The sequence below is a fragment of the Acomys russatus genome, chromosome 19 (genome assembly GCF_903995435.1).
Source record: "Acomys russatus chromosome 19, mAcoRus1.1, whole genome shotgun sequence".
NCBI classification, from domain to species: domain Eukaryota; kingdom Metazoa; phylum Chordata; class Mammalia; order Rodentia; family Muridae; genus Acomys; species Acomys russatus.
In genome coordinates, this window is record NC_067155.1 from 18138323 (window position 1) to 18261560 (window position 123238).

At 53.4% G+C, this 123238-nt stretch overlaps 7 protein-coding genes across 7 annotated transcripts; 5 read left to right on the plus strand and 2 right to left on the minus strand.

The window, feature by feature from the left end:
• Nucleotides 1-38657: 38657 nt before the first annotated feature.
• On the plus strand, nt 38658-45824 carry Fbxo27 (F-box protein 27). The gene is made up of 6 exons (XM_051162810.1): nt 38658-38869; nt 39062-39442; nt 40962-41073; nt 41161-41256; nt 43688-43823; nt 45615-45824. Exons 1-6 carry the CDS (start codon nt 38821-38823, stop codon nt 45756-45758), a joined length of 918 nt encoding a protein of 305 aa, XP_051018767.1. The 5' UTR covers nt 38658-38820; the 3' UTR covers nt 45759-45824.
• A 15737-nt stretch (nt 45825-61561) lies between these two features.
• Mrps12 (mitochondrial ribosomal protein S12) lies at nt 61562-63552 on the minus strand. Its single transcript, XM_051162046.1, has 3 exons — nt 63504-63552; nt 63149-63310; nt 61562-61977 (listed from the first exon to the last, which is right to left on the minus strand). The coding sequence occupies exons 1-3, from the start codon at nt 63550-63552 to the stop codon at nt 61580-61582; spliced, it is 609 nt and encodes a 202-aa protein (XP_051018003.1). The 3' UTR covers nt 61562-61579.
• Nucleotides 63553-63942: 390 nt separating this feature from the next.
• Sars2 (seryl-tRNA synthetase 2, mitochondrial) lies at nt 63943-75157 on the plus strand. Its single transcript, XM_051162799.1, has 16 exons — nt 63943-64194; nt 66130-66225; nt 67308-67337; nt 68280-68420; nt 68505-68559; nt 68787-68850; nt 69085-69190; nt 70563-70610; nt 70801-70909; nt 71143-71188; nt 71271-71358; nt 71444-71553; nt 72919-73012; nt 73103-73195; nt 73496-73561; nt 75014-75157. Exons 1-16 carry the CDS (start codon nt 63943-63945, stop codon nt 75155-75157), a joined length of 1542 nt encoding a protein of 513 aa, XP_051018756.1.
• A 2904-nt stretch (nt 75158-78061) lies between these two features.
• Nucleotides 78062-80680, plus strand: Ccer2 (coiled-coil glutamate rich protein 2). The gene is given in 7 exon segments (XM_051162047.1): nt 78062-78116; nt 78298-78338; nt 78502-78589; nt 78893-79101; nt 79103-79357; nt 79359-79400; nt 80568-80680. Coding segments are annotated over 7 exon segments (780 nt in total). The 3' UTR covers nt 80658-80680.
• Nucleotides 80681-80950: 270 nt separating this feature from the next.
• On the minus strand, nt 80951-86642 carry Nfkbib (NFKB inhibitor beta). Its single transcript, XM_051162724.1, has 6 exons — nt 86371-86642; nt 84642-84747; nt 84210-84543; nt 82660-82748; nt 82310-82579; nt 80951-81107 (listed from the first exon to the last, which is right to left on the minus strand). Exons 1-6 carry the CDS (start codon nt 86547-86549, stop codon nt 81006-81008), a joined length of 1080 nt encoding a protein of 359 aa, XP_051018681.1. The 5' UTR covers nt 86550-86642; the 3' UTR covers nt 80951-81005.
• On the plus strand, nt 86548-108879 carry Sirt2 (sirtuin 2). Its single transcript, XM_051162048.1, has 16 exons — nt 86548-86606; nt 86845-87109; nt 91471-91519; nt 91761-91874; nt 97235-97276; nt 97380-97486; nt 97580-97636; nt 98979-99047; nt 103916-104045; nt 106907-106966; nt 107151-107206; nt 107384-107460; nt 107543-107594; nt 108125-108195; nt 108304-108370; nt 108465-108879. Exons 1-16 carry the CDS (start codon nt 86548-86550, stop codon nt 108606-108608), a joined length of 1419 nt encoding a protein of 472 aa, XP_051018005.1. The 3' UTR covers nt 108609-108879.
• A 556-nt stretch (nt 108880-109435) lies between these two features.
• On the plus strand, nt 109436-118318 carry Rinl (Ras and Rab interactor like). Its single transcript, XM_051162796.1, has 11 exons — nt 109436-109466; nt 111210-111670; nt 113485-113587; nt 114959-115031; nt 115113-115168; nt 115830-115973; nt 116063-116554; nt 117027-117320; nt 117669-117800; nt 117943-118106; nt 118191-118318. Exons 2-11 carry the CDS (start codon nt 111473-111475, stop codon nt 118233-118235), a joined length of 1701 nt encoding a protein of 566 aa, XP_051018753.1. The 5' UTR covers nt 109436-109466; nt 111210-111472; the 3' UTR covers nt 118236-118318.
• Nucleotides 118319-123238: the final 4920 nt, after the last annotated feature.

Consider the following 123238-nt stretch of genomic DNA (forward strand, 5'->3'; position numbering starts at 1 on the left):
GGAGGGGATGGTGGAGGGATGCCTTTGACCACTCCATCACCAACACCTCAGCTTTCTCTTAACAATCTGGTCCCCAAACTCTTAGCATCCCACTGTACCCTCAGCCTCTCCATTTTATCCTCAGATCTCTCCACTTTATTCCTCAGGACCTGATTTACACACACACACACACACACACACACACACACACACACACACACACACACACACACACACACTCTCCCAGATTCCTCATTAGCCCCCTGTCTTCAGGCCCCACTCCTCCAGGGCTGTGTCCTCATACCAGCCCTGAACCTGCCTGTGCCTGAACCCCGTTTTCTCCCCAGCTTCCTGGCGGGCTTGAGGTTCTGAGAGGTTCGCTCCACCTGCACTCGGGACCTGGGCAGGTGCGTCGGGTCTGACCGAACCATCCACCGGAGACCGGGAGCTGGGGCGGGGGCGGGAGAGGGGGTAAGGCAGTCGAGAAAAGGGGGTGCGGGCTCACCCTCAGGGGCGCGCCAGCTGCCCTCGCGGTCCTCTGGCCACCGATGCGCTGCAGTATTTATGAGCTTGCAGGGACACAGGCTCCCGCCGCCCACGGGTGTCCCAGCCCCGGAAGAGCCGGCTGCCTCAGGTAACCGGCCTCCCAGACAGCCCGAGCCCCGGGTCCCACAGGTCCAGCCGGTCCCTGGCGCCCCACGCCCACCCTCCCGCCCCCCTCAGGGTGGGGCTCAGAAAGGGGGGACCCAGAAAAGCATGGTACACCGCCACCTCCGAGCCAGACAGCAGGTGAGCGCCGGGACAGGTAAGGCTGCGCTGTACCCAGGTGTCCCACTGCCCCAGCTGCTAAGCCCTGGAGTGACAGACACCCACCCTCAGCCCCACGGGAAGAGGCTGTGACCTCAGGGTTCCCATCCACCTCGGCGGCGCCTGCAGCATCTTCCTCTCAACTCTATCCAGCTTCCTAAACTCAGGACTTTCCCTCAGACACCGCCACTGGGAATCCTGGAAAACACAAACTCCAAAGGCCAGGATGACAATGGCGCGTGTGAGCCCCACGCCCTAGGCGCAGTTGCTCAACCTCTCTCCAGCCTCTATTTTCTCACCTGTAAAAAAAAAAAAAAAAAAGGAAGGGATGGCAGGCAGGTGCATACCCTGGCGTGAGGCACTGAGGACCCAAGGCCAAGTCCAGAACCCGCCCGGGAGTCTAGGTGGGAACAAGTGGGGATTAGGTGGGTAAACCTTTATGAGCTGTCTGGGTGCTTCCCGCGGACATATTCTTGGGGAAGAAGAGGTATTCCGGTTTTCAGTCTTTGCCCCATTTTCTGTCTGCAGGCGGCCTTAGATTTGTAAATTAAGTGTCTGGGTCTTTGCAGGTGGAGTAAGGAGGCTCAGGGTGGGAATTTCCAGTCTTCAGCACAAGTGAAATCCCTGTCCCTTTCAGAATCGTCATTTGCAACAGCAGGAGCAGCAATAAAAAGAAATAAATATAATAATAATCACCTGGGCTCAGGGCTAGTGTTGCACACTCTTTAACTTCAGCAACAGGCAGGCAGAGGGCCCTTGTGAGTTTAAAGCCAGTTAGCCTGGTCTGGAGTGAGTTCCAAGGCCACATAGAGCCTGTCTCAAAAATCAGTAAGTAAATAAATCGCTTGGTTATAGTGGTATACCCCTTTAATCCCGTCTGTAAGGAGGCTGGAACTGTAGGCCAGGAGTCTGAGGCCGTCTCAGTTCTGTAACAAGACCCCGTCATAAAACGAAATACTGCTACGAACGGCTCTTTTCATCAATTTCCAATTTGGCTCACTTGCTAATAACCTTGGCAGCCACAACCAATCAAAACCTCTCCTTCTGTTATTTATTTTCCCCTGGTGGCCTTCCAGAACGGAATCATCTTAACTGCTTTTATGCAAAGGGTGCCTATGGCAAGCAACAAACGCCCCACGCTGACTGTGGGATTTTTTTTGTTTGGTTGGTTTGGGTCCCCACTCCCCATCCCCCACCACCTACCCCACCCCCACCCCCCCCCCCACCCCCGCCAGACATGGTTTCTCTGTATAACAGCCCTGGCTGCCCTGGAACTCGCTTTGTACACCAGGCTGGCCTCGAACTCACAGCGATCCGCCTGCCTCTGCCTCCGAGTGCTGGGATTACAGGTGTGCGCCACCACCGCCTGGCTTGTTTTACATTCATTGTGACATCTATTTATTGGTGTGTGTGTGTGTCTGTTTGTTTTCAGGAGGGCCCCACATATGTGGGTTTATTTTTTCTAAGTTGGGGGCGGGCAGGTCTTAAAATGTAGCCCAGGCTGGACTGGAATTTACTCTGTAGCCCCGCTGGCCTTGAGCCTTTTCTGCAGCTCTACCCTGGCTCTTGCGTGCTGAGGGAGCGTGCACGGCCAGGCCGGGCTACGGCGACTCCTGAGCTCATTTACCTTCAAGTCTAGGTTCACGTCCCAAAGAACAGGTCATCAAAAAGCTTTATTAGGAAAATTCTGGAACCTCAGGCACAGGTAGCTGTGGTGGCCCTTCAGGGAGGAGTCAGACCCTTCGGGTCTAAGCAGGAGCTCCGTTAAGAGAGATGACTGGCATGAGCCATCATGTAACAGGGTCCTGGGCGAGCAAGTTCTCCTAGTCTAGACATCTTAAGTGTTTTGGATTTGGATGGTCGTGAGCCACCCTGTGGTTGCCGGGAATTGAACTCAGGACCTCTGGAAGAGCAGCCGGTGCTCTTAACCTCTGAGCCATCTCTCCAGCACCTATAATTTTTCTTTATCACAGTTTTTTATTTATTTATTTGGTGGGGCTGGGGTGTGACGGTGGGCTTGTGAGTGCCATCGTGTGTGCCTATGGAGATCAGAGGGATCCGTTCTCTCATCCCACCATCAGGGGCTTGGGCACGGGGGACGCGGGGTGGGCTCAGCCTGGCGGCAAGCACCTCAAACTGCTTGAGCAGGCCTGAGCGGAGCTTTGAAGGATGGACGCGGCAAATGGAATTCTGCCCCAGGATGGCAGCACCTGGCCTGGCCCTGCTCCAAGGAGAACTGGAAGAATGCTTCCAAACATCCTCAGAGGCTGAGCGATGGTGGCGCACGCCTTTAATCCCAGCACTCGGGAGACAGAGGTAGGTGGATCTCTGTGAGTTCAAGGCCAGCCTGGTCTACAAAGGGAGTCCAGGACAGCCGAGGCTAACACAGAGAAACCCTGTCTCGAACAAAAAAAAAAAAAGCTCAAAAACAGTTGGGGCTGCACGTGATGGCGCACACTTTTAATCCCAGCAGAGGCAGGCAGATTTTTTCCTTTTTTTTTTATTAATTCATTCATATTACATCTCAATAGTTATCCCATCTCTTGCATCCTCCCATTCCTCCCTCCCTCCTATTTTCCCCCTACTCCCCTCCCCTATGACTGTGACTGAGGGGGATCTCCTCCCCCTGTATATGCTGATAGGGTATCAAGTCTTTTCTTGGTAGCCTGCTGTCCTTCCTCTGAGTGCCACCAGGTCTCCCCATCCAGGGGACGTGGTCAAATATGGGGCACCAGAGTTCGTGTGAAAGTCAGTCCCTGCTCTCCATTCAACTGCGGAGAATGTCAGCAGGCAGATTTTTGAGGCCACCCTGGTCTAAAGTGAGTCTAGGACAGTCAAGACTACACAGAGAAACCCTGTCTTGACTACAAAACAAACAAAAACAAACAAACAAAAAAAAAAACAAAGAACAACAACAACAACAAAAAACCCCCACCAGATTTGGCTACATAGTGAGTTCCAGGTCACTCTAGGCTAGATTGAGAACCTGTCTCTAAAATAGGAAGGAAGGAAGGTAGGAAGGAAGGAAGGAAGGAAGGAAGTTAAGTGTGGTGGTACATCCCTGTACTCCAGCATGTGGAAAGTGGAAACAGGAAGATTAGGAGTTCAAGGCCATCCTCAGTTCTATACTGCATTTGAGAACAGCCTGGGTGACAATGAGACCCTGGAAAGGCAGAAAGAAAGGAGGGAGGGCGAAGGAGAGAGAAACCTGTTTTTGTTAGGATCCCAAGTGTGGGATGGGGAACGGTCTCGTGAGAGAACAGGTGAGGTTAATCCACTGGAAGACTGACCACCTCCTGCGGGAGCTTGATTGTTGCCAGCTGAAAATATCAGTGAACAGACTCTGGGAGGAGATCTATAAATGAGCCCAGAAATGGAGGCTGGGCTTTTTGGAGACTTGGGATAGTTTTGGCTGTTCATCACTGCACTTGAAGACGCTCCTAGAGAGAACCACTCAAGGGAAGGCTTCGGGGCTCCGGCTCCTGCTCAGGTTCCGGGTTCTGGTTACTCCAGGTTCCAGCAGAAGAAATCCTGGAGAAGAAATCGTTCCTCAGAACTGATATCCTTACGGTTTTGCTATTGTGTTCTTTAATCCTCTTTTCCTATTGTTTAGGTTAGCCGAGTTGTAAGCGACTCACGCTCGGTTAATAAGTTCATAATAAAATATATTTGTTAAGAAAATTGAGGCTACAGGAGGGAGACGCGGTCACGTCGGTGGGAGCTGCTGTGGCACACGAGGACTCTTAGGTCCTGTGTGGCTACAATCATGGGGTTGAGCACAGAGCAGCTACTGTGGGGCCAGCTGACCCCGGGGTTGAAATCTAGCCAGTGCATCAACCACAAGCAAGTCCTTTGGCTGCACCATGCCTCAGTTTCCCGATCTGTTTTTTTTTTTTTTTTTTTTTTTTTTTTGGTTTTTCGAGACAGGGTTTCTCTGTGTAGTCTTGGCTGTCCTGAACTCACTTTGTAGACCAGGCTGGCCTCGAACTCACAGCGATCCGCCTGCCTCTGCCTCCCAAGTGCTGGGATTAAAGGCGTGCGCCACCACGCCCAGCTTCCCGATCTGTTAAAGGGGGAAAACGATCCCCTTACATTACAGTTAGAAAGCACTTAGACGCGCGCCTGGCACAGAGCATGCGCCCTACGTACACACACAAGGCCCCTTCCAATCACCGTGATACCCACGGTATGAAGATAAGCTGCAATGAATCTGTTTTCCTAAATTGGTTTTTTTTTTTTAAGATTTATTTATTATTATGTACACAGTGCTCTGCTTGCATGTACACCTGCAGGCCAGAAGAGGGCGCCAGATCTCACTATAGATGGTTGTGAGCCACCATGTGGTTGCTGGGGACCTTTGGAAGAGCAGGCGGCGCTCTTAACCGCTGAGCCACCTCTCCAGCCCCCTAAATTGTTTTTAAAAGCCCAATGAAATGTTTCATACAAAGAGAAAAGCAGAGTTGGGCGGTGTGGTGGCGCACGCCTTTAATCCCAGCACTCGGGAGGCAGAGGCAGGCGGGTCGCTGTGAGTTCGAGGCCAGCCTGGTCTACAGAGCGAGTCCAGGACAGCCAAGGCTACACAGAGAGACCTTGTCTCGAAAAACCGAAACCAAACCAAATAAACAAATAGAAAAAAAGCATGTGAAACAGAGGGTTTCCTTTAGCACCTGTGTACTCATTAACCGTGGGGGGTGGGGGTGGGGAGCATTGGCTCCATCCCCTCCCTCCCCCACATGCCCTCCCTGGCACCACCATCTTCCTCTCCACAAAGGAAGCTACTGTACTGACTCTGACCTGTCCTTGGCATTGCTGCCCTTCTTGTACACAATGGTTTCATTTTGCCTCTCTGTGCGTGTGACGCTAGTAGAAAAATGTTGCATTAACTCCTGTGCCTGGATCTCTTTCTCTCAGCGTGATCGGTGTGACGTTTATCTGGGCTGGGCGGATAAATACGGCGGCCCATGGCTTCTCGTTTGCCAAGGAGTGCACCACTGTGTGAGCACGCTGTCTGCCAGCTGTCGACGAATATGGGAGACTATGTATTTGAGACTTTGGCTCACACGAGTAGGACTTCCTTAAATGATCTTGTCTACGTTTTGTGTGTGTGTTTTTTTGTTTTTGTTTTTGTTTTTGTGTGTTTTTTGTTTGCTTGCTTGGGTTTTGTTGTTGTTGTTGTTGTTATTGTTGTTTTTGGTTTTGGTTTTTTGAGAGAGGGTCTCTCTGTGTAGCCCTGGCTGTCCTGGACTCACTTTGAAGACCAGGCTGGCCTCGAACTCACAGCGATCTGCCTGCTTCTGCCTCCCGAGTGCTGGGATTAAAAGCGTGCACCACCACGGCCGGCTTCTTGTCTATGTTTTGTAGGTGAAGACATATACACATTTCTTCTTCTTCTTTTTTTTTTTTTAAAGATTTATTTATTATGTATACAATGTTCTGCCTGCGTGTGCACCTGCAGGCCAGAAGAGGGCGCCAGATCTCACTGTAGATGGTTGTGAGCCACCATGTGGGTGCTGGGAATTGAACTCAGGACTTTTGGAGGAGCAGCCAGTGCCCTAAACCTCTGAGCCATCTCTCTAGCCCCACATTTCTTTTAGGGATAGAGCGGAGAGTAGAACAGCTGGGACATGTATGGCATGTATAAATTGTGTGTGTGTGTGTGTGTGTGTGTGTGTGTGTGTGTGTGTGTGTGTGTGTGTACACACGTGTGCCTGTCTGTTCATGCTGGATCAGCACTAACAGAAGCTTTCCCAAGCAGCTGTTGTCACTTCTTCACCTCCTACCATCCACGTTGGAATATTTGCATCGCTCCAGATCCTTGCCAACATGTACTGAGGTCAGGGGACTCATTTTTAGTCATTCTGTTGGGTGTGTACTGGTAGCTCCTCGGAGTTTTAATTTGCATTTCCCTGATGAGCAACGCAATCAGAGACCTTTCAGGTTGCACCTGGCCTCTTCGGTTGTCCTTTTTGTGGTGTGCTTGTTAAGTGTCTTGTCCTGCAGCCAAGGCTACACAGAGAGACCCTGCCTCAAAAAAAGAGTGTCTTGTCCTGTTTTCTTTTCTTTTCTTTCTTTCTTTCTTTCTTTTTTTTTTTTTTTTTTTGGTTTTTTTGAGATAGGGTTCTCTTTGTAGCCTTGGCCGTCCTGGACTTACTTTGGAGACCAGGGTGGCCTTTTCACAGAGATCAGCCTGCCTCTGCCTCCCACAGTGCTGGGATTAAAGGTGTACACCACCACCACGGTTGGCTTGGCCCTGTTTTGTTTTGTTTTGTTTTTTATCAGATTGTTTATTTTTAAATTGATTTGCCCTTCTGATATCCTGAATAAAGCCATTTGTGAGTTCCAGGCCAGCCTGGTCTACAAAGTGAGTCCAGGACAGCCATGGCTACACAGAGAAACCCTGTCTCAAAAAAAAAAATTTTTTTTTTAAAGCAAGCTTCCATTTAAATTTTATTTATTTATACATGCTACATTCATGCAGAGGCACCTGGGCCATTTTACCTGATGCCCTGCTGAGGCAGGGACAGTTTCTGTCTCTGTGCTGTGTCCTCCAAGCCAGCTGTCCCGGGAGCTTCTGGGTGAATTTCCTGGCTCCACCTCCCGCCTCGCCCTAGGAGTGCTGGTATTCCAGAACATACTGCTTTTGCCACTCAGGTCATCAAGTTTGTTTAGCAAACCCTTTCCCCACCGAACCATCTCCCAAGACCTTCCTTTTCAAAAACAAAACAAAACAGAACACTTTCCCATCGTATCAACAGTATCTCGTGGACCGTGGCTGGCTCAGGCAAACTGACAGCTCTGAGTCTGAGTCGTGCTTTGCTGCCCCTTGCCTGAGTGACCCGCCTTCTCTTAGGCTCCGTGCCCTGGTGTCCCGCCTAGGGAGAGCCCGGCCTCCCATGTAGCTGACATGGGGTGGGGCCCCAAGACAAACTGGTAAATAATAGCTGCCATTACTCCCAATTTTGATTTAATCCCTCCGAGTTGTTCATCGGTGGCAGTAACAAGGACAGGCTTTGGGGTTAGTCCCCTGAGCACGCCACTGTGCAGGGTTATTTCTGCGGGACTCCCTTCTGAGCATTTTCCCACGCTGGCTCACCAAAGCCCACTGGGTGTCTCGCTTCTCACCCGCGAAGAAGCAGGCAGCAGCGCGCACGCGCGGAAAGCCAGGGCTTTGGAGGCAAGTGGTCCAGGTTTAAGTCCAACTCCAAACATTTAGCTTTTCCATTTAGCATCTCAGGGCCTCAGTTTCCTTACCTGTAAAATTAGGGATACTCTGCCACACGTGAGACTTCACATATTTTAGAGAGCTTGAGGGAGGATGGATGAGTGAATGAATCAAAGTTAATACACAGAAAAGTGAGCCGAAATTAGTGCTTGGTGTGACACTGAGTCTTCAAAATCTTCTCTGCTGTGGTAATGGACATGGAACCTTGTGCATATTAAGTAACTGCTCTACCACTGAGCCACGCCCCAGCCCCTCACTGGGGGATTCTAGGCAGGGGCTCTACCACTGAGCCACACCCCAGCCCCTCACTGGGGGATTCTAGGCAGGGGCTCTACCACTGAGCCACACCCCAGCCCCTCACTGGGGGATTCTAGGCAGGGGCTCTACCACTGAGCCACACCCCAGCCCCTCACTAGGGGATTCTAGGCAGGGGCTCTACCACTGAGCCACACCCCAGCCCCTCACTGGGGGATTCTAGGCAGGGGCTCTACCACTGAGCCACACCCCAGCCCCTCACTAGGGGATTCTAGGCAGGGGCTCTAGTCTTTTTTTTTTTTTTTTTTAAACTATTATTTATTTATTTATTTACTTACTTACTTTTTGTTTTTTTGAGACAGGGTCTCTTTGTGTTAGCCTTGGCTGTCCTGGACTCGCTTTGTAGACCAGGCTGACCTCAAACTCACAGTGATCCACCTGCCTCTGCCTCCTGAGTGCTGGGATTAAAGGCGTGCGCCACCATGCCTGGCTTTTTTTTTTTTTTTTTTTTTTTTTTTTTACTTTTAGTTTCCAGAGGTCTCATCACTAAACTGCCCAGAAGCCACTCTCACCCCCTGTAGATAGGATTTCAAGGCTGCCAGATCTAGTGTTGGTTGTTAGTTTATTTTTTTGTTTTGCTTTTGTGTTTTTGCTTTTGTTTGACTGTGTTTCTCTGTGTAGTCCTGTCTGTTCTGGAACTCACTCTGTAGACCAGGCTGGCCTCCAAATCAGCGATCCACCTGCCTCTGCCTCCTGAGTTCTGGGGTTAAAAGCGTGCACCACCACTGCCTGGATAGTTTATTTTGTTTATTTGAAATAGGACCTCCCTATGTAGCCCAGGCTAGACTTGAGCTGACTGTCTTTCTGCTTTGGCCTTCTAGTACTAGCGTTATAGGTGTGTGCTGCCACGCCCAGCTCCTTGAAGATCCTGTCTGAAATACTCTGAAGTTTTATAATTCATGCTAACCAAGTAAGATGGATTGTTGGAGGCCTAGCACATCAGTTGGCATGAAACAAAGTGGCTATGAGCTGCAAACAGAAGAATCCAAGCATTCTGTGTGTGTGTGTGTGTGTGTGTGTGTGTGTGTGTGTGTATGTGTGTGTGTGTATGTGTGTGTGTGTGTGTATGTGTGTGTGTGTGTGTTCCTTGTCGAAAGCCTCTTGTGTTTTCCCCCCTTGTTTGAAATGTTCTTCACCAAGTGTCGGGGAAAACACGGGGACCGCTGCGTGGCCACTGCTGGTGACAGTCACAGCAAAATCCAGAGGAGAAAAAAGGATTTCCCGCCATGTGCTGGGCGTTCTGTGGATGAACTAGTGTCACCAAACAGCCCCAACATCTATAATGCGGTGTTCGGTCTTTATTTTCCTCTCATGTGCATATGTGTATGTGTGGAGGTCTGTGCGGGCGCTGCGCACCTGCGCAGGTGCTCATGGAGGCTTAGAGGAGTGTGTCGGGTCCCCTGGAGCTGGAGTTGCGGGAGGTTGTGAGCTGCCTAATGTCAACTGTAGGGTTCAGACTCCCATCCTTACGGTTGAGCAGGAAGTACTTTGAACTGCTGGAGAGCCATCTTTCCAGGCCCTGTTTGAAATCTCAGGTAGCCCAGGCTGGCCTCACGCTTGTGCTGTGGAGAGTGGCTCTGGACACCTAATCCTTTACCTCTTACCTGGCAGGGCTTCTGATGTTTTTTGTTTTGTTTTGTTTTTTGAGCCGGGCATGGTGGCGCACACCTTTAATCCCAGCACTTGGGAGGCAGAGGTAGGCGGATCTCTGTGAGTTCGAGGCCAGCCTGGTCTACAAAGCGAGTCCAGAACAGCCAAGGCTACACAGAGAAACCCTGTCTCGAAAAATCAAAAAAAAAAAAAAAGTTTTTTGTTTTTTTGTTGCTTTGTTTTTTGTTTTCAAGACAGGGTTTCTCTGTGTAACTTTGTCTGTCCTGGACTCACTCTGTATTAGACCAGGCTGGCGTCGAACTCACAGCAATCCCCCTGCCTCTGCCTCCCGAGAGCTGAGATTAAGGGCGGACGCCGCCACCACCACCGCCAGGCCTTGTGTCTGACATTTTTCTGTGGCCTCCATCACTTCGATGGGATGGTCACTCTTGCTTGTTCATCTGTTAATGGGCTTCCCCGGTGACTGTCACAATCAGGAAGGCTGGGATTTTTGCATGCTCGGCACAGAGGAAGCACGTAACAAGGATTTATAAAATGACGGCACATGTGCATGACACCTAATGACTATCGCCACTGTGAGCCAGCTCCCTACCTGCGCCCTCTTGGTGTCACCCTCCTCAGCACTGGTCAGCACAGCCAACGCCCACACCCAAGTGCCAGCTCATTTTCAGATAGGGACTTGCCAGGCCCCAGGGACAGGAAACAGAGGCTGGGAGCTGGAAGAACACGGAGACCCACTCCCGCTCTTCCAAAAAACGGCTTCTGATTTCCTCATGACTGCGCGCCATCACACATCTGGGGACCCGTGAGCCAGCGGAAGTGAGGGGCGTGCCCAGGTCACAGCTCACCTACCAGAGCACATCACGGCCTTAATTACAGCTGAAAGGAAGCCCGGGTAGCTCTTTGAACTATGGGAGCTACTGGGATGGACCTAGTGCAGCCCCCCCCCCCCCCCCCCCCCCCCGCCTACTCCCCAAAGCTTCTTCATTCTCACCTTCACCGCCCCGCAAGTCAGGTGGGCTCCACGCATGCGCCTTGTCCTATTTTTTTTTTTTTCTCTCCAGAAGAGGACGCTAAGGCACAAATGAGCATGCTCACGTGATATGATACAGGTAATGAGAGCTGTGTCCATCCTCCCCAAGATGTCCAACCATGATTCTTTTGTTGGCGGCGAAGGGCTTTTTTCTGTTTTGTTTTTCATTTTCTTTCTTTCTTTTTCTTTTCTTTTTGAGACAGGGTCTCTCTGTGTAACCTCGTCTGCCCTAGACTCACTTTGTAGACCAGGCTGGCCTTGAACTCACAGCGATCCGCCTGTCTTCCTCCTGAGTTCTGGGATTACAGGCCTGCGCCACCGCTCCCGGCTCCAACAGTGACTCTTAACTACTGGGTGTCACCACTACGAACAGAACACTGTGCCAGGGCCGGTGAGACGGCCCTGATCTCCGGGCCCCGTAGGTGGAGGATAGAATCAGTTTCCATGGGTGTCCCATGATGTGCACACACATACACACGTACTCAACTAAGCAAACAATGAAACACACACACACACACACACACACACACACACACACACACACGCACAAAACAAATACCAAACATCTGCTGCTACACACTGACCCTCGGGCCTCCGGTCCAGTGTTCTCTTCCAGGTCCAGACGTCTGTTGTAACTAACACTGGTCACTTTTCCCATTGGAGAGAGGCTGACAGGTGAGGGGTGAATTTTGAAGTCACTGAATAAGCCGGGCGTGGTGGCGCACGCCTTTAATCCCAGCACTTGGGAGGCAGAGGCAGGCGGATCGCTGTGAGTTTGAGGCCAGCCTGGTCTACAAAGTGAGTCCAGGACTGCCAAGGCTACACAGAGAAACCCTGTCTTGAAAAACCAAAATAAATAAATAAAATAAATAAATAAAAATAAATAAAGTCAATGAATAAAAGGCAAAGGTGATCACTAAAAAACACAAACAAACAAACAAAAGAGCTTCAAGCAGGATGGTGGTGGTGCCTGCCTTTAATCCCAGCACTCAGGATCTCTGTGAGTTCAAGGCCAGCCTGGTCTACAAAGGGAATCCAGGACAGCCAAGGCTACACAGAGAAACCTTGCCTCGAAAAACAAAAACAAAACAAAACAAAAAAAAGAGCTTTTAAAAAGCCTCTTGGGGGCTGGAGAGCTGGCTCTGCAGTTAAGAGCACAGATCTGGGGTTCAATTCCCAGAACCAAAATCATGGCTCAGAACCACCTGTAGCTCTGGTTCCAGAGGATCTGATGTTCTCTTCTGGCTTCTGGGGGCGTCAGGGAGGTGTATGGTGTATGACAAAAAAATCTAGACACATAAAATTAAATACATACATACGTGTGTGTGTGTGTGTGTGTGTGTGTGTGTGTGTGTGTGTACACAGAGAGAAAGAAACAGAGACAGAGAGAGATAGAAGCAGAGACAGAGAGAGAAGTTCTCTTTTTTGTTTTTTTGGTTTTTCGAGACAGGGTCTCTCTGTGTAGCCTTGGCTGGCCTGGAACTCACTTTGTAGACCAGGCTGGCCTCGAACTCACAGAGATCCTCCTGCCTCTGCCTCCCGAGTGTTGGATTAAGGTGTGTATCACCACGCTTGGCCATTACTTTTCAGAACTAAATAACTCTTCAGGGCCAAGCAGATGGCTCAGCAAGTAAACGCACCTGCTTTGAGATTGATCCCCCAGCCAGCCTGGCCTACAAAGTGTGTTTCAGGACACAGAGGGCTAGAGGGAGACAATAAAATGGAAGTTAGCCTGTTGGTGACTATAGACCTTAATGCAGTTATCTCATGAGTCATGTGACTCATATGACTTTAGATCACTTGCCCCAGGACTTGTGACGCCTAGCTGGATGCCCATGCAGGATCTCCATGCTTCATCCTGGAAAGCTCCCCTCACTTCTCCTGTGCTTGGTCCCCTGTGTCCTGAGCACCGCTCTTCCTCTTTCTTACTGATGCTTTTGGTTTTCGGGAGCACATCCTATCTGTAGCTTCTAGGGAAATGCTTCAGAGGAGTTCTTGCCCACTTGAAAAAGCTTCCATGCTCTCCTCTTTGCTGACAGAAATCAGTTTTGTTGGAGAATTTTGACAAAAGATGCCTAGAATCCCCCCACTGAGGGGCTGGGGGGTGGCTCAGTGGTAGAGCCCCTGCCTAGAATCCCCCAGTGAGGGGCTGGGGCATGGCTCAGTGGTAGAGCCCCTGCCTAGAATCCCCCAGTGAGGGGCTGGGGTATGGCTCAGTGGTAGAGCCCCTGCCTAGAATCCCCCAGTGAGGGGCTGGGGGCGTGGCTCAGTGGGAGAGCCCCTGCCTAGAATCCCCCAGTGAGGGGCTGGGAGTGTGGCTCAGTGGTAGAGCCCCTGCCTAGAATCCCCCAGTGAGGGGGTGGGGTGTGGCTCAGTGGTAGAGCCCCTGCCTAGAATCCCCCAGTGAGGGGCTGGGGGCGTGGCTCAGTGGTAGAGCCCCTGCCTAGAATCCCCCAGTGAGGGGCTGGGGGCGTGGCTCAGTGGTAGAGCCCCTGCCTAGAATCCCCCAGTGAGGGGCTAGGGTGTGGCTCAGTGGTAGAGCCCCTGCCTGGAATCCCCCAGTGAGGGGCTGGGGTGTGGCTCAATGGTAGAGCCCCTGCCTAGAATCCCCCAGTGAGGGGCTGGGGTGTGGCTCAATGGTAGAGCCCCTGCCTAGAATCCCCCAGTGAGGGGCTGGGGGCGTGGCTCAGTGGTAGAGCCCCTGCCTAGAATCCCCCAGTGAGGGGCTGGGGTGTGGCTCAATGGTAGAGCCCCTGCCTAGAATCCCCCAGTGAGGGGTTGGGGTGTGGCTCAATGGTAGAGCCCCTGCCTAGAATCCCCCAGTGAGGGGCTGGGGTGTGGCTCAATGGTAGAGCCCCTGCCTAGAATCCCCCAGAGAGGGGCTGGGGTGTGGCTCAATGGTAGAGCCCCTGCCTAGAATCCCCCAGAGAGGGGCTGGGGTGTGGCTCAATGGTAGAGCCCCTGCCTAGAATCCCCCAGTGAGGGGCTGGGGTGTGGCTCAATGGTAGAGCCCCTGCCTAGAATCCCCCAGTGAGGGGCTGGGGGCGTGGCTCAGTGGTAGAGCCCCTGCCTAGAATCCCCCAGTGAGGGGCTGGGGGCGTGGCTCAGTGGTAGAGCCCCTGCCTAGGATCCCCCAGTGAGGGGCTGGGGTGTGGCTCAGTGGTAGAGCCCCTGCCTAGAATCCCCCAGTGAGGGGCTGTGGGCGTGGCTCAGTGGTAGAGCCCCTGCCTAGGATCCCCCAGTGAGGGGCTGGGGGCGTGGCTCAGTGGTAGAGCCCCTGCCTAGAATCCCCCAGTGAGGGGCTGGGGGCGTGGCTCAGTGGTAGAGCCCCTGCCTTTCTCATTTGCAATATCGTTCTAGAGAAATGCAAAACATTCTGCTGCTTCTGTTTGGTTGGTTGGTTGTCACAGTGTTTTGCTATGTAGCTCACAGTGGCCGGAAACGGAGTCCTCCCACCTCAGCGTCTTTAGTGCTCCCGTTCCAGGTGTGCCACCACGCCTACTTGACTATTCTGCTTCCGGGTTTTGGTTATTATTGTCTGTATCCTCGTCCCCGGGCTGGTTTGAATGAGACTGGCCACCGGAGGCCCCTATACATGAACACCTGGTCCCCAGCTAGTGGGGCAGTTGGGGAAGGATTAGGAGGTGTGGCCTTGTTGAGAGCGTATGGGTGGGCTTTGGACGCTTCAGGGGGCCCCTGGCATCCCCGCAGTGCTCCCTCTGGCTCCTGCTTGCCAACCAAGATGAGAGCTCTGAGCTGTTCCCCTTTGCCTTTGCTCTGCCATGATGGACTCCAACCCTCTGAAACCATAAGCCCAATAATCACAATGCTTTCTTTTGTAACTTGCCCCAGTCACAGTGTTTTATCGCAGCAACAAAAAGTGGCTACTACATCCCCTGAAAGCTAATACTCTTCCCGTTTTAAAAGCCCTTTTTAGCCGGGCGGTGGCGGTGCACGCCTTTAATCCCAGCACTCGGGAGGCAGAGGCAGGTGGATCACTGTGAGTTCGGGGCCAGCCTGGTCTACAAAGAGAATCCAGGACAGCCAAGGCTACACAGAGAGACCTTGTCTCAAAAAACCAAACCAAACCAAACCAAAAACAGCAACAAAACCTCTGCATGTATTGATTTACTCCGTGTGGGGAGGCTAGGAGCTGATGAACTGCCCGTGTGGGTCTCTGGCATCCAACCCAAGGTGTCAGCCTTGGTGGCAGGTGCCTTGTCTTCCAGCGTCACAGCAAATTCTGTCCTGAGGACTTGAGTGGCTGTGAGGTAAACAGGCAGGGGCCAAGCTGTAAGCGGGAGAGGGGTGGAAGGTAAGGAGAGACGCTCACAGGTCAGATCAATTGTGAAGGCAAAGCTGGCAGGAATCTGCTGTCATATCGGACCCCGAATAGTAGAAAACAGAGCACCGCATGAAAGAGGCTCTTCTGCTGAGGTAAGCGAGCAATTATTGAGGTAGGAAAATTGGAATTCTATTTTTCCTTCTTTAAAAAAAAATTCTTTTAAGCCAGGCAGTGGTGGCGCACACCTTTAATCCCAGCACTCGGGAGGCAGAGGCAGGTGGATCACTGTGAGTTCGGGGCCAGCCTGGTCTACAAAGAGAATCCAGGACAGCCAAGGCTACACAGAGAGACCTTGTCTCAAAAAAACAAACCAAACCAAACCAAAAACAACAACAACAACAAATCCAGCCCTATGTTAGGCAATAGAGTGTGAGAGGTCTGCTTGGCTCTTGGCTTTGCGGTTAGAAGTCTACGATTAGGCAGACCCCCTAGGCTCTATGTCTTGCGAGGGACCCTTGGCTGTATCATGTGAGGGCAGATGTCGTCATGATTGGGAGTGAACACAAAGTGACTTACCCCATCATCTAAGCACTCAGGACCTGGGCCAAGAAGGAGGGTCATGTGTTCAAGATTAGCCTGGGCTAGCCAGTGAAACCTGTCTCAGAATACAAACAGGAAAGAAAGAAAGAAAAGAGAGAAGGAAAGAGTTATGGCAGGGTAGAAGAGAGAAATCCAGGAGGGGCCCAGAGGTAAACCTCCCTATTATAGAACCAAAATATAATCATCTATTCTTGGAACTAGCCAGGCGCTCATGAGGACTTCATTAATGGCTGCTGAGGGTGGACAAAATTCCCTTGCAAGCATATCATCCCATTTAAAGGGTCTGCCATGGAGCAAGGAAGTGGTGTGGTTTGTGCAGGACTTGTCTACTCTGGGTTCATTTTTGTCCAAATAAAACTGCATTCAGTGGGCTGGAGAGGTGGCTCAGAGGTTAAGAGCACTGGCTGCTCTTCCAGAGGTCTTGAGTTCAATTCCCAGCAACCACATGGTGGCTCACAACCATCTATAGTGAGATCTGGCGCCCTCTTCTGGCCTGCAGGTGTACATGCAAGCAGAGCACTGTATACATAATAATAAATAAATAAATCTTTAAAAAAAGAAAACCTCCACACAGTGGTGCTCACTTATAATCCCAGAACTTTGGAGGTGGAGGTCATCACTGGCTGGCCTTAACTACAATTTGAGACTAGCCTGAGCTAGAGACACCCCCCCCCCCAAAGGTTAATAAATAAAAGTAAAAGTTTCATTAGTTCTTATACTGTTTTTTGTTTTTTGGGTTGGTTGTTTGTTTTTTGAGACAGGGTCTTTCTGTGTAGCTTCCTCTGTCCTGGACTCACTTTGTAGACCAGGTTGGCCTTGAACTCATCAACGATCCGCCTGCCTCTGCCTCCCGAGTGCTGGGATTAAAGGTGTGCGCCACCACAGTGAAGCAGAAGCAGGTGGATCTCTGCGAGTTCGAGGCCAGCCTGGTTTACAAAGCGAGTCCAGCACAGCCAGAGCTACACAGAGAGACCCTGTCTGGAAACACAGAGAAACCCTGTCTCAAAACAAAACAAACAAAAACAAAAAAACAAAAAATATGCGCCACCACGCCCAGCTTCATCAGTTCTTAATACCAGGACCAAACTGCAAAACAAGCTTCTAACATATGTCCCTTAGCATGCCAAGTCACATGCAAACCATGTCCATAGTCTGGTGACAGCCATCCTCCTAGAGATGCTGTCCCCGAGAGCCCGGCAGTTTGTTTGTCTGTTGTTTTTCCAGGATTAAAGGTGTGTGCCACCACGCCCACCTCGAGCCTGGCAGTTTGTTCGTAGAATAAAAAGCTTGCATTGGTTACTTGTAGTTGCTGAGATAAAATACCTGTTAGCTGCAGGCAGATTTGCTTTTCACGGCTGTGCACCAACTGCTGTATTAGAAATGCCGTGTGACCTTCGTGTTTATTGTGGGAGGCTATTTATTTTATTTTGCTGTGCTGGAGATGATTAAATCCAAGGCCTCGCATGTGCTAACTCTCCTCACACCCCAGCCCCGTCGCTTTTGAATCCTAGGCACACAGTCTACTGCCTAGTCACACCCCCAGCCTGTCACTGTCGGAAGTCTAGGCAAATGCTGCTGAGTATTTTGCATGCAAGCATGGGGTGCCAGGTGCGTACCATGGCGCACATGTGGAGGACAGTTAGTTCTATCCTGTGGGTCCTGGGGATTGAACTCAGATCACTGGGCTTGGCTGCACGCACCGTCGCTGACTGAATCATCTTGAGAGCCCTCTGTCCTCACCTAGTGAAACCACACACACACACACACACACACACACACACACACACACACACTCACACTAATGGTCCCTCTGCTTGTGTTATCTTCCTTATGGGACGATTCCCTTTTTTACTGGTTTGTTGGAAACATACACGTATGTATTCTGTATAGACGTAATTAGTCCACCATATAATGCAGTTTCTATCTCTTGTTCTACGGGACGGAATCTCGCTTTATAACTCGGGCTGTCTTTGAACTCAGGGCAAGCCTTCCTGATTTTGGCCTCCTCAATGCTAGGCTTATCAGCATGAGTCACACGCCCCGACATCGTTTGTATTTTAACTTTTGCTGGTTAGCGCTAATTCCGGAAGAAATGAAGTTCACAAGTTTCCTCTGACCTCCTCAGTATGAATGGCGAGGGCTTAATGCTCTAATCCTACCTGTCATTTCTGTCACTAGAACTCCCCGTACCACACAGTAATCCCCTTTGCACACACAAGCTCCCGACTGGCAAGCTTTTCCGGTATAAACCGCGATAATCCAATAGCATCTGTTTGCTCAACCATGTTTGTAGCAGCTTTATTCCTGATAGCCAGAATCTGGAAACAACCTAGATGCTCCTCAGTTGAAGAATGGATAAAGAAACTGTGGTACATTTCCACGGTGGAATACTACTCAGCTATTAAAAACAAGGAAATCTTGAAATTTGCAGGCAAATGGATGGAACTAGAAGTGATCATCCTGAGTGAGGTAACCCAGACCCAGAAAGACATGCATGGTATATGCTCACTCCTAAGTGGATAGTAGCCCAGAATAGATGTCCTCTGAGAGACTCCACCCAGCAGGGGGCATGAGGACAGATGCTGGGACATGCAGCTGGACTCTGCCAAAGAGCTGACAGTGAGTTGTATGGAAGAGATCGGGGATGGCGGGGCTGGAGAGATGGCTCAGTGGTTTAGAGCACCGCCTGCTCTTCCCGGAGGTCCTGAGTTCAATTCCCAGCAACCACATGGTGGTTCACAACTATCTATAGTGTGATCTGATGCCCTCTTCTGCAGATGAAAACGCTCATATACAATAAATAATAAATAAATAAATCTTTAAAAAAAAAAAAAAAGAGATCGGGAGGGAGTTGTCAGGAACTCCACAAGAACACTATCAAGGCTGGCGGATCTGGACCCGGGCCGGGGGGGGGGGGGGGGAGGGGGGAGGGGCTACACAAACGATGCACCAACCAAGGACATTGCAAGCAGAGGACCTAGACCCCTGTTCAGATGTGGCCAATGGACAGCTCCTTCCACAGGGGAAGGGGGGCAGTGGGGACTGCCTCTGACACAAACTCTGGTGCCTGCAATTTGAGAGGCCCTGTGGGAACACAGGGGAAGGGGATGCAGAGGGGATCCAGAGGAGACCAGATAGGCTGTGGTCAGACAGTGAGGGAGGAGGACTCCACCTGTCAGAGGTCTAGGGGAGGGGAAGAGAGTGGAAAATGGAGGGAGGGAGGGTGGGAACAGAAAGTAAGAGCAAGGGGATAAAAATTAGAATGTAAGCACTCGGGAGGCAGAGGCAGGAGGATCACTGCGAGTTCAAAGGCCAGCCTGGTCTACAAAGTGAGTCCAGGACAGCCAAGGAAGGCCACACAGGGAAACCCTATCTCGAAAAACCAAAACCAAAAAAGGACAACAACAACCAAAAAAAAAAAAAAAACAAGAAACAAAAAAACAATCGGGATGTAATGTGAGTTATAATAATAGTGGAAAGAGTATTATTTTAAAAAAGAAAAGGAGTGAGAGGCTTAGTCAGGGAAGTGCTCACTGTGCAAGCTTGGGTGACCTAGAGTCCATCTCCGGCACCCATGGAAAAGCTGGGCCTGGCATACATGCACACCAGGGGACCGCCAGGTGGACTCCTGGAGCTCAACGGTCAGCCAGTCTACCCAAACGGGTAAAGTCCAGGTTCCGCGAGAGATGGGGTGGGGGTCTCAAAAACAAGATGGAGAATGATCGTAGAACACACGAGACGTTGGGTTCTGGCTTCCGCATGCGTGCCGACACAAGCGCACATGGGTGTGTGTGTGTGTACACTCACAAACTTTTTTTTTTCTTTTTTCTTTTTTTTTTTTGTTCAAGACAGGGTCTCTCTGTATAGCCTTGGCTGTCCTGGACTCGCTTTGTAGAGCAGGCTGGCCTTGAACTCACAGCGACCCGCCAGCCTCTGCCTCCCTGAGTGCTGGGATTAAAGGTGTGCGCCACCACGCCTGGAAAATCTTTCTTTCTCTCTTTCTTGTTTGTTACATTGGTTCGTTAGGGGTTTGGTTTGGTTTTGTTGTTTCTTTGTTTTGGGACAGGGTCTCTCTGTGTAGCCTTGGCTGTCTGGACTCGCTTTGTAGACCAGGCTGGCCTGGAACTCACAGAGATCCGCTTGCCTCTGCCTTCCTGAGTGTTGGCATTACAGGAGTGCCCCGCCGCTGCTGCTGCCTCCCCCCACAAGCTTGCACAGGGGATGAAGCCCAGAGCCTCACGCAGGCTTGGCAAGCATTCCACCACTGAGTCGTGCACCCAGTCCTTACTGGTAGATTCTAGACAGGTGCTCTCCCACCAAAGCACATCCCTAGCTGTGCGGTGTCTCTCCTAATACGTGACTGAAGCAGGTTGTCATGATTGGTGGATGGGACCTCTTTCCACCGCGCCATCTTACTGGCCCTCGGATTTTGGTGTGCCATGGCAGGTGTGTGGAGGGCAAAGGACAACCGGCAGGCCACTGCTCTCTCATTCCTCTATGTGTGTCCTGGAGATCAAACTCAGGACATCAGCCGTGGTATCAAAGGCCTTTACCACTGAGCCGTCTTGCTGGCCCTCGGTTTAGTTTCATTTTCCAAACTTAAATGTAGTTTGTTTCTTTGTTTTGCTCTTTGAGACAGGGTTTCCTGTAGTTCAGGCTGGCCTCAAAATCACTGGTAATGACCTTGAACTCCTGCCCAGGCCTCCTAAATCCTGAGATTAAAGATTAAATGGACAAATACATTAAAAAAAAAGTTTCTGAACAGATATTTTTAAACCTATATTCGATTCCACTTGTGTTGAACTGCAATAAAATCTGCCTACCTTAACCGCGTCATTTGATGGGCTTTGACAACTGCACAGCACCCCATTTCAGAGAGAGAATGGTCCCAGCATTTCAGAAAGTTCCTTTGAGCCCCTTTATCGTCAGTCTTCTCACCACTCACTTCTTAACTCCTGGGGTAACTTCTGTTTTGATTTTTATCACCATAGATTTTTGTCATAATAAATGCTTTTATATTCATTATTCTGAAGTGAGATTTATGGATCATATAGTATACCCACCTGTAAATTGTTTTTAGATCAGGACCATGTTCTTATTGTAATAAAGAGGAAATGGTGGTGCAGGCCTTTAATCCTCCTTGCTATGGGGGAGCATGCTTGCCCACAGCTCCGAGGCCCAGGTGCCTCAGGACTATAAAGGGGCGCAGCTGCCGCTCTCTCCTGGAGTGAGTGCAGGCTTTAACCTACCGGGATCCGCCTATGGAGCAGGCAGAATCCCGGTACTCAGGCCTCTCTGTCGGGAAGAGGCCCCAAGGCCTGGCTGTTTCTCACCAGCAGGGAGGCAGCGCCAGGGCTTAGAAAGTGCAGAAAGCAAACCACGGGGATCAGGAGCGGGAAAGAGACAGACGGGAGAGCCAGGAGCTAAACTTTATATCATGCATTCGGTGTAGAAGGGGGGAGTCTAAGCTGAGCCAAAAGCCAAAATACCAAAAGGACAGACAAGGCGAAAAGGGGAGGACATAAAAGGAAGCACCAAAAGGACCAAAAAGGCCGGAAAAGAAGGACAGACCCCCGCTAGTGAATGGGGGTGGGGGGTGGGGGGAGTTAAATGCCCCGGGAGTTGTAAAAGGGGAATTGAGGGTTGTAAAAAAAAAGGGGGGGGGGCGATCCCAGGTCACAGCTTCTGTTTATAGTGAATATCTTAAGAGCCTTATATCGAGAAGGGGGGAACACCTCTTACCAGATGGGATTTAGGGGCCCGCTGGAATCAAAAGGGAGTCACCCCATTTTTTGAGCACGTCAGAACGGCTAACCAGAGGAGGGGTGGACTTCGACCTTGCCCAGCAATGCCCCACGTGTAAAATTATGTATGTGCACAATGGGGCGTGTGTGTGTGTGTGTGTGTGTGTGTGTTGTGCAATTATGTCTGTACACGATGGGGCGTGTGTGAGTCTGTGTATATGTGTCTACAGTGTACTCGTGCGGGTCAGAGGGCAGCTCATAGGAGAGGGAGCCCTGCGCGTGGGATCAGGATGGTCGCCACCTACCCAAGAGAGAGAACCAGAAGATGGGAGGGGCCTCACAAACACCACCCCTGGCATCATCATCACCCATCATCACTTGGGGATTGAGCCTGTAGCCTTCAAACTCTCCGTGGGCAAATCACAGGCTGGGGAGAGGAGGCAGGATGTGTTTTGTTTTGTTTTGTTTTGTTTTGTTTCTCTCTGTGTAGCCTTGGCTGTCCTGGACTCGCTTTGTAGACCAGGCTGGCCTCGAACTCACAGCGATCCGCCTGCCTCACCGAGTGCTGAGATTAAAGGCATCACCGCCCCGCACAAGGGACTGGGTTCTTAAAGCAATCCTGAAAGTGTTGCTTTACCGAATGGTCTGGTCTCTCCGTGCTATTTTGGAGTATGGGAAGTGTCCCGCCCTTAAACGTTGGACTGTCTCGGGCTTTGGGGCTGGGTGGGTGGTGGGAAGTGGAGTAGTGTAGCGGGGACAGTCCCCAGTGCAACCCCCACCTCAACACCACCTACGGCAACTTCCTTCATCCCTCAGGGCTCTTCCTACAGGTTCTGGGCGGGGATCCCTACTTCAGCATGTGTCCCCAGCCACCTGTGTGTCTCGCAGAACGCGCCCCCTCTCCGAGCTCCTTCTCTGCCGGAACCCCAGCTTTCCTGGGTCTTTCTTTTCCATCCCTTCCTCCCTCTGAGGCCTGAGGGCCACATCCTGCATGTCCCGCCTTTCTCAGGTCAGCTCTCCACAGCCACACCTGGCCTAGGTGCTGTCATCTTCCAAAGACCTAAGAGGCAGCCAAAAGAAAATGCCACCCCGGGCTAGGGGGACACCCAGAACCAGTCACTGTCAGGTGTCTGCAACCCCCAAGGTAACCCCATATGACTCAGAGGCCTGGGAGTGGCATAGTCCCCTGCACGATTGGCTAGGAAAGCCCATTGTGCTTTTGTTTTTTGTTTTTCGAGACAGGGTTTCTCTGTGTAGCCTTGGCCGTCCTGGACTCACTTTGTAGACCAGGCTGGCCTCGAACTCACAGCGATCCGCCTGCCTCTGCCTCCCGAGTGCTGGGATTAAAGGCGTGCGCCACCACCCGGGGGAAAGCCCATTGTGGACTGGACCCTACCTAGTCCTGCCAGGCTGCCAGGCCAAGTCCTTGTCACACTCACTACCAGCCCCAGCGCCAACCCTTCATCTAACTTATCTGGCATCTGCTGGCTGTTCCATTCGCCTTGCTGCCTCCCTGCTCCTGTTAGCTCCAGCCCCAGCCTGAGCCCTAATGCTAGCCCCAGCCCCAGCCCCAACCCCAGCCCCAGCCCCAGCCCCAACCCCAGCCCCAGCCCCAACTCCAGCCCCAACCCCAGCCCCAGCCTCAACCCCAGCCCCAGCCCCAACCCCAGCCCTAGCCCCAACCCCAGCCCCAGCCCGAACCCCAGCCCCATCCCCAGCCCCAACCCCAGCCCTAGCCCAAGCCCCAACCCCAGCCCCAGCCCCAGCCTGAACCCCAGCCCCAGCCCCAATCCCAACCCCAGCCCCAAGCCCAACTCCAGCCCCAACCCCAGCCCCAGCCCCAGCCCCAACCCCAACCCCAGCCCCAACCCGAACCCCAGCCCCAGCCCCAACCCCAGCCCCAACCCAAACCCCAGCTCCAGCCCCAACCCCAGTCCCAGCCCTAGCCCGAACCCCAGCCCCAAGCCCAAGCCCAGCCCCAGCCCCAAGCCCAACCCCAGCCCCAACCCTAGCCCCAGCCCCAACCCGAACCCCAGCCCCAGCCCCAACCCCAGCCCCAACCCCAGCCCCAGCCCCAACCCCAGTCCCAGCCCCAACCCCAGCCCCAGCCCCAGCCCCAACTCCAGCCCCAACCCCAGCCCCAGCCCCAACCCCAGCCCCAACCCCAGCCCCAGCCCCAACCCCAGCCCTAGCCCCAACCCCAGCCCCAGCCCGAACCCCAGCCCCATCCCCAGCCCCAACCCCAGCCCTAGCCCAAGCCTCAACCCCAGCCCCAGCCCCAGCCTGAACCCCAGCCCCAGCCCCAAGCCCAACCCCAGCCCCAGCCCCAGCCCGAACCCCAGCCCCAGCCCCAACCCCAACCCCAGCCCCAACCCCAGCCCCAGCCCCAGCCCCAACCCCAGCCCCAGCCCCAGTACCAACCCCAACCCCAGCCCCAACCCCAGCCCCAACCCCAGCCCCAGCCCCAACCCCAACCCCAGTCCCAACCCCAGCCCCAGCCCCAGTCCCAACCCCAGCCCCAGCCCCAACCCCAGCCCCAGCCCCAGCCCCAGCCCCAGCCTGGACCCAGGGAGGAGACCCTAACCCTTCCCCACCCATCTATGAGGAGCCTGGAGCATGCGCAGGAGGCTACTGCACGCCCCCCCCCCCCCCGCCCCGCCTGTCATCTGGCTCTGAGGAAATGGCTAAGCTCTGTGTGTGCTCCACAAGATCTGCCCCTGTCATCTCTCTGACCCGGTGACCTCTCAAATACTCACTGACTCATCTTGTGACACAGCCTCAGGCTCTGGTTCTCAACCTCCCTAACGCCGTGACCCTGTGACCCTTTGGTACAGTTCCTCAAGTCGAGAAGGACAGCCCCAACCATACAATTATTTTTGTTGTTACTTCATAACTGTGATTTTTGCCACTGCTGTGAGCGGGAGTGTAACTATCTAGTATACAGGATATAGCTGATATGCGACCCTCCCCCGTGGGGGTCCCGACCCACGGGTTGAGCACGGCTGGGCTATTTTCTTGCCACCTCAGGGCCTTTGCTGTGCCAAGCCTCGTGTGAGGAAACACTCTGCTTAAGTCCCAGCACTCTGCCCGCCTTCCTTGTCACATTCTGGCCAGGGGATGTAACCCATTTGGTTGTGTGCTTTGCCTAGCAGTGGGTTCGTTCGCTATAAACTCCCTAAACCAGGAACAGCGGTGATCTCCTGTGATCCCAGAACAGTGAGGAGCGAACAGGCCAGGAGTTCAAGGCCATCTTCAGCCACACAGGGAATTCAGGGCCAGTTTGGGTTCCTGAGATCCTGCCTTTGTTGGCTCTATTTTGTTTTGTTTTTTGAGACAGGGTTTCTCTGTGTAGCCTTGGCTGTCCTGGACTCGCTTTGTAGACCAGGCTGGCCTCGAACTCACAGGGATCCACCTGCCTCTCCCTCCCGAGTGCTGGGACTAAAGGCGCGCGCCACCACCACCCGGCTCCATCCTTCATTTTAAGGTGTATTTATTTATTGTTTTATTTTGAAATAAAAGTCTCACTATGTAACCTAGGCTGCCTTGGAAATCACTAAATAGACCGGGTCGGCCTTGAACTCGTAGGTATTGGCCTGCCTCTGCCTTCTGAGTGCTGGAATTAACCTCTTTTCTCTTTGTATAGGATCTCGTTATGTATCCCAGGCTGGCCTGGAACTTGAGGTCTCCTACCCTTAATGGCCTCCTCGGATATGAGAGGGGGATAGGTTGGTTGGTAGGTAGACAGATAGACAGACAGACAGACAGACACATGATAGATGATAGATACATAGATAGATAGAGGATACATACATACATAGGAGACAGGTTCATCCTGTGAGCCCTGTTCCTCTAGAGAGCCCTAACTAACGCTGGGAGGACCCCAAGTTTGAAGTCATCCTGGGCTACAGATTAAGATCTCCATCTAAAACCACCCCGAACAGGTGCTGCTGAGGTGGCTCAGCCTGACAAGGCAACTTCGGTCCCGGGGACCCGCGTGGTGCAAGCCGTCCTCTCACCGCACATGTGGGCCCTGGGATGGGGTGAGGGCACTAGTCAGTCACAGCCCGCAGAAACAAAGCAGCCACCGCCATCGTCGCTGTGGTCGCTTGGCATTCCGTGCGGTTGCTTCTGTGTGTGCGCGTGCGAGGGCACCTTGCACGCTGCGCGAGTGCTCTACCCCTGAGCCGTAGCCACAGGCCCTCACTGGGGGACTTTAGGTAAGTGCCCCACAGCTGGGCCATGCTCCCATCCCATAGTTTCCTTGTCACCGGGGGTGGTATCTGCTGCTTCCTCTGTGTGTGTGTGTGTGTGTGTGTGTGTGTGTGTGGTGTGGTGTGTGGAAACAGACTTGTGAGAGAATAGGTGATGTTTGTCCTCTGGAAGAGGAACCGCCTCTTGGCGGGGCGTGGTCTTTGCCAACTAATAAACATCCTAGTACAGACTATGAGTGTGTGTGTTTGTGTGTGTGTATGTGTGTGTATACACACACACACATACACACACATACATGTATATGAGCACAAAACAAGAGGCTTAGCTTTTTGGTCTGGAAATCGCCTCCTGTCGTTTTGCTGTTCGTCGCTCCACTTCATGAAGCTCTTAGAGCTGCTGCAGAGAGCACCTCACGGTTGCGGGTTCCTGCTGCCGCGGTCGCAGTCACCTTTGCTGAACTGCTGCTTTGCTGGTCAATGTGTCTGCTGAAATCCTCACCGACAAAGGGCAGAGTCGCTCCAAGGAACTTAGTCTAAAATGATCTACTTCTCCTGTTCCCATTAACCTCTTTTCTCTCCTATCTGGGATGGGTGGGTTGGAAAGGAGGTGTAGGCACTAAAGAATCCCAAATAAAGTACGTTTGAAAAAGTGTAACGCCTATGTGTGTGTGTGGGGGGGTGTGTGGGTGTGTGCACCTTGAGGCTTCTCTTTTATCCACAGAGTGTCTCTTTTGGAGACAGGGATGCAGCTATGTAGCTCAGGCTAGCCCAGAACTCAGCGCAATCCACCTGCCTCATCCTGCCAAGTGCTGGAAATTACAGGCATATGCTAACACAAGGGGTCCGGAGGTTTTTGAAGCAAACACTCCCAGTGTCCCTCCATGAAATCAGTGGATTGAGTATTGGGAGTCAACATCAATGGGGATCCCGTGTTGCAGAAAACCTTGTGAGAAAGCCACAGGAACGTCCTACACCGACTCCCATCCCCAGTGTGGAGGGCACGGTGGAGGGTGTCCCACGTCCCTTCAGCTGTGTTTTCACTGCGCACCTTGGGACAGCGGGAGCCTCCCCAACCCCTGAGCACGACTGGTTCAGAAACAGGCAGCCAGCCCAGCTGTAGCCAGTGGCACCCACCGAGGTGCGTTCTGGAGGTTCCAGGCATAGACCAAAACGTGACGGCTGTACAGTTTGGAGCGAGTCCAGGTAGCAGCGCACCATGGAAGAAAGCGTGGCTGGACACCTGCTGTTGGGATGGTTACCACACCCTCGTTCCTTGAGATATGTGGATAGATTTATGGCCTCCGATGTGAGGGGGAAGCAGACAATAAGGCAATGACCAGATGGGTATGATAGCATCTCTAGTTGGGAAATAACTTAGGCTGCAGGCCAGCGGCCAGCTACAGCCTGGCTGCCCCCCCTGCAGAGTTATGTGAGGGTTCTAATCACATGGCTTTAATTTTTTAGTATTATTTGTTTGTTTGTTTGTTTGGTTTTGGTTTTTGGTTTTTCGAGACAGGGTCTCTCTGTGTAGCCTTGGCTGTCCTGGACTCACTGTGTAGACCAGGCTGGCCTCGAAGTCACAGCGATCCGCCTGCCTCTGCCTCCCGAGTGCTAGGATTAAAGGTGTGCGCCACCACGCCCGGCTTATTTGTATATTTTTAGATTTTTTCTGTCTGTCTCTGTCTGTGTGTGTGTGTGTGTGTGTGTGTGTGTGTGTGTGTGTGTGCATGTGTGTGCATGTGTGTGTGCATGTGTGTGTATGTGTGTGCATGTGTGTGTGCATGTGTGTGTATGAGTGTGTGTTTTATGCCACTAGCATAAACTTAAGTCCTCTGGGTCCTCAGCTTAACTTCTACAGTCCCTATTTATTCACCTTTTTTGAGACAGAGTCTCACTGTAGCTCTGGTTGCCTGGACCCTATGTAGACCAAGCTGGCCTTGAACTCACAGAGCTCCACCTTTGTCTGTCCTCTCAAGTGCTGGGATTAAAGACATGTGCCACTACTCCCAGCATCAGCATCAGCATCAGCATCAGCATCAGCAACGTTATTATTATTATTACTAATTTACCTCTTGAAACAAACTATCATTCTATTGCCAGGCTGGCCTCACACTTCAGTGATCCTCCTGCCTCAGCTTCCCTAATGCTGAGACTAGGGGTGTGTGCCATTTTACCCAACTTGGTTTTTTTGTTTTGTTTTTGTTTTCTTATTTTGTTTGTTTGTTTGTTTGTTTGTTTTTGGTTTTTCAAGACAGGGTCTCTCTGTGTAGCCTTAGCTGTCCTGGACTTGCTTTGTAGACCAGGCTGGCCTCGAACTCACAGCGATCCGCCTGCCTCTGCCTCCCAAGTGCTGGGATTAAAGGCGTGCGCCACCACCGCCTGGCAAATAAATATTTTTTTTAAGGAGGGAGAGGGGGAAGGAAGGGTAACCTAAAGTGGGGATTTTCCTGAGGTCTGTGAACTAACAGATAAAATAGGTGGAACCCCCAGAGGTGCTGTGGCAACCTCAGTTTACAGGCGACTGATTTCCAAGCCCTCACCGCGCCAGGCAGGGGGCTTGGTATGGAGGTCTGTGGTAGAGAGCAACTAGGGTAGCGCTTGGCTGGAAGAGAGAGAATTGACCCAGAGGACGCACAGCAGGTGCTGGCTGAAGACGCACTTGCCAGGTGAGGAGATTCACCACACATCCGGGCTCACTGCACTCCTGACCCTGAGTGTGTGGATCAAAGCTCGGTTGTGTTTTCTGATATCCACAGGGTGGGGGAACCCAGAACGCCCCGGGTCAGGCCTGGGCGGGCGTGGCTCAGTGGGTAGAGTGCTCACCTCACACGTGCCAAGCCCAGGGCTCTATCTGTAGGACCAGAGACCGCCTGAGTTCCGGGCCAGCCAGGACTGCACAGAAAGCTCGGTTCCCAGACACAGCTGAGCACATCCTTCTGAAATGCGCTCTCCCTGCGCTGCGGCTGCTGCTGCTGCTGCTGCGTCTGGCTTATCTCCTTAGCCTTATTGTCTGAGCTCTTCCCCCCCACCCACCCCCCATTGTATTTGGCAGGTCCTCCCCTTGGGCTTGTGGCTTACTGAAGCATCGATTTGCCATCCACCACCGTGGGCAGACATTGTCGGTTTGGTTTGTTTAAACCCGTGACAGTAAGAATGTTGGGAGTGCTCTTGAATTTCCTGTGTACCTATGCACACGTGTCCCTGAGCATGTGAGAGCACAGCTGCAGGGCACGCTCTCGGCTGCAGTTAGGGACGGCCTGCCAACGTGGCGAGGCAGCGGTTCCAGCCGCCACTCACGCGCTTGTGGTCAGAAGAGGGTGAGTGTCCCATCTTGGCCCCAGCATTAAAAGCTGTTTGTTTGTCTTGACATCTGGGCCATGAGTGGTAGTTTTAATGTGTGTTTTCCTGATGCTGAAAGAGGCTAATCACCCTTTCTTGTGTTTGTTGGAATTGTCGGATCTAATTTACAGGTGGCAGCCAAGGCAGCTGGTTCGGAGCCACCTCCTTCATCATAGCCAACTGGCCAAACCAACTTGGCATGCCCTCCCCTGAGTGGAAACGTGAATTGAATTTGTTTATTCAAGAAATCATGAGAGAGAGTGCCTGCATTCCCAGACAGACCAGATTTTGTGGGCACAGAAGACATCTTCTCTCCTTTCACTTTAAAAAAAAATTTTTTGGGGGGGCCCGGCATAGTGGCACATGCCTTTAATCCCAGCACTCAGGAGGCAGAGGCAGAGGGATTGCTGTGAGTTCAAGGCCAGCCTGGTCTACAGAGCGAGTCCAGGACAGCCAGGGCTACACAGAGAGACCCTGTCTCAGAAAAAAAAAATTTGTTTTTGTTTTTAGTTTTGTTTGGGTGTTTGTGTGTGTGTATGTGAGTGCTCCTGCATGAGAGTGTGTGTGCATGTGAGTGTGTGTGTAAGTGTGTGAGTGTGCAACTGTGTGTGTGCACGTGAATGCCCACAGAGGCCAGAAGAGGCAAGCAGCCCCGTTAGAGACAGAATCAAATGCAGCCGTCGGATGCCTGACGTAGTTGGGGCGATCAGGAGCCTCTTAATTCCCCAGCCCGGTTTTCATTATTATATGGAAAGTAACTGCAAACTCTGAACCCATCGATCTTTTGTTTTTCTTTTTTCGAGACAGGGTCTCTCTGTGTAGCCTTGGCTGTCCTGTACTCGCTCTGTAGACCAGGCTGGCCTTGAACTCACAGCGATCCGCCTGTCTCTGCCTCCCGAGTGCTGGGATTAAAGGCGTGCGCCACCACACCTGGCCCCATTATTTTTTTTTCCCCTTACTAATTTCTAGTATATCTATTATGTTCTTTTTAACATAATTCCTATTGTGTTTATTTCTTTACTTAGTGTGTGGGAGTGGAGGGGTGCCAAATGTATGGGTTCACATATGCCACAGCATATCCGTGGACGTCACAGGACAACTGTTGGCAGTTGCTTCTCTCTTACCATGTGGATCCCAGGGATCGGACTGAGGTCCGCACGTTTGGCCGCAAGCCACTTTTACCCAATGAGCTGCCCAATGGAAGCCATTCATCTTTTTGTCCTGTTATGTTTCCTCAGCCTTTTCATGCCTGTAAAGGCATCCTCCTCGGCTCGGCTCGGCTTGCCAGAACACTCACTCTGCCCAGTGCCAGAACTTCCAACTCAAGCCAATTAAACCGGAAATTCTGTTTTCTGGTGTTGTTTGCAGCAGTGAGGATGGAAGCAAGGACCAGGAAGTAACTTGGTCCTACAGGGGTAAGGGTCCCAGATGGCAAGACGTGGAGCAGGAGGATCAGGAATGAGGAGATAAACAGGACAGAGGGCTGACAGGAGGTCAGCCCGAACTGATGACTCAACCTGCGAGTTTATTAAACCGCCGAGCATCTTACATACTAGGGGGGAAGTGATCAGAGTCGGCAGGAAACTATCACGGGATGGGAAGACATCAGCAGAAAGCCTCGAATTCATGGAGATCCTCCTGCCTCTGCCTTCCCGAGTGCTGGGATTACAGGTGTGCCCCACCACGCCTGCCCGGGAATTGAATCTTTTACACTGAGGTTTACTCAAAGAGCTGACAGTCAGAAGTCAGATTTAATTCGGAAGAAGCCGTTAGCAATGTGCTGGGCTGCCTGTGATCCGTGTGTGCACAGCTCCCTTCCTGCCGAATGAAAAACAAGTGTGCTCTCAGTACAAAGTCCTTCAGCCGGGCTGGAGAGACGGCCACAAGGTTGAGAGCATTGGCTTATCTTGCAGAGGGCTCACAGCCGGGCTGCTAGCTCCAGTTCCAAGCGATCTGACGCCCTCTTCTGGCCGCCACGAACATTGCATGCTCGTGGCGCACGTATTAACAAGCCATCAAAGCAGACACATTTAAAACAAAAAACAAAAAACAAAAATTCCTATCAGCAGAGCCAAGGGTCTTCCCAGCTGAGGAGGAGAGTTGACAAGGGTGTAGATGACGCTGGCAGATTACAAGGATACAGATACTGAATTGGTCCTCTCTGCTTATGGCACTGAGGATGCTCCCAAGACAACGAATTGACTGAGAAGGCCAATCTCTTTCTGGGTTCTAGACCATAAGATCTCGTAGAGACCTCTGAGTGCAAAGAGGGTATGTCCTGGCACTCAGTTCAACTCAAAACATTTGACTTATACAGTTCAGGGTGTGCTCAGTTAAGGGAGCTGTGTGGTCTAGCAATTTAATGTCATGAGTTCCAAATGATACAGTAACTAAGTCAGGGATTCCCCCTCTTTGGGGGCAGGGGATAAAAACCCAAATACCAAAGAAAAGTTGTCTTCAGGAACATGAATATAGCTGGGCGGTGGTGGCGCACGCTTTTAATCTCAGCACTCAGGAGGCAGAGGCAGGTGGATCGCTGTGAGTTCGAGGCCAGCCTGGTCTACAGAGTGAGTCCAGGACTCTGTCTGAAAAACCAAGAAGAGGTTGGGGGGAGAGACAGAGAGACAGAGACAGAGAGCAGGTAGAACCTCAGGGTCCTGTGTATAGGAGCCAGGTAAGGACCATCAGTAACTGGCATTGGTCTCCTTCTATTGGCCCACACCATAGGAAGATGAGGATCAGAGTCCCAGCCCAGAACTGGCATTCTCCTTGGAAGAAGAATTAGGGTCTGTTGGGTTTTCTTTAAATCCCAGCTAGGATGTCGCACTGGGTTGGACCTGAATTCCCACTTTAGTTACACAGAGATAGAGTTCATGGGGAAACACGAAGCACATAGCCAGCAGCCACCAAAATGAGACTTGGAAGTTGTTTTTTCCTTCTTTCTTTCTTTCTTTTTTTTTTCTTTTTTTTTTTCTTTTTTTCTTTTTTTTTTTTTTGAGACAGGGTTTCTCTGTGTAGCCCTGGCTGTCCTGGACTCACAGCGATCCTCCTGCCTCTGCCTCCCCGAGAGCTGGGATTACAGGTGTGCGCCACCATGCCCGGGTGGGCGGATTTTTTTTTAAGTTTGCTGGAGTCATGTCAACAGATCCAGAAGGCTTAGTATTAGTCCAAAGGTGCTGGAAGCAAGGGTTACCGGAACTCCCCATGCCTGAGGCAAACACCAGGTTCTTACTCACGAGTCTGAGGAAACCAGTAAGCAACAGGTGAGTGCAAAGGTGAAGGAGGTTTATTGGATGACAGGGGACAAGGTGTCACATCTGCCCAACAGGGGTCGTCCCAAAAGCAGATTTCTGTTTCTCACTTTTTGTTTGGTGTTTTTTTTTTAAAAAAATATTTTATTTAATTTTAATTTATGTGTATTGGTGTGTGGGTGTCAAATTTTGGAGTTACAGACAGTTGTGAGCTGCCATGTGGGTGCTGGGAATTGAACCCGAGTCCTTTGGAAGAGCAGGCAGTGCTCTTAACCACTGAGCCATCTCTCCAGCCCTTGTTTGGTGTTTTATGAAAGGCCTTTGAGGGGCTGGAGAGACAGCTCAGCAGTTAAGAGCACTGGCTGCTCTTCCAAAGGACCTGGGTTCAATTCCCGGCACCCGCGTGGCAGCCCACAACTGTCTGCAACCTGGATTCCCTGGGATCTGACACCTGCTCTCACAGTGACAGACAGGCATGCAGGCAAAACGCCAAATGCACAAAAGTAAATAAGCAAATAAATAAATACATACATAAGAGCTTTGAAAGAGGAAGAGGGTGGAGAGATGGCTCAGAGGTTAAGAACACTGACTGTTCTTCCAGAGGTCCTGAGTTCAATTCCCAGCAACCACATGGTGGCTCACAACCATCTATAATGAGATCTGGTGCCCTCTTCTGGCCTTCAGGAGTACATGCAGGCAGAGCACGGTATACAAAAAAATATTCTTTAAATAATAAACAAATAAAGAGGAAGAGGGACTGAGTGGCAGGCAGCCATGAGCTGCCAATGGCTGCACAGTGGGCTGCCTCATCTCCATTCTTTATGGGAAGCCAACGTCTTCCCTCTGCAGTAGCCTGAGAGGTAAGCACCACCAAGCAACAAGGTATCATCAGGAGAGGGGGCGGGGGAGTGTTAGGGGGTTTGGGAGAGGAAGGGTGGCAAGGTGCCTAATTCCTGGCCTCACTATCACCGGGGCTCGGGACCCTCAGGCCCACGGAGGGGAGCCAGCAAGGGTGCTGTTGACATGGATAGACTAAGGAGATAGTTTAGCAACCCAAAGAAACCCTGCCGCCCCCTCCCCCCTCAGTCCATCCCTCCCCCTCCCCCACCCGGTGAGGAGCTTTCCAGGCAAAGTACCACGTCTTCCCTAACAACTCTTGTGTGACTAATTTGCAGTCAAATCCGTCTGTAACTAGAGAGCGGGAGCCCAGCCAGCCCTAACCAGTTCTGGGTACACGTGCATGCCAGGAGAGAAAAAGCTCTACTGCTCAGTCCGTGCCTAGACGCGACGAAGCAAGCACAGGACCAAACGTATAAGATCTCGGAAGAAGGCGGAAGTTCCCATGTCCTGATGGAAAACAAAAGACCCGGTACCCGTGCTACAGCCCTAGCAAGCAACACCCCTACAGGTCCCCATGGCCAACTACCCGATAAAACTTTTGGCTGCGTGCTATCTTTAAACAGGAAACCCAGAGGCAGGCGGATCGCTGTGAGTTCGAGGCCAGCCTGGTCTACAAAGTGTGTCCAGGACAGCCAAGGCTACACAGAGAGACCCTGACTCGAAAAACAAAAAAAAAAAAAAAAAAAACAAACAGGAAACCCAGAACAAAGCCACAACGACCTAAGTGTGCATTCCGTAACATCCGTCAGTAGGAGGGGCTGGGACAAGAGGTTATGGAAACATTTTATTATTTTTATTTTTATTATTATTATTATTATTATTATTATTATTATTATTATTATTGTTGTTGTTGTTGTTTCTGAGACAGGCTGGCCTCGAACTCACAGCGATCCGTCTGCCTCTTCCTGGGATTAAAAAGCGTGCGCCACCATGCCCGGTGCGAGATGAAAATTTAAGCAGGGGGCGGAAATAAGCACACTCAAGCAGTCAAGGTGTGGCCTGGCCACCCGCTGACACAGCGTTGATGGCTGCTGGCGCTTCAGGCGGTTCCTGTGCGATGGTCCCTGAAGGTGTTAGAGCCCGGCAGATTCTCTCCATAGAGACCGCCCTCTGCCTGGGGCTTTATTTTTTCTTGCAGTTTGAGATTCCGGTGGGAATGCTCATTTCTCTGGGATTCAGTGTCCCGTGGCCCCGCCCCCACCCCCGAGTCCCTTTTTTTTTTTTTTTTTTTTGACACAGGGTCTCTCTGTGTAGCCCTGGCTATCCTGGACTCGCTTTGTAGACCAGGCTGGCCTCGGACTCACAACGATCCCCCTGCCTCTGCCTCACGAGTGCTGGGATTAAAGGCGTGCGCCACTGTCCCAGGCTCTACTCAGTATAGTCTTGAGCCTGTACAGACATTACTTTTTTCCAGAGTACAGAGCAGATGTAATTCCAGGCACTGACAGGGACCTGCTTCTGTGGAGAGAATTGTGGAACAGAAAAGGGAACTGAGTAGTGGTCACACTTTGGTACTAGGTGTTTTATTTTATGTAAACATGTTAGGGGCTTTCTTTTCTTTCTTTTTTTATTTTTTATTTTTCTTTCTCTGTTTTTTTTTTTTTTTTTTTTTTTTTTTTTTTCCAGACAAGGTTTCTCTGTGTAGCCTTGGCTGTCCCAGACTCGCTTTGCACACCAGGGTGACCTCGAATTCACAGTGATCCACCTGCCTCTACCTCCTGAGTGCTAGCATTAAAGGCGTGTGCCAACAGGCCCGGCTAGAACAAATAAAAATGTAAAGGTGGGGTTTCACGTAGCCGGAGATGGCCTTGAATTATACAGTGGATGAACTTAATTTCTGACCCTCCTCCTCCTCCTCCTCCTCCTCTTCCCCAGGGTGCCGGGACTGCGGATGCGTGCCACAACACCGGCTTCATGATGTCTCCTTGGATAAGTGACCGCCTACACCCTGCACACGGCATCAAGAGTACCAAATTGTTACACAGAGAGAAAGCATCCCCCTTAGGAGGCCAGCCGTTCTAAACCAGTGGTCCCTACATCCATCTTCTCTTAAATGCATCGGAATGCCTCAGTGGTAAAGCACTTATTGACAATGTATCCATTAAGGAGCCTGGTGGATTGAGGGGGGTCGGGGTGGTGCTTGTTGCCAAGCCTAGTGAACTCAGCACAAACCCCCCAGGTCCCACAGAAACGTGGAAGGAGAGAACTGACCGCCAGGAGCTGGCCTTTAGCCTCCAGAAGCCTGGTTGTCAGCTGGGGTTCCCACCACTCCACGGGTAAAAAGAAAGCTTATTTGGGATCAAACTGCCAAGGCTATCTCCCGACAGGCAGCAAACGGTGTAAAAGCACACGGATTGCATACAACGGTGAGCAGGGTGGGGTCTTTACAGTGACGTGGGCTAGATGCCCTTGCCTGAGGTAGTTGACCGTTGGGACGATGAAGGGAGGCTCCTGGTGGTCTAAGGCCTGGTAAACAGAAACCCACCATTACGCATTGGTTTATCTGGTAGCAATCCTTCTGTTTAGCTGGCCAACGTCTTTCAGTTTAGGACGTTGTCACCGGCACTGCCATTTTGGACCTAACAGTGTTGCTGTGGTAAAGACACGCACGCACGCACAGCACACACATGCGCAGCAGCCACAGCAGCATACATCACACATAAACAAAAAATCGTATATATTAGTCAGGTATGGTATCACAGACCTCACGCGCGCGCGCGCACACACACACACACACACACAGACCCACACACACACTAAGGAGGAAGTCATCAGTCTGAACTGGAGAGTAAGACTGCCTCTAACACCTAAAAGCTGGGGACAGGTGGAATTCAGTGGCCCTTGAGCAAGGTCTTGGGTTTGATAGCCAGCACGGGGGGGGGGGGGGCGGGAGATTAAATAAAATGAATAAACCTTTGTAGCCTGCTTCTTAGTCAAGTCGCCGGCCTCTCCGATGAGGGGGTCTCTGGTCTTCTCCACCCAGCCAGCCTGCTCACGGCCCAGGCCCTTGCCTGCACCTTTTTTTTAAACAGCATGGACCAATAATAATGCTGAATAATTTTCTCACTCGGAGTCTGGCCATCATGGCTTATGCACCTTATGGGGTGTAAATGCTCATTCACATGCCGGGCGGTGGTGGCACACACCTGTAATCCCAGCACTCGGGAGGCAGAGGCAGGTGGACCTCTGTGAGTTCGAGGCCAGCCTGGTCTACAAAGTGAGTCCAGGACAGCCAAGGCTACACAGAGAGACCCTGTCTCAAAAAAACCCAAAATGCTCACTCGTTAACCATGCTGTTCTTTTCCACATTTACAGAGAGAGTTTGGGAGTTAGTAAGCTATTTCCTTCCTTCCTTTGTGTCTTTCTCTCCCTCTCCCCCTTCCCCTCCCTCTCTCACCACCCCTCCTTCCCTCCCCTCCCTCCCTCCCCCACCCCCTCTCTCTGGCCTCACTATGTAGACCAGGCTGGCCTGGAGCTCACAGAGACCCACCTGTCCCTCCTTCCAGAGCAGGGAGAATAAAGGTGTGCTCCACCATGCCTGCGCCTGGCTGTTTTCCTTGTGTGCCTTTCCTGTCCTAAAGACTGAGCCTTTACCTGAAGCCTTTTATCTTGCTGCTAAAGTGCTATATGTAGCTCTCCTGACTTTTTATTTTCAGATGGGCTCAAAGTTGTCCAGGCAGGCCCAGAGTGTAAAATATTCTTGTATCATCCCACGAGTAACTGGAATCCACATCATGCCCAGACACGCACACACACACATACACACACATAGACACACAGACACACACATACACACACACAGACACACATACACACACACAGACACACACAGATACACACACATACACACACACAGACACACACACATACATACACACATACACACACATGCACACACACATACACACACGTGCACACGCACTCACATGCACACACATGAATGCACACATGTGCACAGGCAAACACATGCCCAAACACACACACATGCATACACACGCACACACAGGCTGCTTATTTTGTCTACTTATGTTATTAGTCATGTTTCTCCCTTCATAAAGTAAGCTCGGTGTGTGCAAGAACCTGGGGCCAGTTTCATTTGTTAACCTTTAGTAGTACACATACGGAGGCTGGAGAGGTGGCTCAGCGGTTAAGACCACTGGCTGCTCTTCCAGAGGTCCTGAGTTCAATTCCCAGCAACCACATGGTGGCTCACAACTATCTGTAATGTGATCTGCTGCCCTCTTCTGGCCTGTAGGGGTACATACAGGCAGAATACTGTATAAATAATAAATAAATTAAAAAAAAAATAGTTCACATAGGTTTGCACTGGACAGAGCTGACACACAGGTTAAAATGAAAGCTCTGCCAACAGGGTATGGCGACCCTTGCCTGGAATTCCACTACTCCAGAGGCAGAGAGGTTCAGTGTCATGCTTGGCTACCTAGCGAGATCAAAGACGGCACGTGCTCTGGGTGTGGCTGGAGAGATGGCTCAGGCTGACAGCGCTTGGATTAAGGTCTTCCACGAGGACCTTACTGGCATTTTCCTAGGTGCTCACAACCCTTTGTAACCCCAGTCCCAGGGAACCCCGGGGAGGATGTCCCTCCGCCCTTCCTAGGCACAAAAGTCATGGTGGCATGAGTGCAGGCAAGACATCCCTACACAGCAAACAAAATTTAAAAAGTAATTTTTTGTTTTTTGTTTTTTATTTTTATTTTTTGTTCTTCTTTTCAAGACAGGGTTTCTCTGTGTGGCCTTGGCTGTCCTGGACCGGGCTGACCTCCCAGCACACCTCCATCCACCTGCCTCTGCCTCCCGAGCAGCTGATCACAGTGGGACATGCCTTTCAAGGCCCAGAACCTCTGTTTTTGTTTGTTTGTTTGTTTGTTTGTTTGTTTTTGTTTTCTTTTGTAAGACAAGGTTTCTCTGTGTAATATCCCTGGCTGTCCTGGAACTTCTTTTTGCAGGCCAGGCTGAGCCTAGAACTCACAGAGATCCTCCTGCCTCTGCCTCCCGAGTGCTGGGATCCACCACGCCCCGGCTTGGCCGAGCACTATTAAAGCTGAGGCAGGCAGGTCTTTGTGATGTGCTAACTTGGCAAAATCGGAATCAGTAAACTTTAGCTGATGCTTCCGGTTAGTGGGGTTATTTTTTCGTCCTCTAGAGCCTGGTTCCCCCTCCCCCCCTAGAAATGGCGCATGACAATGTCTGACATTAACGGTAACTAAGGCGTTTAAGGCGTGGAGCCTTCCGTTTGGTTGTCTAGACAAAATTATAGTTAGCAGATGCCAGGCGTCTACTGCGGATTTAGGGTCACTCCAAGCGTTGGGTTGTTTTTGCGGAATGGCTAGGGCTGTCTCTGAGCCCTGACCTACTCTCTGTCTTCAGGTGGATTCCCAGGCTGTCCGCAGAAGGCCGGAAGGGGGTGGGGTCTGGAACCAAAGGGCTGGACATTATGAAGTGAGAGGCCGCCAGTGAATCGCAGCGGTCCCACCTGGGAACGAGAGAGCATTAGGCAGGGTGATGGCTTCGAAGTCCTCCAGGCCGCGGAAGGGAGCTGGCAGGGGTGCTGGTGAGCGCTAGTGGACTGGGAGGAGTGGGGAATTTGGGGGGAGAGGGTGGCTTGGGGACAGCGAGGCGGCGAGGGACATGGGGAGGTGGCACATGACTTCGGAGCTGTCAGTCTCGAGGTGCGGGCCTTGCAAGGCTGCGTGACGCGGAGGCGGCTGGTCACTGACATCTGACCCCCCGCCCCCTGCCGCAGACTCAAGCAAACGGGGTACGGGTACCACGGGTACCTGGACTTCCAGGACCCGGCATCCCACGCCGGAGCCCGAGCCCCAGGAGGCGCTGGAGCTGAGCGGTCTGCCCCCGGAGCTGCTCCTGCTGGTGCTGAGCTATGTGCCCCCGCGCACGCTGCTGAAACGCTGCCGCCGGGTGTGCCGCGCCTGGCGCGCCATGGTGGACGGCCAGGCCCTGTGGCTGCTGCTGCTAGCTCGGGACCGCAGCGCCACCGGCCGCGCCCTGGTGACCCTGACCCGCCGCTGCCTGCCCCGGGCCCACGAAGAAGTGCCCTGCCCGCTGGGCCGGTTCTGCGCACGGCAACCCCTGGGGCGCAACCTCATCCGCAACCCCTGTGGCCAAGGTGAGGGAGCCCCCGGGAGCGCAGCGAGGGCGGGGCCGTGAGAGGGGACCGTAGCGCAAAGCGAAGGACGGGGGCCCCAAAGATGCTACTGGACAACGCCAGGAGAGAATCCACCGCAATGGATGAAGGGCGACGCGGGGCCAGGAAAGAAGCCTTTGGGAGGCTGGAGTCACAAGACAATCCCTGGACGGAACGAGGGTGTGGCCACGAGGGAACCAATGGGAAGGGATGGGGGCTGGACCACCGTGGGCCAGATGGGAGAGTTTTCGAGGCAGGGCCCCCTAGGCAACCCCGTGGAAAGGTGCTGAGGGTTGGGACCACAAGGGGACCAGTGAGAGGGAATAGGACGGAGTCACGAGAGGTAATGGGCGAGGTCTAAGGGACAAGTAGACTCAGAGGCAGGTCTGCCGATGGAGCAGGGGGAGGGGCTAGAAGAAGGGTCACACTTGACCCACTTAGAGAGACTGGAAGGACCTGACAGACCACAAGGTAGCTTGGGAGGGGACCGAACTGCCTACCCTCTGTCTGAGAGATAAGGCGCACCGGGGAGCCACCGAGGAGCAATTACAACTGGCGCGCATCAATAGCTTTTGTCTGATTGGCTTCTATTTATTTATTATTATTGTTGTTGTTGTTATTATTATTTTGGTTTTTCCGAGACAGAGTTTCTCTGTGCAGCCTTGGCTGGGCTTTTGAATTTTTAAAATTAATTTTTGTTAGTGTGTGTGTGTGTGTGTGTGTGTGTGTGCGTGTGTGCGCGTGCACGATTGTTGAAGGTCAAAAGAGAGATCTCCTGGAATTGGAGTTACGGGAGGCTGCCTGGCTTGGAAGTTGGGGACTCAGGTCCCCTGGAGGAACAGCTCCTAGCTTTAAAAAAAATTTTTTAGTAGTTGTTTTTGTTTGTTTGTTTGTTTCTTGGTGTCTCCCGGACCCCACCCCCAACTCCAGCCCCCCCCCCCGCTGGAAAGTTATCTCAGCAGCTAAGGGCCCTGGCTCGTCCAAAGGTCCTGAGTTCAGATTCCAGCACTCACATGGAAGCTCACACCCATCTGCAGCTGTAGTCACGGAGGACATCGCCCTCTCTTCTGGCCTCCAAAGGCGCCGGGCACACACGTGGTGCACAAACATGAAGTGTTATTTATTTATGTATTTATTTATTTTGGTTTTTGTTGTTGTTGTTGTTGTTTTTTGAGACAGGGTTTCTCTGTGTAGCCTTAGCTGTCCTGGACTCACTTTGTAGACCAGGCTGGCCTCGAACTCACAGTGATCTGCCAGCCTCTGCCTCCCGAGTGCTGGGATTAAAGGCGTGCGCCACCACCGCCCGGCCGCTCCTTTTATTTTTGCATGAATTCTGGGGGTTGAATCAAGGTTTCCCCTCCGAGCAATCCTGCCTGCTATGATTTCTAATTCTTCTCAGATTGTGGTGGAGGGGCGAGTGTTTTGGGGATGGGGGCGGACGCCTCGCCTCAGCATCCCCGGTTGCGCCATCAGCCGGCTTCCGCTGTGTTCATTTTTACAGAAGGCCTACAGAAGTGGGTGGTGAAGCACGGTGGGGACGGCTGGGCGGTGGAGAACAACCGGAGGCCCGTGCCAGGGGCCCCCGCACAGACCTGCTTTGTGACTTCCTTCAGGTGAAAGCCCCGTACCCCCAAGGGCCAGAGCCCCTCGCGTTGAGAACGGCCCCGCCTGCTCTCACAACCCCTCTGCCACCTTCCTAGATGGTGTCGCAAGAAGCAAGTCGTGGACCTGCAGGAGAATGGGCTGTGGCCAGGGCTGCTGGACAGCGGAGGTGTGGAGATCGTTGTGTCTGACTGGTGAGTGCGCGAGGGGCCCAGGAGACGCCCTGCGCCGAGCACTGTGGCCTGTGGCGCACACTGGTAATCCCAGCACTGTGAATTAAAAGGATTATGGTGAATCCCAGGATGGCAGAGGTGAGATCAAGACCAGTGTGGGCTATAGAACAGCACCTCATCTTTAAAGAGAAGCACGCAGGGCTGGAGAGACAGCTCAGAGGTTAAGGGCACTGGCTGTTCCTCCAAGGGTCCCGAGTTCAATTCCCAGCAACCACATGGTGGCTCACAACCATCTATAATGGAGATCTGGTGCCCTCTTCTGGCCTGCAGGCGTACATGCAGGCAGAACACTATACACACATAATAAATAAATATCTTTTTTTTTTTTTTAATGTTCATTAGTGTGAGGGTGTCAGATCTTGGAGTTACAGTTGTGAGCCGCCACATGGGTGCTGGAAACTGAACTCGGGTCCTTTGGAAGAGCAGGCAGTGCTCTTAACCACTGAGCCATCTCTCCAGCCCCAATAAACATCTTTTTAAAGAAACTGAAATAGGGCTGGAGAGATGGCTCAGAGGTTAAGAGCACTGTCTGCTCTTCTAGAGGTCCTGAGTTCAGTTCCCAGCAACCACATGGTGGCTCACAACCATCTGTAATGAGATCTGGCACCCTCTTCAGGCCTGCAGGTGTACACGCAGGCAGAGCATTGCATACATAATAAATAAATAAATCTTAAAAAAAAAAAAAAAAGAAACTGAAATAAAGTGAGTTCACATGAAACATAGACAGGGCTTTGGGTTTTGTTTTGTTTGTTTGTTTTGTTTTGTTTTTTGAGACAGGGTCTCTCTGTGTAGCCTTGGCCATCCTGGACTCACTTTGTAGACCAGGCTGGCCTTGAACTCAGCGATCCGCCTGCCTCTGCCTCCCGAGTGCTGAGATTAAAGGCGTGCGCCACCACACCCAGCTCAGTCAAGGCTTTGTAAGTGTGAGCACATTTTAAAAACCTTGGTCCCATGGCCTGTCTCCGTGGAGTCAGGAAGTGCTCCCAGCCTGGCAGTCCTGTGTATTGAGATGCATGGAGGACTTTCAGCTCTCTGTATAGTTTTTTTGGCTGATTATCAGCTTCGTTAACCATGGCCTCCAGGCCAAAGTGACTTAAACTCACAGCCCTAAATTGCTTTACGGATCTTTCTTTTAATTTATTTATTTATTACGTATACAGTGCTCTGCCTGCATGTACACCCACAGACCAGAAGAGGGCGCCAGATCACATTACAGATGGTTGTGAGCCGCCATGTGGTTGCTGGGAATTGAACTCAGGTCCTCTGGAAGAGCAGCCAGTGCTCTTAACCGCTGAGCCATCTCTCCAGCCCTTTATGGATCTTTCTAGATCAGCTCTCACCTAAGCTTATCTCTGGGCCTGGCCAGCCCTTGCCCTCAGTCAGTCCCTTAGGCTATTCAGCATGACTTGAGTCTCCAAGGAAGACATTCCGAGAGGACACGGTTTCTTGGCAAGGCTCCAGAAATCGGTTTCACGAGAACATCTTATTGGGGTGGAGACGAGTGTAGGAACTGGGGATCGAACCCAGTGCCTCCTGTATGCCAGGAAAAACCCACCACCACTAAGCCACACACGCCAGGTCCCTTTTTACTTCTGTGAGACTCGGTGAGGCAGGAGCTCAGCAAGTTTCCCAGGCTGGCCTTGTATTTGAGATACTTCCCTGTCAGCCTCTGTAACAACGGGAATTACATACATGCCCGGGCCAGCAGGCCCATCTTGTAAGATCTGCGGGTCAGGGCAGGCTCATACGGCTCACGCACAGGCCATAGGTGTGTGCATACCACAGAGGTGAGAGGTCAGCTTCCCATCATCCCATGATTCCTCAGGAGCTGTCCACCTGGCTCGGCCCGCCCGGGGTTATAAGCATGTATCTGGAGGCAGAGGCACGGGGATCGCTGTGAGTTGGAGGCCAGCCTGGTCTACAGAGAGAGTCTAGGACAGCCTGGGCTGTACAGAGAAACCCTGTCTTGAAAAAAAAAAAAAAAAACAGAAACTGGGCAGTGGTGGTGCACGCCTTTAATCCCAGCACTCGGGAGGCAGAGGCAGGCGGATCGCTGTGAGTTCGAGGCCAGCCTGGTTTACAAAGCGAGTCCAGGACAGCCAAGATTACACAGAGAAACCCTGTCTCGAAAAACCAAACCAAAAAAACAACTGGCCTAAAACTCACAGAGGTCCACTTGCCTCTGCTGCCACGCCCAGCCCCAACCAGCCACGCCCAGCCACGCCCAGTCACGCCCAGCCCAGGTTCTCACTCTTGGGTGTCAAGCATCTCACTGACTTAGCCATCTTGCCAGGCCCCCACGAGACCCTTTTTGAGGGGCTTAATTTGTACCCACGGGGAGCCTCGACACCCAAAGAGACGGTGACACATTCCGATCTGCTCTCCCCGACAGGTGGGGAGCCTGCCACGACTGTGGCTGTAAGTACCGACTCCTTGTCAAGCTTCTTGATGCTCACCACAACGTCATCGATAAGTTCTCGGCTACGCCGGAACCCATAGAACGATGGAACAATGATACGTACCATCAGGTGAGCCGCTGGCTGAGGATGAACCTCTCACTGGCTGGGGTGAGGGTGTAGCACAGAACAGGGCTGTTCTGGCAAGAGATCACGTCCAGGCGGTGGTGGCGCACGCCTTTAATCCCAGCACTCGGGAGGCAGAGGCAGGCGGATCTCTGTGAGTTCGAGGCCAGCCTGGTCTACAAAACGAGTCCAGGACAGCCAGGGCTACACAGAGAGACCCTGTCTTGAAGAGAGAGAGAGAGAGAGATCATATCCAAAGATCTTCTTGGTTTGTGTGATCTAGCTGGTATACTAATAAGTCTTTTGTTGTTGTTGTTGTTGCTTGTTTTAGTTTTGTTTTCCGAGACAGGGCCTCTCTGTGTAGCCCTGGCTGTCCTGGACTCCCTTTGTAGACCAGGCTGGCCTCGAACTCACAGCGATCCGCCTGCCTCTGCCTCCCGAGTGCTGGGATTACAGGCATGTGCCACCACACCCGGTTTAGGAATAAATTTTAAAACCTTTGTTTGTAACTAATTTATTTCCTTTTATGTGTATGAATGAGTTTTGCTTGAGGGCTATGTCTGTGATCTCATGCATGCAGTACTAAACACGCCTTTAACCCAGGAGACAGAGGCAAACAGATCTGAGTTCAAGGCCAGCCTGGTATAGAGCGAGTTATCAGGTAAAGAAAAGCTTAGGTCCAGGCGTGGGGGTGCATGTCTTTAATACCAAATAAAAGTAAAGCTTGTTTGTAGAAGGAAGCACATGAAAGTGATGTCTAATTTAGAGGCAGAAAAGATGACGAATCATATAAGATTTGACAGAATAGGATACGCCCAACTCTCATGAGAAGAGAGAGGAAAGAGAAGCTACTTAAGAGGCAGTTTTACAGAGAGAGGAGGGAGTTTTACCAGGACAGTAACAGAGAGACGGGTTGCAGAGAGAGAACTCAGGTGAAGACTGAAGGAGCCAGAGAATGAGAAGGAGCCAGGAGATTAGAGCAGATCGCTGAGTTAGTCTGAGGCCAAGCAGAGCAATTCCAGGTGGAGAGAAGCCAGAGTAAATAAGGCAGCTGGGATGAGAGTTGGAGCCAGAACAGCGGAGCTGAAGCAGCCAGCCCAGGGCTCAGAAAGAACAAGAGAGGGCGAGCTTATTCAGCAGTAAGTCTCAGAGGCTGAACACACTCTAGGCCTGGGTTAGATTGTACAGCGGCTAGAAGCTTCCAGAACTAGGCCTAGGCCGGCAGAAGGAGGCAGCAAGCCTCCAGGACAACAATTAAACCAGGAGAGTAAAATTGTTTTTACATTAGGGTCGTGGGGGCTTTGACGGTCTCCCCACCCCCCACATGGTGCTTTATGATCAATACCAGTCATTTGGCCATCTGTCTGTCTTTGGTTCTTAATGTTATGTGTGTGATGTGTATGAAGGGCTGTGTATCCGGAACGCAGAGAGACCAGTGTCGTGTGTCTTTCTTTCTCTATCACCCTCCACCTTTGTTTTTGAGTCAGTGTCTCTCCCTGAGTAAGGAGCAGATGGCTTGGCTAGGCTGACTGGCTAGTGAGGATCCAGCTGCCCGTCCCAAGACTAGAGCTGTACACAGATATGCCACTGCAGCCGGCTTGCACATGGGCGTCAGGGGTCTGAACTCGCATGCCAGGCACGGTGTCAGCTGAGCTATGTCCCTAGCCCTGCCCTCTCATGCCAGTACACGGAGAAAGCCGGGCTGGGTCTCTACTGTTCACACAACAGCAATCAGACCGTGTCGTGAGCTGAAGGGTAGGGCCGTGGCCAAGGCTGACTGATTCCCTCTACCTCCAGGTCACCCACGTCTTCTCCAACATCAGGAGGGGCGTCCGTTTTGTGTCTTTTGAACACCGGGGCCAAGACACACAGTTCTGGGCTGGCCACTATGGGGCCAGAGTGACCAACTCCAGTGTGATCGTGAGAGTCCGTCAGTCCTAGTCAAGGGCCACCATTTTGGGCGAGACAACCCAACCGTGCCTTCCAGGAGCTGGGGCTGTCGGCTGGGATCTGGCATGAACCAGGCACTCATACCTCCCTGGCACATGAAGCTCTCGGATGCAGTGAAGGAGGGTCCTGCTTCCGCCATGTTTTCAGAGTCTGGGACACTGGAATCCTCCATCAAATTTAGCCATTGCTGCTGCCTGGGGCGCACGGGTGCCTGGGAACACCGGTGCATGCTGGTCTCAGAGATATCCCAAGCCGCCTCTATTTCAGTCTGATCCCTCTGTGCCCTGTCGCCAGGGCTTGATTCCCCCCAACTCTGTTTTATTTTTTATTTTTTTATTTTTTGTTTTTTGTTTTTTTCTTTTTCGAGACAGGGCTTCTCTGTGTAGCCTTGGCTGCCCTGGACTCGCTTTGTAGACCAGGCTGGCCTCGAACTCACAGCGATCCGCCTGCCTCTGCCTCCCGAGTGCTGGGATTAAAGGCGTGCGCCACCACATCCGGCCCCAACTCTGTTTGAAAGACAGGTTCTCATGTATCCCGGCTGGCTACAAGCCGAGGGTAACCTTGAACTCCTGCCTTTGCCGCTCAAGTGCCGAGACTCTGGGCGCGCACCAGCCCCACTCAGTTTTGCGCAGTGGTGAGGACAAGCCAAGGGTTTAGCGCTTGCTTGACAAGCTTAGTCTGCCCACCGAGCAACGTCCCCGGCGACCGCTCTTGTCACCTCCTGTTTCTGCCTCAGGGATTTTCTTTGTCCCCGAACTCATGTCTGAACTTAGAATTTATGGGCTTGCAAAATTCTAGCTCCCTTTCGGGTCAGGAGCCCAAAGCGCTCATGGCTACCACCAGGTCCCCTTGTAGCAGGGTAACTAGGGTACCTGCCCACAGATTTTCTCCAAACAATGAGGAAGTGCCTACAGCCCAGGCCCTGGTCCTCAAAGACCTCTGTGACTGTGTGATGATTCAAGTTATTTGTCATTTTCTCAAACGATGAGAGAACAACACACCAGCAATATCTGTCTGCCAAGCTGCACTGTAATAAATTGATTATTTTGCCTAAGCTGGTTCAAATCTTTTTCTTGGTTTGATTTGGTCTTGTTTTTTGCTGTGGTTGTTTTTTATTTTTTTTATTTTTTTCCGAGACAAGGTCTCTCTGTGTAGCCTTGGCTGTCCTGGACTCATTTTGTAGACTAGGCTGGCCTCGAACTCACAGCGATTCACCTGCCTCTGCCTCCTGAGGACTGGGATTAAAGACGTGCACTAATAACTGAGTTTTTATTTGTTTGTTTGTTTGGTTTTGGTTTTTTGAGACAAGGTTTCTCTGTGTAGCCTTGGCTGTCCTAGGCTCTCTTTGTAGACCAGGATGGCCTCGAACTCACAGCGATCTGCCTGCCTCTGCCTCCCAAGTGCTAGGATTAAAGGCGTGCGCCACCACACCCGACTTTAACTGAGGTTTTAAAGACCCAAAACTTCCATTACACCCAGCCATCAAACCCAGATCCTATTCAGTTGTACTATCATTATGTTTGGGCACAAGATTGGAATGGCTCATCCGGCCAGAACCAGGCATGTGTACAGTAAGACAAAGCTGCATTCCCGGATAAACTCTTAGAGAGAATATCCTGTTTACCACCTCCGGCACCGTAGGCTTTGATCATTTTAAAACCTCCTTTTCTTGGGGTCCTTTAAAGCACATACCTCCATTCTAACCCACAGACCCTAGGTAGGAGAGAGAGGTTAATGGGGAGCAGGAGACGTAGCTCTCTTTAGACTCAGTTCCTTGGGGTGAGTCCAGTCTTCATTGTCAGGACTCCAGAAGACCTGCTAGACAGCAAATCGGCAAAAGCCACAGCAACCACAGACGCTGGGACCTTGACTTGTGGGTCTGAAGCACTTTTCTCTAGGAGCGTCTGAAAGAGAAGTGATGCCAAAGCGCGCGCTCTCTCTCTCTCTCTCTCTCTCTCTGTCTCCTCTCTCTCTGTCTCCTCTCTCTGTCTCCTCTCTCTGTCTCTCTCTCTGTGTCTCCTCCTCTCTCTCTCTCTCTCTCTGTCTCTTTCTCTCTCTCTCTCTGTCTCTCTCTCTGTCTCCTCTCTCTCTCTGTCTCCTCTCTCTCTCTGTCTCTCTGTCTCCTCCTCTCTCTCTCTCTCTCTCTCTCTCTCTGTCTCTCTCTCTGTCTCCTCTCTCTCTCTGTCTCTCTGTCTCCTCCTCTCTCTGTCTCTGTCTCTGTCTCTGTCTCTGTCTCTCTCTCTGTCTCCTCTCTCTCTCTCTCTCTCTCTCTGTCTCCTCTCTCTCTCTCTCTGTCTCCTCCTCTCTCTGTCTCTGTCTCTGTCTCTCTCTCTCTGTCTCCTCTCTCTGTCTCTGTCTCTGTCTCTCTCTCTCTGTCTCCTCTCTCTGTCTCTCTGTCTCTGTCTCTCTCTCTCTCTCTCTGTCTGTCTCCTCTCTCTGTCTCCTCCTCTCTCTGTCTCTGTCTCTGTCTCCTCTGTCTCTCTCTCTCTGTCTCCTCCTCTCTCTCTCTCTTTCTCTGTCTCTGTCTCCTCTCTCTCTCTCTCTCTGTCTCCTCTCTCTGTCTCTCTGTCTCTGTCTCTCTCTCTCTGTTTCTCTCTCTCTCTCTCTCTCTCTGTCTCTCTCTCTCTCTCTGTCTGTCTCCTCTCTCTGTCTCTCTCTCTCTTTCTCTGTCTCTGTCTCTCTCTCTCTCTCTGCTTTGGGAGTTACTTCTATAACCTTCCATAGACCATACAGGATGTTTTTCAACTGCCTCTGCCTCCTGAGTGCTGGGATTAAAGGCGTGCGCCACCACCGCCTGGCTTATAAGCAACTTTTCATGCTAAGCCAGGGAGGCTCACAGTGAACAGGAGGGAGAACAGAAGCAGGAGAATTCATTTTCCCCAGGGCTGATCCCCAGATTGGCTAGCCAGCAGCAAATGGACACGCGTGCAGGGCCTCAGCAGGTTGCATTTGTACGTTTACTCATTTGTATGGCCATGTAAAAGCAATGGTGAGGGAAGAGAAGGCCGCACGGATTGGGGACAGAGTAGGGGAGAGGACACATAGGAGGAGGAGACTATGTAATTATATTTTAATTGAATTTTCAGAGGGGCAGAAGGAGGGAGGGAAGAGAAAAGAAGAGAATGAGCTGTGAAGGGATAATTGTAGTTGGCAGTTAATACCTGGTTGTTTTTTAAACCTCTCTCTCTCTGTGTATGTGTCCGGTTTTTGAGACAGGGTTTCTCTGTGTAGCCTTGGCTGTCCTGGACTCCCTTTGTAGACCAGGCTGGCCTCAAACTCACAGTGATCTGCCTGCCTCTGCCTCCTGAGTGCTGGGATTAAAGGCATGTAGTATCACTACTGCCCGGCTTAATGCCTACTTCTTCTTCTTCTTCTTCTTCTTCTTCTTCTTCTTATTATTATTATTATTATTATTATTATTATTATTATTATTATTATTATTATATATTTTTTTTTTTTTTAGGCAGAGTCTCACTATGCAGCCCTGGCTGGCTCAGAACTCATTATATAGGCCAGGCTGGCCTGGAACTCACAGAAATCCACCTTCCTCTGTCTCCTGAGTGCTGAGACTAAAGGCATGCACTACCATACCGGCCATTTTCATCATTTTTAGGTGTGTGTGTGTGTGTGTGTGTGTGTACACCACGTGCATGTGGGTGCTCTTGGGGCCAGATGAGAGTGTCTTCTAGAGCTTGGTAACAGGCAGTTGTGAGCCACCAGATGTGGGTGCTGGGAACTGATCTCAGGTCCTCTGTGAGAGCAGCAAGCGCTTTTGCCAGCCGAGCCATCCCTCCAGGCCCCATCTCATTTCTTTTTAATGTTGAAAGAATCCAGCATTTAAAAGGTGTGACAAATGTGCCCAACACAGATTGTGTCGTTGAGTAATTTGTTGTTAAAGACCCAAAATTTGTCACTGAACTGTGGGCTAGGAGGGAGGGCTTCCTCCTGAGTCTGCGGTACTGCGGCGTTTAAAGAGCTCAATGTGTTTAATCTATTATAAGCGCTAAGTGTTGTGGCTGGCCCTTCTTCTATTGAGCTTTGGAAGGAAATCGAATGGCTTAAATTTGTAAAAGCAGAATATTTAGAGAATTTAATTAAGTTCCATTCTAAGTGGGCCGTGAAACTGTTGAAACTGGATTTGGCAGAACATTAATCAAACAAGCCTAGAAAGTGGATGTTACAATTTCCTAGCTTTAAAGAGAGAATTAATACTTTTAAGTAGAACTCTAGTAGCTAAGAAAGACAGTGTATCTTCCCCTCCCCCTTTATTTAAACTCTGGGCCTTCTAGCGTCTGGATCACCTGCACCCAAATGCACCCACACATGTATACTCATAAGGTTTTGTTTTGTTTTTCAAAACAGGGTCTCTCTATGTATGTAGCCTTGGCTGTCCTGGACTCGCTTTGTAGACCAGGCTGGCATCAAACTCATAGTGATTCGTCTGCCTCTGCCTCCCGAGTGCTGGGATTACAGGCGTACGACATTACACCCGGCTATAAGTTCTTTTTTAAAATTATTTTAGATTTATTTGTGTTATATGCATGGGCATTTTGCGTGTGGGGGGTGGGGGGTGGGGGATGTGCGCGCGCGCAGTTCCCAGAATGGCCGGAAGAGGGAGTCAGATCTCGGACACTGGAGTTACAAATTGTTAGCAGCCTTGTGGATACTGGTAGTGGACCCTCTGGAAGAGAGCAACCAGTGCCATTAACCTCGGAGTCACCTCTCCAGCTTCAGCATACACATACATTTGAAAGGAAAAAGGAGAAAAAAAAAAGCAGTAATCTCCTTTTATTTCCTCAATACAAAGCCATGGGTGGAATCCTCAACACCCCAAAACAGGGAAAATGAGTAAAATCAAACACCAGCTCAGGCGCCCCCACACCAAGTTACAAGATCCTTCACCAAGCACTTGCAGAAAATCCTGAAGATAACTCAATAATCTCTGTAAGGCTCTGCTCACCCAGAGGTGTTGGCTAAAGTCTCCCTGAGCCCCAGGGATATGCTGGGCACAAACCTGGGGCACAGGTAAACCAGCTGATTTCTGAGAGTTTCCCCGGTGGTGCTGGGATCCTAGGATCTGGAGTGCCCACCGGCACGGGAAAGCTGTTTGTTTGTTTGTTTGTTTGTCATGCATTGGGGAGGGGGGAAGTCCCTGTTTCTTTTTCCTCCACCAGCGCCGTCCTGCCTCACTCACCCTCTCTAGTGCTTGAGACTACAGACCATGCGGGCACCCTCGGTTTGCGCAGTCCCTGGGGCTGAACCCTGTGCCTGGCTCGCGCTGGCCAAGCGCTCTATCCACAGCCCTGGTTGGCCTGACAAGGTAGGCTTTCATGTAACCCAGGCTGGCCTGCAACTATGTAGCCTCAGCTAGCCTCAAATTCACTATCCTCCTGCCTCCACTTCCACAGCGGTGGGACTGCAGGCATGCAGCGCCACACTCAGCCACTTTAGCCTGTCTATAACTTCCATGCCATAAGTGTGGAGCACCCCTGCCACCCCCCCGCCCCCGACGCTGCTGGGAACACAGAGTAGGAGGAGGAGGGGGAAGGGGAGGGGGAAGGGGAGGAGGAGGGAGGGGGAGGGAGGAGGAGGAGAATTGATATATGCGTAAATAAGTTAAAATTTTAAAGGACGCTTAGTCACAGGGGCCCTCCTAGACTGGGAGGAGGCGAGGGGTTCGCTAATTGCTGCCGCGGAGCCTGCCTGTTGCGCCGTTCTGCTGAGGACAGATTCTGCTTCTGAGAACCGCGCACCCTGGCTCCCTTTCATCCTCCGCTTTCAACCCCAGGGAGGTCAGAGCCACAGCTGAGCCGTCTCCTAGCGACCTTGGGAAAAGCTGGCTGGTTCGGGAGGGACCGGGTGGGATGCGGTGTGGTGCGGGGTAAGAGCCATGTGGGGGACCGGAGTTTCCTGGCTCGGCGGTCCTGGGTCAGGCTATCTCAGGCTGGAACCTTGCCCTATGGCTCGCCCCCCCCCGTCCCTCCCCCTCCCCTCCCCGCCCCTCCCCCACGCCACGCCCCCACGCCCCCGGGACCCGGAGCACGGTAGAAGACGGTCCGTCAGGATCCCAGGTCCCAGGTCTCCCTGCACCGAGGGCAACTGTTTCCCGCCGCCGCCTCCTCCGAACAGGCCTCCAGGTGAGCTCCGGGCCAGGTAGGGACCCAGGGCGGCGTCCACAGCAGCAGTTGGGACAATCTGGAGGATGGAGGGCTCTCTCCACTGGCGCATCCGGCACCCTGCACCCTGCATCCTCTTCCAGACTCTTCCGTTGTTAGCCAGGCTCTCTTCCACTGAGCTGTGCACAAGCAAGTTGCAAAGCTACCAGTCCCACTGAAAAGGCTTGACTTTTCTCGAGTGTGTGTGTGTGTGTGTGTGTGTGTGTGTGTGTGTGTGTGTTTGTGTTTTCTTTGGTAGACTCGGAGTTGAAAGGCAAGAACAGACTTCCCCTACATGTTGTCCTCCGACATACACACCCAAACATACACACCAAACACATACGCAACCACAAGCACCCAATTTTTTATATTTAAATGCAAACAAAAAAAAGAAAGGAACGGATCTCCCAACGCCCACTTTTGCAGCCCTACCCTTGCCATTTCAAATATCCAACCAAAAAGAAAAAGAAAAACAAAAACAAAACACGTGTCTTCACAGTAGCCCCGAGAGGCGTCTGGCTGACGCCATTTCCCTACTTAGCTACATGATGCATTTCAGCTGTGGCCACACCTCCCAATTTAAAATGTGTTCTTTTGAGGTTAGGCCTTTTATTTATTCATTTACTTATTTATTTATCTTCAGTTTATTTAACTCCCTATCTTGAAAATATAAATGTCACAAATCTGAATTTATTTTATTTTTTGGTTTTTCGAGACAAGGTTTCTCTGTGTAGCCCTGGCTGTCCTGGACTCACTCTGTAGACCAGGCTGGCCTCGAACTCACAACGATGCACCTGCCTCTGCCTCCAGAGTGCTGGGATTAACGGCGTGCGCCACCAGTTTTTTTTTTTTAACTACTGCGACATCTTCAGCTGTGAAGACTGCTAACTGTTCCTGAGTCCTCTCTGATTTTCTTTCTTTCTTTGAGTCTGACTTGGTCACTTGGTAACTTTTTTTTTTTTTTTTTTTTGAACGGAATCTCTTCTCTGCCCTTTTAAAATTCAGCTAGTGACCAGGCAGTGGTGGCGCACACCTTTAATCCCGGCACTCGGGAGGCAGAGGCAGTCGGATCGCTGTGAGTTCGAGGCCAGCCTGGTCTACAAAGCGAGTCCAGGACAGCCAGGACTACACAGAGAGACCCTGTCTTGAAAAACCAAAATAAAATAAAATAAAATTCTGCTAGTGGCCCAGTGGGGCTGTGAGATGGGCCCTCTGTGCCAGCGCTTTCCCCTGCACCAGTCTCAACCCACATGCCTCCTGTCCTGCCCCGGGGTTGCCATCTGGAACCCTCATTCTGGCCCTCGCCATAATCATAATAAAGCCATCACAACTGCAGGGAGCCGTTTGCCAAGGGCCCTGAGGCCACGGGCTTTCCCCACAGCTGTTAGGGTCAGCGGGTATTAGACACCGCAGTCTCCAACACACCTCCTGGAGCCAGACACTTCAGGAGTCCAGACCTGTTTTTATTTTTAAAGTTTATTTCTTCAGTTATTTATTACGAGGCAGGTTGGACTAACTGTGGAACCAAAGATGACCTTGAATGCATGGTCCCCCTGCTTCTGCCTCTAGATCAGTGGTTCTCAACCTGTGGGTCCCAACCTCTTTGGGGGTCGCATAATGCATTTTTGCATCACGATTCATACCAGTAGCAAAATTACAGTTATGAAGTAGCAATGAAATGATTTTATGGTCGGGGGCCACCCCAGCACCAGGAACTGTAGTGAAGGGTCACAGCATCAGGAAGGCTGAGGGCCAGTGTGCTCTAGGCTGTTGGTGTCACAGGTGTCAGCTGCCATGTCCACCTCTAATGATCAAAATTCATCCTTTTAAAACGTTTTCTTGGGACTGGAGAGATGGCTCAGAGGTTAAGAGCACTGTCTGCTCTTCCAGAGGATCCTGAGTTCAGTTCCCAGCACCCACATGGTGGCTCACAACCATCTGTACTAAGATCTGGTGCCCTCTGCTGGTGGGCTGGCGTACATGCAGATAGAGCACTCATACATATTTAAAAAAAAAGCAAAGAAAAATCTAAAAGAAAAAAGTTTTCTTTCTTTTTTTTTTCACATGTTATTTATTTATTGTAAGAGTTGCATTCGTTACTTTTCAGTGGTTGCAGCAAACACCATGACCAAAAGCAACAGAAGGAAGAAAGGGTTTCACTTTAGCTCAGGGTGCCAGAGGGAGACGTGTCGTGGTAGTGGGGAGGGCATGCCATGGCGGCCGGAGGGGGAAGCTGGCTGGTCAAAATTCAACAAGAAGCAGAGAGAACAGGAAGTGAGAAAAAAAAAAAAAAACACATAAAACCTCAACGCCTACCCACAACGAGGCACTTCCTCCAGCAAGCCTGTACCTCCCAGAGATTCCTTGGGACTGGAGAAATAGCCAATCAGTTTAGAGCACTGGTGACTCTTCTTCCAGAGGACCTGGGTTCAACTTCCAGTACCTACATGCAGGCTCGCAACCATACAATAAGTCCAGTCCTAGCCGGGCTTGGTGACACACGCCTTTAATCCCAGCACTTGGGAGGCAGAGGCAGGAGGATGACTGTGAGTGCGAGGCCAGCCTGGTCTACAAAGCAAGTCTAGGACAGCCAAGACACAGAGAAACCGTGTCTCAAAAAACAAACAAACAAACAAACAAAAAAAAAGTCCAGTTCTGGGGATCTGTCGCCCTCTTCTGGCCTCTAAGGGCACTGCATTTACATGTGCACAGACATTTATCCAGGGACACCAATACCCACAAAATAAAATGAAATTTAATGTTATTTCCATCCAGTCAGACACCTTTAGTCCCAGCACTCGCAGCCAGAGGCAGACATATCTCTGAGTTCAAGGCCAGCCTGGTCTACAGTGTGAATACAGTACCTGTATAGGCTATAAGAAGGCATCAGATCTCTTGGAAATGAAATGACAGGTAAGTTGGAATTACCACGTGTGTGCTGGGAATTGAACCCAGATCTTCTGGAAGAGCAGCCGGCAAGCTTAGCCACTGAGTCATCTCTCCAACTCCCTGGAGCATTCTGTTGTACACTGAAACGCATACTTATCCTGTGGCCCAATAATTCCATCCCTAGGGATTTACGCAAGAGAAATGTAACCTATGTTCACACACAAACACTCATTCATAAACAGCTCCAAATGGGAAGGGAGTCACGCACCCATCACGGCGAGGGGATCCACAGATTTCTGTCTGTCTGGTCACTGGCATATTACTCAGCCATAAAAAGGAAACGGGTCGCTGAGGGGTGCATCCGACAATGTGGATGAGTTGCTGAGACGCTGTCTGCCCTGAAGGAGGAAGCCAGGTTCGGGGAATGTGTGGTGTATGTGTCAATCAGAGACTAGCCAGGAGCCTGGAACCGCACAGTCATTGGAAACGTGTATTGATGACTCAGAGCTATTAAGTGTGACAGGGGACCAGGCGGTGATGGCGCACGCGCCTCTGATCTCAGCACACGGGAGGCAGGCGCAGCTGGGTCGCGGTACCTGTGATCTCTGCACTCGGGAGGCTCAGGCAGGGCGAACAGCATAGCAAGGCTCTGTCTCAGGAAAACTAGTACTAAACAAAAGAAACAACAGGCCGGCCAGATGGCTCGGGGGCACCCCAAAACTGATGGTCTGAGTCTGATCCCCAGAGCCCACGAGGCAGAAAGAAAGAACCAGCAAGCTGCCCTCTGACCTCTTTATGTGCATGCCCGCACTTGCGGGCCCGCGCGCGCGCGCACACACACACACACACGCGCGCGCGCACACACACACACACACACACACACACACACACACACACACAGTGCCTCCCAATCATCCGTAGCGGATATTCTAGGGGATCCAATGGCCCCTCTGACCTCTCAGGCACCAGGCCAGACACGTATACGTATGAAAGTATTACTTTTAAAACATCATTTTCTTTTCTTTTATGTGTGTGGGTGTGTTCCTGAGTGTATGTCTGTTTTCTTTGCTACCTGGGGGACTTGAGTCAAGAGGATATTATAAGCCCAGTAGTTCAAGGCCAGCCTGAGCAACATAAGGAAGAAAGGGAGGAAGGGAAGGAGGGAGGGAGGGAGGGAGGGAGGCACCAAAAAGGGCTCAGGGAGAAAGGGCACTTGGCGCCAAGCTGGACAACCTGAATTCATCCTCGGAAACCACCCAGTAGGAGGAAAATGCCGACACCTGCAAACTGCCCTGTGACTGCCACACGCGTGCTGTGTCAGGAGGGCATCCGCACGCAAACAACACGCACTCAAAGAAGCAAATGCTCAAAAATAAAAACTTAAGAGGAGAAGAAATCCAAAGAGAGCACAGTAAAAAGACCAGCACAGCCCCAGGCTGGGATGGAATTTGCCGCAAGTGCATTATCCGTAGGATGTGGGACAAAACCGCAATCAGGGAGGTGTCTGGGGCGAGGCGGTGCTGTTGGCCGCACGTGGCCGGAGCCTGGCGCCGGAGAATCCCGGTGACACCGCAGCCGGCTGGCGCGTGCCACGAGGGAACCCAGAAGCCGGCCTCCGGTGCCCCGTACTGGAAACCCCGTAGCATCGTGCGTGGCAGCCGTCAGAGAAAAGAAAAAGACTTTTTATCAAAGGGCCCAATTTTAATTCAACACGTTCTCCAGCAGCAGGTCCCAGCCAGACTGAGGCGGGAGGCGCACCGCATACGCTAATCCGGCTTGCGCTGGATGTCGCCTGTATGACAACACCAACGAAAACAAAGACTGCCGACGATTTCTAGAACACTTGAGGGCTGAGGACAAGGCTCAGTGGGTAAAAGCGCCTGGTGACACGCCTGACTACCATCCCCCAAGATCCACCTGGTACAAGAGAATTGAAATTAATGTAATTAAAAAAAAAAAAGCCGGGTGGTGGCGCACGCCTTTAATCCCAGCACTCGGGAGGCAGAGGCAGGTGGATCTCTGTGAGTTCGAGGCCAGCCTGGTCTACAAAGTGAGTCCAGGACAGCCAAGGCTACACAGAGAAACCCTGCCTCGAAAAACCAAAAAAAAAAAAAAAAAAAAGCTAAGTGTGGTGGCACATGCCTTTAATCCCAGCTCTGCCAAGGCAGAGGCAGGAGAATCTCGGCGAGTTCAAACGTAGCCTGGTTTATGTATCGAGTTCCAGGTCAGCCGGGGATACATGGTAAGACACACACACACACCACACACACACACACACACACCTAAGAAAAGAAACAGAAAGACAGGAAGAAGAAGAGGAACCTTGGATTGAGAGGGGGAGAGTGTAGTTGCCTTGTCTTGGAAGGACAAAGCTGGGGGGTTGGATAAATAATGACTTTGTTTTCTTTCAAATGCTCCGAGAACTGGGCTCAGCCAACTGACCCACACTCAGGGGCCTCACGTCACTGCGATCAGATGGAAGAGGAGGCCGGGTCACCTGACGGCATCTTTTTGTTTGTTTGTTTGTTTTTCGAGACTCAAACTCACAGCGATCCGCCTGCCTCCGCCTCCCCAGTGGTGGGATTAAAGGCGTGTGCCACCACCGCCAGGCCCTGAGGACAACTTTTACGTTGGTACCTGTGTTGGTGTCTCCTTGTGTCTCTTCAGGCTAAAATGTCAACAGCTGACTCCGGGTGGGGGTGGGGGGCGCAGGCTTACAGCGGCTCAAGCCGACAAATTGCGCGCATCTCTCTCTAACCTCCCAGTTGAGGGACCTCACCGGGGAGGTGTGTTTGTGTGTGATTCGCATCTCGGGCAGCAACCAAGGCTATACAGACTTCAGCCTGCCCCGTCTCTCCCCCCCCCCCCCCCCCCCCCGCCAATTGTTAACCACTTAACAACATTCTATGGCTTCTGAGAAGGAACAGGACCCCAGAAGGAGGCACAGACATTTTTAGAGTGCCACCTGGAAAGTCCCTTGGTGATGTCACTTCTGTAAGTACCAGAGGCCTTGGGAGTGGCAGAAGCATGGAGCCACGTGTTAGATAGGAAACGCCATCCGTCTTAGTCCTTTCTGGAATGTACCGTCGTCGCCATGGGTCCTTGCAGATGGAATGTCAGCGGCATCCCCGGTTGCTATGCCAACCGACGATAACCTCCCAGCAGACGTGCAGACTCAGACTTGCTCCCCAGTGGCTGAGCAGGAGCAGGCAGGCGGTATCTGCGTTCCCTCACCCAAAATGGTCTCAGCCAGGGACTGACACTTAGCCTCCAGACTCGGGGGGTGAGGTACCGTGTGCACCCCAAGGAGAGAGGCCTGGAGTCCCTTACATGCAGCAGACAAGGTTCAAGGTTTGCTTGGCTTAGCCTTGCCTTTTTCTTCCATTCTCCACCCCTCCCTTTTCTGAGGCTCCAACCCAGGGCATTATGCAAATTAGGGAAAAGCTTTACCACCAAGGCTCGCTCTCTCAGGGACCCAGAGGAACAGGTGACGTCAAACCTATGTTTTTATTTTTATTCTTTAAAGGATTTATTTACTGTGTTCCTGGTGCTCTGCCTGCATTTACACCTGTACACCAGAAGAGGGCGCCAGATCACACTGTAGATGGTTGAGAGCCACCATGTGGTTGCTGGGAATTGAACTCAGGACCTCTGGAAGAGCAGCCAGTGCCCTTAACCGCTGAGCCACCTCTCCAGCCCAGCAAGGAAAATTTTTAAAGAGGAAAGTTTAAGAAGAAAGAAGGTGTGAGTAGGTTTGGTGATGAGGCCAGGGAAGGGCTCAGAGATCCGTGCGGCACTTAAGCAATCACGCTTCTGATGGAGGGGACAGCCAGACCAAAGGCCCCGAGGCGTGAGGGTCTGTGTGCCTGGGGCAGGGGGAGATGAGACTAGAGACAGAGCGGGCAGCAGACAGTGCGGGAGCTCGAGGCCCCAGGGAGGACCCTGCCTTTGGCTTGAGAACAGGGCGCTGCGGGGAGGGTTCTGACCCAGGTGCTGCCCCTCCCGGACTGCTAATGAGGAAGGAAGCCAGGAGATGGAGGTGAGGCAGCGAGAGCCGAGGAGAACAAAGGTTCGAGGGTCATCTCTGACCTTGGCAGGGACCCGAAGACCGCACTGCCACTTGACAGTGAGAACTGCTGCTGCTGCTGCAGCTACAGGCTTTGGGGCCGCCCACTGGATAGATATGAAAATGAAGTTGCCAGGTTCTCTGCCTCACCCAAGCCAGCCCTGACTGTCCATCCCTGGCCCATCTCGAGGTGCCTGCGCCTGAGTTTCCAGTTTCATCTATAGGGTCTGTGCCCCCCACTGTTATCACATATAGCCTTCCCTCCAAGAGGCTTACTGATTAACTAATTCTTTTTTTTTTTTTTTTGGGTTTTCAAGACAGAGTTTCTCTGTGTAGCCCTGGCTGTCCTGAGCTCGCTTTGTAGACCAGGCTGGCCTCGAACTCACAGAGATCCGCCTGCCTCCACCTCCCCGAGTGCTGGGATTAAAAGCATGCGCCACCACGCCAGGCAACTAATCCATTTTATTAGGACAACAGCCCAGTTGTGCAGCGTTTATTGAGCACCTACTATGTTCAAGGTGCTGTAATGCATGAACCAAAGCCACTGCCCTGTTACTACGCTAGAATTGAGAAACTGAGGCACATCAAGTCTCACAAAAGCACACAGGAGCCAGGCCTGAGGGTGCACACTTCAAATCACAGCACTTAGGAGACTGAGGCAGGAGGATCAGGAGTTCAAAGTCTTCCTCGGATTTAGTGAGGTCAAGGCTAGCCTGAGCTACCTAAAACCCTGTCTCAAAATAAGCAAGTGGTGCTGCACGCCTTTAATTCCAGCACTTCAGAGGCAGAGGCGGGTGGATCTCTGTGAGTCTGACCAGCCGGGACTATATAGAGCTTCTCGCAGTCAATTAATAATAAATGGATGGGGGCTGGAGAGATGCCTCGGGGGTTAAGGGCACTGCCTGCCCTTCGAAAGGTCCTGAGTTCAACTCCCAGCAACCACCTAGTGGCTCATAACCATCTATGAGATCTGGTGCCCTCTTCTGGTCTACAGGTGTACATGCAGTCAAAGCACTCTGTACATAAATTAGCTTTTTTTGTTTGTTTGTTTTTTTAAGAACTTTTTTTTTTTTAATGAAGATAAATTTGGGGTTGAGCGTATAAGTCCTGTAGCTCCTTTTTGTTTGTTTTTCGAGACAGGGTTTCTCTGTGTAGCCTTGGCTGTCCTGGACTCACTTTGTAGACCAGGCTGGCCTCAAACTCACAGTGATCCTCCTGCCTCTGCCTCCCGAGTGCTGGAAAAGAAAGGCTTATATGTGTCCGCGTGTGAGTGTGTCATGTCAGTGCAGGCGCCACCCGACGTGGGTGCTGAGAACTGAACTTGGATCTTCTGGATGAGCAACACTCACCAGGACTTTTGCACTTTGTGAAGAGCAGCGGTTCTCAACCTTCCTGACGCTGGGGCCCTTTAACACAGTTCCTCATGTCGTGGAGACCCCCAGCCATACAATTATTCTCATTGCTACGTCATAACTAACTTTGCTACTGGTTTTTAAATTTACTTATTTATTTATTTAGGTTTCTTGAGACAGGGTCTCTCTGTGTAGCCCTGGCTATTCTGGACTCTCTTGTAGACCAGGCTGGCCACGAACTCACAGTGATCCGCCTGCCTCTGCCTCCTGAGTGCTGGGATTAAAGGCGTGCGCCACCACGGCCCCTGCTATTTTTGCTACTGTTACTCTCAATGTAAATCCCCGTGGGCGCAGACACGTCGCAGCTGTGAGGGAGGCCAGAGCGCAGCTTGCTGAGCAGGTTCTCCTTTCACCACCCGGTCCAGGGAGTCACACTCAGGTCATCAGGCTTGTCCGCAGCCACCCCTCCTCGGTCCCCAGGCCTGGATGGTGGGGACGGGCTGACTGCCAGCAGGGGACAGAGGTCACTAGGACATCTTAGACCAAGCAGCCTCCAAGGAAGCCCTGGTGATCTGGGGAGCCTCAGGTGCAGCTGTGGGTCCCTGTTCCTATGCCCCTGGGGACACCGTCTGTCTCTACTGGCCTGCATGCAGCAGCTCACCTTTGCCAGGCTGGCACCATTTCCCAGTTCCTCTGAGACCGACTGTCTCTTGCCAGGTAACAGCCTTTCTCCTGCCCTCTGCCCTCCTGTAGACAGCTGGCTGCCGGGAGGCTACGGGGGAGCTCCCTCAACGCCTATTCTAAATCCCCCCAATCTGCCCACTAAACTGGTGCTAGAGGGGCTGGCAGATGGCTCACGGGTTAGGAACACAGACTGCTCTTACAGAAAACCCAAATTTGGTTCCCAGCACCCCCACTGGGCAGCTCACAACCAACGTCACTCCAGTTCCTGGGGGATCCTAACCCTCTGGCCTCCAAGGGCACCTGCATGCACATGGACGCGCCCGCGCGCGCACTAAGCATGTGCAGGTCTAAAACAGCTCCTCTGTCGGTGGAGTGTTTTCTGGGAGAGAGAACTAAGGTGTATTTGCCACCACGCTTTGGGGACAGACACTGACTGACGCCACAACCTGCAGATGTGTTTATTACAAACTCCATCCCAGCATGAGGTCCAACCTGCGGACACCGACCGTGGAAGCCAGTGGCCAGTGGAGTACTTCCTTCCAAGTCACTTCCAGAACTCTCTCGCAGGGCAACAGCAGTCCCGAGGAGCCGAGGACTCTCTGCCCCTGGAGCAGGGAGGGAGAGCTGCTTTCCAAGGCCCCAGTACCTGACCACTGAGAATTATGGTCATTTCTTCTTTTGCACGTGGCCACAGTCATACTTGCCCCTCACGACTTTGAGCTTGACCCCAGGCAGGTCCTGGGTGCGACCGCCCTCCACGAGGACCACGTGGTGCTCCTGCAGGGTGTGGCCCTCCCCGGGGATGAAGCAGACGGCCTCCTTGCCTGTGCTGAGGCGCACTCGGCAGCACTTTCGGTTGGCAGAGTTGGGCTTCTTCGGCTTTCGGATGAAGGTACGTAACACCACCCCCTTCAGCTGCGGCCGGCCCTCTGTGGGGCCCAGAGGCTTGGGGGGCTCCTTCCGGCGGCCTAAGCGGTGCATCTGGTTCAGGGTGGCCATGGATCGGGTGGCCCAGAGCTGGGGAGCTAGGGCTAGGCCTGAGGAGACACAGCAGAGACTACTTGCTTTTTATATTCTAGAAAGGGACCCAAGCCCTTTGTAAGGTCATGTCTGCTTATGTCTAAAGGTATTTGTTGGGGGGGTGGACAGATGGCTCTGTGGTTAGAAACACTTGTTGAGCTTTCAGGAATGACAGTGGCTCAAAGTTCCAGGGGATCTGGCACATGCATGTCACTTACATACATGCCGGCAAAACATTCGTACAGGGGCTGGAAAGATGCCTCGGTGGTTAAGAGCATTGGCTGCTCTTAGAGAGGACCCAGGTTCGAATCCCAGCGCCACATGGTGGCTGACAACCACCTCTACAGTTGGAGGGATCTGCCGGCCTCCAAGGACACTGCACATACGTGAGACACATATGCAAGCACGCAAGCCGCTCATACGCACAGATAAGTAGCAGCATTAGGAACGACACAGAAGCTTCCCTGTATGACTATGCCATGATTACACTGTAATTCTCTTACGTTTCTGTAACATTTTACGTGAGCTGAACATGCCAACAAGGCCTTCTCAGAGAGCCTCTCCCTCCCCAACCTGCCACTGCTGCCATCCCCACTGGCTCTTTGTTCAAAGTGCCCCAGCTGTCAAAGCAAATAGAACCCAAAGAGACCATGGTGGCTGTAGGGCAATGTAAGGAAAGGCAGGTGCAAACACTGGAGGAGATGTTTTCAAGACAGATCAGTAGGGCTGCTCTGTGGAGCTGGAGAGGTGGCTCGGGGGTTAGGGGCACTGACTGCCCTTGCAGAGGACCTGGGTTCGATTCCCAGCACCCACCTGACGGCTCACAATCATCTGTTAACTCCAGTTCTAGGGGATTGGGAGCCACACACAAACGTGATGCACAGACATATACACGCAAAACACCTATATACACAAAACTGAACGGGAGGCAGAGGCAGGTGATCTCTGTGAGTTCGAGGCTAGCCTCGTCTACAAAAATGAGTCCAGGGCAGCCAAGGCTAACATAGAGAAACCCTGTCTCAAAAAACAAAAACAAAACTAACTAACTAAATAAATAAAATAGCACTTGAATGAATGACTAAAATTCCTGGCTTGGATTTCTCATGCATAGGAGGCCATCAATAAATCCTCGCTGAAGGAATAAACACAAACGGGGGGGGGGGGGGGGAGGGAACGGGGAGCCACCTAACTAGGGAGATAGGCTGAGACTCGAACCTGTTGGCACGGTGGGCGCATGAACATCGGAGTGTACGTGCACAAACTCAGAGCATCCACTAGGCGCTACCGTCTCAGGGATGCCCCGCTGGCTGTGCGCGAGAGCCATGACTACCACTGCCTTCAGCTCTGCTGGGCACACGAGCTTCCCACCGCCCGGCCCTGGAGCCCGGTGACGCCTGTGACGCCAGACCTTGGGGAGACTGAAGCGGGTGGTGGTGAGGGGTTCGAGGCCACCCTGAAGAGGCTAGCCTGGGCTACAGTGAAGCCCTGTCTCCAAAACGAAAACAGAGAGGCCGTGTGGAAAGCTGATGCCCCCCGGGCAGCCTCGTCCCTGGGGTCCAGGCTCACTTACCACGACTGAGGGACGTGGGGAGGCCACGGAGGAGGCACGGCCAGGACATCTCGACGCCCGGTCCCCCCCCCCCCCACGAAATTTCTGCCTCACTCAGGTCCCCCAGGAGCTACACCCCGCTCTCGTCCGGGTACCGGAAGGGGAAAACCCGAGGAGAGAAAAAAGAAAGATGTCTGGACAACAGACTGACTGCACGCACCTCGCCGACCTAGCAGGGTCGCAGACACGCTGACGCTTATTTCCAGCCCCTTCCGGGAATCCTCCTTAGTGATTGGCTGCTCCTTTCCCGCGTCACCCCCCCCAAAGGGGCGGGATAAAGGTGACGATTGGCTAAACGAACGAATCCATCTTGCGCTCAAGCGTCCTCATTGGACAGGTTCTTTCCGCGTCTGATTGGCTCGTCCCCGGCGAGTGACTTCTCCTTACCCCGGCCCAAAAGATGGCCGCGTCCGTGGCGCGGCGGCTCCTGCGGCCCCTCCTGGCTCGCCAGGGCCTCCGGTGCAGCGAGAACCCCGGGAGAAGCTTCGCTACGGAGAAACGGGCCCGGAACCTCCTGTACGAGCACGCACGCGAGGGCTACAGCGGGCTCCCCTGCCTGGACATGGAGTCGCTGTGCGCATGCCCAGAGGCGGCCGCGCGCTCCCTGGAGCTGCGCAAGGGCGAGCTGCGCCCGGCCGACCTGCCTGCCATCGTGAGTGCGCGTGCGCGGCCTGCGTCCCCAGGGCTGGGGATTTGGGTCCCTTCCCCAAGTTAGGCAGGGTCTTGTGCGTGACACCCCACCCCCTACCGTGCCGGGGGGGTCCACCGAGAGCTAAGGCCCCACTGAACGTCATGGATGCCTTTTGGGACCTGCACGCCTCCGCCACCACCACCACCCTTTATTTTGGGGGGGGGGGGCATGTATTTCGTGATTGGACTTTTGGTGTCCGCTGTAGGCGTGGAGCTTAAGTACCATTTGTCTTCCAGTGCTCACACGTCACTGCCAGGCTCACCCTAAGGCCGCTAAAGGAAAAACGAGGAGTGAGATGTGAATCAGATGGGGGGGTTCGGGGGATGGGGGTGGGGGGTACTCATGGAGACAGCTGTGCACCCTTGCTATAAAGAGCGAGCTGATAAACGGGGCTGGGAGGATATTTAAGCAGCACCGTGATCCAGATGTTGAGGCTACGTGCGAATAATCAAAACCGTGACTGATTACGTAATTCTGCCATATAGGGAACCAAAACTGGGCGCGAGGGTTTGGGGGGTGGGGCGGGGGCGGTCGCCATGTCTCTGGTGAGTTAGCCTTGGCTGTCCTGCACTCGCTTTGTAGACCAGGCTGGCCTCGAACTCACAGAGATACAGCTGCCTCTGCCTCCCGAGTGCTGGGATTTCAGGCGTTACTTTTCTGTTGCTGTGATTCAACGCCATGGCCAAGCCACCTTTTGGAAGGATTCGTTTAGACGTGGCAAGAACAGAGTGGCAGCAGGCAGCAGGGCAGTAAGCTTCAGAACCCTCATCTTTAACCGTAAGCGTGAGGTAGGGCGATGTTTTAAACTCTCAAAGCCCGCCTCCAGTGGTGTGCTTTCCTTAGCCACACCTCCCAGACACCCCCAGCAACTAGCAACTGACCCACCTGTTCAAATGGCAGAAGCTATGGGGGACGTTTCTCATTCAAACCACTACCCCGTCCCACACCGCCCTTAAGCTTCTTTTAAGTTTTTGTGGGCCAGGTGGCCCAGCCAGCAAGGGCACTTGCTGCCAAACTTAACATCCTGAGTTCAATTCCCAGGTGGGAGGAGAAAACCAACAGGCAGATCTCTCTGAGTTTGAGGCCAGCCTGGTCTACCTAAGGAGTTGCAGGCTAGCCAGGGCTACATAAAGAGACCTTGTATTTAAAGAAGAGCCAGGGGAGATGGCCCAGCAGGTAAAGGCACCTAGTGCAAGGTCGAAAACCTGAGTTCTGTCCCTGGGATCCACATCATGGAAGGAGACCACCAAGTTTTTTTGTTGTTGTTGTTTTTGTTTTTGTCTATTTGTTTGTTTTTTGATTTTTGTTTTTGCCCGGCCTGAGACCACCAACTCTTACACGTTGTCTTCTGACTTCCATGCCGTGGCCACACACAAAATAAATAAAAGAAAGCTTAGTCACCTTTAAAGAGCTGACTTAGCCAGGCATGCTAGTGCCTCTATAGTCCCAACATTCAGAGAAGTACAGGATGATTACAAGTTCAAGGCCACCTTGGGCTATACATAAATACACTTTCTCACAAATAAATAAATAAAATAAAGCCGGGGCGTGGTGCCGGAGGCCTTTAATTCCAGCACTTGGGAGGCAGGGGCAGGTGGATCTCTGTGAGTTCGAAGCCAGCCTGGTCTACTAAGAGAGTTCAGGACAGCCAAGGCTACACAGAGAAACTTTTTCTCAAAAAACAAAAGAAAAAAATAAAATAAAAGCCACATTTCCACGATTGTCCCTTGGTTAGTTGTGTCAGGCCAACAGAAGCAGCTGCAAAGCGAGCTGGGAAATGGCATTGGTTGGTCACGGGAGGAGAGCCGGCCCCTCGCCTGCTGCCAGCCAGGTACCCAGGAGATGGGGTCCAGAGCGGTGGCAAATTCACTTCCCTCTCGCCCTGTCCTCCCGCAGATCTCCGCGTGGCAGGCACTGCAGCAGCTGCGGGAGCAGATCCGGAGCCTGGAGGCAGAGAAGGAGGCGGTGACAGAGGCAGTGCGGGCCCTGGTGGTGAGCACGGGCTTATGGAAGCTGCTTAGGCCAGGGCAGGCTGGAGATGGCAAGGATGCTCTGTCTGGGAGCGATGGGAAACACAACTGAAGGGGCTTGAATCGTGTAGACGGTTGTTACCTAATAAAACAAGCCACTGGGAGCTGGAGAGAGAGCTCAGAGGTCAATTCCTACCACCTACATGATGGCTCACAACCACCTAAATGAGATCTGGCGCCCTCTTCTGGCCTTCAGGTGTACATGTAGGCAGAGCACTGTATATATAATAATAATAATTAAAAAATCTTCTTTAAAAAATAATAAAATATGCCAGGCGTGGTGGCGCACGCCTTTAATCCCAGAACTCGGGAGGCAGAGGCAGGTGGATTGCTGTGAGTTCGAGGCCAGCCTGGTCTACAAAGTGAGTCTAGGACAGCCAAGGCTGTTACACAGAGAAACCCTGTCTTGAAAAACCAAAGCACAAACAAATAAATAAATAAACATATAATAATAAAATAAAGAGGTAAGCTTGTGTAAGAGCCCCTGTCTTCCCCTCACAGAGCCCAGGAGGTGGTGGCGGTTAGCTCACAGCATCAGGTGTCATTCCTGCTAGGCTGCCGCAGCTTTACCAGCAGAGAAACTAAGTCAGAAAAGGAGATATCACGGACTTCATTGAACTTTTCTTTTCTTTCTTTTTTTTTTTTTTCTTCTTTTTTTCTTATTTCTTTTTTTTTTTTTTTTTTTTTTTTTTTTTTTTTAAAACAGGTAGCCCTGGCTGTCCTCACTAGCTTTGTGGACCAGGCTGGCCTCGAACTCACAGCGATCCACCTGCCTCTGCCTCCTCATTGAACTTCTGTCTATACTCTTTTTTTGTTGTTGTTGTTAATATTTATTTATTATGTACACAGTGCTCTGCCTGCATTTACACCCACAGGCCAGAAGAGGGCGCCAGATCTCACTATAGATGGCTGTGAGCCACCATGTGGTTGCTGGGAATTGAACTCAGGACCTCTGGAAGAGCAGCCAGTGCTCTTAACCTCTGAGCCGTCTCTCCAGCCCTTCTCTCTACCTAACCACCTCCCCCCTTTCCTCTTCTCTACCAGGTAAACCAAGACAGTGACCAAGTGCAGAAGGTACTGGGGCCCCTGACTGTCTGTGCCCTGGTCGGGGAGGGCAAGTTGGGTGCCACACTGGTCTCCTGTCGCGCGTGACAGCGAAACTCAGACGGGGTTAGGAGCTAGGATAAAAATAGCAGTTTCCAGCCAGGCGTGGTCGTGCACACTTGTAATCCCAGCACTCGGGAGGCAGGTGGATCGCTGTGAGTTTGAGTACAGCCTGGTCTACCAAAGCAAGTCCAGGACAGCCAGGGCTACACATACACCAAAAAATAAAAAGAACAGCTTCCATTGGGGCCAGAGATATGGCTCAGTGGAGTCTGTACTGCTCTAGCAGAGAACCGAAATTTGCTCTGCAACGCGCATGCACACGTAGAAACGTGCACGCGCGCGCGCACAATTTTAAATAAATATTAAAAAAAAAACCAGCCTATTACTTTCTGAAAATAAAACTGACTTCAGGCTCCGTTGGAGCCAGCTCCCGACTCCATCACTAGGTTTATTCTGAGCCCCGTTTCCTCCCTTTCTGGCCGAGGAAGGCAGAGCCCAGTGCGCCTTCCAGAAAGTTCCCGTTATCCTCAGGCCGGTCATGGGTGGTTCAGCTTGGCTCCTGCTTCCTCACAGCCAGCTCCAGAGACAGTTCCAGTTGGCCACCCCTGAGCCTTGTTCACATGAACCTGCCAAGTTGAGAGGAAACTCAGGTTGCTAGAAAGAAAAAAAAAAAAAAGCAATGATTAAACTGGGTGTGGTGGCGTACGCCTTTAATCACTGCACTCGGGAGGCAGAGGCAGGCGGATCGCTGTGAGTTCGAGGCCAGCCTGGTCTACAAAGCGAATGTAGGACAGCCAGGGCTACACAGAGAAACCCCGTCTCAGAAGAAGCAACAACAAACAAGGATGAGTTGGGCCGGTTGAGGAATCCCTGACACTCCCCAAGGCTAACTCTCTTTGCCCCATCCAGGACCCCCAATATCAGGGCCTGCGTGCCCGTGGCCGGGAAATCCGGAAACAGCTCTCGCCCTTGTACCCCAGAGAGGCCCAGCTGGAAGAGCAGTTCTACCTGCAGGCTCTGAGGCTGCCCAACCGGACCCACCCAGACACGGTAAAGGTCATTGGAGCTGCCAGGGGAGAGACAGGGCATCGGGGCTGCCTCCTTCCCCCTGACCCGCCCCCCTCTTCCTGTTAGCCTGTTGGGGACGAGAGCCAGGCGAGAGTGCTCCGTGTGGTGGGAGACAAGCCAGGTGAGTCACGGGTTCAAATCCAGTGGCCCTGGGATCTCAGGCTGGGAGCGGGCGTGGGAGGTCTTGCATCCGGGCAGCCCACCAGATCCGAGCTGAGCCTGAGCCTCCGCCCTGACCTCACGGGGCAGCCCACCTCTGTGTGTGTGTCCCCTCTCTGCCTGATCTCTCCTCTCTCCTCCCTCCTCTCTCGCTCACCTCTCTTCTCATTGCTTTTCACCTACAAGCAGTTTTCTCCTTCCGACCCCGAGGCCACCTGGAAATTGGCGAGAAACTCGACATCATCCGGCAGAAGTGAGCCCCCGCCCCCCACGCCATCCCTCCCTGGGTTCACCCCCTCCGCTACCACACCCGCACTAACAGCTGGCAGCCAGCTTCTGCCCTGCCGCCTCAGGGTACAAGGTTGGGTGGAATATTTGATGGGAGGCCCGCCTGGCATCTGGGCCTCTGCCCTCTGGGTACCGAGTCCTCTTCCCCACCCTCCCCGTGCCATAGGCCCTGCTTGTCTGTCTGCCCGTCTGTCTCTAGGCGCTTGTCTCACGTGTCTGGCCACCGGTCCTACTACCTGCGCGGGGCTGGGGCCCTCTTACAGCACGGCCTGGTCAACTTTACCCTCAGCAAGCTTGTCCGCAGGGTATGGCCTACCTGAGTACAGGGTGGCATGGGTCCCAAGCTTAGCGAGATTAAAGGTGCGCGAGGGGCCCGGAAGGTAGCTCGGTTACCTGGGGAAGCGCTTGCCCAGTGTGTGTAAGGCCCTGGCCCCGTTGCCTGGAAAATTATACACACACAGACGGTAGCACATACTTTATCAGCACTGGAGAAGCTGAGGCAGGGGGATCAAAACTTCACAGATGGCCTGGGCAACATAGTGAAACTTTGTCTCAGGAAAACAAAAGGGGGTAGGGGTGGATCAAGAGGGCAGCATGGCACAGTTCTCAGTGTATACTGTCAGCGCATTAATTCCTATGTTGTCTGTGCTAGGTGGGCGCTGTTATTACGCCCCCTTTTGAGGTGAGGAAATTGAGGCTTGAGGAGGGGTCACTAGCCCAAGGTCTCAGCTTGGCCTAGAGCCCGCACTTGTAATCACCCCTTACTTCCTGTTGCCGTGATGGGGCGTTTGGGGAGCACTGTGTCCACTGAGGCAAGGAGTACACAGACTGATAACATGGGTTGCTGGCCATGGTGGGGGTATCGCCACGGGCTTTCAGGTGTTCTCTCTCTCTGTCTCTCTCTCTCACCTGACTCATTTATTATGTATACAGCATTCTGCCTGCACACCAGAAGAGGGCGCCAGATCTCGTTACAGATGGCTGTGAGCCACCATATGGTGGCTGGGAATTGAACTCAGGACCTCTGGAAGAACAGACAGTGCTCTTAACCTCTGAGCCATCTCTCCAGCCACTTCTTTCTTTCTTTCTTTTTTTCTTTCTTTTGAGACAAGGTCTCACTATTGTAACCTTAGGTGGTGGCCTGGCTCCCTCTGTCGACCAGGCTGGCCTCAAACTCAGAGATCTGTCTACTCCTAAATTCTGGGATTAAAGGCCTTTGCCAAACAGGTTTTCTGAGGGGCTGGAGAGATGGTTCAGGGGTTAAGGGCACTGTCTGCTCTTCCCAAGGTCCTCAGTTCAATTCCCAGCAACCACATGGTGGCTCACAACCATTTATGATCAGATCTGGTGCCCTCTTCTAGCCTGCAGGTGTACATGCAAACAGAACGCTGTACACATAATAAATTAAAATAAATAAGTAAATAAACAGGCTTTCTGAGGGTGCTAGGGAGCCATGGAGGCGTCAGGCAGGGAGGGGGTGAGTTAAAGCAGCTGTGCTTTGCAGTGGCACCTCCAGCTGCCGAGGAAAACAGGGCACTTGCAGTGGGACCCCAAGAACAGGGTCCCAGGGCTCAGGCCTCGCTAGCGTCCTTGGCTGCGGGGTGGACCCTTTGGAAGGGCAGCGCAGCCGCTGTCTCCCTCCTGGGCCTGCTCTGAGGTGTATGTGCCTCTCAACAGGGCTTCACCCCCATGACGGTCCCGGACCTTCTACGAGGAGCTGTGTTTGTGAGTGAGACCAGAGTGACAGGCCCCTCCCTCCTTCCCTCCCAGAGGACACTGCCACTGATGTCAGCCATAGTGTGGGGGGAGAAGAAACAATTCCGGATGCTTCTAAAGGAACCACTGGGGTGGCGGGCCACAGGGTGGGGGAGACCGAGGTCACCTGTTAACCTGACCCCCGCAACCTTTCCCCCAGGAAGGCTGTGGAATGACACCAAATGCCAACCCGTCCCAAATTTACAATATTGACCCCTCCCGCTTTGAAGATCTCAACTTGGCTGGGACAGCAGAGGTGGGGCTGGCAGGTGAGTGTCTGCCTGGGTAGTCGGGGGCAGGGGCCGAGGGACAGCACCCTTGCGGGGACCAGATAGCAACCCTGGGGCTAACACGTAATAGGCGTGTAGGCCTTTGACTGCTCAGGATTACAGTGACTAGCCATGTGCTCCAATGTGGACTTTCATTCCTAAATCTCATTGTGACTTCCGGTGCCTGCGATGGCAGCCCTGGCTAACCCTGTCCTGCCTCTGTCTCCTCCCAGGGTACTTCATGGACCACTCTGTAGCTTTCAGGGACCTGCCAGTCAGGTGATGTCCAGTTCCTTTACTCCTTGACGCCATTGGTAACACCTCCTACCCTCCCTGACCCAACCTCACATGCACCTACTAGGATGGTCTGTGCCAGCACCTGCTACCGGGCAGAGACAGACACTGCGAAGGAGCCTTGGGGGCTGTACCGAGTTCATCACTTCACTAAAGTGAGTGGCGCAGAGTTGCTGGCGGGCACGGGTCACCCTACCCCCACCCGGGACCTCCTGACCCAGTACCCGTGCCCTGTCCCAGGTGGAGATGTTTGGGGTGACAGCCCCTGGGCTGGAGCAGAGCTCGCAGCTGCTGGATGAGTTCCTGTCCCTGCAGGTGGAGATCCTAACTGAGCTGGGCTTGCACTTCCGGTATGGAAGATGGCCAGGGCTGGGGGCTGGGGGGAGGGAGTAGGATTGACTGGGCTGGCCGACCGCCAGCTGCTTTGCCTCCTTTGCCCTAGGTGAGGCTGTGGACCGTATGGTCTCTGTCCTTGCGTTATCTTGTTGTATAAAGTGTGCAAAGCATGCCCAACAAAGCTGTTCCCCGGCCCCCGGGGCAGCTCCTTATCCCTAGCGTGAGGTCCAGGGTGAAGCAAGGGTGGGGGAAGGGGGGCACCAGATACCACAAAGGCCGCTTGTCCTTTAGGACACAGTTTTCCAGAGGGCTGAAGAAGACGGCCTTTCTTCCAGGTGACTCATTGCAAACAAATAGACGGAGAATATGCGACCAGGTTGGGGGGGGTCACACACCTGTCATCTCATCGACTCAGAGGCTGTGGCAGGGTTTCATGAGTTCAAAGCCAGCCTGAGCTCTATAGCGTGGGACCCTGTTTCACAATAACTAAGTAAATAAAACAGAAAAGGTTTGACTGATATAATGGCTCACCCTTAGAATCCAAGCACTTGGGAGACTGAGGCAGGAGGATTCCTGTGAGTTTGAGGCCAGCCCGGACTACAGGAGACCCTATTTCAAAGGAAAGAGAAAGCAAACTAAGGAAAGGGCCTACAGTGCATGGGGAGGACCTCAGTTCTGACCCCCAGCACCCCCATAGAAGCTGGGTGTGTTGGCGTGCCCCTGTATCCTGGTGCTGGACAGGCCGAGCCAGGCAGATCCCTAGAGCTCGCTGCTCAGCCTATCTAGTGGAGTCAGCAAGCACGTGGGGCCGGGAGATGTTCATCTACAGTCAATGCCAAGTGACCTGGACCCTGTTCAGAGCCATCCTCACCTACTTAGCGCATTCTAGGCCATCCTGGGCTACATGAGACCCTAACTCAAAAAAACATAGCAAAAGAAAAAGGTAGTTAGAACTCCAAAGCTGGAGGTGCTGTTGTGGACCATAAGAATGATAGGATAAGAGGCCCCTGGACCACTGCATGGCTGTCTTTCTTCCTCCCCCACCCCCAGTCTTCTCTGTCTCCTCTGGGTACCACCTCCCAGCTCCTCCTTCTCCTCTTCCGCTGTGTCCCCACCCCCTTCCCCCCAGGGTCTCTCTCTGTAGCCCTGGCTGTCCTAGACTCCCTTTTGTAGACCAGGCTGGCCTCGAACTCACGGAGCTCTGCCTGCCTCTGCCTCCTGAGTGCTGGGTTTAAGCTGTGAACCACCGCACCCAGCTCCACTGTGTCCCTCTGATCCCTTTCTTTCCCTTTTTGGCTCCCTCCACTTCCTCCTCTTCCACTGACCTCTCCTTCACCTTCACCCAGTGACTTTGACCGTGTTTTTCACCCCGGCCTCAGGGTGCTGGACATGCCTACCCAGGAGCTGGGCCTTCCTGCTTACCGCAAGTTCGACATTGAGGCATGGATGCCCGGCCGAGGCAGCTATGGAGAGGTGAACGCCCTGGCCTAGTGGGGACATGTGGGAAGACATTGGAGGACTGGCCTGTCCCCCAAGGCAGCCTCTCACCCACTCCTGCTCCAGGTCACCAGCGCCTCCAACTGCACAGACTTCCAGAGCCGCCGCCTGTATATCATGTTTGAGGCAGAGGCTGGGGAGCTGCAGTTCACACACACGGTAAGGCCCACACCGCATCTGCGCCCGTCCATCCTCGCCAGTACCTCAGGGCTGGGGTGAAGTCAGCGCCTGGCCCAGAGCACACCGTTCTTTTTTTTGTTGTTTGTTTGTTTGTTTTTGTTTTTGTTTTTTAATGGTGTTTTGAGACAGGGTCTCTCTGTGTTAGCCCTGGCTGTCCTGGACTCATTTTGTAGACCAAGCTGGCCTCGAACTCACAGAGACCCGCCTGCCTCTGCCTCCCGAGTGCTGGGATTAAAAGCGTGCGCCACCACCGCCCGGCTAAGCACACTCTTCTTGCAGGTGAATGCCACTGCTTGCGCTGTTCCCCGAGTCCTCATTGCTCTCCTGGAGAGCAACCAGCAAGAGGTGAGAGAGCTGCTGAGCTGGGAATCACATGCTGGATATGAGGACTGCAGTTACAGTGAAAAAGTGAAAAAGAGCTGGGCTGTGGCTCAGTGGTAGAGCCCCTGCCTAGAATCCCCCAGTGAGGGGCTGGGAGTGTGGCTCAGTGGTAGAGCCCCTGCCTAGAATCGCCCAGTGAGGGGCTGGGGGCGTGGCTCAGTGGTAGAGCCCCTGCCTGGAATCCCCCAGTGAGGGGCTGGGAGTGTGGCTCAGTGCTAGAGCCCCTGCCTAGAATCCTCCAGTGAGGGGCTGGGGTGTGGCTCAGTGGTAGAGCCCCTGGGTAGAATCCCCCAGTGAGGGGCTGGGGGCGTGGCTCAGTGGTAGAGCCGCTGCCTAGAATCCCCCAGTGAGAGGCTGGGGGCGTGGCTCAGTGGTAGAGCCCCTGCCTGGAATCCTCCAGTGAGGGGCTGGGGGCGTGGCTCAGTGGTAGAGCCCCTGCCTGGAATCCTCCAGTGAGGGGCTGGGGGCGTGGCTCAGTGGTAGAGCCCCTGCCTGGAATCCTCCAGTGAGGGGCTGGGGGCGTGGCTCAGTGGTAGAGCCCCTGCCTGGAATCCTCCAGTGAGGGGCTGGGGGCGTGGCTCAGTGGTAGAGCCCCTGCCTAGAATCCCCCAGTGAGGGGCTGGGGGCGTGGCTCAGTGGTAGAGCCCCTGCCTGGAATCCTCCAGTGAGGGGCTGGGGGCGTGGCTCAGTGGTAGAGCCCCTGCCTGGAATCCTCCAGTGAGGGGCTGGGGGCGTGGCTCAGTGGTAGAGCCCCTGCCTAGAATCCCCAGTGAGGGCTGGGGGCGTGGCTCAGTGGTAGAGCCCTGCCTGGAATCCTCCAGTGAGGGGCTGGGGGCGTGGCTCAGTGGTAGAGCCCCTGCCTGGAATCCTCCAGTGAGGGGCTGGGGGCGTGGCTCAGTGGTAGAGCCCCTGCCTGGAATCCCCCAGTGAGGGGCTGGGGTGTGGCTCAGTGGTAGAGCCCCTGCCTAGAATCCCCCAGTGAGGGGCTGGGAATGTGGCTCAGTGGTAGAGCCCCTGCCTGGAATCCCCCAGTGAGGGGCTGGGGGTGTGGCTCAGTGCTAGAGCCCCTGCCTAGAATCCCCCAGTGAGGGGCTGGGGTGCAGCCCAGTGGTTAAGAGTTTGCCTTGTGGTCAGGTGTGGTGGCACACACCTTTAATCCCAGCACTCAGGAGGCAGAGGCAGGTGGATCTCTGTGAGTTCAAGGCCAGCCTGGCCTACAGAGCGAGTCCAGGAAAGCTAAGGCAACACAGAGAAACCCTGTTTCAGAGAAGAAAAGAAAAGTTTGCCTTGCATGGGCAAAACTCTGGGTTCAGTTGGCAATACCAAAAAGAACGGTGTGAGGTTTTGAGACTCCTGCCAGCAGCCGAGGGGAGGGCTGGAGGAAGGGTGCCATTCTGATGGCTGCCCTGTCCCCAGGATGGCTCCGTCCTCGTGCCTGCCGTTCTCCAGCCCTATGTAGGCACTGACCGGATCACGGCCCCCACCCACGTGCCTCTCCAGTACATTGGGCCCAACCAGCCCCAGAAGCCCAGGCTCCCCGGCCAGCCCGCTGCCCGCTGACAACTGCTCTAGAGGCCCCAGACACTTTACCCTGAAGTTGGCTGGCCCTGATGTCTCTGTACTTGTCACGTCCCCTCCTGGACTGCCTGGGGCTACCTCTCCTCCTGCCCCGCCACTGACTTATTGTCAGTGACCCTTCCTGTCGGTAGGGATGGCAGCTGGAGGCATGTCTGAGCCTGTGGCAGGAAGGTCACCCCACCTTGCTCCTTCCCACCTTGTGCTCAGCAGACAGCCCAAAATAAACGATCACAAAAACAAAGCCTTCTGGGTATGTGAGCAAGGGTCTGTGGCTGTGCACGGGGCTCGTGCCGGGTGAGCGTCCCCAGGGGAGCTGGAAGGATGTGCAGACCACTTCCGCTGATGGTCCCCTCAGACTGAGCCAACTTCATCCTGATCCTTGGTCAGTGGTCCCAACTCTGGTGCTGACCAAAGTGTCACATTCATGGAAGCTGATCCCCCGGCCTCTGCCTTCTTCAGGCGCGCTCCAACCTCTTTGCCTACAGTGCCTCGTCCCCTGATGGATTTTGTTTAGCATCTTGAGCTGGTCCAGCCACCTTTGGGCTTCTCTCAGTGTCCAGTGGGTTAGCAGTGGGAAGCACTTGAGGCTTCATTTTCAGAATATGCCAGGATCTGCCAGTTGCCCTGTTTTTTTTGTTTGTTTGTTTGTTTGTTTTTTAAGACAGGGTTTCTCTGTGTAGCCTTGACTAGCCTGGACTCACTTTGTAGACCAGGCTGGCCTTGAACTCACAGAGATCCACCTGCCTCTGCCTCCCGAGTGCTGGGATTAAAGGCGTGCACCACCATGCCCACCTCAGCCCTGTTCTTACAATGGCCACTTTTGTCGCCCTCCTCCCCAAAACCTGGATAGTCACAAAAGACTCCCGCTAGACATTGCTCCCCGTGAGCATCTGTGCTGGGGTGTGGCCCTTCCCTGCCCAGGTTATCCTGTGGCTTTATCTCAGAGCAAAGGGCAAGTGTGCCATGACATCTCCGCCTCTCCAAATCCCTGCCGCCATTTTCTCTTCTGCATGACATGTGTCTGCAGATGTTGACTGTCCCAGCGTCTTACAGGTCAGTTCCAGCAGGCCTGGGGCACTGAGCGGTTTGGGCACTGCCAACTCTTCTCCACAGACACGGCATACAGTAAATGCCCAGTGATAGTTACTGGGGATGTGCTGTGGCTCAGTTGGCAGAGTGCTTGCCTAGCAAGCACAGCCCTGGGTTCAATTCCCTCTCATAGAATTTGCTGGGCATTTTGGTATGTGTCTGTAATCTCAGCACTTAGGGGGCAGAGGCAGGTGGATCTCTGTGCGACAAACCTGTGTGCATAAATTTGAGCCAACCTGGAATATGTCAGGTCCTGTCTCAAAAATATAAATTTCCTGGAGTCTGGGATGGTGACACACATCTATCATCCCAGCAGAGGGGAAACTGAGGCAGGAAGATGAGGAGATGAAGGCTGACCAGGAGCGGCAGTGCATGCCTTTAATGTCAGCACTTGGGAGGTACAGACAGATCTCTCTGTGAGGCCAGCCTAGTCTACATACCAAGTTCCAGGCTAGCCATGGTTGCACAGTGAGACCCTGTTTTAAGGAGCTGGAGAGATGGCCCAGCGGTTAGCGCCCACCTGGTGCTCTGTCAAAGGACTCATTCGGTTCCCAATAGCCACATCTGGTTGCTCATAACTGCCTCTAACTCAAGCACCTGCTGCTCCACAGCCTCTTCTGGAGTGCATGTCACCTACACTCGTGAATACCCACCACGCGCACATGTGTGCACGCACGCGCGCGCGCACACACACACACACACACACACACACGGAGTTTGCAGCTAGGCAGGCTGTCTCTAGCAAGACCCTGTCTCAAAGATACAAAAACAGATTACTGCATATTATCTGTGGGGGTTCACACTTGTAACCCCAGCATTTGAGAAGTGAAAGTAGGATTGTCAAAAAATTTGAGGGCAGCCTGGGCTACATAGCAAGACACTCTTTAAAAAAAAAAAAAAAGCAAGAAAAAAAAGTGACTTGAGACTTCATTGATGGCTTATTGAGAAAGGTACAAAGGTGCTATGCTAGTGCAGACCCAGTCTCCAAGTGAACAGATAGTTGGGTCCCAGGAGCGGCCTAGTCAGCTGGTCCACCCAGAAAATCTATCTCCAAGTTCAATGAGAAGCCCTCTCTGAAATAACAAAGTGGACAGCAACCGAGGAAGACACTGCCATTGACCTCCGGCCTCCACGTGTGCACGCAGGGCGCTGCCCAAGCACCTTTCATATTCCATCCTCACCCAAGAGCTCTGGAGTGGGGTGTCCCAAAATATAAGAAAGCTCTTCAGCCAGGCGAGGTGGTGCACACCTTTAATCCCAGCACTCGGGAGGCAGAGGCAGGCGGATCGCTGTGAGTTTGAGGCCAGCGTGGTCTACAAAGTGAGTCCAGGATGGCCAAGGCCACACAGAGAAACCCTGTCTCGAAAAACCAAAAAAAGAAAAGAAAGAAAGCTTCTTTGGTAGCTGTCCCAGAACTGTACAGCTGGTGGACGATGGAGCAGACACTTTGCCAAAAGGAACTCCCATCGCCGAGGAAGTAGATTTAGAAGGACCCACTTTCCAGATAAAGAGATGACAAAAGGAGTTGCCCGGCTCCCACGTGAGTCTCTGGGGAGACCCTTCCCCCTGCCCCGCCTGTGCTCCTGAGCCAGAAGCCCAGAGGGCTGAATGCTTGCGTGTGGGTCCCCATGAATAATTGAGGTCCCTGAAGCGCCCCACAGCCGTCTCCTCTCCCTGATCCGAGGAGGGGGCTGGTGGTGACGTCATTTCCTCCCCTGCGGCGGGCCACTGCACCTGGGTTATAAGGCACTGGCACTGCTGCCTGTCCGCTCAAGTCCCGGGTCTGGACTCCACACCATGCAGCTCCGTGCACCCACCTCGGCAGCGCTGCTGCTGCTGCTGCTGGGGGCTGGTGAGTCTAAGGCCCCCAGAGGCCCCGTGTGGTAGGGCAGTATACCTGGGATCGGGCTATAAAGTTGGGTAACTGAGCTTGGGCACCGGGATAGCGCACCTGGCGGGTGTGGGGGAGGGGGGCTGGGGGAGGGGGGCTGGGATCAGGACCACGGACAGCGCCCATTTCCGTTTCTCCACAGCCTCCCCGGCTCCCCTGGCGCTCAGACCCTCCAAGGAGGAGGTGAGAGTGATGCCCTTACCCTCTGCATCCCGCCGGGTCCCGTCTGCCCGACTTCTCCCAGGATCCCCCCCGCCCCGCCCTGTTTTGATCCTGTAGTCACTCTGGCCACTCTGTTGTCCCAACTCCCTTGCCCTCCCTTTGACCCATCATCCTTGTCCCTCAGCTAACCCGCTGCCTAGCGGAGGTGGTCATGGAAGTGCTCACCCAGGGCCAGGCCCAGAGAGGCCCCTGCACAGCTCTGCTCCACAAAGGTAGGGACGCCCCACTTCCCCTCAGACTCCCAAAATCCTTCCACTACCCTCCTACTGGCCACAGTGCACGGTGGACGAGTCCCCTGGGCTGGGTTAGTGTGGTAGCACTTACACACACACACACCCCAATGAAAGAGCCTGGCTCCCTTGAGGCTCCCTGCAGGAACAGGATAGGGACTAGGCAGAGGCAGCCTGTGACACCCCGTCCCAGTGCCAGGCAGCTCCCTTCATGTTAGGAAGGACTCAAGGTCTCGGGTCTTGGAGCCATGTCTCAGTTGGAGTGTCCTATTTTCCCCCTGCCAGAGATATTTGAGACAGAGCCCTGCGGCTGTGTGTCCCCCGAGGAGAAGAGGTTCACCAAGCAGGAGGCCGGGAAGATGAGGTCCAGTCAGGACATAAGGCACGAGGAAGAGGAGGAAGCGGCAGAGGGGACCCACAGGTCTGAGGTGCAGGAGCAGGCGGTCCACACACAGCTCCACAGCCACCTTCACCAGGAGGAAGAGGAGGACGACGAGAGAGGAGGAGGAGGAGGAGAGCCAGCCAGGGAAGACCTTTGAGCAGATGTCGAAGCAACATCTGCAGGGTGCCAGGGGCCCCCAGAAGCGGGTGGCTGAGAAGGCTGGTGATGAGGAGACGGCCCAGTTTCAGGCAGAGGAGAAGGGCCTGAAGCCGCTGGACGGAGGCCACAGTCGGTGGCAGGGAACCGAGAGGGCCGAGGGAGAGAGGCACGAAGCGTCCTCCAACCGTCGGCACTACCTGGAGCAGCCGGGGCAGCAAGGCCAAGCAGGAGGAAGAGGCGGAGGAGCAGCAGGTGAGTGAGGGGGGAACTGGAAAGCCACTCAAGGGAGCCTCTCCCAACACCCCCTGGTGCTGGGCCAGAGCGACCAAGGGTGCAACACCCAAGCAAGGACAGGAACCAGGAGACAGCAGTAATTACCCAGAAGCACCAGAGGCAGCCAACACTGCCAGTGTGTACCAAGTCAGCCAGCTCCCACGGAAGCTAGCAGCTACTCTCCTGGCTCACTAGGAGAGTCACAGAGACCGCTGACTAGGCCGTGTGGACTTGAACATGCCCCACAGGCCAGCAAGGATAGCTCAGTGCGTCAAGGCGCTTGCTGCCAAGCCTGGTGACCAGAGTTCGATTCCCAGATCCCACATGGTGGACGGAGAGGATTTAACTCCCCCTGGGTTGTCCTCTGATCTCTCTACACATGCTGCGATACACACGTGCACATATACACACACAACAAGCAAATGTGTAAAGTTTTTTGGGGTGTTTTAAGATTACGGGCTGGAGAAATGATTTAAGAGTTTAACAGTTCCTCCCAGAGGACCCAGCTTCAATTCCTAGGATTCACGTAGTAGGATCCTATGGCCTCTTCTGGCCTCCTTGGGCACTAGGCTGACATGTGATATACACCCATACACAGGAATGCTTTTTTTGTTGTTTTTGTTCTTTTGAGACAGGGCTTCTCTGTGTAGCCTTGGCTATCCTGGACTCATTTTGTAGAGCAGGCTGGCCTCGAACTCACAGCGATCCACCTGCCTCTGCCTCCCAAGTGCTGGGATTAAAGGCGTGTGCGCCACCACTGCCTGGCCCACATGAATGCTTTTAATTCATTAAATATCACCTCAGTTGGAAGCAGCCGTCAGAATGACCATTGCTCTGTAGATGGGCCGCACAACAGTAGGAACATAGGCTCAGGGTGGAGTGTGTGAGCGGCACACACAGGCCCTGCGCGCACTCCCCAGCACCACGACAGACATAAGCCAGCTGTGAGGATGCACATCTGTAACCCCAGCCCTCACAATGCCCAAGAATCAAGGGATCAACGTGGCAGGCCATGTGGACCTCCATGCTGGTCAGGTGGGGTTTGTGGAGACAAAAGATGGTAGCCATCACATGACAGTGCATGGAGTGGCCGGGCTGACTTTCAGCGGCCACAGAAGTGGTGACTGTGTCTCTGATGTCCCCTAGGAACACGGTATGGAGCAGCTGGAGCGCATGCAGGACCAGCTGAAGAGGGCCACCGCCATGCTAGGGGAGGCTCTTGGGAGAGAAGGCTGACCCCTGTCCACTCTCTTCCTTTCCCTGTGGCTGTTGGCCTCAGAGCCCACCCTTCACCTGGTGGCCTGCTTCACTTCCAAGTGGCAGGGCCTGGGAAGCATGGATGCCTGAGAGAAGCCTGAGTGGGGGAGGGGCTGTGTTCAGATGGACTCGGACCCCAGGACCCCACTCCCAGCCCCTCCATCCCCCTGAGTGAATAAAGCACAAGCAAAGGACCCAGGCTCATGCATGGCTTTGGGGGTGGGGTGGGGCCTGAAGTAAGCGGGAAGCAGTATCAGTCTGGGTACCAGCATCAGGTCTGCATTTTTATTACACTGAACACTATATTAATTAATATTAGAACTTAAATCAGGCAGGGCTGGAGTTATCAGGAAGAGGTCTGGATACTGGGGAGGGAGGTAGCTGCTTCTGGCTCCTGCCACTGTGAACCACGATGTCATCATATTCACCCTGAGAACAGAGAAGGACAGCACAGGTGTGAGGAGAGGATGGCACAGGTGTGAGGAGGATGGCACAGGTGTGAGGAGGATGGCACAGGTGTGAGGAGAGGATGGCACAGGTGTGAGGAGAGAATGGCACAGGTGTGAGGACGGCGGCACAGGTGTGAGGAGAAGACGGCACAGGTGTGAGGAGAGGACGGCACAGGTGTGAGGAGAGGACGGCACAGGTGTGAGGAGAGGACGGCACAGGTGTGAGGAGAGGACGGCACAGGTGTGAGGAGAGGGACGGCACAGGTGTGAGGAGAGGACGGCACAGGTGTGAGGAGAGGACGGCACAGGTGTGAAGAGAGGATGGCACAGGTGTGAGGAGGATGGAACAGGTGTGAGGAGAGGATGGCACAGGTGTGAGGAGAGGACGGCACAGGTGTGAAGAGGACGGCACAGGTGTGAGGAAGACGGCACAGGTGTGAGGAGAAGATGGCACAGGTGTGAGGAGAGGACGGCACAGGTGTGAGGAGAGGACGGCACAGGTGTGAAGAGAGGATGGCACAGGTGTGAGGAGGATGGAACAGGTGTGAGGAGAGGATGGCACAGGTGTGAGGAGAGGATGGCACAGGTGTGAAGAGGACGGCACAGGTGTGAGGAGGACGGCACAGGTATGAGGAGAAGATGGCACAGGTATGAGGAGAGGATGGCACAAGTGTGAGGAGAGGATGGCACAGGTGTGAGGAGAGGATGGCACAAGTGTGAGGAGGACAGCACAGGTGTGAGGAGAGGATGGCACAGGAGTGAGGAGGACGGCACAGGTGTGAGGAGAGGATGGCACAGGTGTGAGGAGAGGATGGCACAGGAGTGAGGAGGACGACAGGTGAGGAGAGGACGGCACAGGTGTCAGGTGCCACCACCCTATCCACTGCTCAGGTCACAGCACCTAAGAGTGGGGTGCACCCTGTCCCTCCTTTAACATCTCACTCTCACTGCCACCTTCTACACTACAAGGCTCTTCTCCCCACCCCGTCTGCCGTTTCACCCCCCATCAGCCTCTTTGTGCCACAGCGGGGTGTGTTCTGGCCTGGGCTCTTCACTATGCTCCCCTCACCAGTGCCCGAGGCCTTTCCCCATCATCAGTGTTCTAGACACTGACCAGGGCCACCAGCCTACACCTCACGGTCCCCATCTCTTGCTCCCAGTCGCTCCCCACTCCTGACTCACGCCCTCATCTCGGCTGTCACTGTCACTGTCGCTGCTGCTGCTGCTGCAAGGGCCAAGCTTATCTTCTCCATCCTCGGCTTCGGGGGCTCCATGTGCACGGAGGAGGCGGGCAAGGGCGGGGTTGGGCCGGAGCAGGGCGCTGCCAAGCGGGGTGCGGCCCCCGTACATGCGGGCGGTGGGGTCAGCGCCAGCTTTCAGGAGAAGCTCCAGGACGCTGGCCGACTGGGCTTCTACTGCCAGGTGCAGAGGGGTCCGGCCGCATGTGGGCTCCTGTGGGATGTGCCAGAGAGGTCAGTACGTCTGAAGAGGGGACACTGTCTTCCCTGCACTGGCCCACCGCGGTGGCTCACCGGTTTATTGAGGTCAGCTCCGGCATCCCTGAGCAGCCGGACCATCTCGGCATCTTTGTGGACAACAGCTACATGGAGTGGGGTGTGGCCTGGGGACAGAGCAACTGGTGTCAGATGATAGATTAAGAAACCTCACCATGAGCCGGGCACGCACGCCTTTAATCCCAGCACTCAGGAGGCAGAGGCAGGCGGATCTCTGTGAGTTTGAGACCAGCCTGGTTAACAAAGCAAGTCCAGGACAGCCAGGGCTACACTGAGAAAACCCTGTCTCGACAAACAAAACAAAAAACAAAGAAACCTCAGTTCTGTCATCTTCCTGGGGAAGGACCAGGTGAGCTAAGGATGCCCGGTCTGAGGGCCCGGCTTCTGAAGCCCTTCCTAGGTATGCATACAGTCTCCTAAACGCCAGAAGCCTAAGGCCCGGGTGTCGGCAGCTGGTGGGTACAAGCCTGAGTGCTGCGGCATCTGGGATCTACAGGGGATGACCCTTGAAGAACAGGAGCTTGACTAGCAAGTGCAGTGCTGAGTTCCACCCCCAGCACCATAATAAAATAAAAGAAACACTGACTGTAACAATAAAAGTTCTTAGCCGGGCGGCATAGTGGTGCATGCCTTTAATCTCAGCACTCTGGAGGCAGAGGCAGGTGGATCGCTGTGAGTTCGAGGCCAGCCTGGTCTACAAAGTGAGTCTACAACAGCCAAGGCAACACAGAGAGACCCTGTCTCAAAACACTAAAATTTAAAAAAAAAAAAATAATAATAATAATAATAATAAAAAGTCCTCTGAAGGACCTGGGGCTCTGCACACTGGCTACCAGATGACCTCAGTCTACTGAGAGGTAACCCCTGTACCCTCTGCCCATGGCTGGGAACGCAGGATGGATCCTCTCATCCTGGGTAGGCTGGGCTGGTGGCTTGGGAACAGTTCTGGAAGGAAGGACCTTGCTGGTGGGTAGCCCCAGTCAGCCACTGTGTCCTGGCATATCTGATCTGTGGGTGGCAGGTCTGGGTTACAAGTGGTTTGATGACCAGATCTGGGGGGAGGGACCCTGTATGTCCTTTTTTGGGGGGGGACAGGGTTTTTCTGTGTATCCTTGACTGTCCTGGACCCACTTTGTAGACCAGGAGGCCTTGAACTCACAGCGATAGGCCTGCCTCTGCCTCCCAAGTGCTGGGATTAAAGGCGTGCGCAACCACTGCCTGTCCAAACACTGGGATTATAAGGGCACGCTGCTATGCCCTGAGATGGGACAAGGTGTTTGTCTGAGACAGGGTCTACTGTGACCTAGTCTGGCCTCAAACTGGCGAAGCGTCACCAAGAATGACCTTGTTCGCCCGATCCCTTTTGCTTCCACCTCCCATGTACAACCACGCCGAGGAGGTGCTAGGAATCGAACCCACGGCTCTACGTATGCCAGATGATCACTCCATTGCCTGAGCTCCGTGCGAAGCCAGCAGCTGGGTCTCAAGCTGGGTTAGAAGAGCTGGGAGCCTTGGTGCCCTGGCTCTGGCCGCGAGCTCGCATCCTTCCCGGGGCCCGGGGCCCTCACCCTCATAGTTCTCAGCTTCTAGCTGCAGCTTCCAATCCTCATCGCTCGGCTCCTCTTCGTTCTCTGGGTTGGGTTGGGGGTTCACAGCGACAGGGGCGTGGCTGGCGTCGGGGTTACCGTCCTGGCTCGCAGTGAGGTAGCTATCTGAAACATCCCTTGGGCATCCAGGACGGGGCTGGAGCAGCACGGACGCGCACGCGTGCGCCCTCACCCGGCAGGCCAAGTGTAGCGCGGTGTGGCCCCCTCTCTCGGCCACCAGCACCCCAGCGCCAGCCGCGTACAGCTTCTCAACCGCGGATGCTTCCCCGAGGATGGCTGCGAGGTGCAGGGCTGTCTGCGGGGGTGGCGGGGGGGGGGGGAGGGCAGGGGTTAGGGCCACACTGGTTAGTCAGGACCCGGCTCCTGAGAGCGACCACCCCCCCAGCAGCTCACTTGGCCTAGGTCATTCTGCAGGTCCAGGTACTCGGTGCCGGCAGAGAAGCCCAGGAGGAAGTCCAGGAAGGGCTCGTGCTGGTGTATCACGGCCAAGTGCAGGGCCCTGGGGACACAAGGTCAGTGAACACAGAGCGGTTAGTGTGTATGTGCTGCAAACCGTGCCCACAGTAGGGAGACATTTGGGAGAGCCGGGGGTGGGGGTGGGGGGTGGAGGCAGGAGTTGGTCCAGCAGCGCTGGCTTGGCTGGTGGGCGTTCTGACACGTGACTGGGCCTGCATGAGCTGGGCAGACCTTGGGTTCACTTTCCTCCCGCCTCAGCCTCCCGCGTAGCTCGGCTGACAAACCTGTAGGCCCAGCTACCGACTTTTATTTCACCCGTGTCTGCTATTAGCCAAGTGTAGTAGCGCTATAATTCCAGCACCTGGGGAAGCTGAGGCAGGAGGATTATTAGTTCATGGCCAGATCGGGCTACCTGGTGGGCCCGGGATGAGCCGGGTTAAATATTAAATAGTGAGGGCCGGGCGTGGTGGTTGCGCACGCCTTTCATCCCAGCACTTGGGAGGCAGAGGCAGCGGATCTATGTGAGTTCGAGGTCAGCCTGGTCTACAAAGTGAGTCCAGGACAGCCAAGGATACACAGAGAGACCCTGTCTCGAAAAACAAAAACAAACAAACAAACAAAAAACAAAAAAAAATTGCAAAAACAAAACCCAAAGCATTCAGAGGAAAATAATAAAGGAACAAGGACCAATAAAATAGAAAGTGAAAAATAAGAAAATTAAGGAAACTACACCTGGCCCTTTAAGACTAGTGTTTCTTGTGTTCCACTCATGGGCCAGGCTCTGAGTCACTGGGCAATAACACGAAGGACAAAAACCCCTGGGTACCTTCCCTTACACAGACGGCGCCACAGCTGCCCCTTCTCCCCAGCTTACCTACTAATCAAAATGCCCTGCCTTTTTTTTTTTTTTTTTTTTTTTTTTTGTACCTTTTTTCCCCCCAAGCCAGTCCGCCCAGGCTGTTCTCAGACTAGAGATCCTCCTGCCTCAGCCCCTTGAGCCCTAGGATTACAAGTGTGTACCATCACACTCCGCTAAACTAAAAACGGACACTGGAAGGTTTGGGGAGAAACATACGGTTTTGAATTTTCTGTAGCTCTGGCTGGCCCACAGCTCTCTTTTGTACATCAGGTGGCCTCAAGCTCACGGAGACCCACCTGCCTCTGCCTCCCAAGTGTTGTGCCGCCACACCCAGCAGCTGGATTTCTCAACTGCAGATCAGTGCTCCAAGTGTCCGAGTCCTAGGCTCGGGCCCAAGGACCAGTTTTGGGAAACAAAGTCTGGCTTATACAAGAGTTAAAGGTCAAAGACCACATTTGGAAGGAGGCGAGAGGCCAACCAAGAAGGCGTGGCAAGTAGCGTGCCAACAAAGGTCTGGGGACCCCGCGGTGAAAAGGTTCAGATCCGGCTTGGGGATCCGTGCGTAGGGTGTGGATTCCAGGAGCTCGGGTTTAAGAGTTCAAGAAAGGCGAGACACTTTGACTGCGGGCGAAAGAAATCTAGGTCCTCTCACGGTTTAGTATTTCAGGGTTATGGGGTCAGGAAGTCAGCCCAGCATGGGAAGTCAAGAGTCAGGAGCGAGGAGGTAAGAAGCCACAGGAATCCTAGGCTCACCGGGGGCTCAGGTGGGATCCTGGGGCCCCATCTGGTAATTTAAGGTTTACTCACGTGTCCCCATCCTCAGTGACGTAGCCGAAGACCAGTGGCGCCCACGACAGCTCCGGGCCCAACTCTGCGCCCAGACCTGGTCCTCCGGGAGCCGCTGCGTCGGGACCTAGAGAGCCCAGGCCGCTGTCGCACCATTCATCGGCGTCCGCAGTTTTCCCCAAGCACGCGACCCCGGCCATGGCCCCTGCCACCTCGGGTGGCCCCCTGTGGTCGCCTGCCCGTCGCGGGGCTCTGCCGTGAGCTCCAACGCTTCCGCCCTGCTGGGAATTCCCCCAACACGCCCCCTCACCCACCCAATCAAAATGCGATAAACTGCTGCACCCCGCCCCTGGACCGCAGCAGAACCAATCAGAATAATGAGATGGACACACGCTCGCTGAATTTCCCCACTTTTTTTTTTTTTTTCCAGACGCCCTTTATCAATATGGCCACCGGCGCCCAGGCCTTTTGGGATTTGTAGTTTGGTGCCGAAAGCGGTTACGAGACCGCGTTGCCTGCCGGGAGTTGTAGTTTCCTATCCTATCTCTTCACTTTCGCCACCACCACCACGCGCCTCCCGGTCTTGTCTCCCCTTGCGGTTACGGGACCGCGTTGCCTGCCGGGAGTTGTAGTCCCCCACCCTATCCTATTACTTTCCCCCACCCCGCGCCTCCCGGTCTTGTTTCCCGTGCCGTCACGGGATAGAGCAGTCGGTGACAGCTCCAGTGCGCCCACACCGCTCCTATGGCCCAGCCGGACCGTGAGTCAGGGGCCAGGGTAGGAGGGTCGGACCGCGCCAGGGCCTGACTTTGGGCTGCAGGCCCCGGGGGCCCGAGGGTCCGTAGGCTCCGTGGGGCGGGAGACAAGGGGGCTGCCTGAAGGGAAGTGAGATTCGGAGGGCCGTTGCTAAATGGTCGGTTTTGCTAAGTTGGTGTGTTTCTGGATTGTGAGGTTCTAAGGGTCCGTTTGGCAAGTTCTTACTGTCTGCATTTCTCGCACTTTGGTTGCTGAGGACCCTCGCTGCCAAGGACCAAAGTTGCTACGATCCCGGTTGCTAAGGTTGTGGGGCAACTAACTATGGGACGTTCGGGGCGGGGGGCCTTTTGCTGCCTCTTTCTGTCTCATCCTCTCGGTTCCTGTGCCTCCCCTACCGCCACCACCACCCCAGCCTTCATCTCACCTCCTCTCCCACACTCAGCTCCCAGCAGGTAGTATCCGCACTTAGCCTCTCTTGAAAAACTTCGCTCTCCCCCATTCTCCTGGCTGACACACAACGCTACCATGCCCTGCCTAACTCCGAAGTCTTCCAACGGTCCGGTTTCGCCCGCTTTCTCCTCCTAAACCTAACCCCTCCCTCAGTCTTTTCCCCCTCGCGCATTCCTCCGCTCAGAAGTGTGCCTTTTCCCCATCTCCGACAGTTTTACTGTCATCCCTGACTCCAGGATAGTTAGGTCGGTGGGTCCTCTTGATGCCTCCATCACTGGGAGCGCTTCATCCACTTAACCCTCTGCCTCCCCTTCCCCCCCCCCTCCTCCCCAGCCTCTGACCCTCTGGAGACCCAGGCAGAAAAGGTGCTGGAGGCTCAGGTGAGATTGGGGGAAGGGGTGGAGGGGAAAGAGAGAGACGGACTCCGTTCCACAGTCCACACTGGGGGAGGAGGCAAGGGAAGCCTTTTACCCAAGGCTTGGCTCACGGCCCTGATGCCTAACCCCATCTGGGCATTCCAGCCTCTTGCGGGGAAAGGTGGCTTCTGGGGACTGTACAGCCTCAACCCTCGGTCGCCCTCCTGTATTGTCCTCTTTTCTCCCTGTTGCCCACCCCGTCCTCAATCCCTTCTGAACTTCCTCATTTGTGCTGGGCTTGTTCCCTGAAGTTACAGGTCCCATGGGCTGGGGGCAATGAGCTTATAGGGCTCACTTTAAAAGTAGCAAAGTTGGCCGGTTGGTGGTGGCGCTGGCCTTTGATCCCAGCACTCAGGAGGCAGAGGCAAGCGGATTGCTGTGAGTTCGAGGCCAGCCTGGTCGTTCATCTCCAAAGGGGTCATGACCCACTGGTTGAGAAACACTGTGCTAGACAGCGCCTGCAGCCACCAAATGCCAGCATGCCCATCCTATGAAGTCAGTCCTCAGAGGGAGGCAGGTGCAGAGAAGCTGGGGGGGGGTCAATAGTGCCCCCACATATACACAGCCGAGCTGTGACAGCCTGCTGTGGGTCTCTAGCGGCTTACTTGTCTGGCTCCCAAAGCAAGTCCAGTAATGCCAGACCAAAGAAGTTCCACAGTCAGAAGGGCTTCTCAGGGGCTGTTGTCAATTGCAGCATTATCCAGCCAGGGCCCCGCTAGCAATAGCCCCAGTGGACGTCAGGGGAGGGAGTCAGTGAACTGTGGTTCTTCATACAATGTGTTACTATGGAGCCACAATAAAGAATGGGGGGGGGGGCTGGCGAGATGGCTCCGTGGTTAAGAATGTACCCTGCTATTCCAGAAGATCTGAGCTCCATCCCAGGAACTGCACAGACCGCTCACAAGGGACTGATAATTCCAGTGGCATGGGATCTGACTCCATGGGCACTTTCACACGCCTGCACAAACACTCACACGTGCACATAATTAAGATAAATCTAAAAAGAGGAGGATATGGGTCTGTGAAACAGTGTGTAATATCATACCCTGGCAAGGCCTGTTTCTATAGCACCCGTGCGTAAAAACTCACGCAGAGAAAACACTGGAGTTATTTCTGGTTACCTTTGCTTGGCTCAGGAGGCTGGAAAGGGAGGACGGTATTTTGGAAGCCAGCTTGGGTGAAATAGTAAGACCCGCCTCAAAAAACTAAGGTTGCATAAGCTCTTTACAATTTTTAAAAGTTCGTTTGTTTCATTGGTTTGGTTTGTGGGTAGGGCACACGTGCCACAGTGCACGTATGGTGGCCTGAAGACAGTGTCCTCTCCTCTCACCTTGTGGAGTCCAGAGATCAGATTCAAGTCGTCAGGCTGGGTGGCAAGCACCTTTCCCTGGTCAACCAGCTTACATAATTTTAAAAAAATCAGTAAAAAAGCCAGGCGTCGTAGCGCACACCTTTGATCCCAGCACCTGGGAAGCAGAGGCAGGTGGATCACTGTGAGTTCAAGGCCAGCCTGGTCTACAAAGCGAGTCCAGGACAGCCAAGGCTAACACAGAGAAACCCTGTCTCAAAAAAACAACAAACAAACCAAAAGAAACTGAAAACCAGAAAAGAGTCATTGTAGAGTCAGATGTGGTGGTGACACACCTCTGTAACCCCAGCACTTCAGAAATAAAAATAGATGGGTCCCCTGTCTCGGAAAAAAAAAAAAAAAAGATGGGTCAGGAATTCAAGGTCACACTCAGATACATAGCAAGTTGGAGCCAGCCTGGGCTACCTAGGACCCTGTCACAAAACAACAAAAGAATCTTCTTTTTCTTCTTCTCATCTTCTCGTTGTCGTTTTGAGGAGGTTTTGGTTGGTTGGATGGTTGGGGTTTTTTTTTTTGTTTTTGTTTTTGTTTTTTATTTTTATTTTTTGTCTGTTTTTGTTTTTGTTTTGGGGTTTTGTTTTTTGTTTTTTGTTTGTCTGTTTGTTTGGCTTTTTGAGACAGAGTTTCTCTGTGTAGCCTTGGCTGTCCTCGACTCGCTTTGTGGACCAGGTTGGCCTCGAACTAACAGCGATCCGCCTGCTCAAAAGAGTCTTCTTAGAAAAATAATTTGGAAAGGAGGTTTGGAAGCCGAGTAGGGAAGGGCTGATCAGACTCTTTCTGACATCTCCTGCAAGGCCAGCCCTTGCTCGACACCCACTTGGCATGGGTTTAATGGCAGAAGGTTCTGGAAATCTTGTTATCTAGGCTGTCCATTAAGTGGTGAACATAGACAAAGTCCCCGCCCTTGTGTGGTTGATGTTATGGCGCTTGGTAGATGTTTGTGACTGGGGGGGGGTGGCTGAGAGTAGAAAAGAGAGGGGTGGGCAGCCCTAATCAGGCCATCATGTGCTAGGGAGTAGGAGGATTGGAAACTGAGTCAAGGAAGCCAGAGCAGGACTCCAGGAGAGAGAACAGGTTGAACCAGGTGGAGCTCTGGAGTTGGGAGGGGGCGCAGCAGTAGGATGTCAGGACGCTAGAGACGGGAGGCAGGGCACGGCAGGCAGGTCACAGCAGGCACGGCACGGCAGGCAGGTCACAGCAGGCACGGCACGGCAGGCAGGGCACGGCAGGCAGGGCACGGCAGGCACTCCAAGGAAGGGACGTGAGGCCGCTGTGCATGGGTGCGCCAAGGCCACCATGAAACCGGTTGGAGCAAGGTGGGGTCACCTTGAGAGGTAACGTCTGGTGACAGAGAAGCGACATCACCAGTGACTGGGCTGTGGCGGGTGGCCCAGGGAGGTGGAGAAGGCCAGCTGAGAGGCCCAGGGAGATTCGCAGCTCAACCTCTGGGCTGTGTGTACAAGTAGAGCTCTAGCGGTAGCGGCTGCCTGTCAAACAGGACGCCCTGGCTGCCTTCCCTAGCGCCTTGCCAAGCTGTGAGGGTAAGTGGTTAGCGTGTGGGATGTGATGCCCAACGTCACACCCATAATCCCAGCAGTGGAGGCACAGGGACAAGCAGATCAGAAGTTTAAGGTCATGTAGACGTCATAGCAAGTTTGAGGCCAGCCTGGGCTACATAAAACCCCACCTCCAAAAGCAAGCCAGGCATGGTGGTACAGGCCTTTCGCTCAAAGGTACCCTATGCTGCATAGCAAGTTCTAGGCCAGCCAGGGATATATAGTAAGACCCTGTCAAAAGAAAAAGAGATGGGGCAGGCACGGTGGTGAGCATCTTTAATCGCAGAAGATAGAGCCAGGTAGCTCTTTAGGAGTTTCAGGTCAGCCTGGTGTATATAGCTAGTTCTAGGCCAGCCAGAGAGACCCCATCTGAGGAGTGAGATAAGGCCTAAAATGTCAGTCACATGAGGAGGCCCAGGTGCCTCTCTGCAGGTAACCTATCCCTGATGAGGCCCCTCCCAGTCAGAGCCCTACTCTCTGGGTGTCACCCCACCCCTTCCCCTCCCCTCCCCTTCCCTCCCCTTCCTCCGTAACCCCACTTCTTGGGTTTGGCGATCCCACCTAACCTTTCCAGGATTCAGACTCGGACACTGAGGGAGGAGCCACTGGCGGAGAGGTGAAAAGTAAGTGTGTCCCTGGAGGAGGGCGGGGAGGCGGCCTGGGGTCTGGGACTTTAGTGCAGGGCTCTGGGGGCTACCAGGAGTGATACCCAAAGCCTGTAAGAAAGGATTTGTACTGGAGGCTGCTGCCCATGGGAGACACTGGAACTTGGTGCTGGGAGGATAGTGGGTCCCATGGTTGGGACAAGTCCCTCGGATCCTGGTTCAATGCCCACCTGGCACTGTCTCTCTTGTTGTTGGCCAGTGGAATTCCTACGGGACTTATTCTCCCATGCCCTGGGCTTGGGCTCCCAGAAAGAGCGGCTACTGGACGAGCTGACCATTGAAGGAGTGACCCGCTACATGCAGAGCGAGCGCTGTGAGTCCCCCACTGCTTGGCCCCTTCTCCCACACCTGGCTCCACCTGACTTCATTTGGGGGGGTATGAGTACCGAGAAGACCTGCTGAGTATGGCGGCACACACCTGTAACCCCAACTCTGGGCGGATAGGAAAAGGATTAACATTTCAAGGCTATCCTCAGCAATATTGTGTGTTTGAGGCTAACCTGAGCTATATGGGAGCTTTTCTTTAAAAAAAAAAAACAAAAAACAAAACCAAAAAAACAGAGGAAAGCCAGCTCTCGGGCTGGAGAGATGGCTTAGCAGTTAATAGCACTGGCTGCTTTTCCGAACGCCCTGGCTTGGATTCCCAGGACCCGTGTGGTGGTCCACAGTCATCTGTAACTCCAGTCTTGCGAGATCATACTTACAGCCACAGTGGGCCTCACGCCTGCGTGTGGTGCAGAAGCACTCACCGAGGCAAGGCAGCCATACACTTATAAAGAAACTCAGCTTCTCCAGAAGTTGAGACAAGAGGATCGTGAGTTTGAGAGCAGCCTGGGCTACATAGTAAGACTGTTGGCTCTGAGCGGTGAGCGCGTGGAGCCAGGCGCTTGCACAATGTTCTCAGCCCGACAGGTCTGTGCGTGAGGGTGAAGGAAAGGCTGCTCCACACAGGAGACCAGCCAAGGGTGGGGCAGGGGGAGCCTACGCTGGCCCAGACTGACTCATGTGACTGCCCTGAACCCTCCTCCTCTTGAGTTCCCTGTCTCTGATTACTCAGACCTGAGTCACTGCTAATTATTATTATCTTTTAAATCTACGTATTTATTGGGGAGTGGAACAGGTGCTGAGGATAGAGCCGATCCAGCCCCCCATTCCACACTCCCCTCCCCCCATCCCCTAGCGTGCTAGGCAAGCACGCTACCATCGAGTCGTGGCCCGGGCCCTCTTTTTCCTGTTTTATTTTGAATAGCCTATGAATGCACGCTATAGTCCCAGAAGGTCGGTCCACCCACCTCAGCCTGCAGCATAGCTGGGAGGGAGCATAGGCCCAGGCCCGACTTAGGTCACGTCCCTAGAGAATAAATTACTGTCTTCTGATGGGCCAGGCCTGTGCCCTAGACTGGAAGTGATAATACCTCGGGGTGACTCAGGGCGAGGCCAGGGAAATTTATATATATTACTATGTTAATATATTAGATAGATAGATAGATGCAGATAGATATATCCAACATGCTGGGCACACCTGCAGTCCGAAGCATCTAAAGTCAGAGTCAGCCGGGGCTACATGAAAGACAAGGAAACAGAGCCGGGCAGGGCGGCGCGCGCCTTTCATCCCAGCACTTGGGAGGCAGAGGCAGGCGGATCGCTGTGAGTTCGAGGCCAGCCTGGTCTACAGAGTGAGTCCAGGACAGCCAGGGCTACACAGAGAAACCCTGTCTCGAAAAACCTAAAAAAAAAAAAAAATGGAAATAGAGGCTGAGGCTAGCGGGGAGGGGGGGTCTGGGTTTGATGCCCACCCCCTCACAGAAGCAGCTCAGGGCTTCTGATTCCAGGGTTGGGGAGGCAGCGGCTCCAAGGCAAGCCCCAGACCGCAGGGAGAGAGACCCTGTCTTAAAAAAACAGGACAGGAATCTGCAAGATGGCTCAGCAAGTACAGGCGCTTACTGCCGAGCCTGACGCCTCCGCTGTATCCCTGGACCCACGTGACAGACAGAGAGAAATGGCTTGCACAAGTTATCCTCTGTGAGGGGAAAAACCAGGCAGATGGCCCTGGAGAAATCACCCACACGTGCACACACACACTCACACATGAAGAAATGTCATACACACCAAACACATGGAGAAATGTCATGCACACATACACACATGCACACGGAGAAATGTCACACACATACACATACACGGAGAAATGTCTCACACACACACACACACACATAGAAAAATGTCACACACACAGAGAAATCACATGAGTACACACACATGCGTGCATGCACACACACACAGGGAGATGGCACACACACTCAAAGAAATGTTGCACGCACACATATCTAGAAATGTCACACACACACACACACACACACACATGGGGCATGCACAGAGGTAGACAAGTACAGCAGGACCCGAGCTGTTGAAAGCCCTGGAGTTTCGCTGCGGTGTTTTTACAGGAGTTTGTCTCCTGTAGACGCCAACTAGCTGGGTCACCGTGAAATGTACATTCCTTGCCAACCGACTGAGGTTGAGTCACCAAAGTCTGGGAAGCCAGGCCCTGGCAGCCCTCAGTGGGAACAGTGGGGCTCTGAGGGTGCTGAACAGCCCTTTGTGGGGGCTGTCTGCTCGCCTGCTCCTCTCCCTCCTCAGCAGCCAGGATGGCGGCTGAGCCTCCCTCTCCTGCCACAGGCGGAGCAGCCGCCCCAGAGAGAACCCAGGCGGTGGCCAGGAGGCATTTGTCCGCTTCCCTCCTGCACTCAGGTCTTACGAGGCTCTGGATGCTGGTAAGGGGCTTCAGATAAGTGGTGGTCACCCAGGCCAGGTGCCTCGGGAGCCTCCCCGGCCCTGGTTATTACAGAAGAGCTGCGAGGTCTTTTAGAAGTAAGCCGAACAGAAAGGCTGGGAGTTGGAGGAGCATCTGGCAAGCCTTGCAGGCAGATTTGATACCAGGGCTCTTGAAGGAAGCGTGGTCTTGCTCTGTAGCCGAGGGTGGTCATCCTGTATCGTCTCCTGAGTTTCGGTAATACAGACAGGTACTGGTCACACCCAGGGAGGGGCCAGACCTTTGAATCTAGAATGTGTGGTTCCTCAGTATCAGGGTTCATGATCTCCAGCCAGATTTGGGCCAAGAACACTCTAAAGAAGCTGAGTACATAGACTGTAGCAGCCTTGTCCTGTTTGCTTGCTTGGTTGGTTTCTGTAGGGAAGATAAACCTGGTTTTGTTTTGATCCCAAGTGTGGGATGGGGAAGAGATGTTTACCACTTAGATGTGAGAGGGCAGGATGCTTTTCCACTTAGAAGTCGAACCACTTCATGGGAGACTTGGTTGTTGCCATCTGAAAAACATCCTTGAACAGAATATATATATGAGCCGAAAACAAGGGCCTTGGAGCTTTTGCTGGGACTTGGTGTTTAGCTGTTCATCTCTCCACTTTGAGACGCTTCTGGTTCCGGCAGCAACTTTGGTGGGATTGCTGGTCTGCTGAAATCCTGCTGACTAAGCCAGAGAATTGTTCCTAGGAACTGACACCCAGAAGGTTTTATTCCTGTTTTCCTTAATCTCCTTTTCCCCTTATTTAGGCTAGTTGGGTTGTAAGGGAGGTAGGCTCATTTAGTAAATTCATAAGAAAATTGAGCCTACAGGTTTCGTTCAGTTTGGTTTGTTGGCTTTTTCCAGGGTTTGCCTTGTTACAGCCCTAGCTGACCTGGAACTCGCTTTGTAGTTCAGGCTGGCCTGGAACTCACAGAGGTGGGCTGGCCTCTGTCTCCCAAGGGCTGCAATTAAAGACATGTGCCACCACGCCCACTTTAAAAATTGTGTGTGTTGAGCCGGGCGTGGTGGCGCACGCCTTTAATCCCAGCACTCGGGAGGCAGAGGCAGGCGGATCGCTGTGAGTTTGAGCCAGCCTGGTCTACAAAGTGAGTCCAGGATGGCCAAGGCTACACAGAGAAACCCTGTCTCGAAAAACAAAAAACAACAACAACAAAAAAAAAATTGTGTGTGTTGTACGTAGTAGTGTAGGTGCATGTGTGCCACTGTGTGCCACCGCATGCTTGCCAGAGCATAGCTTTCAGAAGTCATTTTTTTTTTCTCCTTCCCCCATGTTGTTTCTAGGAGTCAAACTCAGGTGGTCAGGTTGGCAGCAACTGCCTTTACCCACTCAGCCATCTCGTCAGCCTGTGGCAGGATTTGGCCAGTGTTCATGCTTGTTGTCCCTTAAACAGAACACCCAGGGGGTGCCCGATTCATGGGGCAACACACTTGTGTCTGCCCATCAGCTGACAGACAGATGCCGGGGCGCTGTGTGGCTGGGCTGCCTGCCAGCCAGCAGCTGAGGCAGGCACAGAGCCCGGCTGTGTGCCTGTGAGTGGATCTAGCCATACACTTCCCTAATAGTAAACCCTGGGAGCAAAGCCCTCATAAGAACACAAACCAGGGGTCTGAGGGAGTTTAATACAGTTGAGGGGGTGGAGCTGCAGCGCGGTTGGTGGGGGTGTTTGCCCAGCACACATGAACCCCAGGAGTCACGTCCCTACACCACACACAAAAACTAGGCATGGCCGGCTCCCAATGCTCAGGAGGTAGAGGCAGGTCGCTGAGTTCTCGTAGTGAGACCCTATCTCAAAGAAAGAAAAGGAGAGCTGGGCATGGAGATGCATGCCTGTAGTACCAAGTTTAAAGTTTGTCTGGGATACATGAGACCCAGTCAAAAAAAATTTTTAAAAAGACACTATTTGTAGCCACTGCCACAGCTCCAGGTGGCTTTGTATGAACCAAGCAGTGCAGTGTACGGGTGTGGATAACATGCTAGAAACTGAAGCCAATCAGCTTCTGTGGCCTGTCACTAAGCTTCCTTTAAATTTTGTAATTTATTTATGCATACATTAGTAGTTCTTCCTCCTCCTCCTCCTCTTCCTCCTCTTGCTTCCTCCTCCTTGTTCATCTCAGTAAAGTAGTCCTGGCTGTCCAGAAATGCATGTAGACCAAGCTGGCCAGGAAGTTACAGAGATCACCTGCCTCTGCCTCCCAAGTGCTGGGGTCAAAGGCGTGCTGCTCAGTTCCTTGTCTCAGATTTTTTAAAAAATTATTTTTAAACAAGCTATGATGGCACAGCGCACACTTTTAATCTCAGCACTTGGGAGGCAGTCAGATAAATCTCTGTAAATTCAAGGCCAGTCTGGTCTACATAGCTAGAGGTAAGCCAGTCACAGCTACATAATGAGACTTTGTACAAGTTATTTGAAATTCTGATTAATTACTAAAACAATTAAAAGGCTTTGGGGAGGGGTGAGACAGTTTCTCTGTGTAGCTCTGGCTGCCCTGGAACTTGTTCCGTACACCAGGCTGACCAGGCTGGCCTCCCAACTCAGAGACCGAACTGCCTCTGCCTCCCAAGTGCTGGAATTAAAGCTGTGTGCCACCACTGCCCTGCCCAAAAGTAATGTTTTAATGTCATACAATATTGTATCCAGAAGATAGGTTGTTACTGTAATTTGGTTTGGGTTGATTTTCCAGGGCTCTAGGCATGGAACTGGAGGCTTCACAGGCCTCCCCAGCCTTCCCCTTGTCCCCCCCTAAGACCGCACCCACTGTTGTCCCCGGTTCCTCACTGTAATGTGGGGTTGCCACACCCTCCTCCCGCTGGCATGTGACCCTGTCACACCATAGGAACTCTCCCTTCCAGGTCGCGGGGTCGTCTGTTTGGTGGGAGCCGGAATCTCCACGTGTAAGTGTCCCCTCCTCCAAGCCCTCGGAGGGAGGGGGTGTCTGGGAAGGGTCTGCGCATGCACGCACTGGGCTAGCACCTCTGACTGCGCGTGCCCTCCCAGCTGCGGGCATCCCTGATTTCCGCACCCCGTCCACTGGCATCTACGCCCTTTTGGAGAAGTTCCACCTTCCCTACCCGGAGGCCATCTTTGACATTAGCTACTTTAAGGTACACTGCTGAGATGGAGGGCGGGGGCGGGGCCCCCAACCCCAGTCCTTCTCTTACCAGGGACACGTGGCCCTCTGTTTCTCTCTCCCACAGAAACATCCAGAACCCTTCTTTGCCCTCGCCAAGGAGGTCTATCCCGGGCAGATCAAGGTGAGGTCGTCTTCTACGGGGGAGACTGGGAAGAGCAGACACGGGAAGGAGGCTCCATATAGGCCTCTCAGACAAGTGTTGCATGATGGGTAGGAGCCCAGCCTCTGGGCCAGCAAGATGGTTCTGTGGGCCAAGGTGCTTGCTAGCAAACCTGGTGGCCTGAGTTCCGTCCCTGGAGCCCTCGTGATCAAAGGAGAGAACCGACTCACACACGTTTACTCTCTGATCTCCACATATGCATTGTGGCAAGTGGGTACCCGCAGGCATATAGGCAGCAGGCAGGCAGGCAGGCAGACAGGCAGGCAAGACAGGCAGTCAGGCAGACAGGCAGGCAAGCAGACAGACAGACAAGCAGGCAGACAGGCAGGCAGAGAGACAGACAGGCAGACAAGACAGGCAGACAGGCAGGCAAGCCGACAGGCAGGCAGGCAAGACAGGCAGACAGGCAGGCAAGACAGGCAGGTAGACAGACACACAGGCAGACAGGCAAGCAGGCAGGCATGTAGGCATGTAGGCAGACAGACAGACAGGCAAGCAGGCAGGCAGCAGGCAGACAGACAGACAGACAGACAGGCAGGCAGACAGCAGGCAGACGGCAGGCAGTAGGCAGGCCGGCAGACACTGTTTTAAAAAGAAAGAAATAAAAGAAAAAAGAAAGCAAGTATATAAGTTCTGGCCAGGTGTGAGAGTGCATGCCCATAATTGTAGCATTTGTGAGGCAGAGACAGGAAACTTTCAAAACTTTCAAATACAAGGCCAGCTGTCTTGAGATGCTGCCTCAAAAGTTAAAAAAAAAAAAAAAAAGCCGGGTGTGGTGGCGCACGCCTTTAATCCCAGCACTTGGGAGGCAGAGGCAGGCGGATCGCTGTGAGTTCGAGGCCAGCCTGGTCTACAAAGTGAGTCCAGGATGGCCAAGGCTACACAGAGAAGCCCTGTCTTGAAAAACAAACAAACAAACAAACAAAAAAGTTAAAAAAAAAAAAAAAAGGAGAAAGAGGTTGCAGGCCTGGTTGGTGTGATCTCCCCTCCGGGTCCCTCCCCTCCTTGCTGTGTGGCTCTGAGCCTCAGCTGTAAGACAGCGCTGCCAAGGGTATCAGAAAGGGTTGGAGCCAGAGCCTGGCTGTGAACCTAATTCTGCAGTTTACCAATTAGTGATGCCAACAGTCCAGCACCACGCCCTCGAGTGGGTCTCCTCATCCGTGTACGGGAGAACGCCACACTCGTCCTCGCTGGGGCTGTGATGGGACCACGGGGCAGAATGGGCATGTGACTAGCGCCATCCCTCCCCTGTGGAAGTGTCCCATGTGTGCGGTTTCCATTAGCGTTGTTATTTCTTCCTCAGCCGACTGTCTGCCACTACTTCATGCGCCTGCTGAAGGAGAAGGGGCTGCTGCTGCGCTGCTACACACAGGTGGGCAGGACGGTGGGCGGCCATGGCTGGTGGGCAGTAGGCTGACGGGGACCCAGGCAGGCACAGGGCCAGCAAGCAGTGACCTTATAGTGAGTGACCTTCAGGGAACCACTTCCTCTTGGCCACAATTTCCCCTTCATAAAATAGGGCCTAGAAACTGGGTAGGTTGCCGGGCGTGGTGGCGCACACCTTTAATCCCAGCACTCGGGAGGCAGAGGCAGGGGGATCGCTGTGAGTTCGAGGCCAGCCTGGTCTACAGAGTGAGTCCATGACAGCCAAAGCTACACAGAGAGACCCTGCCTTAAAAAAAAAGAAAAAGAAAAACTCAAGGCCAGCCTTCAGGATGTGACGCCGTATCTGTAAATTAATTGATGAATCAATTAAAATATAAACTAATAAATATATAAGAATTTTTAAATAAAAAAGCCAGAACAGCTTTAGGCCGTCTCACGTCTGTTGTGAGGTGACAGTGTATTCCATCAGGCCCACCCCACACATACTGCAAAAAGGACTCTGCATCTGAGGGGCACTGTCCATAGCACAGCTACGCCAAGTCAGGAGACTGGGACAATTTTCTAACATGTGACACAGTATCGTCAAGAAGGTTGGCTGCATGTACAGTCCTGAGCCTGGCCTTGGACACTGTGGCCACACTGGAGTGTTTCGAAGGCTGTTCAGGCTGCTGGCTTCTAGATTTTAGTAACCAGAGGGGAAAAAAAGATGTTTGTGCCTTTACCTATTTTGTCGATGTGTTCAAGTTCAGTCTGCTCTGCAGCAGTATACATGTGTGCTGTAAACTGCATCTCGGAACAAACTGGCCGAGCATGGTGGCACACAGCCATAACCTGAGCACCTGGGAGGCCAGCAAAGGAGGGTCATGAGCTCAGTGCCAAGCTGGGATACAGAGTGAAGTCAAGGCCACATTGGCTCCATCGCCAAACACTGCCCGCCTCCCACCCCCACCCCACCAAATTAAAAAAGAAAAACAGTTAGAGCTTGGCTACAAATAGGCTTCTTCAGGCACCCCGGGTAAAGCGCTGCAATGCCAGAAATGGCCAGCAGGGGGAGGGTAAGTTATTTTGGGGCCAGCTTGGTCTTTCCAAGCGCTGCCCAAGCTCAGGGCACTCAAACCCAGAGTCAGTCTCCTTCACAGAGCGGGCTCAGGCCTGGCGCCGGCACCTCCCCTGAAGCCCTGTACTTCCTGCGCGCGGTTGTGTGTCCTCCGTCCCCCTAGCACCCTTGTTTGCTGGTTCTATGACACCAGATGTCCACCCAGGACTGGGCCGCACCAGAGTGAGGCAGAGCAGACATCCCTCCCCTCCTGGTGCTGATAGTCTCACATATATGACAAGAGGGAAGAGTCACCTCGTCGTGTGTCAGGTGGTGCCAAGTGTGGGAACCGTTTACACAGGAGGCGAGTCAGGAAGCCGTGCAAGTTGGAGGCTGGGTGCACAAGGTGGCCCGGGACCTGAGCGCTGGCAGGGACGGAGCCTCCACGCAGAGGCTCAGGATATGGCTGTGTGGACGGACAGGGGCGAGGGAGCCCAGAGAGCGGGCAGAGCGCTGCTGTGGAGGTCCCGCCAGAGCGAGTGAAGGCGGGCCTTGGGTGAGGGCCGGGCGTCTCCCGTGCTGTCCCACCACTGCGGGAAGGGCAGGCGTGGGGAGAGCCGTCTCCCGTGAGCCCCTGGGAGATGGCTACACAGAAGGTGAGGGGCAGCCACACGTGGAGCCTGGGCCGAGCAGGAACGGGACGGCTGTAGAAACAGCTCACGTGTGTCACTCAACAGATGGGGTGAGAAACGGAGGCCCCGACAAAGCCACTGTAGTGAGAGTTCCGGGATCCCGCGCTCTCCTAAAAGACAGACATATTATAAGAATGTGTTTTTGTTTTAACCCCAGGTGTGGGGCGTGGCTGCTTCGCAGCAGCTGACTGTGATATGATTTGCCTCGTGCTTTAGCTGCACCCCGTTCCAACGCCTGGCTTTGTTCGGGGATCTCTTTCTTTCTCTTCCTCCGTGCCCGTTTTTCTCTCCTGTCTAGTGTTAGGGGGTTGAAAGAGAAGAAGAAAAAAGAGCCGACAAAGGCCACCTGTGAGTGAGGGCTGCCCTGGCTGTGGAGGGGGACGGTGTGTGTTTGGTAGTGGGCCCGGACATGTGCAGGCTGGTCACATCTAAGGTGTGTGTGCAGGAGCCACTGCTCTCCCTCCAGGGATGGAACTCAGCTTGTCACCGGGCTTGGTTTCCTCGCTGGCCCCACACACATGCTTTTAAAGGGGATTTGTTTTCACTCTATGCACATGGGTGTTTTGCCTGCATGCGTGTCCTGTACCGTGTGCCTGCAGTGCCCTCGGTGGCCAGGAGAGGGCGCTGTAGACGCGTGCTCTGCCTTGTGGGTGCCCTAAACCACACCTGGGGCTTCCGGGAAAACAACCAGCACTCCCCTGCGGAGCCTCCCCTCCAGCCCACGCACAGACATTTACCAATGACTTATTCTGTGACATTTTTTTTCCTTTTTGTCCTCTTCCCCTCCTCAGTCACTGAGGCACTGACCCACTTTCTGGAACACGCCCGCTCGGCTTCTGAATTGTGCTGACACAGCACCTTTGAAGCTGTGCGGTGCTATTTTCAGCCCCGGACACAGGAACCCATTGTCAGTCAGACGGCTGTCGGTGACCACCGAAGCCACAGAAGGATGGGCCTAGACCTTCCAATCGTATCTGTGAAATTCACAGTACCGAAGGCTTTCTGCATGCCTCTTTCCTCCACTTCTTTTCCTCTTGTTTGGGGACCCATCCATACTCTCACCACGTAGCAGCAGCAGCGCTGTGCTGAGGATTAATCGTTTTCTTTTTGCAGCGGGGTGGGGGCGGGGGTGGGGTGGGCTGGGTAGTGCTGTGATAGGCCCCAGGGTTTCCTGAGTGCTAGGGACGTGTTCTACCACTGAGTCACACCTCCAGCCCCTCCCTGGTGGACTCTAGGCAAAAGCTCTGCTGCTGAGCCATGAGCCCGGGCAGGCCTTGAACTTGCGATCGTTCGGCCCGTCCCACCTTCCTGTAGCTGAGGTGACAGGCTCGTTCTCTCGTCCAGCCCTACTCTGCAGACTCTGGGTAGAGGGCAGCAGTCCTGCCACACATCATCACGAGAGAAACAGTGCTGCCTGCCCGGGCCCCTGTGACGTGCAATGGGACAAGTGTCGGGGGCGTTTTCACCTCAGTTTATGTTCAACTCACAGTGTGTAAGGGAGGGTGCATCTGTAGGGATCGCATCCAACAGGACCCGAGATTTCAGCCATCTCCTGCGACCCTAACCCGTGTTTTCCTGGATGCAGAGGCCTGCCTGGGGCAGCTCTGAGCCCTTCTTTGGTCATTTGCATGTGTATTGCTTACTCTCCAGTGAGGGACTTGGTAGACTGAGTCAGCTACCTAGCAGGGGCAGGAGTCGTGAGTGCGGGGTGTGGTGGTGCACCCCTGGAATCGCAGCACTCTGGCGAGAGAGTTTCACATCTGAAGCAGTCTCAAAAAACAAAACAAAACAAAACACACCCCCCAAAAAGACAAATAAGTCATTGTTATTTTGTGTGTGTATTTTTCAATTTTATTACATCTACTTAGTGTGTGTGCAGAGTTCAGAGGGCAGCTTGAGGGAGATGTTTCCTTGTACCCTGTGGTTTCCGGGCTGTGAGGCTGGTGATAAGCACCATTACTTGCTGAGCCACCTTGTCCGCCCTTTATTGTGGTTTTTCAAGGCAGGTCTCGCTCTTGTCATGCAGGCTTGCCTGGAGCTCACTTTGTAGCTCAGGCTAGCCTCAGATTTGCAGCAACGTAGACCTGTAGGCCTGGTATACCCTGCCCAGCTTTGTTTTATTGTTTATTCGGTTCAGTTTTTGAGGCAAGGTCATGCCATGTAGCTGTGGCTGGCCTGACACTAGCTAGCTGTGTAGTCCCAGCTGACTTTAAACTTAAAGCAATTTGGGGGCTGGAGAGACGGCTCAGAGGTTAAGAGCACCGTCTGCTCTTCCAGAGGTCCTGAGTTCAATTCCCAGCAACCACACGGTGGATCACAACCATCTATAGTGAGATCTGGCGCCCTCTTCTGGTGTGCATGCAGGCAGAGCACTGTGTACATAATAATAAATAAATCTTTAAAAAAAAAAAAACTTAAAGCAGTTCTCCTGCCTCAGCCTCCCAAGTGCAGGGCTTACCCAAAGCCACCGTCACTCCTGGCCAGGTCCATTCCGTTTATGTCGATGCTTGGGCAGAACTGCCACATGCACGCTGCTCAGGTCCCACACGAGAAGGCCACATCTGCGGGGACGCTCGCGAGGTACATTTACCTCAACAAACTTGTGGCGGATGGAGGGAAAGTGTGCGACTCCCTAACAAAAGGGCTTCTCTGAAAAATAGAAGAAGGAAAAAAGACTCAGGTTTGCAGAAGAATGTCACACGGGGCTGATGGCAGCCGTGGGGCTGGCCTTATAGACACTCGAGCCTGGGCATCCCTCAGACAGGCCTGACGGCTAGCTGTTCAGTGGCCCGCCACGTATCCTCCCCCTCCCCTGCTTGTGCCACTGTGGTCCCACTTCCCAGAGCCCTCGAGGGAGGGCTGCTCGGCTTCCTTCTTTTTCTTTTCTTTTCTTTTTTTTTTTTTTTCCCTTTTTCTTTTTTTTTTTTTTTTTGGTTTTTCGAGACAGGGTTTCTCTGTGTAGCCTTGGCTGTCCTGGACTCGCTTTGTAGACCAGGCTGGCCTCGAACTCACAGCAATCCGCCTGTCTCTGCCTCCCGAGTGCTGGGATTAAAGGCGTGCGCCACCACGCCCCAGCTGCGCTGTTCGACTGACTTCCTGACCTTCCCTCCATCTCCCCTCTTCCAGAACGTGGACATGCTGGAGCGAGTGGCGGGGCTGGAGCCCCAGGACGTGGTGGAGGCCCACGGCACCTTCTACACGTCACACTGCATCAGCTCCTCCTGCGGACAGGAGTACGACCTGAGCTGGATGAAAGGTCAGCCTCACCTTGCGCGCTCGCCCGTGCCAGAGCCGGGTCTCCGAGCGGCTGTGCCCCGTGTGGTCCTCTTTGGCTTTTGCTAGTCTGAGTTGCAGTGTTTCCCTTGAGGCTGGGTTTCCCTATGTAGCCCAGGCTGGCCTTGAGCCTGCCCTTCTGCAGAGACTGCAGGCTTGCCCCGTCCTACTCAGCTGTCTTGCTTGTTATGGTAGCTGTAGAAGCCCAGGGATCTGAGGTGGCGGCCAGTATCGCTCCCCTGCCACCCTCTGCCAGGCTGTCATACATGTGAACCAGAGCAAGGCCAGCCACACGTGGACTTGGCGCACACTCGCAGCCACACGTGGACTTGGCGCACACTCACAGCCACACGTGGACTTGGCGCACACTCACAGCCACACGTGGACTTGGCGCACACTCACAGCCTCAGTGGCCACACAGCCGCTGTGAATTCATGAGTGCGTGGCTCTATGTCCTCTGAAGCCTTCACTGTCTTACATGAGAAACACAGGGTGAGCACAGCGACATTGTGAGGACAGCGGTGGAGCCTTCCGCCGGGACAAGGGAGACCTGTGTCTGCATCCAACATGGCACCAATTGCTCCGCGGGTCTACTGAGTACTAGATATGGCCTCATGGACCACGGAATCAGTTCTCTGCTTCCACCATGTGGGGACCGGGAATTGAACTCAAGTTGTCAGCCTGGAGATGGGACCTTCACTATCTGAACCACCTTGCTGGCCCACAATAGTTTACATTTTCTTTTTCTTTTTTTTTTAAACACAGGGTCTCTATTTTTATTAATTTTTTGTTGATTTCAACTGTAGGAGTCGCCTCAGGAGCCATGGTATATGCCCTACTAGTCTATCACTTGGGAGACAGAGGCAGGAGGATCAGAAGTTCAGGGCTAACCTTGGCTACATAGCAACTTCCAGGCCAGGCTGGGCTACATGACAAAAAATTAAAAATGAAAAATAAAAAATTAACAGTCAATGGTCTAAGCCCCATGTAGCTTAGGCCTCCATATTGGACAGTGCAAGAGGAGCTTGTGGAAAGGGAAGCTGAGCTCACGGGTGGCACTGCTGTCACTGTCCCCATTCACGTAAAGACAGAGCATCCTAGAGAAACAGTCCCCGTGCTCCGAGTGCCAGCACCAGCCAGCTCATGGCGGCCGTTGTGCTGTGTCTCTCTGGGAAGCCATTTCTATATTCTTGACACTGACTTCACAAAGCCTCTGGTGTCGTCCCCGCCCCCTGAGATCAGGACAGACAGCTGGGGCCTTTGTGGCAGGACGCCAGCCAGCTGCCCCCAGACTGAGGGATCCTGAGCAGCCCAAGTGTGCCCAGCTGGGTGTGACGGACAATGGACCTCACGCCCTCTATGTCCTTGTGAAACCGCGTCTACCACCCACAGAACAGTGTGTTGTTTGTGCATAAATACCCTCAGTGGCGGCTGGTGAGGCTGCGCTCTGTGAACGGATCCATGAGTGGCCGGGCGGGCAGGCGCCCGGGTGGGTGGGTCCCAGTTCTGTGGCTGCAAGTGACAGATGTGCTGTCAAGATTCCTGACCCAGAAGCAATAAGGAGTGATTGTCACAGAATCCAAGGGTGGGCGGCAGATGGGCTGATGTCTGCTCCACTCCAGGACTATCTGTGTGTCCTGTCCTGACCCTGGCACAGATGGGACTGTCCTCAAGACCCACTAGAAGGGCCTGACTCCGATTCCCCAAACGGGGATCTGGTGGACTTCAAGGGTGCCTGTCAGAGGCACGTGGGGTTCCTCCTGTGTTTAGGCTCTCATTCGCTTGCTGTAGGCTGTGGTACTGGGAGCCACTGCATGGAGGTAAAGGGGACAGTTCTCAAGAAGGAAGCTCCTCTCTGAGAAGCAGGAAAGACATCCCAGGAAATCCCCGAGCAGTAGGGTGCGCTGTTTGTTTTGTGGTACTAGGGATTTGACTAAGGGGTTTGGGCATGCAATGTTAAGTACTCTACCACTGAGCCACACCCCAGCCCCTCACTGGGGGATTCTAGGCAGGGGCTCTACCACTGAGCCACGCCCCAGCCCCTCACTGGGGGATTCTAGGCAGGGGCTCCACCACTGAGCCACGCCCCAGCCCCTCACTGGGGGATTCTAGGCAGGGGCTCCACCACTGAGCCACGCCCCAGCCCCTCACTGGGGGATTCTAGGCAGGGGCTCCACCACTGAGCCACGCCCCAGCCCCTCACTGGGGGATTCTAGGCAGGGGCTCTACCACTGAGCCACACCCCAAGTCCCACAGTGTTGCATCATTGAGCTGCAGCCTTAGCTTTTAGTGGTGTGTGTGTGTTCATGTGTCCATGTCACAGCATGCCTGTGGGTGTCAAAGGACAATCTGCAGGAGTGGTTTCGCTCCTTTTAGCACGTGAGCTCTGGGAACTGAGCTCGGGTCCTCAGGCTTGGCAGCCAATGCTTTACCCTCGGAGCCACTTCCCTTCCCAGTCTCAGTTATTTGCAATGGTCCTGCTGTGTAGACAAGGCTGGTCCCGAACTCACAATCCTCCTGCCGAATTCTTCCCAAAGCGGGCTTAGTGGCATGGACCACGACCACCTTCCAGGGATGCCTTCATGTGTGTGTAGGGAAGGATAAGAGGGCTGCAGCAGCCTTGGGGGCCTCACACCTCCCTCTGTCCCCCTTGGGGGCCTCACACTTCCCTCTGTCCCCCTTGGGGGCCTCATACTTCCCTCTGTCCCCCTTGGGGGCCTCACACTTCCCTCTGTCCCCCTTGGGGGCCTCACACCTCCCTCTCTCCCCTTGGGGGGCCTCACACCTCCCTCTCTCCCCCTTGGGGGCCTCACACCTCCCTCTGTTCCCCTGTTTTCCATGCAGAGAAGGTCTTCTCAGAAGGAGTTCCCAAGTGTGAGAAATGTCAGAGTTTGGTCAAGCCTGGTGAGCCTCAGGGTCTGGGGGTGGGACTGGAGCCTCCCCTCCCCCACCCCCATCCCTCCCCTGTTCCGCACACAGCCCAGATCTGGCCACCCCTGCTACCTGGCCCATCCCCTGCTGTCCTGCAGAGGGTGGCTGTCATCCGCCTCCTCACCACTGTCCCTGTGTCCCCGTCTATTTCTCTCAGATATCGTGTTTTTCGGTGAGACTCTCCCATCACGTTTCTTCTCCTGCATGCAGTCAGTAAGTGTCCACTCACATGGGCTGTGGGGCCGGGAGGGGAGCCAGGGTCAGTAAGTGCCCACCGTGGCTCTGCCCGCACAGCCTGTGGGGCCTGGAGGGGAGCCGGGGACAAAGCCAATGCAGCCCGGGGCGGGGGGGGGGGGGGCGGAGGCAAGTCCTTACTGCTTCCGCCCACAGGATTTCGCAAAGGTGGACCTCCTCATCATCATGGGCACCTCTCTGCAGGTGCAGCCCTTCGCCGCCCTCATCAGCAAGTAGGTCGAGGGGGTTAGGACTGAGGGTGAGCTGGGCACAGGGCACCAGGGCACATCCTGAATCCCAGCTCCCCATTTGCAGGGCACCACTGTCCACCCCGCGGCTGCTCATCAACAAGGAGAAGACGGGCCAGGCGAGTCTGCATCCGCTTCCCTCCCCCTCGCCCTCTGCTCCCTTCCTCATGTCACCACCTCCCGTGGCCCTGGGGACAGGACAGGACAGGACCCACCCTTCAGGATGGAGGATGTGGGAGCCGTGCGCGGGGCCAGCCTGAAACGGCAGGCCTCGGTGTCAGTCTGGATATGTAAACCAGGCGTAGTGGCACACATCGTTAATCCCAGCACTCGGGAGGCAGCCGGGTGGATCTCTGAGTTCGAGGCTAGCCTGGTCTACAAAGAGAGTCCAGGACAGCCAGGGCTACACAGAGAAATGAGACCCTGTCTCAAAAAACCAAAAAGGAAAAGAAAAGAAAAAGCCGGGCGTGATGGTGCACGCTTTTCATCCCAACACTCGGGAGGCAGAGGCAGGTGGATCTCTTGAGTTCGAGGCCAGCCTGGTCTATTGAGCAAATTCCAGGACAGCCAAGGCTACACAGAGAGACCCTGCACAAGCCAGGTCTGGTGGCTTGGGGCTGTGCACACCCTAACTGTCCTCTCCCCGCAGACGGACCCCTTCCTGGGCAGGATGATGGGCTTGGGAAGTGACATGGATTTTGACTCCAAGAAGGCTTACAGGTGAGGCCTGGGCCTGGCTGGGGAAAGCTTGTGAAGGGCAGGCTGAGGTGGGGAAGAAGACAGGGCTGGCCGGGCCTCAGCCGGCGCTCACTGCTGCTCACACTGCAGGGACGTGGCCTGGATAGGCGACTGTGACCAAGGCTGCCTGGCCCTCGCTGACCTCCTGGGATGGAAGGTGAGGAACTGGGCCACCCCAGGCCACCCTGAGCTCAGTCACATGGTATGGATAGACGGTGACCCCTGACTTCCGTGAACTTTGCTCCCTGCAGAAGGAGCTGGAAGACCTTGTCCGGAAGGAGCATGCCCGCATAGACGCACAAGCAGGCCCACAGGCCCCCAACCCCAGCACCACCACCTCCCCGGGAAAGTCCCCACCTCCTGCCAAGACCAGAGAGGGAGAGCAGCACCAGTGACCAGCACCTCCTGAGCCGGCAGCAGAGTCCCAGCCAGCACTGGTCCCCCTAACACGTGGCTTGTGTGGGGCTCAGTATATCCGTCATTCTCTTAACTACTTTCTTTAAACCAGGGGTCCCAACTCAATCCCAGAAAGTTCTAATACACCTGAGGGCTGAGGCCTGTGCAGCCCATCTCTTAACAGCCCGCAGCCTCTAACCACCCAGGGCAAAAAAGCAACCTACCCTAACTTCTAAGTACTCCTGGAGGTCAGGTTACCCCCCCCCCCAATTCCTAATGGTGCCAGAGTAACGCATTTCTCTGTTCTTAGGGGCTGTGGCTAGATCAAGCTAACCTACCCCACACAGGAGCTGCCTCCCCCAACACAGCTTCACCCAAGGGGTGGGGCCTGTGGGATCTCTGAGCCTGAAGGCTCCCCAGTTCTCTGCCTCCAACAGACAAAACAGGTGCCGTTCTCCCTTTTTGGGGACCCACCTGTCAGCCAATGGGGGGCAAAGCAGGAGAACTTGCTTACTGGAGACAAATTAAAACCCAACAAAGCAACTGACCGTGAGCGTGTGGCCTCTGCTTCTTTTAGTGGGTACCTGAGGGGGGTGAGGGGCCCATAGAGACCCCGAGCCATCTATGGTTCCAGGGTCTTAGGAGTAGGGAGTGGGGACAAGAGGACCCGTGCCCCGGAGAGGGTGGCTCTCAGCCTACCAGAAGTCCACTCCTCCAAAAATGGAGCCCTAAAGGCTGATCCCCTGAAAGAGAGGAAGGTGATTCGGATCCCCCCAGCCCCGCCTCTTCCCCTGCGTGCTGGCTTCCTCTCCAGAGAACACTTTCGCTTCCTGCTGCTCAGGCTCCCCTCGGAACAGGTAGGGCCCCCAGGGACCCAGCATCTGGCTTCTGCGCCCACAGCTGCCCAGCACCACCAATGTCGATGATCTCCCCAGGGTCCTGAAGGGGAGGAGCACTGCCTTCCCCTCCCTACCCCTCTTCTCAGCTTATCCCTGAGGTGTGTCTGCACGCACCCCGCCCCCCAGGCTCCCTGACACCTGAGGCTGGCAGTCGACAGCTAACTGATTTATACAGCTCTTAACGATCTGGCACACAGTACCCCAACTGGAATGGGCCCTTCAGAATAGGGTTAGCCGGCTTTTCAGCCCTCCTCCCTCAGGTACTGCTAGGCCTGGGCTGAATATGTTAGGTAGACCAAGGGGGTGGGGGAGGGGGAGCTTGATGATGGAAAGACAGATGGATGAATGCTCTCTGTCCAGACCCACATTCCGGAAGCTGCTGGGCGATTGAACTCAGGTCCTGAGTTCAATTCCCATCCAAAAGGGCTCACCCCAAGATAATCCCCTAAAGGCGCCCTTTCTGGTGAAGACTTGGGGGGGGGGCGGTGAGCATCGAGGTGCATGCCTGTAAATGCCAGAGCACGGGAAGGGCAGGAGTAAGAGTCTAGCCTCTGCTACAATACACAGCAAGTAAGAGACTAACCTGGGCTAGAAATGGTCCCATCTCAAAAAGGAAGTTACAGTTTGACAGCTAAATGGATAGTGAGAGGAGTAAGAGCAGGATTTTCACAGGGGGATTCAGGCACTGGGCATATGGCAGGCTGTTGAAAAGTCTTTCAACTTTTCTATATGTTTAGAATTATATATACATATCAAGGCTGGGGCACGATGGTGCTTATCTTTAATCCAAGCACTAGGGAGGCAAAGGCAGGAGGGCCCCTGGTAGTCCGAGGCCAGCCTGGTCTAAATAGAGAGTTCCGAGACAGCCAGGGCTACGTAGACCCTGTCTCAAAAAAAAAAAAAAAAAAGAAAGAAAAAAAAGAAAGAAACCATCACATGTCGGGGAGAGTGTGGGGGGGAGAGTGCGGGGGGGAGAGTGCATGGGGGAGAGTGCGGGGGGGGGGGTGGAGAGTGCGTGGGGGCTCCTCTGGTGGGAAGGAAGAAAGTGTGTATCATATGACATCTGGGTAGTGGATGACATGCCTGTTGTGAGGCAAGAGCTTTCCCGGGCTCTGGGTTTTCCCAAGGGCAGGCGACCAGTGGACACACACTGCTTTGGTTGCAAATACCTCTGTGAAGAGCCTGGAATACCCCCTTCTGCTCCCTAAGTTCCTGTTGGGAATGCTGTCCCCCACCCCAAGATACATGGGCCTTTCACCTGGGGTTCCCAGAGTCCTGTGCGTCTCAGCCTGTTGTTTCAGCACTTGAGAGCTTGAAGCACAAGGATTTTGCCGTCAGTTCAGAGCCAGCCTTGACTACAAAGTGGTCCAAGCTAGTCTGGCCCGTCTCAAAATAAATAAATAATAAATAAATAAATGGAAAAGAAAAGAGAAGAGGGGGCTGGAGAGACGGCTCAGAGGTTAAGAGCACTGGCTGCTCTCCCAGAGGTCCTGAGTTCAATTCCCAGCAACCACATGGTGGCTCACAGCCATCTGTAGTGAGATCTGGTGCCCTCTTGTGCTTATGGTGGACAGGCACACATGTGGGCAGAATACTGTATAAATAACAAAAAATTTTTAAAAGAAAAAAAAAGAAAAGGGGAGGGAGGAAGGAGAGAGAGAGAAGAAAAGAAAACGGTCCATTGTGGTGCATTCTGTTCAGGCAGGATTGAGTCAGATCTCATAGAATTAAAATATTGGACGACCCCTGCCTAACTGGAGCAGCCTTGAGTCTTGTCTTCCTCCACGCCAGATCATAATATGGCAGCCTGAGGATAGCCCAGCTGGACATGGTGTCTGCAGGCCCTACTGAGGGGGACAGGTGACGCTGCAGGGTTGGCTCTGAACCAAAGACCTCCCCATCCAACCCCCGCCCCCCGCTCCATCCCTGGCCCTTGGATCCCATCTTAGTGGTCAGCTTCCACCATGACCCTTGACCTCCTGGAACCTGCACGTCCCAGGCTGGCTTGGCCACAAGCAGACAACGGAACAGGCAGGAGCCCACTGGGGGTCCTCGGCACCCCGGAGACACTTCTTCGGCTGCAGAGGACGCAAAGGGTGTGGCAGGTCCCAGAGCTTGATGCTCAGCATGCCAAGGCCTTTCTGGAACTGTGGCCACTGGGGGTGAGTACTCAAAGCTGGGGGTCACTTCTGACCTTCCGTATGGCGACTTGGATCGGGTAGGTGACGAACGCAGGGCAAAATCTGGGCTAACCCAAAACCTAGGAGTCTGCTTTAGGAAAGGGTTTATATAGCCCAGGCTGGCCCCCAACTCACTGCGAGGCAGAGGCTGACCTTGAATTTCTGACCCTCTTGTTTTTCCTACCCTGAGTTCAAAGGTTACGGTCGTGTGTGTGTGTGTGTGTGTATGTGTGTGTGTGTATGTGTGTGTGTGTATGTGTATATGTGTGTGTGTGTATGTGTGTGTGTGTATGTGTGTGTGTGTATGTGTGTGTGTGTATGTGTGTGTGTATGTGTGTGTGTGTGTGTGTGTATGTGTGTGTGTATGTGTATGTGTGTGTGTGTGTATGTGTGTGTGTGTACCACACTCAGCATATGCAGTTCTGGGGATTGAGCCCAACGCTTCATGCGTTCAAGGCAGGCAGTCTACCAGCCGAGCTCACCCTCCAAGTCTGTTCTGCAGTGGCATCGACAAACAGCTGTTTGTCTTTCCAACAGCAAGACACCCGGCAGCTGGAGTTTCACAGTGAGGTCAGGGCTGGTGTTCTGCAGTTCTGAGTTTGGCTCCTCCCACCTGGCCTGTGGTCCAGACAGGAAGAAGGCGGGCACCTTTGTGCCTCTGACCTGAGGAAGAACATGAGGCAAGGGCCAGAAGCCAAGCTTTGAAAGCCGGGCGGGCGTGGTGGCGCACACCTTTAACCCCAGCACTCGGGAGGCAGAAACAGGTGGATCTCTATGAGTTCAAGGCCAGCCTGGTCTACAAAGTGAGTCCAGGACAGCTAAGGCTAAGACAGAGAGACCCTGTCTCAAAAAATAAAACAAAACAACAACAACAAAAAAAAAACCAGAGGCCACATGGGAGTTACACAGTACAGCCAAGCCAAGACTGAGCACCTCTACCCACGCCAATGTCACCAGGTTATCCTGGAACCCACCATCCTCCTGCCTTAGTCTCCGGAGTGCTGGAACTACCACTGTGCGCCACCAAGCCCAGATGCCAATCATTACTATTTCCCATAGCTCAGCATACTCCTGCCTTGAACAAGACATTGCACAGGGGTGTGCCTGGTGGCACATGCCTGCCATATTATTAAGGAGTTAGTCCCGGAGCTGGAGAGATGGCTCAGAGGTTAAGAGCACCTGCTGCTCTTCCAAAGGTCCTGAGTTTAATTCCCAGGAACCACATGGTGGCTCACAACCATCTATAATGTGATCTGGTGCCTCTTCTAGCATGCAGGCAGAACACTGTATAGATAATAAATAAATAATTGTTTTTTTTTAAATTACAGATCTTAAAAAAAAAAAAAGAGCCAGTCACAGGAGGATCAGGAGCTCAAAGGCAGCTTTGGCTACTTAGTGACATCAAAGCCAGCCTGGGCTACAGTGAAACCCTGTCAAAATATAAATAAATAGATGATAGATTCTTCAGGGGATATAGGATGAATCTGGAGATGATGATGGCTTAGCTAGCATGGTTTAACTGCTCCCTCAGAGGGCATTATCCTTGAGGCGCCAAGAAGCAAAAAGATAGCCAGGCAGTGGTGGCGGAAGCCAGGCAGAAGCAGGCGGATCACTGTGAGTTCGAGGCCAGCCTGGTCTACAAAGCAAGTCCAGGACAGCTAGGGCTACACAGAGAGACCCTGTCTCGGAAAAAAACAAAAAAAAAGGTGGCTTAAAAGAAGAAACAACCACGCATGTGTGCACCAAGCTGGTTTTGTTTGTTTTTTGTTTTTTTTGCCCTCACCCCTCCTCTCTAGAGCTTCCTGGTCATAGGACAAGATCCTAGGCAGGTCCTGATGCTGAAGACAGGCCCTTCGCCGGAAGACATCAACACCTATCGAGTTCAGAAGGCTGCTGGAGGTGAGGTGCCTGTCCCCCATTGCAGGAGCCCCCTCTCTGGTGTCTCTGCAGCTGCCCTTTCCTTACAGTCCATGCCCAGCAAAGCAAACAGGTGGCCTTTTTAAGATTCGTTTATTTGGGGCTGGAGAGATGGCTCAGAGGTTAGGAGCACTGACTGCTCTTCCAGAGGTCCTGAGTTCAATTCCCAGCAACCACATGGTGGCTCACAATCATCTATAGTGAGATCTGGCGCCCTCTTCTGGCCAGCAGGTGTACATGCAGGCAGAGCACTGTACATACTAAATAAATCTGAAAAATCTTTGAAAAGAAAAAATCAAAAGGAAGAAATGTAAGAGTGGCATGGTGGCTTGGGACTGTAATCTCAGGCAGAAAGATGGTTTTGAGGCCAACCTGGTCTACATAGTGAGCTCCAGGCCAGCAGATCGGAAGTGTCTTGGGGGGGGGTAAGGAGGGCAGGCGGGGGGGGGGGGGGGCGGGGGGGGGGGGGGGGGGAGGGCTGCTGCTGCTGGACTCCCGCTGTAGACCAGGCTGGCCTCAAACTCTCAGTGATCCACCTGCCTCTGTCTCCCAAGTGCTGGGATTACAGGTATGCAGCACCACACCCAGATTTTTTATGATTTTTCTTTCTTTCTTTTTTTTTTCTTTTTTCTTTTTTGGTTTTTCCAGACAGGGTCTCTCTGTGTTAGCCTTGGCCATCCTGGACTCACTTTGTAGACCACGCTGTCCTCCAACTCACAGCAATCCGCCCACCTCTGCCTCCCGAGTGCTGGGACTAAAGGCGTGCGCCACCATGCCTGGCTGGTTTTTAAATTCTTTATATAGCCCTGGCTGTCCTGGAACTCACTCTGTAGACCAGGCTGGCCTACCAGAAACAGTGGGACACTGTTTCCTGCCCCGCCCCCCCCCAAAAAAACCACTTAAGACATTTTTGATGAGCCGGGTGTGGTGGCACACACCTTTAATCCCAGCACTCGGGAGGCAGAGGCGGGCAGATCGCTGTGAGTTCGAGGCCAGCCTGGTCTACAAAGTGAGTCCAGGATGGCCAAGGCTACACAGAGAAACCCTGTCTCGGAAAACAAAAAACAAACAAACAAACAAAAGACATTTTTGATGGATCCTATTTGATGTCAGAACTGGGACGTAAACATTGAGAGAGGAAATGACGTCAGCTCCCACGGATGGAAACTTTCTGTCTCTGGGGGAGAGGAGTCTAGGGATGAAGGAAGATATTCTCTGCTGGGAGGTCCCGGTGAAGGAGGGCAGGGGGGGGGGGGGGGGGAAGTAGGCGTGTGGGGAGGCTGAGCCACAGGGGTTGGGTGGAGGTGGCCAGTGGCCACCCTGTGACTTTTTTCTCTCTCATCTCCTCCCCAGGTATAGCCCTAGAGTCCTCCAAACTTTTCATGCCAGACTTTCCCCATCTCCTGGCCTTTCTGTCAGCCAGCAGGTAAGGGTCACTGGTAGGGGAGGCCCTGGGGACCGCTCCCCAAGAGACCCTATCTGTACCGAGGTTTCCCTTTATCCTCAGGGATGTTTTGCCAAGGACGCTGCTCTTGCCCACTCCAACGGGAGACAAGCACACGGGTGAGGCGCTGCTCCGGGGAGGTGTAGGGCAGCTTGCTGGTCTTTTGGGTCCAGAGAGACAGGATCTGTAAAGGACCAGATGGGGCAAGTAAGAAGAGATGCTGTGGGCCGGGCGTGGTGGCGCACGCCTGTAGTCCCAGCCAGCACTCGGGAGGCAGAGACAGGCAGATCTCTGTGAGTTCAAAGGCCAGTCTGGTCTACAGAGTGAGTCCAGGGCAGCCTGGGATACACAGAGAAAGCCTGTCTCAAAAACCCATTAAAAAAAAAGAAGAAGAAAAAGAAGAGGGGAAGGGCTGGAGAGATGGCTCAGAGGTTAAGAGCACTGGCTGCTCTCCCAGAGGTCTTGAGTTCAATTCCCAGCAACCACATGGTGGATCACAACCATCTGTGATGCGATCTGGCGCCCTCTTCTGGCCTGTGGATGTGTTTGCAGGCAGAACACTGTATACATAATAAATAATTAAATCTTTAAAAAAGGGGGGGGAGGAAAGTGCGGAAGAGGAGGAGGAGAAAGAGGAGGAAGGCAGTAGTAGCTGTGTTGGGAGGGGATGACGTCACCTCTGGGTGTCAACAGTATGGCGCCCTGGGAGCTCGGAGGACTATATCCGTGGTCCTGGGGCCCCTGCCCACCTGAGGCACTGTCCCTTGGCCTGGCCTTCAGGTCCTCTGCGACTTGGCTGCCTTCAAGCCGACCCTTCGGGGACAGGGCCGGTGCTGTCTGTAGTGAACCGGCTCTACCTGGAGACGCATGGAGGCTGGAGGACAGAGGAGCCTGACCCTGACCCTGACCAGGAGAACAACCCAGGTTAGCTGGGCAGGGGCTGGGGGCACCTTGAGGGACGCGGGAATGGATGCCACCGTTAATAAGAGACCCAGCCTGCTTCTCACATCCAGCCCTCAGGAAGCCCACCCCACACCGGGTCTCCTGGGTGGAAGAGCCACCGAAGCCGGAAGTTCACCAAACTGGACCGGAAGAGCAGCGTCCCGGACAACAGGAGCATCATCCTGGAGGCGGAGGAGTGCACCTCCCTAGGCCTGCTCTAGCTAACGTGGCGGAGGAGAAGGCCGAAATCAGCAATGGCGGCGACTACAAAGAGGAAGAGGAGGGCCCTGAGGAGGAGGAGGAGGAGGAGGATGTGCTCACTGCCCACATCCGGGCCCTGGCCAGGGTCCGGAGTAGCTATGTAGCCAGGCAGTACCGAAGCCTTCAGGCACGCCTCATTTTAAATTCTGCAAATCCCGACAGGCCCGGGGACCCCGCCACGGAGCTGCTTCAGGAGGTGCGCCAGCTGCTCACTGACCTCCGCACCTACCTGGCAAAAGACCCCGACGTCAGAGCTGTCTTTGGGAACAGGGGACCTAGAGCTCCCCAGGACCAGGATCTTGGTAATGGAAAATAGAGGGAAATATCCCCCGGGGTGTGTGTGTGTGTGTGTGTGTGTGTGTGTGTGTGCGCGTGCGCGCGCCACAACTTGGTCCTGTAAGTGTTTACATCCAATTGCTGGTTCCCTATGGGCAAGCACACTCTCTTTTTTTTTTTTTTTTTTTTTTTTTTTTTTTTTTTTTTTTAGGTGTTTTGGTTTCTCTGTGTATCTTTGGCTGTCCTGGACTCACTTTGTAGACCAGGCTAGCCTCGAACTCACAACCATCCACCTGCCTCCTAACTCGTGCATTGCCAGCTAGAAGTCGCCCCCCCCTCACCCCCTCTCACCCCACCCCCGTATCCTTGATAGTATTCATATATTCCCCCAAGCCCCTAACCCCATCTACAGCTTGTAGGGAGGCCTGGAGCAGGAGACAGGGTGACTAGGGAACAGAGTGGGGTCACCACTGTCCTCACGTGCCACCCGCTCCGCAGGCCCCGCTGTGGAGGTGGCCCTGTGTCGGGCGGTTCTGGAACCCCTGAAGCCAGCCCTGTGGACCAAACTCCGAACTCTCCGAGCCCAGGAACTGCGGCGACTGCGCCGGCGCCAAATAGCCTTGCGGGCCGGGGCGGGGCCCGAGGGACAGAGCCCTGCAGCGGCCTTGCGGAGCCGCATCCACGCGCGCCTCGAGCACCTGCACGCCGCGTGCGCCCCACGCCGCAAGGTGGCGCTGCTGCTGGAGGTGTGCAGCGACGTCTACGCGGGCCTGGCTGGGGGCGAGAAAGAAGGTAAAAGACCTCTGTGCATATATAAAGCGATTTTTTGTTTTTTGGTTTTTGTTTTTGTTTTCGAAACAGGGTTTCTCTGTGTAGCCCTGGCCGTCCTGGACTCGCTTTGTAGACCAGGCTGGCCTCGAACTCACAGCGATCCACCTGCCTCTGCCTCCTGAGTGCTGGGATTAAAGGCGTGCGCCACCAAAACCCGGCTATAAAGCTGTTTAATGGTGGGTACCCACGCACAGGGAATGGGTAGCCCCCTGTGGTGGCAGGCTTCTATTCAGGCCTGGGGACCCCAAGGAAAGTGTCTGCGTGCGCCCCTGGCCAAGTTTATGATGACCTGTGCTCTGCCTTCCTCAGAGCCCCTGGGGGCAGACGCGTTTTTGCCGGCCCTGACGGAGGAGCTGATCTGGAGTCCACACATTGGGGAGACGCAGTTGGATGTGGAGTTTCTTATGGAGCTCTTAGATCCGGAGGAGCTGCGAGGAGAAGGTGAGCTCCCGCCTCCAGGATGCCCAGCCGCTGGCGAAGGGGGCACCCTGGCGAGCTCCAACCTCCTGTGCCTCAGAAGGGGAGGTGGGCACTCAAGAGAGGCCCAGAGGGCCAGTCGATGATCTGGCCTTCTCTCCTCCAGCTGGGTATTACCTCACCACGTGGTTTGGGGCTCTGTACCACATCGCTCACTACCAGCCAGACGCTGGCCGCGCGCCCCGGAGGCTCAGCTCCGAGGCCCGGGACTCCCTGCGCCAGTGGCACCGAAGGCGGACACTGCACCAGCAAGCTCAACCCACAGCTCAGGTGACCACCGGTGTGGGACCCAGGTCTCGAGGGGAGGATGACAGCGGTTGCCCCTCTGACACAGCTTCCAATCTCTCTCCACAGGCCAACTTACCCTTCGAGGAGCCATGGGCAATAGGGGACCAGTGAGGATTGGAGTCCTCAAACCCCAGTCACTCCTGGACCTTTTGGGCCACTCCTCTGCTAAGCAAGATGCTGGACAGCGCAGATGGTGGGGCAGGAAAAGGGAAGTACCTTTTGCATCAGATGTTCCCTAAGGCCCGCAGCACTCCTCCCTCCCTCCTTCCGCCCCTCCCTCCCCCTCCTTCTGTTCTGCCCAGAAGTTACCTCAGTGAGGCTCTCCTCAGCAAATGCGACCCCGCTACAGCCCCTCTCACCTGAATCTCTCTGGGGCACTGAGGATTGAAAAAAAAAAAAAAAAAGGCACAGTCCCCTAAAGATGTCTACATCCCTGACGCCATCAATGAAAATGATACTGAACCGGGTGGAGAGAGCTTTCTGGACCTGAGATGGCCGCTTGTTCAGGATGCTTCTGGGGCAGAGGCATGGGTGTGTCCTGAGCCCGCGCCCCCAGCAAAATGGGGTGGGAGAATTACTTGAGCCGAGGAACGTGAGGACACAGGACAGTGGTACTGAAACACAGTGGGTGTTCAGGAAACACTGGGATAGGTTGGGATTTTGTTGTTGTTTTGTTTTGTTTTGTTTTAACCAGCTTTGAAAACACCTCTGCCACAATCTCTGTGATCCATCAATGTTTCCTTATTTGGCAAAAGTGTTTATGCAACCATTATAATAATAATTATCATTATTGTTGTTGTTTTTTCTTTCTTTGAGACAGGGTTTCTCTGTGTAGCCTTGGCTGTCCTGGACTCACTTTGTAGACCAGGCTGGCCTCGAACTCAGTGATCCGCCTGCCTCTGCCTCCCGAGTGCTGGGATTAAAGGCGTGTGCTTCTCTGTGCATCACTGGATGTCCTGGAACTCGCTTTGTAGACCAGGCTAGACTTGAACTCAGAGATCTGCCTGCCTCTGCCTCCCGGGTGCTGGGATCAAAGGCGTGCACCACCAATGTTCAGCTTGTGTAGCCATTATTAAAGATGGTAAAATGAGGGACAATGTCCTGGGGATGGGTCTGTGGCTCCAGGAGCACTCACATGATACAGGAGACAGACGGGGAGAACTGGGGGGAACAAGAAAAGGAAATGTGAGGACATCAGAAAGAAATTAGAAGATAGCTGGGTGTAGTAGCACAGGCCTTTAACCCCAGCACTCGGGAGGCAGAGGCAGGCGGATCGCTGTGAGTTCAAGGCCAGCCTGATCTACAGAGCAAGTCCAGCACAGCCAAGGCTACACAGAGACACCCTGTCTCGAAAAAAGAAAGAAGGAAAAAAAGAAAAGAAGCTGGCTTTGAAGAGAGAACAATGAGACAAGCCGCAAAAAGCCACAGGATGCTGAGGCAGCGCCAGCAAAGGCTCCCCCGCGAGAACTCCAAAAGTCATGTGACCCTGCTGACACCCTGGTGTCTGTGAGATAGTGATGTCAGAACTCCGACCTTCAGAATGTGAGCAAACAGACTCCTGCTGTTGTAAGACACCAAGTTGAATAGTAGTAGTACTCGTCGCGGTAATTAATAATAATAATAATTTTTAAATGTATTTACTGGGAATGGTGGTGCAGGCCTGTGACCGGACCATCTAGGAGGAAGAGCAGGAGGACCAGAAGAGTGTGGCCAGCCTGGGTCACCCAAGTCCCTGTCTGACTCTGTAATGATGCTCTTTTTTTTTTTTTTTTTTTTTTTTTGAGACAGGGTTTCTCTGTGTAGCCCTGGCTGTCCTGGACTCACTTTGTAGACCAGGCTGGCCTCGAACTCACAGCGATCCGCCTGCCTCTGCCTTCTGAGTGCTGGGATTAAAGGCGTGCGCCACCACGCCCGGCTTGTAATGATGCTGTTACCTAGACTTCACCAGCGAAGTGCTGTGGGTGTGGCTCAGCAAAACGGTGCCTGGAGGCAGCCACTGAGGAGCTGGAGCCTGGCCCGCTGGTAAAGTGTTTGCCTTGCGTGCTTGAAGATCTAGGTTTTGTCACCAGCAGTACACACACACACACACACACACACACACGTACGGACTGGAGAACTGTCTCAGCGGTTAAGAGCACTGAATTTCAAGCCTGGCAGTGGTGGCGCACGCTTTTAATCCCAGCACGTGGGAGGCAGAGGCAGGCGGGTCTCTGTGAGTTTGAAGCCAGCCTGGTCTACAGTGGGAGTTCCAGAATAGCCAGAGCTACACAGAGAAACCCTGTCTCAAAAAACCAATAAATAAATAAATATTTTAAGAATACAAGTGAAGAGCCGGGCGTGGTGGCGCACACCTTTAATCCCAGCACTCGGGAGGCAGAAGCAGGCAGATCGCTGTGAGTTCAAGGCCAGCCTGGTCTACAAAGAGAGTCCAGGACAGCCAAGGGTACACAGAGAGACCCTGTCTCAAAAAAAAAAAAAAAAAAAAATACAAGTGAAACCATCATAAAGTGGGGGATGTGCCTACTCGGTTGATAAGCATAGCTGTTTCCCTGAGTTACATGAACCTTCCTAACATTAACTCCCAGGGGAGCCCGCAGGAATCGGGAGGCCGGTTGGCCAGATACACAGCTTATAACCTGAAAGCCGGGAAGAAGCAGGAGCTGGGCGCATCCCGGAGGACCGAGCCCCACTGTCCATGTGATCTGAGGCCTGAGGCTGTCTCCTGGCAGATCCAGGCTGATCGTGAGATGGGTTAAATTATAGGACAACCATCTTTATTGGCCGTGGGATTTCCTGATGTGTGTGTTCCCTGATGTCAGAAGTGTGCGAATTGTGTGGGAGTGGGGAAAAAGCCTTGAGTGGTTCTTTTTCTTTCTTTCTTTCTTCTTCTCTCCTCTTCCTCCTCTTCTTCTTCTCCTTCTCTCCCTCTTCCTCCCCCTCTTCCACCCTCCCTCTCCACCTCCTCCTCCTCCCTCTCCCCCCCTCCTTCCCCTCCTCCTGCCCCTCCTCCTCCCCTCCTTCTCCCTCCCCTCCCCCTCCTCCCCCTCCTCCTTCCCCTCCTCCTCCCCTCCTTCTCCCTCCCTTCCCCCTCCTCCCCCTCCTCCTTCCCCTCCTCCTTCCCCTCCTCCTTCCCCTCCTCCCCCCCTCCCCCTTCCCTGAGACAGGGTTTCTCCACATAGCCTTGGCTGTCCTGGAACTCGCTCAGGTTGGATCACCGTGACCCGCCTGCCTCTGCCTTCCCGGTGCTGGGATGAAAAGTGTGCAGCACCGCGGCTGGGCCTTTTCTGCTTCTTAGAAAACTGAGAAAAATCTTCATGCAGACAGACTGGACAAGGATGGGTGGAGGGCAGCCGGAGGGAGACTAGCCGGACTGCGTCTGCGTTCCTCCACTGTTGCTTTCTAACACCAGGACCAAAACCCACGTGAGGACAAAAGGGTTTATGTTGGTTTAAGGCTCTGTAGGGGCCCACGGTGGTGGTGGAGGAGGCATCCGGCAGCCAGAGCCGCAAGCTTGACATGACATCTTCATCCCGCACAGGGAACACAGCACCCTGGAAGGAGGGGGGAGTCAGGCTGAAAAGCCTCAGACCCTTTGCTCAGTGACGCTTCTTCCAATAAGGCTGCACCCCTAGAGGTCCCCACAACCTCCCCAAATAGCGCCCCCAAAACACACAGGGGCCAAGTGTTCAAGTCCCTGAGCCCCTGGGGGACATCTCATTCACACCACCACAGCATCAATATTTAAAACGTCTAAAGCTGAGGCAGGAGGATTCCCTCAAGTTCTAAGCCAGCCCGGGCCGTGTAGAAAGACTATCTCTAAAACCAAACTAGACTAGGGAGATGCCCGGTGGGGGAACTGTTGTGTAAGCATGGGGTCATCAGCATGGTGACAGGTGCCTGTAACCCTGCGCAGAGGCTTCAGCTCCAGAGAGAGAGACCTTGTCCCAATAATCGCAACACGGGAGAGCAGTCTGCTGCGCTTGCAGAGGACCCAGGTTCGACTCCCAGCGCCCACATGGCAGCTCGCCACCTTCTGTAACCCCAGTGCCAGGGGATCCAGCGTCCTCTTCCCACCCCCGTGGGCACCAGGCACACACACACAGGCAAGCAAAGGACCCACATCAAATGGTTAAATGTGGAGCTGACAAAGACCCGGGTAAAGGGCCGGGCGTGGTGGCACACGCCTTTAATCCCAGCACTCGGGAGGCAGAGGCAGGTGGATCGCTGTGAGTTCGAGGCCAGCCTGGTCAACAAAGAGAGTCTAGGCTAACCAAGGCTGCACAGAGAGACCCTGTCTCAAAAAAAAAAAAAGAAAAAGAAAAAAAAAAAAAAAGACCAGAATAAGGAAACCTGCCAAGCTTGACAACTTGGGTTCGAGGGCTGGAGCCCACATGGTGGAAGTAGAAAATGGAGTCCTTGACCTCTGACCCTGGCACCTGTGCCCACACCACAGGCAAGCGTATATAAAAACACACACTAATACAAATAAAATAATGTTGCCAGGTGGTGGTGGCACATGCCTTTTGTTGTTGTTATTCGAGACAGGGTCTCTCTGTGTAGCCTTGGCTGTCCTGGACTCGCTTTGTAGACCAGGCTGGCCTCGAACTCACAGCAATCCACCTGCCTCTGCCTCCCGAGTGCTAGGATTAAAGGTGTGCGCCACCACGCCTGGCCCTTTTTTTTTTTTTTTTTTTTTTTTAAATATGATTCTTTTTTATTTTATTACATATACAGTGCAGACCAGGAGAGGGTGCCAGATGGCATCGTAGATGGTTGTGAGCCACCACGTGGTAGCTGGGAGTTGAACTCAGGACCTCTGGAAGAGCAGCCAGGTCTCTTAGCCTCTGAGCCGTCTCTCTAGCCCTTCTTTTCTAATTTTAATTTTTCGAGACAGGGTTTCTCTGTGTGGCCTTTGCTGTCCTAGACTCACTTTGTAGACCAAAAACGAAAGAAAGAAAAAAGATTCACCAATAAACTTGCTCAGGAAATAACTAGGTTGCACAAGGTAGGGATTAACTCTAAAAAACGATTTGGAGATAAGCATCAAACTAACCAGGCTTGTTAGAAACGGCAGGGATATTCTGTGCCTCATCACAATTGCAGTTTAGGCTCGC

Excerpts from the sequence above, each read along its gene's own strand:
- Fbxo27 (XM_051162810.1), top strand. The coding sequence starts at position 38,821 with ATGGCTTCGAAGTCCTCCAGGCCGCGGAAGGGAGCTGGCAGGGGTGCT. Across the intron at positions 41,074-41,160 it reads TGCTTTGTGACTTCCTTCAG|ATGGTGTCGCAAGAAGCAAG; the intron begins GTGAAAGCCCCG and ends CCACCTTCCTAG. Across the intron at positions 41,257-43,687 it reads GAGATCGTTGTGTCTGACTG|GTGGGGAGCCTGCCACGACT; the intron begins GTGAGTGCGCGA and ends TCTCCCCGACAG.
- Mrps12 (XM_051162046.1), bottom strand. The coding sequence starts at position 63,552 with ATGTCCTGGCCGTGCCTCCTCCGTGGCCTCCCCACGTCCCTCAGTCGT. Across the intron at positions 63,311-63,503 it reads CCCCACGTCCCTCAGTCGTG|GGCCGGGCGGTGGGAAGCTC; the intron begins GTAAGTGAGCCT and ends ACCGGGCTCCAG. Across the intron at positions 61,978-63,148 it reads TGCGCCCACCGTGCCAACAG|CAAGTAGTCTCTGCTGTGTC; the intron begins GTTCGAGTCTCA and ends GAATATAAAAAG.
- Sars2 (XM_051162799.1), top strand. The coding sequence starts at position 63,943 with ATGGCCGCGTCCGTGGCGCGGCGGCTCCTGCGGCCCCTCCTGGCTCGC. Across the intron at positions 68,421-68,504 it reads ACCGGACCCACCCAGACACG|CCTGTTGGGGACGAGAGCCA; the intron begins GTAAAGGTCATT and ends TCTTCCTGTTAG. Across the intron at positions 73,013-73,102 it reads GCCGAGGCAGCTATGGAGAG|GTCACCAGCGCCTCCAACTG; the intron begins GTGAACGCCCTG and ends CTCCTGCTCCAG.
- Sirt2 (XM_051162048.1), top strand. The coding sequence starts at position 86,548 with ATGGCCCCTGCCACCTCGGGTGGCCCCCTGTGGTCGCCTGCCCGTCGC. Across the intron at positions 87,110-91,470 it reads TCCTATGGCCCAGCCGGACC|GATTCAGACTCGGACACTGA; the intron begins GTGAGTCAGGGG and ends TAACCTTTCCAG. Across the intron at positions 97,487-97,579 it reads TTGACATTAGCTACTTTAAG|AAACATCCAGAACCCTTCTT; the intron begins GTACACTGCTGA and ends TCTCTCCCACAG.
- Nfkbib (XM_051162724.1), bottom strand. The coding sequence starts at position 86,549 with ATGGCCGGGGTCGCGTGCTTGGGGAAAACTGCGGACGCCGATGAATGG. Across the intron at positions 84,748-86,370 it reads GTCACTGAGGATGGGGACAC|GGCCCTGCACTTGGCCGTGA; the intron begins GTGAGTAAACCT and ends TTGTGTCCCCAG. Across the intron at positions 82,749-84,209 it reads AGAAGCTGAGAACTATGAGG|GCCACACCCCACTCCATGTA; the intron begins GTGAGGGCCCCG and ends CTCTGTCCCCAG.
- Rinl (XM_051162796.1), top strand. The coding sequence starts at position 111,473 with ATGACCCTTGACCTCCTGGAACCTGCACGTCCCAGGCTGGCTTGGCCA. Across the intron at positions 115,169-115,829 it reads AACGGGAGACAAGCACACGG|GTCCTCTGCGACTTGGCTGC; the intron begins GTGAGGCGCTGC and ends CCTGGCCTTCAG. Across the intron at positions 117,321-117,668 it reads GGCTGGGGGCGAGAAAGAAG|AGCCCCTGGGGGCAGACGCG; the intron begins GTAAAAGACCTC and ends TGCCTTCCTCAG.